The sequence below is a fragment of the Vanellus vanellus genome (genome assembly GCF_965231255.1).
Source record: "Vanellus vanellus genome assembly, chromosome: 2".
Taxonomy (NCBI): domain Eukaryota; kingdom Metazoa; phylum Chordata; class Aves; order Charadriiformes; family Charadriidae; genus Vanellus; species Vanellus vanellus.
In genome coordinates this window covers 92,675,971-92,820,149 of record NC_138906.1, presented here as the reverse complement: position 1 = coordinate 92,820,149, position 144,179 = coordinate 92,675,971, and the positions used below count along the sequence as shown (strand labels likewise).

General features: G+C 39.9%; 3 protein-coding genes across 5 annotated transcripts; 2 read left to right on the top strand and 1 right to left on the bottom strand.

The window, feature by feature from the left end:
- Nucleotides 1–13,573: 13,573 nt before the first annotated feature.
- On the bottom strand, nucleotides 13,574–34,896 carry NSUN2 (NOP2/Sun RNA methyltransferase 2). The gene is made up of 19 exons (XM_082479526.1): nucleotides 34,736–34,896; nucleotides 34,501–34,658; nucleotides 34,156–34,260; nucleotides 33,931–34,036; nucleotides 33,250–33,321; nucleotides 30,521–30,605; nucleotides 29,525–29,717; nucleotides 29,057–29,131; nucleotides 27,796–27,926; nucleotides 25,159–25,232; nucleotides 22,000–22,130; nucleotides 21,294–21,390; nucleotides 19,992–20,167; nucleotides 19,373–19,465; nucleotides 18,847–18,982; nucleotides 17,455–17,535; nucleotides 17,086–17,224; nucleotides 16,088–16,127; nucleotides 13,574–15,429 (listed from the first exon to the last, which is right to left on the bottom strand). The coding sequence occupies exons 1-19, from the start codon at nucleotides 34,805–34,807 to the stop codon at nucleotides 15,024–15,026; spliced, it is 2,370 nt and encodes a 789-aa protein (XP_082335652.1). The 5' UTR covers nucleotides 34,808–34,896; the 3' UTR covers nucleotides 13,574–15,023.
- Nucleotides 34,897–35,158: 262 nt separating this feature from the next.
- Nucleotides 35,159–49,463, top strand: SRD5A1 (steroid 5 alpha-reductase 1; the record flags this gene model as incomplete). Its single annotated transcript, XM_082499618.1, has 5 exons — nucleotides 35,159–35,499; nucleotides 37,702–37,868; nucleotides 44,145–44,246; nucleotides 46,379–46,529; nucleotides 49,390–49,463. The coding sequence occupies 5 exons, from the start codon at nucleotides 35,159–35,161 to the stop codon at nucleotides 49,454–49,456; spliced, it is 828 nt and encodes a 275-aa protein (XP_082355744.1). The 3' UTR covers nucleotides 49,457–49,463.
- A 20,851-nt stretch (nucleotides 49,464–70,314) lies between these two features.
- TENT4A (terminal nucleotidyltransferase 4A) lies at nucleotides 70,315–129,986 on the top strand. Of its 3 annotated transcripts, none has more exons than XM_082479004.1 (12): nucleotides 70,315–71,472; nucleotides 85,847–85,970; nucleotides 87,469–87,515; nucleotides 88,440–88,560; nucleotides 90,145–90,252; nucleotides 90,981–91,109; nucleotides 92,207–92,420; nucleotides 99,036–99,162; nucleotides 106,891–106,991; nucleotides 107,249–107,421; nucleotides 118,368–118,526; nucleotides 129,694–129,986. In XM_082479004.1, exons 1-12 carry the CDS (start codon nucleotides 70,637–70,639, stop codon nucleotides 129,868–129,870), a joined length of 2,316 nt encoding a protein of 771 aa, XP_082335130.1. In that variant the 5' UTR covers nucleotides 70,315–70,636; the 3' UTR covers nucleotides 129,871–129,986. The 3 variants fall into 3 exon arrangements, with proteins under 3 accessions (XP_082335130.1, XP_082335129.1, XP_082335131.1); XM_082479003.1 differs by having other exon boundaries at nucleotides 129,691–129,986; XM_082479005.1 differs by lacking the exon at nucleotides 118,368–118,526 and having other exon boundaries at nucleotides 129,691–129,986.
- The last annotated feature ends 14,193 nt before the right edge of the window (nucleotides 129,987–144,179 follow it).

Sequence of the window (144,179 nt, the reverse complement as noted above, 5' to 3'; positions counted from 1 at the left end):
TTGGTGTTCTCCATCTAAAGTGCAAAAAAGTGTTTGAAGAGTTTCGTCTTTTCCCTTCAGTGCTCTTTCATTGTATTCAGTATGGAGGGCTGTTCGTCACAGTATCCTCCGTATTTACTTGTCTTTCACTAGGTTCTTCTTCAGCTGCTTTGCCTTGTAATATTCTCAGGTTTTAACTAAAACAAATGGCCTCCACAGACTTTGTTATTCACAATTCATATCCTCTACCCAAATTTTCAAGTATTTAATATGTTATGCAGATCAACTGTTGAAGCTTAATGGTTTTAAACATTTTGACATTTCTAATCTTTTGCCATCCTGAAAATTGATTTCTCAGTCCTACTCTGCTTTCTGTATCATGGCCAGATTTGTAGCCATAAGAAGATTCTGCATTCTTATAGCTGCTAACAAAGGACTTCCTCTGAGGTTTTTGAATGATTAATTACATTATGTTGTCCTTCATCTGTTCTTTTTTAAATTTTAAACCCATTTGCCAGCTACAGGCACAAGGTTTACTGGCTCTTGATTCTCTGGAGCACCCAGAAAGCAAAAAAACCCACCCAGAACAAAACAGACACTCAGCATTTTGCGTATCGTTAACCGTCTAGCACAAAACCAGGTTTCAGTGAGAAATTAATTTTTTTAAGTATGTAATGTATATTCTTTTATATGTTATGTAATACATATTTATATAGATAGAATGTATAATGCAATATATGTAAATGTGTCTAGGAAAACTGTTTACATTATATAATATAAAAAACATAATATTATATAATATGTGATATTATCTTATTATGTAATTCAATAGCACATAATCTATGAATAGATACTTATATTAACATATGCATATATTATATGCTATGAGTTATATAAATATATAGCAATATACATAGAGATAAAGTGTATGTAATATAATTTATAATACATATAGTTTATAAATAATAAGTAAAATTGAAAAATAATAGATTTTAAGTATAAATGAAACATAAGCATTTAACATAAATTTAAATCAATAAAATTAATTTTAATATGTCTATTTAATAAACATTGAATATAAAGTATGCGTTAATATTTATGATGTGCTATATACTATAACTGAATTTCATTTGCAGCTCTTGGGTGTCAGGCTTATGTCCTTTCCAAGTTCTTGAACACGCACCAACTGGGCCTATTGGAACAGGCTGCTCTTTTATGTGCCATTTTGGTTTGGTACCTACTATTTTGTTCACCAGTTTGTTCTGGTACGTCCTGTCCTCACAAGACTTCATCATTACTCCCAAGCCCAGAGCTGGCCCGTCTTCAACATTGTCTGCGGAGGCAGTTGCCATTAAGAAATGATGTAGCTTGCTAGCAATGCCCTTAATTGCTCCCTTGAAGCACTCAAGAGATCAGCTCTTGCGTGGACACATTTCCCCCAGGAGCTGGAACCAGTAAATGCATCAGTGCTTAAATGTACTGTTCACTCCTGGAAAGCCACTGTTTTAGTGCTAGGCATACACACGGTGCCCCAGTTGCATCTTTTCCTTTCAACATTGGATATTTGATCTTCAAAATCCTTCTAATATCCCTCTCATCCACAGCCAGCTGCAATTTCTTCATTTGCTTAGAATTCCACATGTTGCAGGATTCCTGTTCCTCCCAGCAATCTCCCCCACCTTCCCATGTTTCTCCTAGTGCTTATCCTTTGCCCTCCCACTTCTCGTGCAGTTCATCGCTTCTGCCCAAATTTTTCTCTCCCTTGCAGCCTCCCCGGGGACTCACAGCTCATTTCACTTTCCTGCTAGGAAGCACAGAGCAGTTTGTGAACGGACGCATCCGCGTGAGAAGAAGCAGGCACAATGTTTGAGAGCACATTCATAATCAGGGCAAACAAGCTTTTCCCCAAAGCCAGGAAAGGGCTGCAGAAGTGCTTATCGAAGGAAGAGGCTTTTATTCGGCATTGGCAATGGTTCTGCTTGCCCACCTCTGAGGAAGCATCGCTCGTGCACACTGCTCTGCTCTGCAGTGCTTCTGCAGCGTCCTGGGCTCCTGCAGACCCCATCCTACGTCCTTCAGGGGTGCAGGGAGACAGTGGTTTTGAACAGTTTGTTGAACAAGGATGCCCCCCTCCAAAGAACAATTATATAACAAGAGCTTGTGGAGCTGTTATCACCGGCTGAATATGCCCCGTCTTCTTTTGACAGGTTGTTTCTGGGCTGTCACTTACACGTATCATATGTAAGAGCAATTTGTTGCTGCTAGCACACATCTTCCACGCGCAAGGGGGCGAGCAGCTCTAGAGCCAGTCGTTCCGTCTGTGACCTTCGAGCTCAGTTGGGGGTCTGGGGGCAAATACAGTAATCACGATGCATTTGTCCGTCTCCTCTCCCCAGACCTCGCTTGGAAACAACAGTTGACAGCTTTGCTTGGTGCTACCAGCCGTAAATTCAAGTGTTGTCTTTACCAGCTATTTGAGACCTTTAACTTCTTTTTATGGTCAGCACCTGCCGTTCATTTTTGCCCAGTAAGGCCCCTCCATCGGCAGTTTTAGCGGTTAGCCTGACAAAAGGTATCATTTGTGTAAATCTCTGTACATTCTCTCTGTAAATCAGTGGTGATTTGTTGGTAACCGCTCATTCCCTACTGAGACCTCTCTGTTCTCCCACATACTGTCTGGGGGTTTTTTGGTGTTACACACATATACTGTATTTCAGGAAAATACAGTATTTCAGTACAGCTGTATAAAGGGCCAGCTGACTTCTGTTTGGCTACTTTTTGCTGAACACCTTCCCTGCAGGAGTGGGTAAGCACTGGAGCAGTTGCCCAGAGAGGTGGTGGACCATCTGCCCTGGGACATTCCCAAGACCCACCTGGACCCTGAGCAACCAGCTCCAGCCTGGGAGCTGTCCCTTCCTGGTGCAGGGGGCTGCACTGCGCAAACTCCCCAAGTCCCTTCCAACCCAGCTTGTTCTACTGGTTCCATGATCCTGTGTTCTCGGTTTAGCGGACAGAGACGATTTGAAATACAGCCTCGTTTGCCTCAGAGCATAGCCTGGAAATTAATCCAGTGATGGAAAATCACATCAGCTTTTGATAGATGGTTGGCATGCTACAAAGAACGTATCAGGGAAAATACCCTGCTTTATGACGTTTACCTTTTCAGGTCAAATCTGATATTTAACATGCTTTTCTATGAACTTCGGGAAAGAACTGGGCTGAGTTTGGCTCTCCTTTCAATGTAGTTCACAGAGGTCAACAGCATTCCCCTGTTATCGCAGCGCTGTACCAAGACAGACTGAAGTACAAAATGTTAATGTTCAGCCCTGTGCTCGGACTCCTCAGAAAAATATATTTTTCACCATTAGTGTTACATTATCCCTCCTATTTCTTCTCAGAGGGAACAGCACAGTCTCTGTAATAGCATGATCAGGGTTTTCATATTATTTTAACCCTGCAAACCCTTTCGTATGACATCAATCCTTAATAAAGCTTGTCACTTACATGACCTGTTGCAATTTGTCAAAGGAAACATTAAAGAGTTAGTTCTTATTTAAGGGGGTTGAGTGAGGTATTATGCAAGATTTCCTGAACACTGGATGTGGATTCAAATCCTATTTGGATGTGAAAAGCAGAATAACCAGATTCTCCATAGGAAGCAAATAAATTGTCAGTTGTGATGACTGCTTTTGTTATGTGACATACTTTTTCTAGGTTTTTCTTTAGCTCACCTTTTTTCCAGTGCAAGGCATACCGGTGTTGCTTGAAAACTTTTTGCTAAAAAAAAAAAAAAAAAAAAAGATTTTTTTTTAGAAAGAAGACCCAGATTAACTGAATTGCTTTTGATATTAGCCAAACACTGAAGTCCCACATACAGAGGGAAGTAAGATTCAGTTGCGTTAACGTCGTCTCTGACTGTCTTTAAGATGTTCTAGAGCATCAGAAACCTCTCCACAGGACTGGCTGACATCACATGGCACCTCCTGGAGGCCCACTAGCACATGCATGCGTTACTTTTCTCCACCGACCATTTGTTTTTGAGATGGTCTCACGAGCCATCTAGAGTAGAGCAAATGCTTGTTGTCAAGGCCTTCCACCAGCATTTCTTTCCTAGAGAGGAACTTCCCAACCTCCTTGAAACATACTGTAGTCCCGCCAGGATTGGTGCCTCACAGGGTGTTATTCCTTTAGTGCTGAGCCTTCCTTTCTAAAATGAGATACCCAAGAAACTGAATCTCCTGCACCCCCTGAATTTACCACATGCCAATTGGTGATGTCTTATATCCCCTCTGGTCAAAGTTCAGGCCTGGGCGCAGTGCTGGGTGGTGCTTGTTTGGGTGGATGACCATCTCTTGGCCAAAGTCAAAGGGAATGTGGGCTTTCCTGTGCTGTCTAGTAAGCAGATAATCCTCCCCTCACTTCATGTTTTCTACAGGAAATGAAAATGTCCGAAAATTTCTCAGATCTGCCCTTTCTATCTTGAATTCCTAGTGATTATGTACAACTCATCCTTTGCCTCTAGAGACAATGTAACATTTATGGCTGAACATATGACTTAATAAAAACAGGAACAATTGAGAACCGTAGATGCCTCACATTACTCATGTACCGCAGCTTCCTTCAGCTGGGAATGTGGCATTTTGAAACACAGGGCACAGTTCACCAGGCTTGTAGTTTCTGTAGTGTTATTGAAGTCAGGGTATGGTGTGGTGATACAAAAAGCCAAGGTGGAGGCTCGTTTCTACCATAGCAATCTAACATTAACAATTTCATCAAGAGTTTCAACTCAGTCCTCTCTCATCCTCTGATTTATGATATAGTTGAATTAACAATAAAGTTATTCCTACTGCATTTTGGCAGATTCCACTGAATTAACTTGAATTACAGTTAATGAAAAGCAGTAGCAGTGCTAAACTATTGTACACAGTCAATAGAGGATCCAGTGACTGTGTTGTTAAACCATTGCACTCTGGTTTAACTTGAGTTAAACGTTTGCACATGCTTTGCGAATCGCTAAATGCAATACTTGGCTGTCTGAATAGCCAGAGGGTGTCTGAAGGAGTATTGAGCAGAAGAGTCTCAGAGGGCTGTGACTGACTGTACATCGCTGAAGGCATTCACCCAGGGGGCGATCTGAAAAATCAGAAAAAGGCTGAGGTTTGGATCAGCTCTGGAGGTTAGCTGGTCCAACCCCCTGCTCAAAGCAGGGCTAGCTTCCCACCTAGATCAGCTTGCTCAGGGCCTCACTCAGCCAAGTTTTTAAGATCTCCAAGGATGGAGATCCACCACCTCTCTGGGCAACCCACCCCAGTGCTCGACGACTCTTGCAGGGAATAATTTTTTCCTTATGTCCAACTGGAGTCTGCCTTGCTGCATCTTGTATCCTTTGTTGTGAGTCCTGTCACTTTGCCTTGAGAAATGGCTTCGTCTTTTCTATACCCACCTGTTATTTACTGGAAGAGAGCAATTAGATCTCACCTACCATTTCTTCTCCAGGCTGAACAAACCCATTTCTCGCAGCATCTCCTCAGAGGGCATGGGATCCAGCCTCCTAAACACATCAGTGGTCCTTCGCTGGTGAATTTTGAGCGGAAAAAGGACTCATCTAAATAATGGAAACTTTTTCTGTTTGCTAAAATGAATGTAAAAGAATACATGCATATAAGGAAGAAATATGGGCAAAATGAGATTCGATTTAGCAAGAGAATTACAGGATAACAAAAATAATTCTCTGCGGTTTGTTCTTACCTTGTTGAATGGCCCAAAGAAAACACCAATATATTCAAGGGAAAGGAATCAGCAGATGATTTCAAGCTGGATTGCCTATTACTTCTTTTGAATCTGTCCTCTCTAAATAGTAATTAATGTATCTAAAAAGATGAAGTAGCACTTTAAAAAGATGAGGCTGTTCATGCACATAATATTGATGAAAAGGTCTCAGGGACCAGAGAAAGAACAAGATAGAGAATAATGAAATAAGTTAGACCTAATTAAATAAACTAAACATCTTCAAATTAGACAAGCCTGATAAACATCATCTAAGGGTACCTAGAGAAGTGGCTCTGTCTATCTCAGAAGCCTTAGCAGTCATCTGAAAAACTGAGTTATGGGAGATTAGAGAAGAGCAGATGTCTTTGAAAGGCTGAAAGAGAGGAGCTGGGAAATAATGGGACAGTCAGCTTAACTTTAAGGCTGTCAATCTGGCACCTTTTACAAGGTCTAAATTATTTTTATCATAACAATAAAAAATATAAATCTAGACAACCTAAGCTGATTTTACAGCAATTGATTTAAACTTCACCCCTCCACCTCCCCCCCACCCCATGAAAATATATTACTAAGGTGTAAAAGAACACGTATTTCTAAGGTGCAGTTATCCCTCTACACTTTAAAAAAAACACCCTCACATTCAAAGCTAGGAAATGATAAGATATAGAAACATATATAAAAAATAGGTTTGTTATAAACACCATAAGATGTTTATAATGCAAATGACAGGTTTAAAAACAGAGAACAGACTGACTGAGACTGCAAAACTCAAGGTGGTGCTAAAATGTCCATAGGAGCAATTAAAGTTGCACAAGAGAAGTACCGATGTTCAACCATTTTGGCAAGTGGGGGGTTGCTTTCTTTTTGTCCTTGTAAACAGCCATTCAGGAAGAAGGTGTCATCTCATCGTTTCTGTGGATTCATGATTAAGACCCTACAGGCACTAAGAAATTACATTAACAGAAGACAGAGGGAGGTTTCTTCAAAAAAGTTGGATATCTGATTATGGGCCACTAACACCCAGCCCCACCTGTTATCTGTGGGAGAAAACGAAAGCTCAAAGAAGTAAGATCTCCTGTTTCTCCTCAGTTCAGAGAGTTTTTTCATCAGTGTGATAGGTAACCTGTTGCAAACGGAGAGACCTGCTGTTAGCATTGTGAGGGCCTTACACCAAATGGTGCAGATACTCTGCCACCCTGGTTATCCAGAGGCCTCTTAGCAACAAACCAAACCTAAGAAAACACATTATCTTCCATCCATCCTTCTATCATAATTATCCTTTCGGTTAATTATTATTTTCCTAGGAGAGGGAAGAAGTTGGTTGGATTCAACCCTCCTTGGGATCAGAAACTCCTTTATCTAAAATCCTAACCTGCAGGTTTAAGAGGATTTCAAGCTCAGGCAGAGCGCCCTCCTCAGAAATCCAGAGAGGACCTCACACGAGGGGATGAGAAGCAGTTTGCGTTGCTGTTTCACTAGTACCTTCAGACTGTCCCTAAGAGCAGACCCATTATACATCGACCCAGAGGGCAAGACTCAAAGCACTCAAACACTCTTTGCCTGTAGGACATAAGTGTGTAGGCTGTGGACGAAGCTGCGAGCTTCTGGCTGCTCCTTTTTTTAACCAAGATATAGTCATGCCCTTTGGCTCCATTCCGTGCTGCAGGCAGAACTCAGAAACATGTTTTCTGCCTCCATGGCCCATATTTCTAGAACAACTTATTGGTCCACCGAGTGGACATCAATGCAGAAAGGGGCTGGAACTTAAGAGGTATGTATTTTGAGTCAGAAAAGAAGCTATATATCTTTGCATTAAACATGATCCACCCATTAAATATGGTATTTTTTAAAAATCATAATTCAAAATAATTCACATTATTTATCGCTATGAGTGTATCACTACCTAAAAAACCTTAAGCAATGATTACTGAAAAATCATTGCATTTAATTTTATTTTCTTTTTGTATTCAAGAGAACTTTGCGCAAAGCTAGTTACATCTTCTTGTTCAGTAAACTGGCACATTTTGCACAGCTGCACAGATTTTTTCTATCATCAAGAGAAAAGCAATTTGAAAAATTAGAATATGAAAATGAAGTTATGAGGCACGGAAACCCATCAAGAATATTTTAGATTAATTGGAGCAGCATAAATTTCTTGAAATTTAAAACAGTCGTGAATTAGCCAGGGACTTGAGGCTAGTGATTATTCCCCTCTAGTTGTTGCATGTGAGGCTGTATCTGCAGTACTGTGTCCAGCATAGGTCCCCCATTAGAAGATTTGCCAACATACTGGAGAGGCCCACCAGTGAAAGCCCACCAAGATGGCTGGGAGGCTACACGAATGAGGAGGGGAGGGGAGAGCTGGGTTTGCGTAGCCTAGAGAAAAGACTGTTAAGGGGGTTTCAGCTGCTGTCTTCAACACCCCAAGAGGTGGTTGCAGAGAAGATGGAGCCAAACTTTTCTCAAGGGTGCGCAGTGACAGGACAAGAGGCAACAGGCAGAAGTTACAGCAGGGAAAACTCCAACTGGGCACATGGAAAAAATTCTCCATGAGAACAGTAAAGGATTAGAAGAGCTTATACAGACAGGTGGTGTAACTGTCATCCTTAAAGATTTTCAAGACTGATCTGGACGAGGCTCGGAGCAAACTGTACCAACCTCAAAGTTAGCCCTGCTTTGACCAGGGGTTTGGACTAGGTGACCTCCATAGGCCCCTTCCAAGTTAAGTCCTTCTGTGTTTCTGGGGTTTTATAATCAGAAGAACTCTCAGTGACCGACTGGCTCCTGACGCGCTGTCCCCAGCTGCTGTCTGTAGCACGTCTTCATCTGCAAGCTCAGACTGGCTCACCTCTCCATGGCAAGTATGTGGAACCTCCAAGGCCGTTTAACTGAACTTCCAACTCCTGTAACATTTCAAAAATAGCTGCTGAAAACCATCCTTCAGCTCGCTCACCTTGAATCATTTATGTTACTCACCACCTGGCTTTACATCCCACGTATCTGCATCCAGCACCATCGGCGTTACTGAGCGGTTTCTCTTCTGTCCTCTCTTCTCCCCCCTTACTTCTGCCTTTTTCTTTGGGTGAAGAAACTAATCAAATGCTGATATGTTAGCAAGTGGGTTTCAAAAAACATTCTAGGAAGTCTTAATTACACTGGTTGCTATTACATTCATATTTCTCATTGGGAGATGCCACCATATTTAATCCAATGTTGTAACTTAGTGTTTGGCTCACGATGCCGTTTGCTACCATGCAGAACCTGGAATTTTATGCCCTAGATTTTGCATTTGTAAAAATTCAGACAACGGAGAACGAAGAGTTGAAAATGCAAAGTTTTCTACAGTGTAAAATGGCTTTAAAAGTCCACTTGAAATATCTCAGACAGACATTTTTAGTATTTCAGGCCATTTCCCCAACTCCCTCTTCACTGCCCTAGAATGTCAGCTGAAGACATGGGCAGACAACTGGACAGTGTACCAGACTGACAGCTGGCTAGGGAGACATTCAGACCTACGAGGGCAAGAAATCCCAGTAACACAACGTGCAGGGTGTCACCTTGTTGCACAAGTTAGTTGGTGAATTCGAAGCCTGAGAAGCTGCAGGGAATGTGAGTTTAGGGGGTGGTTCTCAAGAGCCTCCCCAGTAGATTTCCAGGTTCAGGAGACCTGGAAAAGATTCAGATTAGGCTGCCAGAAGTCTTACTGCTATGTTCCTAAGGGCACTTATTTTCCTCCAATAAGCTGTTATTTTCCAGAAGAAAAGCATTCTATGGCAGTATTTTGTGGACAGATATATATATATATTTTTTTAAATATTAGAAAGAAAATACTACACTCTCTTTGGTGCTCAGTCATCCCGCTCATGAGCATTTTGATGTGAAATTTCTCTCCTATGATCTTGCTGGAATGAAATGCTGCCAAGGACCTGCAGACTTCCAGAAAACAATTCTGGGTAGGATGCAATTCAATCAGTAGCTATTGGTTTAGGTCCAGCTACAGAGAATTGCAGAAGCACCTTACAAGACTGAGCAACGGGGTGATAAAACAGCAAACGAAACTCAATACAGACAAAGGTGATTTATGCGGGGAAAAGCAATCACGTGTAAACATCACATGTAAAACAGGTTCTCAACTGCTGCTCAGAACATAATAATGAGGTTATGATAGGCAATTCCACTGAAACATCAGCTTGATTATTTAGTAGCGTTAAAAAAAATGCCAACCAGTTGACTGGAGGACAGAACAGAGAGCACACACTTGCACAAATGCCACATCCTAAGCATCATGTGCAGTTCTGGTCCCCCGCAGCTGGAAAAGAACATAAAAACTAAGAAAAGTTCAGAAACATTTGATAAAGATGATGAAAGGTTTGGAGCGGCCTCCATACAGGGAACAAACAAGTAAACTAGGACTCTTCTGCTTGGAAAAAAAGATGACTGATAAGGGACGTGACAGAAAGACACAAAATCCCAAGTGTCCTGAAGAAACCAGTCAGTGATCAGTTGTGCGTCGTTTCTTCTGATGCACGAAGTGAGGATCATCAAACAAAACTATTAAGAGCCAAAATAACTAGAAGGAGGTAAAACTTCACAGAACAGGTCAGATCGGGGGGCTCCCTGCCACAGGATATTATGAGTGCTGAAAGTTCACATGGCCTCAAGGAGCCACTGACAAATTAATGGAGGAGAAATACACGAAGGACCATTAAACCCAAAGACAACATCTCTGGTCCAAGAAACCCCTGGAATTGGGAGAATATTCTGGACAAGGATCATTGTATGCCTGTGTCATGGTTTGGGCTGGACTGGCCACTCTGATGGAACAACAGATGCTCTCCCCCACCTTTCTCTGAGGAGAGGTAGGAGACACAGAAAGAGACTTTAGAGTTTAGAAGGAACTACCTCAAACCAGGACCTTCTGCTCTGTTCTCATAAAAGTTGCAAGAATTGTTTTGGCCACTGTTCATATTGGTTTTCACTTTAGGAACAGGCAAAAGTCCATTGCGAACACACCTGAAAGCCTTTGGGCTACACAAAAAGAAAACCAGGGAGGAGTCAATTTCAAGGGATGATAAATGGAAAACGAGCGTGAAAGATGCAAAGCATCAGAAATATAATGAGGTGCACAGGTAAAGCAGGAGTGTAGGGACATGTTCCCGAAGGATGGTTTGGTGACGGAGTGCCTGGAGTTACCCATCCTGCCAGAGCCACGCATGGGTAACTCATTTAAAGAAAAAAAGAGGATTATAGGCAAGTACCCATGTAGCCAACAGACTGCTTAAATGTATCTGAATAGGAATACTAAGTGCAGAAGTAAGAAACTTAAATTCGTAACACAAGCAGCCACACTGTAAGTAAACCTGATTTTCCATCAAAACACAACACTCAGGTTTAAGAAACACAGAGCAACAAATCAAATATTAAACAAACTATGTCTTTGATACAATGATCAGTGGTAGGGGTGGAAAATCCACCCGAAGTGAGAGAGGTGTGGACACCCCGCGAGCAACACCACACCTCGAGGGTACGGGCAGCCCTTGGTCACCCCGAAACGTGCCCTTGCTGGTACTGGGCACGAGCAGCAAGGTGCCTCACACCCCTCTGCGGGCTGCAGGTCCCCCCATGCCGTGGCGCGGCGCCCACCCGCCTTTCTTCAACGCCAGCTGCGAAGCGGAGAGGCAAAACACGGGGTGCCACCAGCACGGCAGCCGACTTCATCGGGATGTTTGTTGGGAATAACAGAACAGCTGTTGTATCCGCGCCGCTTTGCTGGGGGTTGTTTACAAGGTTTATCTTGGAGAGAGAGCAGGGCAAGATGGAGTGCTCAGCTCGGCGCCGGCAGCAACGCGGCAAGGGCACGCCGACGCTTGGTTTCCAGGAGGGAGTTTTCCCGCTGGAAGACAGACATGCACCGATTGCCCTTTGCTGCCACCTCGGATACGGGTTGTCACAGAAGCTAAATTGCTTTCTTTTACTGCTAAGACTAAATTCGAAGTTTATAGGCAGGAATTTTTCAAGGGGTGAGTATACTCTGAGAAGTCTCCTTGACTTTTAACAGGATTCAGACAATTAAGAAAAAAAATAAATCACCCCAGTGCACTAGATTATGGTATCTTTTCTATTATTACATATTAATTACTATCTAAGTATTTTATATTTTACTATATGTTAATAATAAATTAATTATATAAATTATATAAAAATATATATTTTCAATATAAAAAAATATGATAATTTTGTAGCAAACTAAAGTATGAACACTAACAAAATTCCAAAGCAATGACTAACATTAGGTAAATACTGAAGAAAAAGCTACAAAGGAGTATCCCATGTAGTGTTTTTCTCCCTTTTCTTTCCAGGTTTTTCAGTCTACAGATTATTTTCTGATGGCTCCAGCAGCTTCTCCTGAGGACATCTCTAAGCAGAACATAAGCAGACTACTCATTTAGATGCAGGAAATTTTTCTTGTTTCCCCCTCTATCGCATATAAACCCCCCGCCATCAGTGCAAACATCTCCTGTCCTGTGTTTCTGAAATCCAGCAATGTTAACTAGAGAAATCTCATATTTAATAGGGATTGCTTACAAGGATAGATCTTAATTTGTGAACTTCAAACCTAGCGATTTTTAAGACTCGCATGTACAAACTTAACAAGATTGCCCATCAGGTCTCTTTCGTCTTCCTTCTAAATTATTTGCAGCAATCCATGTTCAAAACCATCTAAGCAGAGGTTCAGCCACCTGAGCATCAGAGCCGCAGTAGCATGTAGCTCAGCAGAGACAGACAAAATAAACTCACCCCATTTCATCAGGCTCCCAGACTGGGAAGCTAGGACAGCATCTTCAGCCACTACCTTAGGGCATCTTCCTTTCTGGCAATCAAGGCAAGAGTAACTGGGGCAGAGCAACGAGTGTAAGCAAACGCACAGAATTAAAAAAAAAAAAAAAAATGCAGTCTCTGGGTTGTTTTTTCTTTGAGATACAGAGTAAAACTGCTGATCCACACAAAAAAAAATTAAGACTCCCAGTTTCTTGGCTGAAATCTCCCATTTGCAACTGACAGGAAAAAAAGAACACCAAAAAGCCAAGAGCAAAGCAAAATTTCATAGATAATGCAGGAAAATGGGACTACTCAAAGGATTTAAAATGATGCTGATGTGGGCTCTTATTCTATTACAAGCCTAAGTTATACCCAATTTCAGTCACTTTATGATCCAAGAACCCACTTTTCTTTAACTCCCAGATAAAAGCTTTCTACTCTCATTTTAGTCTGCCAGTGGTAAGCTCAGTCAAAAAAAAAAAAAAATCAGGACTGTTCATTTTCTATACAGTTAGCTTTTTCCTGATTTAATTGTCTGGATTGTCTGTATCAACAAGTATTTTTATCAGCTTAACTTGTCATAAAATTGTATCCTTAGCAGAGCCACTGACTGAAGTGAAGCTTAAACTGCTGCTCAGGGACATCAGTAAACACAGTAACAGCAGGAACAATTCAAAACCAATTCTGGTTTCTTCGCATAAGTTTTAACACTTCACCTTCTGATAATTTATGGAGATCATTAGAGCATAAAAAGATGAGATGGATTAAAATCAGTCATCATCAAGGTTGAGTACCGCAGACTTCGACGGTGATGCGGGCCTAAAAATGGTCTTTCACCCTTCTTCCATTTCAAATGCACAGTACGTCAGAATAAATGCAAAGATATGAAAATCAATGCTCAGTTTCATGCTTGAAGTTTCAAATTGCTACATTTTTTTTTCCTCCTATACTTTAACAATTAAAAATTACACTTTGCATATACCTCCATGCGAAAGGAAATTCTGCGATGCTGCTCTTCAGCCTAAGGAGCTGCCAAAAAAAGAACCTGTCCAATCACAGTTCCCGATTCAAAGAACAAACTCAAACCTTAGCAAAATACAAGGGCAAGAACTGATTTTTTTATTAACCTATTTTATGGACTCTCAAGAGGAAAATGAGTCCTGTTGATGGTTCTTCACTGCATGAGACTAATATCTTATCAGAGGACATGGCATTATTTCACTTTTACGTCTCTCCCTCAAGAATACTCCCTTTGACGAAGTAGTTCAAGGGCAGGCATCAGAAAGTCTTTTGTAGCAAGCTACAGCAAATGGATCCAAGCCACATTAGGACTTCATCGGTAAAAATCCACATAGTAAAATTGAGTTTGACAAGAAACACAAATATTTGCATCACCATGGTCCTAGTGGAGGACAATACCACTGGTCACTTTCCTTTCAGGTCAACTCGATACAAATACAAACAGTATTGCTGAAACTAAGCCACAAAGGATGGAATTTATATTATAAGGTTCTGAGGTAGCCAAATTTTTTTTTTTTTAAAGTCAGATTAAGTAAATTACCCTTTTGGATCTAAATAACCTCTTTTAAACATCTACTATACAACAATATATATACCACCGCACTTTTTTTAACGATTATTTCAGCTATAAACAAGTATCTTACAAAAATTAGAGATGACTCCCATTTGAAGAAATGACAGAGAAACAGAAGACTGCAGTAGATTTGAGGGACAGTCACAGACTCTTAAACAGGGACATTTTAAGATATAAGTTTAAGGCATGCTCAGCATACCTGAAGATCTAGTTAAAGACTTTATTAGCTGTGCCTGTCAAGCAATTCACCACTCTGGAGAAAAATCTCAGACAACAGTCTCTGGCAAAATGCATTCTGCAGGGTTTTTTTTCCCAGATGCTGTGCACAGTTTATTTTAAATAAATGTTAACCAGGTTGTTAGTTAGATATCCTCTGTGTGCATTTGTATGCATACTCATACTGATTCCCTTATCCATTAAAGAACCCGTGTAAGCAGTAACCAGATCGGGTGGTAACTGCGGTCAGAAACCTTAAGAGGAAAAAAAATGTTTTTATAGAACTTGCGTGCTTTGAATGAAACCCCATTTTTTTCTTCTGAAGGAATTCCTGACCAGTTACACAGGCAGTTCATTTGTACATATCATTATTCCATTTCAAATATGGGCTTTAGATTTTACTGGTGTACAGTCCATTGCCAGCAACAGACACACAAGCCCACCAGTAACGTAGAGCTTAAAATGGTAAAAAGGAGACACACGTGAAGAGAAATCTCTTTATAATTTTCATTTAAAAAATAAAATAGGCAAAACTTTAAAAGAGGAACATCCCATTCCAACCGAAATTTTAAAATATACTTCAATGCTAAATGCAAAAGTCTGGATGCGAGCCTCATAGAAGCTGCCAAGTAATAGAGAAAGAAACTTAATCTTTCACATTACTCGTATCCGTGTTGTTGCTTTCCTGGTTTACATGACTGTTGGCATTTTTACTAGATTGATCTAAATCCTCAATTTTATTTTCTACTTCCATAGCACTGCTTTCCACAGGACTGTGGGAAGATTCTTCACCTATTTCTGCTTCCATTTTTGTGACTAAATCATGTTCTTTATCTTCCATATCCATTCCTTCCTCTGTTTGTGCCAGCTCATGTTGAACAACTTCTGACGTTTTACTTTCCGATTCCTCCTCTTTCCTCTTTGCTTTAAACACTTCAACTCCCATCATCCTCAGGTAGTGAAGTCTCTCATTCTTGGGCACAAAGGCACGGAGTGATGTCTTTCCTTGCCAACCACACAGCACTATAGGACACTGAAGATCATCAGGTTTTCTACAAACAAGCAGTTACGTTCGGTCAACTATGAGAAAGTTAATCTTTGAAACTTAATTTTCTAGTCATACCCTGATAAACAAGTGCACAGTCTTTAATAGTAAATGGATTTTATAACTATTTGTAGAAGATGCAAGTACATTGGTCTTAACTTCAATATCTAAACAAGTACCTGCTTGTTTACAAGCAAGCAAGCCGACAAAAAAAAGCTCAATGCTATTAAACTTCTGTAACGGGCAAACTAATTTTCTGGCTCTGGTTTCAGAACTAATATAAGCAACAGCACAATGAAAGTTTGCATTTCAGAAGCACTCAAGAGCTTCTGATACTACTTTGTCAACAAAAATGAACAATAGAAAAGTTTAACTTTTTCTATTCCAAACGCTGGACCTCACAGGGAAACAACCAACCAACCAAATCACGTGCAGTAATACTGTGGACCTCTGGCAGAACTATCAGCTCTTCTTTACAAAGCTAAATCCTAAAATTGTTTTAAGAATACACAGGCAAGATAGCTTCTTTCTCTATTATATTCTTTGTATGCTGAGTTGACCTCGTTGCATCTCTACGCCTCCACTTCTTTTTTTTTTTGCTGAGTGAAAATAAATTATTGTCAGAGTTTTAAAACCGTGTAATGGAAAGCAGCACATCTACTTACTCAGGGTCTGGGTCGTACTTCAGAACTATACTTCCCATCGCTACAGGGAAGGGAGGTGGGGGGAACAAAACCAAAACAGATGTGTTACTTGGTACAGTGTTAAAATGATTGTAATATGAAAATGTTCAATAAAACAAGTTTTTAGACAACCACATAGCATGAGCTGGTTACCAGTTATCTACATCAGTACAGTAAGCTATAGACAATACCAGTTTTTTTTTTTTTTTTTTTTTTTTTTTTCCCCCTAGACCAAGGTATTTGTATAGTTACAAAAGCAACTGCCAACCCTGCCCTCTCCGAAACCCCACACAAACAAATAAAAATATAAAACCGTATAGCGGATTAATTTACTCAGTGAATCTAGCAAGGAACTTTTACTTAAGTAAAATGAACATAAGAGTATGCCAGCTCAAACTTTAGAAAAATCGTTCTTCCCATTTTGCCTCATCAAACACTGAAGTACAAGGACCAGTGATGACTTGGAAATAAAACAACATAAACAAAAGACTGAAAACCAGTCTTCATTTCTTCAAGCATCCCGCATAGAGGGAATAAAAATTCAATGAGTAAACATTGCTCCCTGTATTTAAGAAAATAAAATCTGAATAATTATATTTGATACATAAAATCATGACAAACAATTGCATATGATAAACAGTTTCAGCTGGAGCACTAACAGGCATAAGGATCGGTAGCACACAGAATCTTAGTTCATCAGATATTTTAAATGCTGCCTTACAGCATTGTTTCACAGAAGTCGCAAGTTTGGCAACTATTCTGTTCTCTGGAGTTCATAAACCTTAAAGGCTGTGATCAGAAAGGACTACAGTTTCTAGTAGCACACTGGGTTTCAGTAATGCTTACTTACCTAATTAACAAGTATATTTAAGATAAATTCAGTTAACATTTTTAGCAAACACAGTTTACATGACAGGATTTTCAGTCTTCTGTGTACTGTATAATAATCATTTTGTCATAGCACAAATTAGAAGGCTTACCCATGTCCTTGACTTTCTTCTGTGTTTCACTGCTGAATTTACTTAAGAATGGATTTTCCTGGGTTAGCAGAATTTTAACATCTTCTATGCAGACATTTATAATCCTTGCATTAATGAAAGGGTACAGAGTATAAATTCCCTGTTTAATAAATAAATATAATTATTTCAAAATGCAATCTCTACTGTCTGAAAAAAAAATTGATAAAAACAGTATGTCCTTTAGCTAATACAGGAAAACAATGTTCACATTTTAAAACCATACTGAAAATGCAAGTTGTCATTAGTCTGACAAAGTTAACGCCAGCTGTGCTGTAGGCTCTAGAGGAAACCAAAGTTATCTCCTTTGAAAATACAATGCTATGTAATTACCTCTTGCGCTAATCTGAACGCACATCCAAACTGTTCACCATCACTGTTGCGAGACCAGACTTTTATCCCTGTGTTAATAACCTGCAAACAGCAAAGCCAATAAGCATAATTAAGAAGTATAAACTCTAAATTACTATGAACTTTGTTCTTCCTCAATTGTTTGACTAAAAGGAGGAAGACAATAATTCCACCATAAAGTTTGTTCATTTGTGCTGGACACTGAATTAAATTCATGTGAAAATTCATTAAAGGGAAAAAGGAATTCCCACTATCAAAACATAGTTCTCTCAAACACCTTTTACTCCTTTCCATGTTGAAAACTGAACACTGTGAGGAAGTTAGTCTTAAAATGAGGGTGATGAACTACTAAGATCTAATTTTAATTTTAGTTTGAGTAAGAAGTTTCTGGGTGATTCTGGGAAAGTCAATCAAGGACGGGATTTTAAAAATGCACAAGTGTTTTAATATTAGGACACTATATGCTTTGTGGTACTCAAAGTATCACTGCCTAATATAATGCACCAGTTTCTTAAAATTTTGTCAATTATGTAGCCATTTCCTGCACGTGGGATAAAAGAATAATTATTTATCCATCTCAAAGATCTGTTGCAAAGATGTAATGAATATCCTAGGAAATTTTCATTTGACTGGAGGACGCACTGAACCATATCTGATCTGGCTTTGAAGTTAGCCCTGCTTGGGGCAGGAAGGAAGCTGGACTACATGACCTTATTCAAACTTAACTTATTCAACAACTTTAAGACAAATCTTTAGCATTTGCACGGCATTTTCCATGGGGAGTCATATAAAACAAATTATTATTTTCCCTCTTAATTCACAAAAAATTACTTCTTATCCCATTATCATTCAGCTTCACAACTTTTCAAAATATTCAGTTGTTGAAATTACTTTGAAACAATGTCCCCATGTAACACAGCCAGCTAATAACTCAGCTGAAGTTATCCATTACTTTTGGTAGGCTTTCAAAGCTCTTAATATTTTTATAATTAAGGGGCTCATAAATACAACAGTGTCAATGTAAACTTGTGAAGGTACCTGAAGACCAGATAACAATGCTGGTACACACACAGCGGTTATATATTCTCTTCCTCTATTTTTAAATTTCCTTCCATCTGCCAAAAAACATACTGATTTTAATCTTGGAGACTGGTATTTACCTCTCAGAGACAACTCTTAATCTCTTTAACAGATGAGGATGTTAAGAGGAAAAACAGAGAGGAAAACATTAATTCAGATTAAAAAAAAAAATAAAAATAGGCCCATCAGAGGGCTAATCCTCTATATAAACAATAAGCTTGGCAATAAAGTTCAAACAGACATCCGCTAAAGCTTATGATCTCCGTTGTGAAAACCTTAAGAGATGAACCATACCTTCATCTTCTCACTGTTGTTCAGAAGGACATTCCTTAGCTCCTTAGAAACCATGTACAGCTGTCTCTTCTTTCCTTCTTGAGTTCGAGTTAGTAAATTCATCTTGGGAAATGATGGGTCCAATGCATAAAACTTCCTGTGGCCATAATACTTGTTTTGATTAACTGAACAATCAGATTACATACTCAAAATGCATAGGTTAGCCCATTTTCTTGAGCTATCTCTGCAAACACTTAACATTTTGGCTCCAAAACACAAAGATTAGACTTTCTAAGACGCATGTTACCTGAAAAGCCAAGCTGTCATAGACACTAAGATATACTCAAAAATTTCTACTGCAAACTATAGTTGACTATTTTCATTTAAGAATAGTTAAAGTGTTCAGGAGAGGGAGACCTGGTGCAAAGTTCGGGAAAAAGTTTTATGTATGACCAACTAGACCCATCTTTTGTGATGTACTGAATTACTAATATTGCTGAACTACTAGAAATCTTTGTGCCAAAACGGAAACAGTTTTTTTTCTTACTGGATAGGAAGGAACAATGGATCATCTTCAGGGAGAAACACAAAAGGGTCTTCTTTAAAACCAAACAACTTCATTTTTTTAGATGGTGGTGGTCTAAAAAGAAAATACCATTGCATTGCCAATTTTACTAAAAGTACTTGGTTTAAAAATCAGTATATTCAGTTCATTTAATCAACACTTGCCTTATGGTAACAGTAATATGCTAATCAGAATACTGACATTTTCCTGTGCTTCACTAAGACAACACAACCCACAATTTAAGTTCTTAAAATGAGGAAGCGAAAGCAGTGCTTGAAAACAGAAACCACAAAAACAAGTAAACAGATTTCTGAGGGAGTAATTGTGGAGACAGTAAAGACCTTCCAAAGGTTAACTTCTGAAAGTAGTTTTTTCCTTAATGAAGAAGAAAGGACTAACAGACTTTGCAAATGCTAATAAGAAAAGTTATTTTCCTAACTTGCTGATATGCAAGACAGAAGATGTGGAAACGCAGGACAACTGAGCAAATTCATTAATTCCTCTTGATTGACTTCTAAATGAGTCCAATAACAAAAGAACTGTAGAATACTGAGCAATTACGAAGCTGTCACGGGACAAATACTTAGACATGGTCTCTTACCCACAGACTCCTTCCTTTTTGCTTTGCTCAGTGTCTGAATTCTGCAATTCTTGCATTTTCTTTGACTCTTCATTTTCAGCAAGTGTTGGTTCTTCAGCAATACATTCAGAACCATTATCTGAATTAGCTGCTGTCACTTCAATATCTCCTGTTCTTTGGGGTAATTTCTGATGAACCTATTTCAAATTATAGTATTTTCAACAAAGCAAAAGTAGTATCTAACTTGTAACAAAAGGTACCTATGTCCTCTCTTTGCATGTGCTTAATTCTTATCAATTTGTATGCAAGTGCTTAAACAGATCAATCTAGGGAGTTAATCCGATTACTAAGTCAAGATACCATTGTAAATTACATTTACCTCTAGTACTGATCTGGGTAATTTCTTACCAACTGTCCAAGAAAGCTATTTTTATACCATTTACAAATTCATGTTCAAGCACTCAAAGAGAAGACTATTTTAAGTCACGATCTGCTGCTTTCCTCCTAGTGCTCAAAGTGACACACACATCCTGCTGCTGCACAGTTTCTGTAAGAGTGCTACAACATTAAACTTTGAACAGCATAAACTATTTGGATGACACTTGCTTCTGAATGAATGCTTTTTCCTTACTGCCTTACATTTCACTCATAAGGTGTTCTAATGAAGCAAACTAAATAAACAGAAACAGCTGAAAGGGATTCACACAAGAAGTTTCTCTCAAAGATATGAACAATCTAAGAGATCAAATTAATCACGTCAACTTAAAATCCTGTTGACAGGATTTTAAAGACAACTGACAATAAGTGGATTACAGTCAGATGGCTGAAGCTGCTGCTGCTCCTAACAGTTTTACATCCATTCCCTCTGCTGCTGATCTGCTAGACTAATCTGCTAGTGAATCACTCCTGAGCAACCAGCCACAGAGTAAGATAAACTGAAATCAGAATTAGCTTACAACACAGCAGAAAAAGCCTACGGCAGAGGGACCATACACAGCTGAAGGAAGCAACAGCTTTAGCGACCCAATCTAATCTGCTTCTGTAATTCTTTCAAAGACTGAATTTTAGGTTCAAGTTTTATCTTGCTATTTTACTATGATTTCAAAATTCCCTCCCTCCCACCCCCCCCTATTTTAAAAGGAGATTAACTTTAAAAAAATTTAGTTCTTAAGGGATTTAGGAGTTTATTTTTAATTGACACACTGAACTATAACTCAAAGGCAGATACAAAACAGTTATAGTATGTTTGCTATTACATAAGCTTTCAAAAAAAATCCAGAGATGTTATTAAAAGTTAACATTTTAGCTTTTAAATGAAGTTACCTTAGGCTGGCGTTTATTCCATGGCATTGGAGATTTTTTTATTAACACAGCCACAAAGAAACCTCCTGTGTTCTGGTGATGTGGCAATATCCTAAGACTAGGGGGAAAAAAAAAAAAATGTTGCAGTGTATTCATCATCACTATTCAGGCTCTCACAAAGTACTAGAAGTGTCACATTTATATTTACTTTCAGGGTAGACTAAGTATTCCTAGTAGGATTGTGCAGATTTAATTTATCAAGCTAGAAACAGGATCTAAAATAGAGCATTCTGGCAAAATAACTTGCATCAGTGCAACGCATTCGTTTCACCATTCACATGTAAGATTTAATGACTCATTTCTAAACATTATTTTTAGAATAGCGATGGAAAGTCTTTCATAGAAAATAAGTCACACTGTTAAAATGTTAAAGTTTTACATACTTTTCCAGTAATTTGGCTATGTATCTCTATTGGTTGCAAAGAAGTTGACCTGTTTGTGTGAGCACTTATTCCTTGCAAGCAACTTCCATTAATTATCCTCAGTGCACTAGAATTTAAATATCGTGTATTGCCATTACACATGAAGCAATCAAAATATACTCACACCTATAGAAGCAAAGATCTATACTGCAACACATTCCTAATCTGACCGAATTGTAATTTGCCTACCACCGTACAAAGTAACCACCAAAAAACCTCATAAAATCCACTCTAAGGAAACTCACCAACGCTCTAGATTCATTGCCTTTAGCTTCTCTTCATCTTTTATTGGAAACATTGTAGGACGTATTTGTGTTTGTCTATTTGAAGGCACATCTTTCCACTCTTCAAACCACTGTCCATCTTTCAGCATTACCTTCAAAGGAGTAAATATAAATAGCGTGAAGAATATGGGTCACCATTTTACAAGTTTTAATTAAAACACTTTCAAACCAAGGTTCAGGTGCCAAAAAGAGAAGTTATTTTCTGGTATAGTAAATTAAGTTCTTTAAAGCGTATTGTTCCTACGTGCATTTTATGTGTGCATTTAAAAGCAGGAGATTCTTGCCAGATGTACCTCTTTGCTCCACTTTTTATCCTTCAAAAAGCGTGCAGTCAAGTAAAGACTGGTGCAGACTCAACTGCAGTGATCTCTGTTAACCTTTCAGCACATATAGAACACCAAAATCCAAAGGACAGTGGTAGAATATACAAGATTAGTAACCCATCAGATTTCAGCTATATTACTTTTTTTTCTCCATGAGACTGCCTTTGAAACATTCTGCTATAGGCAGCTTCCCAGCAGTATACAAAGGAAAAGGGCTACTGTAGTCTAGTAGAGATTAGAAATGAGGAATCCCAATTTCATTATGTAAGAAAGGTGCAAGAGTGTAACACAACAACTTGGTGTTGTGGTTTAGGCACATAGCCCACAACACAGCCCTGCATAGGTCATAGGTAGAGATGTTTTCAAAGAAAAGTTAATGAAGAATCATGTCCCCATGAATTTTCCGATGTCTGTATCTTTACCCAGAACTCGGAACACATCTATAATTCCACTCTAAGATACTGTGTGGATACAACATTACCTCATTCCAGCTAAGGGTCAAAGCTTTTGAAGGACTCTTAAGACAAGCAGAAGGTTAGAGGCACAATTCTTGTAGCAAGGCATTTTGAATGCTCTTTAAACACAAATACCAAACTGGAAAGAAAAACAGGGAAATTTGACTTCAGAACTCTAGATACCTCGTTCTGTACTGGACTCTAAGGCTGTAAGAAAGGTCACATCCAGGAATGTGTGGGGTAAACGCATAAAATTTATGACTGAAATGAAGGCCTATTTTTGTTGTTAAAGCCACAAAGTAGAGAAGTCACAGTGATGGTGACTTCAGGATTGGCAAGTATGATGAACTGTTTTCATACATCTCGCTGTGATTGACTTGAAGGTTTAATTAAGTATTCTACGGAAAACAGAAATGTAAGATTTATCTAGATTATAATTCCACTAAGAATGTTAGAACACAGATTTCAGCATCATGAAGTCTGGCATTTCTCAGCCACGGATCAAATCGCACCTAAAATATTGGGCCTTTGCACATTCCTGATACAGAAGTGACTGCACTTGCAGAATTAGTATTTCAAGTCCAAATATGCTACATGTCATATTGCTAGATGGAGACAAGATGGACTGCGTTTCCAAACTGCTCTTCCTTGGAAGTCTTGAGTTCAGCTTGAGAGAAACCACCAGTGGGACTGATAAATAATTGGAAGTGCAAACAAGTCTACAACTATTTTGGATTTACTAGAATAACTGCCCAGCAGCCCTGCTCTGTTCAGTTTTGGTTTACCAGCCTAACCACATAATGTAACTGGTAGAATGACAAAGCATCAAAGAACATGGTGAACTCTTCTCTATTGCATATTTCACTAGCCTCTTGTTAGGGTAGAATAAAGACTAAAAGTGTCGCTGAAGTATATTAACAAATCTGGAGTTAAAAAGGTTTCTTCCTTCAAGGCTCTTAAATAATTAGTTTGAGATCACTCATCGTCTGGCTAAAGAGGAGAGTACTAAATGCTATTTTCAAGCAGCTAAGTGTCCCTTGACCAAAACCTGACTTTTATTTTGCTGTTTCCAGAGATTTACAGTCAACTGATGTTCAGGAATATTCAACGTAATCACTAAGTCACATAGCTCCCACTGAACAGATGTTTCACCAGGAGACAAAAGACTACAAGTAAAACCAACACCAAAGCAAGAAAATACATTCAACGACAAGCTAGCCAATGAGGCTTGAAAAAATACAGTAACAGCAAATAAGGGCTGAAGAAAGTATTGCAGACTTTCAACAGAATTTATTAGCCTACTTTTTAAAATACCCATTAGGGAGATTTATATTTCAACTGCAATCACAGAAATAAATGTAAGAGGGAATACAATATACTCTTAGTGATCTTTATGTATATATATATATGTTGTAGGTTTATACAGTACCAAAAAAAAGTAAAATTAAGATTACAGAGTTATGCATTTTACATTTATCCTTCAGGTAGAAGCATAAAATTTAAACTTTTGGAACTGTAAGAAGAAAGAAATGAGCTAGTTTCTAAACTATATTTCCAATGTCAGAACATAAGCAAATCTTTATTCCCTGCATCTTGCTCATTACCCTATACACAGGCATAAACTTGCAGACTGGAATTGCAAGATACTAGTGAAATGGTGAAAGAACAACCAATGGCATTGCGAAGGCACATGCTCATAATTAAAATTTAATCAGAACTTCTTTCCCTATTACCAGGATGGCCTTCTAGTCTTCCTGATTACACTCTTTAACAGGAAGCTGAAGAAGCTTTGGGGGTTTTTGCCCCTCCCTACTAGTCTGTTTCCAGAACAGAAATCACATAAGGCCAGGAACAAAATACAGGATTCTATTAATATTCTAGGATTACTCACATCACTGCAGGTTTTATAACTTATTTCCAGAAAGAGTTTAACAGCTTTTACTTCCGTATGATTCAAGTGGACCAGCTCAAGAACTGTACAATCTAACACTCACAGACTATAAAGACAGAGGAGGAGGGATAACTTAAAAAGTGACTGAAACTGTGTTGCCATCTACAGGCCACATGCACACAAGAGAGAAGGGAATTATACTAAGAAAGTATAGGAGACAGCGCAAAGAAAGCCAGAGGAAAATAGGAGAGCAGATGAGGAGACAAGAACTTACCATCAGAAAGATTTTTAGCCCACTCCCCTATAATTCTATATTGTCTAAAACTCTAAACAGCAAATCACTACCATTACTTTAGCTTAATCTAATGTTTTGAAATGTTACACTTCAAAATTTCCCTAATTTAATACTCTACCACAGACCAAGAACTTCACAGAAGTATCAGGCAAGTACCTTCCATTTTGTAATTCCTGGCATCCTCTTCAAACCTGATAACTCAGAAGAGACATCAGCAAGTTCTAAGGCACCTGAAATCCCAAGAATAAACATTCTTGAAAACAGAATTTGAGAGTTGTGTTCCTAATTAACATTTATAGAAATAGTTTCCTTCAAATTTTAAGACCATTTTAAACCTTTCAAGGAACAAAATGCTATACAATTACTACAGTGTAAATTATCAAGAAAGATGGTAAGAACAGTTCATAATAACTACAGAAGTTTGCAAGCTATAAATTAAGCAAAATATAATGGTTAGATACTTTTTGTAGCAAGCTGCACAGAGTAATATTTAATGATACAGGTTGTAGACTATCAGTGTTACAGGCAATGCAGTCATAGAAGTTTTTATTCCCACTTACTCAGTATTTGGATTTACTACACTGATTAAGTAATTTTCAGAGAAGTACTCTTTTGGGATGACTAAGCCTTTTAAAAGGGTTGATATATTCTCATTTTGTGGATTTACAATCTCAATATATTCCAGTGAGACAGGAAAAATAATTTATTATTTTTTAAATGGAAAAGCCCAAACTGTTTAACAGGAAGGTAAGTACTGTCAACCTAACAGGACAAAAGGCTATGGGCCTAAAATATGTCAAGATTACTACAAGAAACATAGACAGAGTATAATTTAATCTACTGAATAAAAACTTGAAGCTGCCAAGTCCAGAAAGAATGATATAAAAAGTTACTGTTTAAATAGTTAATCTCTATAGAGAAGAATAACCTTAAAACTTCTTTTCTGTGATTCTGAATATTTAGTTATTTAACAATTATGTAGGCTTTTCCTCATGTTGTATGCAATTTATCAACCTGTTCTATATGACTAACCATTTAGTCTTACAGTGACAGTGTAAGCAAGTCTTTTAAATAAATGAAAAAGTGACACAGGAATTCATAGACAAATCCCAAAAATGACATTTCAAATCTGATTAAACTTGATGTTTGCATCTGTCCTTTGAATATTCCTGCCTACCTACAGCATGACTTCAACTGATGCCTCAGGACTACATCAGACTGATCAGACACTAAATAGTTTGTCAGAAGTACTACAATTCCCAGCAGAGAAACGTGGTATGAAAGTGCCTCTTCCTTACTCCTTCAGCTCCAAGGGGAACGTAATCTCTGATCTGCTCCAAAAGCAGCAGTGTAACACAGTGCTAGGAACTAAGTTAACACTTAAGAACCAACAAATCTGGACTGACGGGAGCAAATCCTTGAGGTCCGATGCCCCTTGCAAACCACTGCACTACCTCACCCTTCTTTGCTTCGCTTATGTTCAAGCCCCAAGGATAACATTCACTTGCTGGGATACACCATAGCCTCCAAATAAGCCTCAAAATCCCTCTGGCGGGCAGAGACAAGATCTAAATGTCACAGCCAGTCAAGATCCTTACTTCCAAGTACCGAATTTGCCCCAGATGCTGCAATTGTTAGCTTCTGTTAACATCCGTACTGCTTCGTGCTCCTATCCAAGCTAGTCCTTACTGCTTTCCAATCTTACCATTGTTAAGCTTAACTCTGATGCACTACAACCTTCAATAAGCCAAGCATACTATCATTTACTGGAAACGTCTACGTTGTTCTTCCACTCAGTCTGCCAAAGAAACTACTTCTAAATAAAAATGTCCTTTGAATGGAAATTAAATAGTCATTTCTTAATTATCTGCAGGCATTTTAGCTAAACTGCTGTTTCAGAGACAATGAAATTTCATGTGTAATTTGGGGCCAGAAAAGCGACTGGCACAAAGACAACATTACACAAAACAGGCTACTCTACTCCCAGAACCAGCTCAGCTCCAGGAGCAATACAGCTCCTTCTGTCTGTACAAGGCTCAACTTAAAGTCTGTGGAACTTTTCATGCAAAATCCAATTAAATGTCTCCAAACTTCAGGTTACTGACTCAGAAAAGACACTGTCCGTCAGCTCGAGACCAGAAATTTGGTCTCTATCACAAACTGATGCAGTGCAGCTTCCCAGCTCATCTTAGTTTTTCCACCTCTTGTTACTTCAGATGATGGAGACTGAACAGCAACTTAAGCAAGCCTTCATATGCAATTCAAAAGCATAAAAAAACCCTATGAGCTTAAAGACATTAAAATTCCAAGCACGTCAAGATGTGGGTCAAAGGATGCTAAAGGTATCAGTGACTCTCACCTATTGTTGCACAGTAACATTCCTCTAACTGCCTGAGTACATTCTGGGCTTTTTACTCCTACAGCATACAGCAGTAATGTCCCATGCTGTGTTTTCCAAAGAAAATACAAGTGTCAGACATGGATTCCAACCAGTGGAATCAGTTAGCAGAAGCCAGATGACACAGATTGAATTCCATTGATCTGTAGAAATCTTCTGTGCATCATTAACACAACTTCTTCGGGTTTTATATTCACACCAGATTTAGGCTCATTTAAGAAGACTGTTGATATTGACACCAATGAAATTCTACTTGTACCAAAAAATTGCTGCAGTTTCGCATACCAGGAGCATGTTACCTACACTAAGCTTATTACTGGTATTATCATACACATATCCTTTTTTTCTGCTGAGAAAAAAAGATTTCCCCACTCCGGCCAAGCCCCCATTCTCACCTTGACTCTTTTCCAGCAGAGATGCAATCACAGCTTCATTTTCGATAGGATTCAACGAACACGTAGAATATACCATTCTCCCGCCTTCTGCCAGCTGTTCAACACCACGGGTTGCAATTCTTAACTGCAATCTAACAGAACACTCTTGGTCTAGCCAGCCATCATTCATGAATCAGAAAGATTTGCCATCATATTTTTTACATGTGAAGTTATATTGCAGACGCATAACTCTCCACGGACTAAGCCAGCACTCACTGAGTTCCACAGCTGTCACCAGTCCACAAATTAAAGTCAGTTTAAAACTAAGTCAGCTTAGAGCAGTCTACGCTGCAGAAACACTCACAATTACACCTATTAAAACAGCAATTAGGTCAAACGTTAACACTACTGCATGATAACTTTTAAAATAATATTCTGTATTTTGTTCTTTCTAGTGCCCCATCAAGTTTATAGCAAAGTACTCAACACTAGAAAAATAACACCCCAAAACCTGACTCTTCCTCTCCAAAATCTAGAGTTAAAATGAGGAGTGATCTGACTATTACAAATATTACGGACAACTAGCATTGGCCTTCTTAGAAAAGTATCACTGAGCTGGATCACCAGCTTATACCCTACCTGCATACTTACAAATAAAATAAAACCTGTAATTACGAATGAGTTACCCAGCAGTAACAAGTCATCACAGGTCAGCTGAGTCACAGTAACTGACAACATTCCCTGCTTGTTACAAACGCACAGTAAAATGTTCTAAGCTTTTTCATCTGTGTTTAAATTACTGTTTTTTACCACATGTCTGCACTACACTAAGTACTCATTCACCATCAGTTAACATAAACGGTTTCAGTTACCTGGACTGATTTATGTATGATCTCTAATATTCCAAAGACTTTAAAACATTACTATTAAATTTTACAAGTTTCTGTATTTTCCAACAGTATTTTACTTGCCTAAATACTAAGAATCCAAACCAAACTATTTGTTCCCTGTTTTATTCGCTACCTTGTCTAAATTAATTCAATGAACATTAATATGTCAGATATTCATAAGAATACAAGCAATTTAGATTCACACGCTCCACTGCTCACATCTGAAATACTACACTTTCTCTGAATAGCACATCAGCTCATGATTTGAGAGAAAAGCAACTCTAAGTCTCTGCTTTGTCATGTATTAACATGTGAATACATGCATATGTTAAAGATACGGGAAAAAGAGGAGAGAAATGAAAGAAGCACAGATGTTTAATAAGCATTTTTACCCATGGAGCTGCAAACTGTTTTGTGTTGTCCACTTCTTCCACACATCAATGTTTTTCCTCATGGTTCCATCTCCACTGTAACAGAGGTTGAACTGATTTGTATTATTTGTGGGTAAAACCCATTTCGTATCCAAGTTGCTTATAACAGCAAAAAATTAACAGTCCCTCTCCCACGTTAACTAGTTCTCCTATGCTGTAACATTTGTTTCTACACTGTCTTTGTATTTCAGTATCCTCAGCATAAGTTTGAAATTTGAGGCCTTTCAGCTGACCAAATCTAAGAACCACTTGGAATGACAAAAGATCACCTTGATTTACCTAAGACAGTTTAAGGGATTTGCCTCTTTTGGAACTTACTATAAATCATAACTCACTAAGCCACTAAAAAGCATAACTCAATAACAGAAAAATTCTAGCACTGCACTTAGTACAATAAAATCTGTGTATTGAAGATTACATGCAAGATACCTGCAAGGGACATCACATAAAATCCTGTCGTAGAAGAGGACTTCTTTTCTTCCATCAACATCTATTTGTAGATTAGGAATGCTGGAGGCATCATGATTTACCACCATGATGCACGGACTGTTTAATCTCTTAGCCTGATGAACCAGCAAATAGCAGCGCTTGTTGTCAACATCATTAGCAATTACAAAACCCTCTGGGAACATAAAATATTGGGAAGATGCTTTAGTATTCAACAGCTAAATAATTTTATATGGTTTAGTGTCTTACCTTCAAAGTTGTATAAATCTTTCACTAGAGATCTTTACTTAAAGACTGCTTACGAATAGAGGACCCCTTACTGTACATAAAGTAACATAAAGTACGTGTCAAATATAGTCTCAAGAGTTCTAGCTTGCATGCAGTGGCAATAAGACACAACCAAGGGCCCTTCAACTTCTCACACTCAAAGCAAAACACTTGTAACAGAGAAAACCTCCACTGACACCGAAGACAATCTCTGTACATCAGCAGACTTTCAGTAGGATACAAAGAATCCACTCCCCCTAACTTCACCATTTCTATAGCGAGTATTTTCTGTGAGCATCTAACTGAAAGTAAAGATTCTGAAGCTTAAAAAAAAGATAAATATCATGACCGTTTTAAGACTAAAGCAACTTAATCCAGCGTTTGCAGCATACCACTAAAACACAAGGGCTCAAGGGCCATATCTACTAAGCAAACCTGATTTATAAACAAAAATTAAGCTCTAATGACATCTACTGTAGTCTGAAGTGTAAAGATATAGATAGATATATATAATCCATCTCTTTCCTTCAAGCCAAGGAAGCTCACAAATTTTCAAGGAAAAGGTGGGGTACTTCCCATCTCATATCACTCAAGGGAATTCAATATGCAGTTAAATGCAGTAACTTATCTGTGATGTTAAAAATAATCTCCTACAAGAAAAAGTGGAAATTCAAAGCCACAAAAGTTTTTTGGTAGTTTTTCCAGACTTACTGGGAAAAGGAACACTCATGTCCGCATGCAACATTTCAATGAGTTGTGCAGTCTTAGATCCAGGTGCAGCACACATATCTAGAATCTACAAACACCAGAAAGTTAAAAAATGTCCTACCTTGCATTTTTTAAGTACTTGAGAAATTTACTATGTGTTCTTGTTTAAATTAAGTATTTTTGCACACAATTGCAGAACTATGATTGTTCTGAACAAGGTTTTGCAAAAACACAAAGTACAGTTCTGTTCTTTGTACGCACCACGGAATGCAGCTTTACCTCTGAGGGTCTAAATTATAAAAAGGACTGGTTTGTAGGGAACAAATACATCAGCTGAAAATAATTTGAAAGAGAAATCTGAATATAGATATGGGGATATGATCCTTTTATCAGCTCACAAGCAATTCCAACTGAAGTTAACTGGAACTTTATATATACACACACACTAAGGGCAAAGTTACATTCAAGAGCAAGTAGTGCTTTTCTTTAACTATCAGTAAATTAATCAGAGACTATCTGACACAGTTGATTTACACAGATTTTGAAAATATGAACTGCTAGCCCTCCCCATACATTTGCATTTTAATGCAAAAAATCAGGGCAGAATAAACTGCTTGTTTCTATATCCTGGAAGAAACACTTGGGAAGTATTCGAACGACCCTCAGGCAGCAGAACAGTACAGCACAGACACCAACACCTGATTTCTAGCATACTTCTCCCTCCTGGTTCATCACAAACTTGGCTTGTGATCGAGCCATTCATGGAGTCACTTTCACAGCAAACCATTTGACAGCTAACACTGTTGTCTTAAGTAAAGAAGCTTAGAGTCTTTGCGTTTGCCTAGATTCCAGATTTTCAGAAACATGACTCTCTCCGCCTTCTGGACCTTTAGCTCCAGTAAAAATTAGCTGAAGTCATGCAACAGGAGAAAAGATGTGAACATATCTGCACATGTAAGCCCCCAGCACAAACAAGACGGAACTGGAAGACAGACCCCAGAGATATCCAAGGAATATTTACTGATAGCTCCAGAGAGTGTGGTAAGTGCTGCCATGCAGCAGTGTTAACGCATCATGAAACACGCTCAGTACAAGTGTCATATCTGCTGTTTAAAGTAACAGTTGGGATGCTACCACTTTCTACTTACTTTTGTAGATAAAGCAAAAGATAACGAAGAATAAGCAAGCCTAAACATGCTTTAAAGTTGTCCAGCAAACTGACGGTGAGGGAAAACTAAATTGTGAAAAATAGTTTGAAAATGAACACAACTACAGAGAGGTTTGACAGTCCTCAAGCTGATCCTTGCGTATGATAGGAATCAGCATGTAAGACACAATGTACAGAACATGCTGGTTAAGCACGAAAAGTAACCTGCAATTCTGGTCATCACAAGCAGCTCAGAAAATAAGGCACTAAGAACTATAAAAGGTCCTAAATGACAACAGCCAAAGCATTGTTACAGCAACTATTTGCTGTCTTGTCACAAGAGAGAATAAAGAACCTACTCTGAGTGATTTATGAGGAAATTTGTGAAATCTTACAGGCATTTCTAGAAAGCGCGGACTGAAACATAGTCACCAAAGTTAAACATTCAACTCAAAAAATTTATACAGCTATCTTAGCATATGCAATATGAGTAAGGTGTGTGCAAAAATATTTTCACAATTTGTGTTTTATATTAAGTCAAAACACATTCACTACCTGTTCAACTCCAGACAAAACACAAAATGCACCTGTGACACATTAGCACTGAATCTTTCACTCAATTCATTATTCGTTTAAGAGAGGTGAGAAGACCTTGCCTCATGTAATAACGCCATTGGGCTGGGGTGAGAGCAGGAGAAAATAAACTGAAAAATTAAGTATACTAAGTAATGTTAATATAAAAACAAGCACATACGAGTAAGTCTCTGAAAGATATAGGTCAGATGTTTGAAAAACTTAAAGACATATCATGAAAAATTTAAGAAAGAAGTGCACAACACGGTTGCTTGAGATAGCAAAGCACTGTTAACTAGCTCATTAAACAGATTAAGATAATGAGACCACCTGACAGACTCATTCTGCAAACATAGTGTATGAAAACATCACTAAAGTTAGAACAGGAAGTTTGCTACAAGAAATTTGCTACCAAATATCACCATTCCTACAATCTGCCATGAAAAAATATCATGGGCATTCCTTACACACCTGTGTTAAAATTATCAGTCTATATCCTTTAGTGACCATCAATAGCATGTTTCAGCTCACCCAAATTGTTTTGCCTAACAGATTTATAGGGAAGTTTGCAACTTTTTCAAAAGGCAGAGAGGGGTGAAAACTACCTGGTAAAAAACAACACTTGGATCTGGAAAACTACATCTGTTCACAGTGTGATGAATAGCAGGAAGTTAAAAACAGCCATCTTACTTTAAAAGGGCATTGAAACATGAATATGTAACTTAGATGCAGATAAATACACTTACACTTTGAAAGCAAGATTACATAATTACTTAAAAACTAAGTGTTTTTTACAGGCTATTACATAAAGCTGAAAAAGCAAATATTCCCCTGACAGTCTATTTGTGATCAGAACACTAGTTGATTGCAGTGGTTTACTGGCAGATGGCATAAAAAACACCAACACAAAACAGAATTGTGTATCAGCATTGATACTGCTGTTGTAACTTGTAGTTTAATCAGATTAACTTCCAGGAAAAAAACTCTTATACATAGTATATTCTACAGTTACCTTATGATGAGGGTTAACATTAAGCAGCAGAGGTGGGATCATACTAACAGCCTCCTGACGACTGATATTTCCCTTGAAAGGAAAAAAACAAAACAAACTCCTTTTTATTCCATTCCAAGAGAATACATTTCTTTTGTAACATTTTTTTTTAAATCTCTAGGTAGTCAAATGATAAAGTAATCAAAACCACACTATTATAAATTTAGGATTAAGTTTTGTTAGCATTTAACAAACAAAAGCACAGTATTTCACCCAACTGAAATTTCTGGTAACAGCATATTTACTCCAATTTTATTCATTCTACAGATGTAGTTTCTGCTCAAGAGAAGAGAAACTGACTTCAACCAGGCGAGAAATCTTGGTATGTTCACACATGCGCTTCTTACCACACTTAAACATCTGTTTTCTAACAGCAACTAATTATTTTACAGGGACTCATTTTCATATTCTCAAAAAAAAACCCAACTGTAATTCGTTTAGGAGAAATATTTGTAACTGCAGTTACGTGCCAGAGTCATGGGATGAATCGCTGTCAACAGCAACATAAAATCCAGATTCTTCTGAGCTATTCAACTTCTGAGAGAAAAGATGCAGTCTCAATTTCTCATAATGCGTTTAAATAAACCATTAACCAGGATATGAAAGAAAAAAAAAAATAATCAAGATCTATCCAACACTTACACATTCCGTCTCGCTAACCAGAAACTGATGAAACTTTTCCAGTTGTGGTGACTTGCGTAAGATCTTTCTACTCAGGTTAGTGTGCCACGCCAACTCTTCTGGATACCTGGGGGGAAAGAGGCAAAAAAAGTGGCAGAGGTAAAAGAAACAAACAAACCGATTTGCCAAGCTAGATGTCTGCCGGCAGTCTGCAGAGAGCCTTACTACACTTCCCTGCTCACTTACCAGCTCAGCGACTGTGGCATTTCCACTTTTTGGCCGTCCACCTCCAGGTCCTGCAGCTCTCTGAAGTACTTTTCCTTCAGGCAATGGAGTATCTCTTTGGCGTGACTGTAAAGGAGAGACAACACCAGAAGAAGACGGCAGTGAGGCACACACCACCTTCTCCAGATGGCGAACCGCCGCCACAATAATAACGGCGGGTACCCGCCAGCCCGGGACCCCCGGGGAAGCGGGGGGTACCGGGCCCCTGCCCGCCCCCGGCCCCCCAGCCTGCTCCCAGACCCAGGCCCCCCCTCCCCGCCCCGAGGCCTCCTTGACCGTCCCCCACTCCCTCCCCACGGCCCCTACCTCCGGTAGCCGGTGATGCGCAAGGTGGCGGGCAGCGGCTCCCTCAGCGCCGCCATGAAGGCGCCCCACTCGCCGGCGGGGACGATGCCCAGCTCCCGGTAGTACCGCTCGAACAGCTCGTTCTCCTTCACGATCTCGGGGTAGCCGCCAGCCCAGCCCTGAAACACGACGCCGCCGTCAAACCCGGCGGCCCTACCGCTTCCCCAACCCGCCTCCACCCCGGCCCGGCTCTCACCGCTTGGTCGCCGCCGCTCCGCTCCTGCTGTTGCTGCTGCTGCCGCCTACGGTCGCGCGCCCGGCGGCCCATGGTGGCCAGCCGCCGGCCAAGCCCCACCACTCGCCCCGCCGTCAGTGCGGCCGCTCACCGCCCAGAGGAACCACGGGCCCGCAGGGCCACACGGCCGCCCCACCGCGTGCTACCGCCGCTACGCGCCTGCGCTGCTGTTCACTTCCGGGCGGCAGCACGTCACGCACGCTGCTACCATCTCCGCCCCAGCGAAACTTCCGTTCGCGAACGCCTCTCCCGCCAACCGGCGTCTCCCACCCCCGCAGCGGGCCACGCCCCCCTCCCCGGCGCCGATTGGTCCGCGGCGGCGGTGGGCGTGGCGCCGGCTGGCTGATGAATGGAGGCGCCGGGGCGCCTGCCTGTGGCGCGGGAATGGGGGTCAGCGGTGGCGACGACGACGATGGCGGCGGTGTGTGCGGGTTCTGGCGGCGGGTGTCGGGCCCGGAGGAGCAGCGGCTCCTGGAGCTCCTCTCTTATGGGTTGGTGGTGCTGGGCGCCGTCTCCGCCCTGCTGCTCTGCTTCATCCCTATGCCCTACGGCCGATACTCCTCCCGGCGCTTCGGCTGGCTGCTGCCCGCCCGCCCCGCCTGGGCGCTGCAGGAGCTGCCCTCCCTCCTCGTCCCGCTCGGCCTGGCCGCCTGCGGTGGGGCGGCCACCGCCGCCTGGCCCAACCGCCTGCTGCTGGGCTGTTTCGTCCTGCATTACGCGCACAGGTGCGGCCCTTTCGGGAAGGGGTGGGGGGCGACGGCAGTGGGCACCGGCGGGGCTCCGGTGCTGCAGTGCTGGGGAGGGGGGAGTGAGGAAGGAGAGGGGGTGTCCTTGCCTTCGGGTGCTTCCGTTCGGGCTTGCCCGAGAGGCAGGGGGGTGGCTGATGGCAGGAGAAGTGCGGCAGGGTCAGGGTCAATCTTGGTAGAAATGCCTGGCTATTGTTTTCTGACACCAGGAATTGAAATTCTGCCCTTAATTAATATTTATCATTTGATATAATAATCACTAAAGCTTTTCCGCTTCCTTTATGTTAAGGGATTCTGTATTTCTATGTGAGCTGAGCAGGTAATTGTGGCTGTGTGGTGTCTGTTGCTTTATTTTGCTGCTGTGTGGTGGAGTATTATGGCATCTTTTGGAAATGGCATAAAACTGGAGTGATTGGTGCTATCTCAGTGTCTGGTATTATCTGTACACTATATGTACCATATAGCTGTACCACTTGTCAAGTGTGTCCCCTCCATACTTAAGCAGTGACTGGACCAGGTAGTCTTATGGACACTGTTCCAACAAGGAAAGTTCAGCTCTGGATGTTGATATAGTGTAATTTTAATATTGTGAAACGGTACCTATTTTCCAGTTATGTCTTTCAACGTACTGTTCATTTCAGGAGTTGGACTCCACAGTCAGGGATTGGACTGCCTGATCCTTGTGGGCCCCTTCTGGCTCAGGATATTCAATGATTCATTAAAATACCGACAAAGCTGAGGCTGAGTGCCCCATGTCAATGGCATTTGGGTATTTTGTAAAACTAATTGGGAGAAGGCAGCTTAGCTGGAGCTCAGATAAGATTTTGCTGTTCCCTTCAAGTCATTAACAACAGTTACCAGTAATACTCCACAAGTAATTTTCTCACCTTACTAATACGGCAGAGGTAGGTTTGTCAGGCTAACTTGAAGCCAAGTGTGTGACTGCTACACAGTCCATTTCCAGCGCTCACTGCGAGAGGCTGTTGCTTCTAACGGAAAGAGTATTCCACATCCTTGCAGCCAAGAGGGATGCAATGGCTGGGCTGGTGACTGACTAGTTTTGTAATCCCAGGAGTGTGTCTTTACTCCTCCTTTTACCAAACTTGAGAATAAAGAGATTATTGGCTTTGGCCTGGGATCTTAACTCATCCTCAATGTCTGGGAACAGCTGGAAAAGCAAGGGGAAGTTTTGTACAGAAAGCTGAGCTGTATCGCAGTTTCTTTTTTCGGGTTGCTTATCTCTATTGCTGGGCTGAGGGGCTGTTCTCTGGGTGAATATAGATTGGAAGAGACCTTTGTTATCTGATTTCGTTTGTTATAATGTAGTGGGCTTTAAATAATCATATTAAGGAATTTATTGCGCTTTCTGGAAAGCTGTTGCGGTTTTGCTTTTCTGGAATGGCTCCTTTGAAGCAGTAGTCCTTGGGTAGCTGGAAAACATGTGAAGAATGCTCAGGCTTCAGTAATCCCGTGCCGGTATCATTCTAGATTGTAATTAAATTGATAGGTGATGGGGGAGTTGGCTAGTTACATGAGGCAGGGCACAAAACCATTCACCTGCTTTTCTTGTTTGGAGCTTGCTTGTTTACTCACGTAATCCCCTGGGAGAAGCAATCAAGATTCCTTTCCCAACTGGGATGGCAGCTGTGGATTTGCCAAGTCTTTTAAGAGGTGTGATAGGATAGACCCAGATTGTCAAGGCAAAGCAGTTAATGCTTTTATGTGACTTCTAGGGCAAGGAGGAAACTGAGCTCAACTAGGTTCATTTCAAGGGGACTGACTTTCCCCCTGGCAGTGCTGGTGAATTTGGTGTAGGGATTGTGAGACCTGGCTGGTTTCAGAAGGTTTGGTGACACCTCTGAGGATTTAGGATCAAAGGAGGACAAAAATACACTGTGCTTAACATCAGTTGCCTTTACTGCTCTTGTCAAAGTAATTGCCTTGGATACAAAGTTTAAAATTTCTCTCATGGTGGGGGCAGAGAGGATGGATATTGTAATCCCGATTAGGCAACAAAATTAAAATTTAGGTGTTAAAGCAAATAACTGTCCTGAACTGGGATCAGACTCCACTAAGAATTTGGAAAGCAGGATAATGTGGACTATGGATTGCAATTTTGGACACCAAAAGCATCTTTTCTGTTTGCTAATGCAACAAATCTTTTTCCTTTGTTCACTATAGGGCACTCATATTTCCTCTTCTCATCCGGGCGGGAAAACCAACACCATTTTTCACCTTTGTGCTAGCATTTCTGTTCTGTGTTTATAATGGATACTTGCAAGGCCGAAGCTTAAGTAACTATGCAGAATACCCTTCAGGCTGGTTAAAAGATCCACGTTTCATCACAGGTGGGTTAAGACATGCCATGAGAACATTAAGACTTGTTTTCCTTTGTCTTCGCAGCTTTTTATTTTTTATTATATTTTTATAGTATCTTCAACCCCATTTCATAACTTTTGTCATAGTTAATTCTCTTGTTTGCTGTAGCTGGAAGCCTTTTAACCTTTTTTATTTTACAACTGTGAACACAATGGTATTTCCCACAGTGTCAGTGCTAGATGGGCTGATTGCCATCTTTATTCTTTAACGCCAAAGTGAACATGGGTCATGTAACTTTTTTCAATGCAGGAACTTGAGGCCTTAAATGAAATCAGCAGCATACAGGTTTAGTACAAACAAAACACATTTTCTATACAACATGTAGATTAAACTGAAATCCCTTGTTTCTTGATGTCATAGGAAAGGTTTTATGTGGTCAAGCAGAAGTGAACAAATTCATGGAGTAAAAATCCAGTAAGGGTAGCTGCTAAATACCAAGATACTGCTTCTAATGCCAAAAGTCCTTGGTGTTAAGATATTTATACACACATGCACCAATCCACCCACCCGCAAGGCCAGGCTGGATGGGACTTTGAGAAACCTGGTCTGGTGGAAGGTGTCCCTGCCCATGGCAGGGGGGGTTGGAACTAGATGATCTTTCAGGTCCCCACCCCCAAACCATTCTATCATTCCATGTAGTAGGAGTGGGCTTTGTCAAAGAACAAAACTGGCCTGCGAGGAAGGGAGTGGAGGGGTTGATTGTTCACCCCTATCAAGAAGCAAGGTTACATTTGTACTTGAAGCCACGCGTATGATTAAAAGGCTAAGTTGTTTTGTGACAAAGCATTGTCTCTGCCCTATTTTTTGTTTCCTAGGCATCTACTTTTGCCTACTGTCAAAAACATAGTGTCATTTTCCAAGGAGATCTTTTACAGAAGGATCTTTTTGATCTGAAGATAAATCAGAATATTTTGCCTTGTCAGCCAAAGGCAGAGTATTGGGCTGTGTGGATCCTTGATCTGACCCAGTGCTGTTCCTGTTGTTCTGGCACCAGAGCACGTTAGTGCTTCTCCAAGATTTCTCAAGCCTTTTGCAACAAGAATAAGAAGGTTTTTGTCTTTATTACAGTGTTATTGCAGATGACTATAGAGGACCACTGTGCTAAATGCTGTCATGACTGTAAGATTGAAGACATTTGAATCTATTTTGATTTAAATGTCTTCTTTTGCCAAGGTTAGGAGGTGGTATTGCTTGTGCCCTAAAAATGGAGAAACTGAGGTACAAGGGAATGACTTCAGTGGGCACTAGGGACTTGAATATACTTGAAATTCTCTTGGTACTCTTGAAAAGCGAGTCTCCTTAAACTTGGATCCAACAAAAAGTGATTAAAAGATCTGTCGATCAAAACTGTTGAAGACTCTGATGCAACACAGACTCTGTTTCCAGTGTCCTAGTTTAGCACCTCAATCAAAAGATATCTCAATACCGTGCTGTATACAAATCATGAGTCAGCAGCCAAAAATCAATTATTCCTTACTGAAAGCTCTTAAAAAAAATGAGATAGCAAGGCTGCTCAGGTTTTCTTGGGGTTTTTGAGTTTCAAGAATTTCTGAAAGACGTAAACGTATAAATGATAATAGTTAGGTTAATCTGCCTTCTGTGTGTGAATTAGTTTGGGTTTGTTTTGTGTTTTTTGTTTCTTTTTCAAATAATACCATTTTGGAATATGTGTTTGTGTATTTATTTCCAGTATTACTAATCATAAGCAAAGTGTTGTTTTCATTACTATTGTTAGTCAAATTACTGCTTTAAAAAGTTATTCTGAAAACTAAGAAAGTGAAGATTCCTGTGTCTGTAGCAACCATTTTAGTAGTGTCACTAACTGGCTTTTTTTGAGACTGTTATTACAATAAATCTTTAGATAAAGTTTGGCATGGCTATGAAACAGGCAAACCTAAGACTTCTTGTTTCTTTTAATCCTGTAACTGGAATATCTTTTGGGCTTTTTTGGCTTTGTTTTCTAGTGCACATCAACATAATTGGAACATAGTGGATATTTATAATTCTTATTTGGTATTCATCCCAGCTATGTACCTCCAAATATCTGCTGTTCATGCTTGTAGCTTTTGTCAGTTCAAATGCAGAAGTGCTGTATTGTACACTGGATGCTCCCTGAACAACTGGACTACTATGTTCTAGTTCTTCAAAAATATCTGGTAGTGTCTTTACTCTGTTTAAAAATAATTAAAAATGAGTAGATTAGAAAAGAACAGTAGCAAGAAAGCATATTTGCCGAGATCTAACAAGATATTTCTACAGTCTATATGAAGTTACATGTGGAAGAGAAATGGGAGGATTTCTACAAGTAGCAGCCAAACAAGATTCAGTAGTTGGAAGCTGAAATGAGATAAATTTGCAGTGAAGATGGAAATTTGGAGAAGTGAGGCTGATTAACCATCATGGTGGGGGGCTTCAAACAACTGGTATGTTCTCTGTGGAGCCTTAGCATACAGATTCACTGTCTCTTCAGATGTGTAGAAGTTAATTCTGGGAAAGCAATAGCTTTTATCAACCCCAGCAACTGATTTGGAGCAGCAACAGTTTTGAAGTGGTTCCCTCATGGTTTCTCTGGACTGTGTGCTAGCTTGGTTCAGAGCAGTGAACTCATCTGGTTTCAGAGGGAATGGAAATGTTCTGTTGATAAAAACATGAGCTTGCAAACCAATGTGGGAACAAGTTCATAATCTTTCAGCAGGTAGCTGACAGAGGTGTGCCAAAAAAAGCCTTGTGAACTTACCAAAAGTACCCATGATACCCAGAAGCAGTGAATGCCGCAAACAGGGGCACATGCACCTGCACGTCTCACCCTTGTGTTCTTTCCTAATCTGTCTGCACTTCTAGTTGGAAACTCCTTCCTTCCTTTGCTTGCTTTAGCTTCGTCCAACCCTTTGCGGTATGCCATATGTCTTTTTTTCTTATTCCTGTAAATCCCCATTCAACTACTTCCTTCTAATGTTGATGGCTAACCCTTTTGTGCATCAGAACACTTTTCACAGCAGCTCTGTGAAGCAGAGCAGTACCTATAACTCAAAGTGCAGGTGACCAAACATGAGCACCTTGTCTGTTGCGTGAGGCTTTTTATCTGGCAGTCAGGCAACCAAGCACACGTGCCACCTCTGCTCTCTACACAGAAGAGACGTGAAGAAAGCATGGGCATTGTCCATACCTTGATATGGTCTCCTGTCTCAGGGATGACGGTTAGTCAGTATCTCTCCTAATATCTATAGGCATCTGGATGCTCCAAATGATCTTGTGCCTTCTTGGAAAGATTAACTACACAATCTGTGATGAGGCACAGGTTCACCTGAGGTGCCTGCTTTCAGTGCAGCTGTAGAAACTGGCCTCCTGCCGCTTCTATACGGCCTCTTGCACTACATACTCTTGAAACCCAGAGTGGGGAGGTGAACCAGACAGCAGTTACTGTACTGTTGCCCTGAAATAGCCTGTGCAGCAGGAGGAGGTCTTTTTGTGTGAGATGCTCTGAAGGGGATATAAGTAAAAGAGAACATCTGTTTGTTTTAGTGGCCAGCCCAGCCCAAGCCACAACAATGGGTGAGGGTGAAGAGGGCACTGGTGCAACAACGTGTACTTACTCTTCTGTTGCACTAGGTTGTTTGGCAATATAGACCTAGTTACTGTCCTTCTTGTGCAAGTACTATCACAGTATGAACCCAGTCCTTAACCTCCGGGTTTATCCTGTTGATGATAAAAAGCCTCTTGAGTTTAATAGTCTCATGAGGTCATCCATGTTGCGTGGTATGTTCTGTGGGTCTGAGAATCCACTGGAGTATGCTGTGGCTCCCTTCCTGTTTACGCATCCACTTTTGCCTTAGGTGGAAGCCAAGTCATGCAGATTGTGGTGCATACCCACCTCTTGACTTTGTAGAGTGCCATCCTAGGGTTCAGCCATGGTGAGAACCTGAGGGCGAGGACAGTGAAGTACCATGCCCACAGAGTACAGGCGGTTATGCAGTACTTTGGGGAAAGTGGATCTTCAAATTGGAGAGGGGTGCTGTGAAAATGGCCTACATTCATTGGCTTGTTTTCCAGGGAGAGAGGTTTGATTGTTTCCTTCTGTTTTCAAACAGGAGGTGTTAAATAAAACAATCAAAAAAGGCACAGAATCAAACTAAAGTTCTGTAGTAACTGAGCACTCTTAAAACAAGTTCTGATCTTTTTGCATTCTCTGACAAGTTCCTAGTAGTTCTACTAACTTACAAACATGTACCAACATGAAATACACAGGTAAGATTCTCCAAAATTACTGTGGCATTTCAGAGAAGTCAGTCTCTCATTTCCTCTCCTAAGAAAGAAACTTATTATTCTTCCTAGAACTGATACTAACTTTCAGTATAGATCTTTTTTTTTCCTCGCGCTACTACTGAAGTAAACTACCAGAAATAGTGTTTACATTTAAATACAATTAGTTTGTGTGCTTGTTAAGAAATTTCCTTTGAATTATTGTACGGATAGAGATAATGACTTGCTTATGTAGTTGTATGAATTATATCCCTTGTTTTCCAGGGTAGTCTCAATCTTCTCTGGCAATTAGCAAATTGATACATAATTACCAATGCAAAGAGAAGCAAACTATTTTTGTTGGTGGATGCAGCTGGACTTCAATAGTCTCTGTTTTGGTAGAGATCTGTTTTAAAGGAAAAAAGTTAAAATGATCTGTCTTCCTAAAAGTAGAACTCAAGAGCATTCGAGTTATTCACCCTGTGTTTTCAAATGTTATTATTATATGAATTGGTCTGTAAATTCCTCATTATGTTGATCTAATCTATTTTATGGTGGTGTAATTACATTGAATATATAGTTGAAAGAATTATGATAAAATTTTACTACAAAAGACAGTCTGCATGTGGCATCTACAGACCTTGATTGCTAATGGAAACATACTGCACTGTGCTGTACGAGCAAAAGGTTAAGAAACATGCTTGTTTACAGGACTAAATTCTGCTATAAGTCTTATGTAAGCAGATTGTAACATGCTAATCAAACAACATTTTTGATTTATATAGGTAAATATGGAAAGAGAGTTCACGCAGAAACCTCAATTTTTCTGCAGAGCAGTCATTTCCTTCTAATTTATATGGAAGCAGACAGCTAGGTTCTTTAAGTAAACACAGACCAAAAGGGATTGAGAGAAGAAAGCTGCCTGTCTAACTACTTGTTTGAGAGGCGAGGTCCACTTAAATCTGTAGCTTCCCTTCACAATGTAGCTTAAGACTTGGTAAAGTATACTCTGACAGCCTACTAGTCCTGTGACATCTGGATCTCCACTTAGTCTCTTTACTGATGGTCATACTACTGAGGTTCTCTCTTGAAAGAGAACAGTCTGAAGGACTCAAGTTATGGGTGCAAAAAGGCAAAGCTTTCTTTATATGGAGTACGAAGTGACTTTGTTTTAGAACCACTTCACTGGCACTTACTTGGTAATTTAAATAAAACTCAATAGCTTTGCTACCATCAGACCCCAAATGTCTACTCCTAGCAATGAGGAATGCTGTCTTCAAAGGAAGATAGCATGGGTAACATGTAGCCAGAGACTCAAAATGGAAGAGTGAAAATACTGAATTTCAGTCCTGAATTCCTTTTGATTTATCCCATGCAGTTATGGCAACAAGACATGAGGATGCAGGATGCTACTATAATCTCAGTTTCTATGAAAACCTGGTGTAAATGGTTAAGTCATCTTGCCAAATGATGCAAGGGAACAGTAAACTGCATAATTCCTTCACAATTTTATTATTGCTTTTATTGCAAAGAAGTCTGCTGTTAAAATGATGGTATACTGTCAGTATTAAAAAAAAAAAAAAAAAAAAAAAAAAAAAAAAAAACAAACAGGCGGAGAGGACACCAGGATGTGCCCTTTTGATGGGAATGGCTGATTCTTCCAGTGTTAAAATTATGTATATCATTTTCTATGTGGAAGTTGGGGAAATACACACATTACATCTGTATATATGCACATGCATACTTCTATAGAAGTCTAGCAACATAAGAACAAACTTTATACTTAAAGTACTATTCCTGTGTAGAGACCTATTGATTACTGTGAGCTCTGCTGGCTGAAGAGCTCAGTGTGGGATGGGATCGTGCAGGATGTCACCAGACTTGCTTAACTGTGTAAATTATTACTGCTTTAAGATAACATGCCTCATATGTGATTGTAGTTTGTTTTCTGATCAAACACTTCAGCTCAGTGTATTAAAGATACTATTTTAAATATTTCTCTTTAGGCTTCATAGGGTGGTTGGTCGGCATGGCAATCAATATTCATTCTGATCATATTCTCAGAAATCTGAGAAAACCAGGGGAAACTGGTTACAAGATACCAAGAGGTGAGTAAAAGTGTTACAGAAATTTATATAGCAATAGAAGCGTCCCCTCAGGAGAGGCTGAGAGAGCTGGGACTGTTCAGCCTGGAGAGGAGAAGGCTCAGGGGGATCTTATGGATGTATGTACTTAGCTGATGGGAGGGAATGAAGAAGAGGGAGCCAGGTTCTTCTTAGTGGTGCCCAGTGACAAGACCAGAGGCACTGGGCACAAATTAAAACACATGAAATTCCATCTGAACACACTTCTTGCTGTGAGAGTGGTCAAAGACTGGAACAGGTTGCTCAGAGAGGCTGTGGAGTCTCCATATGTGAAGATACTCAAAACCTGACTAGACATGGTCCTGGGCAACTTGCCTGTAGCTGGCTCTGCTTGAGCTGGGGGCAGTTGGACTAGATGATCTCAAGAGGTCCCTTCCAACCTCACATGATTCGGTGTAAAGATGGCCTTCTAAAGCCATCTGGTGTATTTTAGGGGAAACAGTCATTTATGATAGAGAGGAAACTGGAAATAGCAGTCTAACTTAAGTGTGGGAAACATTCTATTTTTTTCCTCTTAAGCCAAGTATCCTAAAGGATCTATTTCATGATATGGTGTGGCTTGTGTGAGTCTCTGAATTTCTTGACCAGATTTGACTGTATTTTTAAAAGTGATAAAAATGTAATATAGCATTCCACAACTTTTATGAGACTCAGCAGATGGGTGGAGAAAGAAGACTTAAATTATCATCCCAGTAGGGGGGGCAGGCAGAAAGTGCTCAGCTACTTACGCAGCTGTGTGGCTGGCCCATCCGATGTTGCCCTGTGTATGAAGAGGGAGGTATCTTAGGTAATCGGAGAGCAATGGGAGGAGACGACAGAAATCCAAAGGAAGTTAGGCACTATAAGTTCTGGCCTTCACGGGGAAAATGGAGAAAATTAAAGTACTTCTTACGTAACACTTACTGAAGTGTTAATGCTTATTGACACTTTTGGAAGCATTAGACTCTTCCAGGTATATTACATTCAGTGAGAGCAGAAAAATAATAGTTACCTCTGAGTTCTGCTGTTTCTCTGAGGTTTTTCCTTCAGTTGTTGCTCTATCCTGGTTTTCAATGAGATTTTCTCTTTTAATAAAACTGGGAGAGATAGATATAGAAGTGGTAGGTTGTTATTTTTCACCAAGAAGATAACTTCGTATCTTTAACAGATGTAAATCCAAGTGCCCATGTAAAAAATGAATATGAACATTCTGTGCTATGTTCAGTGTACAAAAAAGTTCTGAAGGAAATAAGTTGTTAGCTGCGCAATCAGGAGTCGGTCTTTTTGATATTGCTTATCCAATTTAACTGCTAGAATTCTGCCTCTTGTCACAAAAGCAAAGTAATTAAAGCAAGGTCAAAACATGTCCTTTATTACACTTGGCAAATATGTGTTTGTATAGTCCCACTGGTAAAGCACATACTGAGATGTTATCAATTTGTACACTAACTTTGGAATTGGGGTGAAAGTTCTTCTTTTATATAATTCCCAGCAGATGAATACTGTTTATGCATAATTGGCTGTAAAACACCTGTAATGCAGACTGCCAATTACTTATTTCACTGAGTGTCAGGGCTAAAGTAGTAGACCTGATGGGGGGGTGGGAACAAAAGGGCAACACATTTTAAGCTAGAGGATAAATTTTGAACTTCAATCCATAATAATATTGGTCATAATTAAGTTAATTTCTGAAGTACTTAGATTAAAGAAATTGAACAATGCTAACTAACCCTAGGAGTGTTTTCTGGGATTCTTAAAGGGAAGTGTATTTTCTATTTTTACATATTTTAAAAAAGGTTTAGTGTATGATCAAAGACCCAGCTTGATGTCACTGTTAATTATTTACAAAGGCATGAAATTGCTTATGATACTGGGAAATCTGTTTTTCTTCCATGATTTAAAGAGGAAAACGGGAGCTGGAGAAGGTCTGTTTTAGAATGAGGTCTGACGTGATCCTTCACAGTACAGCTTGAACTGACAAACACTGCTTCTATTGGGTTTAAAATTATGTAAATAGAGACGTTGGTGCTATAGCTCTTATTGGACTTACAGTAAAAGATAGCATTGGACATCTCCTTGATTAAGGTGCTTTTAAAATAACTCTGTCCTGCTTTTAGGAGGAATGTTTGAGTATGTCAGTGGAGCCAACTTTTTTGGAGAGATCCTGGAATGGTTCGGGTTTGCCCTTGCCTGCTGCACCATTGAAAGCCTTGCATTTGCATTGTGTACGCTTTTCATCTTGGGTTCAAGGGCAAAACAACACCACCAGTAAGTGTTTGTGTCTTATAATTTCTGTTGTCTCTATGCCACACTTCACTTCCAGTTTACAAATTATGCCTCATCCCATAGGGATGTTGCAGAGCAAGTCTTGTGAAAGACTTTGCCGCTGCTGTGGAGAATGATAGAGAATATTCTTTGCGTAGTATTAAGCACTGCAAAATTTCAAAGGCACAGTACTAAGCATAAGTAGCATAAACACACACAGTGTACAATGAGATGGTCAAAATAATGGCTTTTAAATGAACATAGTTCATCCTGGACCTGTAAAGATTATAGGCACATTTAGGAAAAATCTTTACTTGATCATGTACTATACTTTCCTTTGCAGCTCAAACTTGTTTCTGTAATATTAAAATTTTGAAAATCACTTTAATGGCTTCTGTTACGGGCATCCTTTATAGTCAAATCTATATTGTCTATAATCAAATATAGAGACAATATGAAAACAATTCTAGTAGATGATATTTAATAAAGTCTCTGCTCTGTAATTGAACAGTCTGACTGCTGATGTACTGTGTTCATAATGTGACTTTCCTGTGAACAGAAGGATCGCAATTTGAGAAGATTTGTTTCTTGACAGAAATAGCATGTTTAAAAGAACTTGAACACCTTAATCCTGAATTTATGGAGGAAATAGGCTGGGGAAAAAAGCCACTGCCAACAGCATCAGTGTAACCATGGCTATATGTCTACTGGAGTCTTGAAAACCTCCAGGAATGGAGTTTTTCCTGCAACTTGTTTGTGGGTGTTCCAGTTCTGTATTACCCTCCCAGTGAACAAGGGTTTTCATACTGTCCAACCTGAACCTTCCAAGTGTGTTGCCTGTGACTGTCTATCCTTGTTTTATCACCTTCTATTACTGAGTGGAGTCACAGAGTAGCTTAGATTGGGAGGCGCATCTGAAGGATGTACAATCCAGTCATCTGGTGTGACCTGCTCTAACCAGGGCTAACCACAAGGCTGTACCAGGTTGCCCAGGGCCTCAACCAGTTGAGTTCTGAGTGTCTTCAAGGGTGGAGGTTTCAGTGTGTCTTTCACAAAGCGCTGGAACAAGATTTTTCTCATCCTCATGGGGAAGAGGGTTTTTTCTTACGTCCAGTTGGCATTTTTCACGTTGCAACTTTTATCCTTTGCTACTTGTCCACTTGCTGTGTGCCTCCAAGAAGGCTATGGCTCTGTCTTCTCCCCAGTGTCACTGTAAGTAGTGGAAGACTGCAATTAGATCCGCCTCTTATTTTTTCCAAGCTGAACAAGCCTAGTACCCTCAACCTTTCCTCTTATAGCGTATGTTCCAGCTATGCAGTCGTCTTAATGACCATCTATTGGATTCCTCTCTATTTTGTGAACATCTCTGTTGCACTGGAAGCAGTAATGCAGATGCAGGCTCTCAACTGCTGAACAGTGGAGAATAAGCACTTACCTTGAGTTGGTGGCTCTATACGTGTTAAAGCAGGCCAGTATGCAGTTAGCTTTCATCATTGCAAGGGTCCATTACTGACTCGTGTTCAACTTGTCCACCTGGATGTCCATGACCTTTAGTGCAGAGCTGCTCTCTGGCCTGTACTTTTTACATGGGGCCGCTGCATTCCAGCTGCAAGAGTTTGCATTTCATTCATAGTTTTGCTCCATTGTCTTAGTTGCACTTCCAGTACCTGTAGGCAGCAATAACGGGGCCCCTTAGTCTCTCCCTCACCAGACTAAGCAACACCAGGCCTCTCCTCATATATCACGTTCTTCAGGCTCAAATTCCATGGTTGGTTTCCATCTATCTTAAGCCTTGGCAGAAGCCTTTCAGAGCTCTTGACTTACAGAACACTATGAAAAGCTAAGGGTTGTTGAAGGAAATAACTTCCACTGAAGGGAAACCCATGGAAATGGAAGAGGCGTACAGAAAAAAAAAAAAAAAAAAAACCAAAACAAAAAACAAAAAAAAACCAAACAACCAAAAATAGCAAATCCATATGAGTGAAGAAATATTTTGGTGTATTCTGTTTAGTTTGGAAGACTTTGACTAAATGACTGAAAAGGATTAAATAGTTTAATGCTGGTATCCCACAGCTGCAGGTAGTCATGCATCGCATATTTTATTCTTTGCTTATTCCAGGTTTGATCTTGCAATTAGCTATTGATAAGAGGAATATCTGCATCTTTGAGGACCCCAGATGAAGTTAATTCCTTCGTTTTAGAGAAACAGAAGAATATTTATTGAAAATGGGAGTAAATGTATTTGTTACATACAGTGACCAGACAAATAATAACATTTGGTAGGATGATGCATTTAGACTGTTAAAATTGTCTGGATTTGAAAATAGCGATGGTGTTTGAGGGGGATTAGCAGTTAAGGCTAGTGTAATGTTTGTCACATTCCATTTGACATCCAGTCACATCCTGACTGGAACTGAAGATGTTTATATCCAGAACAGGAGACTGTCATTCCAGGATGTGAAGTATCTCTTACTTCCACATGAAGTCATTGTACAATTCAACATATTATCCCCTTGAATGTTACACCCACCCCCCCTTCTAAAATACAAATACTCAGGACGCATAACAATATACATCTTGAAACAACAGGCTATTCTTTCCCTGGCTGCTCTCACCACATCTGGTTAGTGTGATTTCTCATTGCTGGCAGCAGTAACTTTGTTTCGTTGTAGTTGGTGATTAGATGTCATTAGGCTGAGTGTAGCAAATGGCAGTTTTCTATCCCAAGTAGGTTCTAAAGGCGTTTTTTCTGTTTTGTAGCCAGAAAATATACGGATTAAATTGACTGCAAAGTACAATTACTTAACTTCCTTGACAGCATTTTGAAGACTCAATACTCATCAGATTTGTCTTTGTTTTTCAGATGGTACCTTGAGAAATTTGAAGACTACCCAAAGTGCAGAAAAATTGTGATCCCATTTGTGTACTGAGATGTGCTTTTAACACTGTTTTTGAAGTGGCCCCTTCTTGTAACCAGTAACACTTTACGAGTGTTGTCTGGTTAACAACATACTCTGATCATCACTGAGATGTGCCTTTGCATCAGCGCTGCTATTAATTACTGCTTTTCCTCTTAATGAAAACCCAGAAGTCTGCTGGAGGTGGTGAATAGGAACAGAAAAGCTTTTCCAACAGCGGAGCACCATCATAAATACATTGGGCAACGCGTCTGAATTCACATGGTGGAAAAGTACAGTACAGGACTTCTGATGCTGCCTTTTCAGCCCGTACAGGCTTCTGCCATTTCCGCCTGATGCTGTCCTGAGGACTGTGCCGTGAGCCCAGTCACCCTCACTGCAATCCGGGTGGTGTCTCCTGCCTGTTATTTGCCTGCGTAACACCAATAGGGTTGACTCCTTTTCGCTTGCCTTCCTAATCCTTTCTTCCTCCCACCTGCATTTCCAGGAGAATGGATGATGCAGACCCAAGGACATTAGATTAATACAGTTGCTATTAGGTAAGAGACAGTGTTCTTCCTCCTCTTTGCACTCTTACGGATATGGACACTATATAGATAATACTTAGTGCAATTTATGTAAACAGCTGTAGTGCTTAATTTCTGAAATAATAGATTAAGACTGTCATCTCTCAAATTTGATAACTATCTCAATATTCAGTATGTATTTCCTCACTTAATGCTATTTTTGGAAGGCATTCTTTATTTGGGATACTTAGGCCAGTCTAGCACTGTTTACAAAGTCAGAAAACATTACACAATTGTTAAAACCTTAAGGTTTTTTTATAAAATTCCCTTACTATGCTGTTAAAAAAAAAAAAAAATCAAGTGCCTTCCTTCTGCTGTTGGTAATGATCTAGATGATTTTATATTCCAAAAATCTGGAATCTTTTAGTGCTGCTTGTTTTTATTAATGTTAGCTCTCACCCCCCCTACATTTTTTTCCAGAAGGGTTTCAAAAACATGATGGGATCCCAAGCATATTGACTTTTGAGTTTCAGGCATATCTGTGTCCTTTGACTGCTTGTGATATTATAGAATTTTTTAAATTGCTGAAAAAAATCTGAGAAATTCTACAGAAAACTTAACAAAAAGAAAAAAACAAAACCCACAAACAAACAAAACAAAAACCTAAATAGTAATAATAAACAACAAACATTTGAAATACCTGCATAACCCCAAAACTCTTCTGCTAATATACTTTGGAAATCCATAGAAATAAAACTTTTGCCAAGTGTCCTCTGAAATGTTTACACTGTGTATGTTGGGTTATAGTCTTCAAACCAAATTGGTAATATAATTTTGGCAGGTGCTGCGTTTTCCAGTGTGGTATTGCAGTAAGCTTTGTTTAAAGCTCAAAATTCTGTCTTTGGTGAGTTATGCTGCTGTAGTAATCAAAGTAATGTATAGGATTAACTTTATACTTAAAATTGTATATATTAGTTTAAAAAAAAAAAAAGTACCTTCAGGAAATAGGCAGTGAAAAAGGATTTTGTGACCCAAGCTTCTGCTTAACAGTTGTTTCTTCTTCCTCTCCCTCCTGCCGTGCTTAAACCAGTACTTACCCCACTGAAGTCTTAGCTATCATTAAGGGTTTATTCAGTGGTATAAATAAGTGTAAAAAAGGGAAAAAAAAAAAAAAAATCCTATTGTTATTGACTGAAATAGTCAAAGGAAGGAGGGGAGAGAGAAATCGCTAGTCCTACACTGATGGTAGCTTACAGCGAAGCCCTTGGACTGCCAGTTGCTCCTCATAATGCTGACTGGGGTGACTGATCCTGCTCTTGGTCAATATAAAAAAAAAAAAAAAAGCCCAGCTTTGGGAGAACATAGGAACACAGATTCCTTTGCCAGTGTTGTGACTTGATTCTCAAATTGTTTAATCATTTCTTTAGTGTTTACATCTTTCCTTAGTGTTTTACTTCCCCTGTTGTTTTTGTTGTCACACTCTAATTGACATTTGATCCAAGCAGTCTTGATGAGTACTTAGTCATGAAGCTCCCTGGGGAAGGATGGTGGGGAGGATGATTTACCCCTCAATGCAAAAGTGGAGTTAGTGGACAATAAAAGTTCAGTAGGATCACTTAAAGCATATTCTGAAGAATATATAATTAAATATTATATACTTATATATTTAGATATTTCTATACCCTATTTTAGATATTTCTATACCCTATCACATCCCTGTGGCAGTTTTTAAAATCTTAGTGTCTAAATCATCCAGCTATCAAAATCTGTTTTAGGGGAAAAAAATACAGGACTCAGAGTGCTATCTACTCTAGGTGTTTAAATAATGCTTGCATAGTTTATGATTAATTAATATCTTATGTTTAGGAATATATGTTTAAAAAAAATCACTAATGGAGCAACCAACCAGTAAAAAAGGTCTGGCTGCAGCACTTTAGTCTCTAATCCACCATCTTTTTTTTTTTTTTTCCTTTTATGAAGAGGCAAAGATTCTTTTAATAATAAACAGTGAGAGAAACTGCTCAGTGTTCAGTATGTCTCCTTATATTCAAGAGCTGTAGCTGTCTGTACTCGGCAGTCTCTATAAGCGTTTACAGAAAACTTGTACTGATGCTGCAGTTTTGCTCTAGTGCTATGCTGCTAAATATTTATCTTGACTAAAAGTTCAGCTGCTTTTCTCACATAATGTTGACTTATGGTTTACCTATAGCAGGATGAGCATCTGAAAAGTGATGGTCTGGCAGCTTATCCATGTTTGCTCTCTCTCTTACTATGGAAATGGAAAACCTAAGGTCTGTGGGATGTGAATGTCAGTGTGCTTAGAAATTCAAGTTAATTGGATTATAAAAAAAAAAAAAGGGGGGGGGAAAAAAACAACAGAGAAAACGACTTTGTTCTTTGTGTGTTTATATTTTAGATTCTCATTATACTGCTGGAACCTTCCTTAAAGTACAGAATTTATTTGAAGTGGTTCCTTAGAAAACAGGTCTTATGAGGAGCGGCTGAGGGAACTGGGGTTGTTCAGCCTGGAGAAAAGGAGGCTGAGGGGAGACCTTATTGCTCTCTACAACTACCTGAAAGGAGGTTGTAGCCAGGTGGGGGTCAGTCTCTTCTCACAAGTAACAAGTGATAGGAAATGGTGTCAAACTGCACCAGGGTAGGTTTAGATTAGATTTTTGGAAAATCTTCTTCACCAGAAGGGTTGTCAAGCATTGGAACAGGCTGCCCTGGGAAGTGGTTGAGTCGCCTCCCTGGAGGTATTTAAAAGACGTGTAGATGTGGTACTCAGGGACATGGTTTACTGGTGGACTTGGCAGTGTTATGTTAGTGGTTGGACTTGATCTTAAGGATCTGTTCCAACCTAAATGATTCTACGATTCTTGCATTTCAAGACCAAGGTACATTCGTGAAAAGCATACAATCAACTCAGTCAAATGCTAGAACTGTTTTTTGTTTAAACAATATCCCATTTATTTGTCATACTTCACTCTCGCTCCTCTCCCTTTTCAGCAGCTTTGACAGAATTTTTCTGTTGGAAAATATCTGATACTGAAAAATGTTTCTTGAAATTACATAGTGTGAAAACAAACTCTGTTCTGCCCATTTCAGGAGAAAAGATGTGTGCTTGCTATTGGCTATAATATCTGTAGCAATTTTTAACAGACACTCTTCTATTCTGATTGCCTACATCTTTCCCCCAAATCCCTTACTAATAAAATACGATTTGCAGTGTCTTGCTGGAGTACTTTTTTTTTCTCTTAGTAATATTTGCTATAACTCGTAGAGGTTGGCCAAGGCTTTTGTACCAACCATTTCATTATCCAAATGAGGTCTTGAGGACTGTTATAGTAAAGCTGTATTAGAGTAACCTAGATGCCTATGTGAACTTGGCAAGAGGCACTCAAAAAAGAAATTAAATGTCATAAGATAATTTTGTCTGGTGATATATTCTTAATTATGTAAAACAAAGTACACAGTTGAAATGTTCTGCACTTGTGGTTAGAGCAAAGATGAGCAGAAGCAGAGGCTACTTGTTTGGGTTCCTCTTCTGCTGCTAGGTGATGGTGAACGTTTCATTTGGAACAACTGTAGTACCTGCTGTTTCAACTCTTTCAGTTGTGGTTCAGGACCATATTGTCTTTTGAGGAGCGAAGATAGGATACAAATGACGTGTCATACAAACTTGTATTCTTTTAGCAGGCGAGAAATCCTAAATGCCTACCACAGAGTTTTTACAGCCTGTTAGGGAAAAACACCTCTAATGCCTGTATATTAATTTAAGTTAATTTTAGCATGAGAATGTCTCAGCCTGTTCTGTGCTCCTAATTTCCACCAGTAACAGTTGCGCTTGGTTGGGGCAGCCTTTCACACATACATCAGTCAGTTTTGTGAGGAAAACAGACCTCTGGGTAAAATTGCTCCACTTCTTTCAGTGATGCAATGTTATCTATCAGCATGTATGTGCCCACACAAAAACACATGTGGGCAAGCAATTGCAGAAATTTGTGTTGCAAGACAACTGAAGGGATAAGCCTAAAAAGGTTTGCATCTGAGAGAGTTGCACAACTGCAATTTGCTGTTGAGCTTCTTTTTAAAAAAAAAAAAAATAAAAATCTTGTAGATCCCTTGCTTGATTTACTGTGTTTGATTTGAAAGTAAACCCAATATATTATGTTTTGTTGTGTACAAGTAAATGGTGGAAGCAATAGGTTATTTCTTCAGAGATGAAAGAATACCTATATAATGATTGGTGCAACACTTGGTGTAATGCCTCTCTAAAGATGATGCATTTCCAGTGCGCTACCAAGAGCCTTGCAGTGATGTTGTTTGTCCCTGCTGCCTAATAGTTGCAGCCTCTTTTTTTGGAAATGCCTGTCTACCTGTCCAGTTTCTGAGAGGACACGGGTGGCTGGATGCAAAGAGGTAGCAGTAGTGAAGCCACAAGTTGCAGCTGCTCTGGGAGGGAGCGCTCCATTTCTTCTTGGGCTATTGAAAGGTAAGAACAGTACAAACTTAGATATAGGTTTCTACCAGAAAAGAAAGAGCTGTGTGATCATATGCGTGAACCAAGGTTTGAATGTTGAGCAGCACAGTCAAGACTAAATAAAGGCCGGTCCAACATGAGCTGGCAGAAACTACCCCAGGTACTTGCTATTATTTTATCCTGCTGGCTGCTGTATTGGGTTGGGATCCAACCTTTTTAGTCCGTCTCGGTGGACAGTCCAAGAGGCTTCCAGCTGTACCCCTTCACCATGTGTCGTGTTTGCTGCAGGAGACCAAGAACCAGATGCTATGCAAAGCCAGGATTTTGCTAATAGGCAAGTGGCTCTTGGAGGAAACCATGAGAAAGAAACCCAGTACACTGATGTAGATTTGCAGGATTTTAATATTTTGCAATGTTTTCTGCCTGCCTCTTTGAAAAATGGTGGCTGTATCGGAACAGGTGAACTGACTTGAAAGTCCCCAGTAGGATTTTGAAAGTGCTCAAGTGTTAAAGCAGAGTCATTAATATGTATTGACATCAGTAACCAAAGATAAATAGTCTTTAGGACACCTCAAATAATCCTTGCAAATTTTATTAGGCCTCAGAACTGAAGACTAATAGATTAAATGTAATGTTTAGCATAAAACAATACAGTATATGATCATTACTGATAGCATAAATACTAGGAAAAGTAGTTTAGAAAATGTGAATAGCTATGCAGACACCAGCTTAGTCCTCATGCTCTTTCCCTGCTCCAGTGTGGGGTCCCTCCCACAGGACACAGTCCCCCTGAACTTCTCCAATGTGGGTCCTTCCCACGGGCTGTGGTTCTTCACAAACTGCTCCAGCGTGGATCCCTTCCATGGGCTGCAGTCCTTCAGGAACAGACTGCTATAGTGTGGGTCCCCCACGGGGTCACAAGTCCTGCCAGCAAACCTGCTCCAGTGTGGGCTCCTCTCTCCTCAGGTCCTGCCAGGAGCCTGCTCCAGTGCAGGCTTCCCACAGGGTCACAGCTTCCTTCAGGTTTATCTGCCTTCTCTGGTGTGGGGTCCTCCACAGGCTGCAGGTGGATATCTGCTCCACTGTGGATGTCCATGGGCTGCTAGGGGAGAGCCTGTCTCACCAAGGTCTTCACCAGAGGCTGCAGGGGCATCTGCTCCAGTGCCTGGAGCACCTCCTCCCACTTCTTCTTCACTGACTTTAGTGTCTGCAGAATTGTTGATCTTGCATCTTCTCACTCCTCTCTCTGGCTGCTGTTGTGCAACAGTTTTTCTCTCTTAGGTATGTTATGATGGAGGTGCTACCACCATCGCCACCAATGGGCTTGGCTTGGCCAGCGGTGGGTCCATCTTGGAGCCAGGTGGCATTGGGTCTGTCGAGGGAAGCTTTTGGTATCTCACAGAAGCTGACCCTGCAACCCTCCTGCTACCAAAACCTTGCCACCCAAACCCAATACAAAGTTTTATTTTATAAAATTGCAAAATAAAACAATTACATGACACTCCTAGGCAAAAGTCTTTTGTCAATTGCTTTAAGCAGTTTTCTTAAATTGAAACTGTCCTGCAATGTTTTGTAAGGTAGATATTTCAAACCTCAATGGATAATATGCTATAATTACTACTCTTAAAAGAGTTGCTAGCAAAAGTCCATAAAAGTGAAGTAATTGTACTTTGTTTCCTAATTCTTCATACTAGATGAATTGCCATTGCCACAGCTTTTAATTTCAATTTAAAGTAGACAAAACAGGCAACTCCATTGCAAATGTAACCCCATCAGCTACTGTGGCTAAATCTCAGAGATTTTCTTGAATATCCCTGTTTCTGATGCAGATTAAAAAAGATAAATTACTGCAGATAACAAATCATGCCTTATTTTTCACCAACTAATAATGTCATCCTCTAGCACTTGCTGTCTGCGTTAGCACTAGGCTACCTAGAAACATGAACTGATTATCTAACTGATTTTGTTACATGTAAAATCCAGTCAAATGCTTTTCTCAATTGTCTTATTCTGGCATTGCACAGATGTGGGCTTACTGGGTACCTATTGCATTATAGCTTCCAGTCCCCAGTAAGCACTGCCTAGAGCAGAAATGGCTAGTCACAGTGGCAATTTCAAGGACAGTCCCCTCCTCTAGTTCAGGACTATGCTTCCCCCAGATGTAGACCACAGAAGCAGACAAGAATACATGCCCAAACAGACACCCAATTGTCATCAGCAGAGGTCTTCACCAGTTGTAGAATGGTTTAGGTTGGAAGGGATGTTGAAGACCATCTAGTTCCAACCCCCCTCCCATGGGCAGGGACACCTCCCACTAGACCAGGTTGCTCAAAGCCCCATCCAACCTGGCCTTAAATAAACACCTCCAGGGACGGGGCATCCACAACTTCCCTGGGCAATTTGTTCCAGTGTCTCACCACCCTCACAGTGAAAAATTTCTTTCTAATATCTATTCTAAATCTGTGTCTACGCTGCACAACATGTACAACAACAAGAGATGCTAACCTTCCTGCTCATGATCATCTGTCTCTTCCAGCCCCCAGTATGGTAGCCCTCAGTAAGGTACACCAGCCTCTACGAACTTGCTGGTAATTAGACCAGTTCTTTGTCAACAGCTGGGGCATAGACCCTCGCCTGCTATCACGGTGGTCAGCCAAGCAGGCCAGGAAAGATAGAAACCCACACAGAGAATTTTTAAATTGAGGCTTTCAGAGGCTTACAATTTTTGTTTGGGTTTGGAAGTTTTTTGGTTATTTTGGTTTTCTTCTTTTTTTCTTTTATTGTGTGTGGGGGGGGGAAATGAGCTATCATACCCAGAAGGGACTTCATTTTTTGCCATACTGTGCATGGGAGAAGCGCTCGGAGCAGAACACGAGAGACATCCAGGCCAACAGGCGTGAAGGCCCGTGAGATAGGTAGGAAACCAGGCATCTCTCCAAATGTTGCGTTGTGTACACACAGTTGGAGCTCTCTAAAAGCGCTTAGTTTTGAGGGAACAAGGTTTGATGTGGCTTGCTGATCAGGGATTGCTTTTTAGTGTTGAAGACTTAGCAGAGTAGAGAAAAACTGAGTTTTCCTGGTCCGGATTTGGAGGGAGAGAGACTTTTGTCTGCTGCAGCAGATGAAAATAACAACAGCATATCAGATGAAGCAAAGAACAAGAAACTAATAAGCATAAAGCACGTGCAACCTTATTTCACCCAATAGTTGGTAATTTTAGCAACTACCCCGAGGGTTAAGCTTCAGACACGCTGCTGTAGCTGTTGTGACATAAATGTTACAAATATAAGTGATTCAGTTTCTTCCTAAATTTCCACAGACGTATGATGACGTATAAACATAATAGACTTGTAACTTCTATGTATTTGGGCTTGCCAAATCCAGCAGCCCGAGAGAGGCGAGGCTCCCGCAGCTCCATGACCCCAGGTCCAACCAGTAGTGAGGCTGAGTGTGCGTTCGTAGAATCATAGAATCCTTCCCAGTAGGCGCGTGTACAAACGCCCATCTACAACTCATATATACATGTATACATGCCTGCCCACACAGATCAGCACAGACAGACACCCTCAGCCCACACACCAACACAAACAGCACCAACAGCCTTGTCCTGTTCCCCTCTCTGGCTGATCAGGGTGAAGGTCTGTTAGTGGGAAGTATGTCCATACGAACGGATGAGGTGGATCCCTCCAGCAGCTGGGCTCAGGCACCCAGTCTGCCCAGTAGCTGCCCCTGGATCCCGGTTTCTCCAGTCACTGGCACCTGGATGTATGAGCCCCACAATCTGCAGCCCCTCTGTAATTGCTGGTAGGGACCCTGCTCACTCACAGCCATGCACACACACACACGGAGGCACAAGAATGGATCCACCATTAACTGTGCTTCAACATGGAGGGCATCCAGCAAGGGGCCCTGGATCCCCATTCTCCACAGCTGACAGCACCTGGGCATACAAAAGTCCACCCCAGCTGCTGGTATGGTATATTTAGTCTATTCTCTGCTCAGATTTTCTCTAAACACCTTCAATTTATACTTTTTTTTTTTTTTTAATAAACCATTCAATGTTTTATTCATGTAACATTGTTTTGCACATTGTGAATTTATGGACTATCTCATCAACTGATCACAAGAGGGGTTACTGGATACCAGATATTTGAAAATCATTCATTGTGCTTGGTCATCTCTAATGCTCCTTCTGTTTCATGACTAATGAGATCTAACTTTTATAACGTATCTTTTACCTGAATTAATTTCCTTTTACCAAAATATACTTCCCCTACCGATTTGAAATGGTGACATAAATACAAAATCTACCTTACAACCATTTGCACAAACAGAATTACTGTCCGATGTTCACACAAGGAATTTAACTTCTCTATCCACTTCCCAGAAGTGAAGTACTCATATGTAAAAATAACTATGATACAGACTGGTCCATATATGTGCAGGCTGGGCAGAGGGGCCTTCCAACCACCAACAAAAAGCAAAGCAAGTGAGACTGTGGCCAGCTTGGAAAAGCAAGCTTCTGTAAGTCGCTCACATGACTTTGTATTAGTGTGTCATTACTATTCTCATTAGTATGACAGTATTAGTCCCTACTAACTGGAAAATAATTATGGAGAAAAGATTGCTTACTGAAGTGAAGTTTTACTTCCTGTTTTTTACTTCATTGTGTCTTTTTAAAAAATAATATCAAGACTCTTTAACATAGAATTGTTGGTGTTTGCGCTGGTGAACTTTAGGCAAAGCACTGTTTACAGGAGGAGCAGAAAGGGAAATGCTGGTACTGACCAGAAGCAGAGTTTGTTCCTATGTTTAATAGTGATTTGCAACTTAAATATGTTCTAAAGTACATCAGTGTAGCATAAGATGTAGGGGGAAAGTACAAAACACAAAGCACTATTTTTTATAGCGATTGTTTTCCGTAACACCATATTTTTCAGCCTAGGGAAGTATGCCTCCACGGGCATTTCGAATGGCAGCCTTTGAGTGGGCTTTCATTTTAAATAAATCAGTTTTCTTAAAGGCTCTCCAGCAAGCATTTGGAATGGATATTAGTGAAGTCTCCAGGCAACTTCGGTCTCCGGGAACAAGGTCTCTTACCTCTGTTAACCTCTGTATAGATTCCTCCAGAGAAACGTACTTCCTTTTTCTACTTTCTGCTCCAAAAGCAAGGCCAGCTGTTTGGCAGCAAGGCTGGGCACTCAGCCAGAGCTCTGCTTGATCTAGATAAGGTTTTATCTTTCGTAATGTATACAGTAAATATATTGTTCTAGCAGATCCCTTTTGAAACTTTCCTGAGTGATTGATGAGATCTGCCCCGAGACATCACAGACCATTTCTTCTTCCTTGTGGGTAACTGCAGATGTAGTTTCTATGAGACCAAAACATTTTGTCCATAATTCTTTGCTGGCTGCCATGTGGCTCAAATGAGAAAGTTCAGAATGAATGAGAGAGTGTGAATCAGGCCCAGCAAAGAATTACGCCATGCTGTAGAAATGTCAATAAACGGTTCTTAGCAGATGTGCAGAAAGCTGAGGCAGAGCTGTTTATCCCATAAACGATCAAGGTCAAACCACTTCCACCCTGTCTCCTAGCCCTATGCCAGAGCCATTGCTAGTAATGAAAGATCGTTCCCAGACCAGGACCAAGCAATAGGATCCTTACAGCCAGGCTAAGTAGAGCATTAGGCACCGTAACCTACTGTCAACAAGAAGCATATTACACTCAGATTTCCCTTGCCACAAGGATGCAGAAAGTAGAAAACAGCAGGAAGAAATACAACGCAAAAGGTGAAAGAGGCAGCTACCACATCCTCAGGACAGCAGTGCAGACAGGTCCTTGTAGTTTTTGTTCTCCACTCCTAACAGATACAGTTCAAGATAAGATGCTGAAGTGGTCTGCACTTCACAGCCGAGTCATAGATTTATGCAATGGCACTCTTGAAGCATCCCACTGGGTAGTATGGGGCATAGACTGGTGCTATGTATTGTTCTCACAGGTAAGTTAAGGAAGAGAACGATCAAGAGAAAGTCCCCACTAGAGGTGCAGAGAGACCTGTCAATCTATACAAACAAGAAGCTAGAGGAGGATGACTGTATCATGTAGGAATTGGCCAAGGCCCTGACACAGCGTTCCACGAGAACACTGCTGTCAGAAAGGATCACCTCTGGATAGCATGACCTAGACCATCAACAAGGGAAGGAATCAACAGCAGCATTTGAAAGAAATGGCAACAAAGTTTTCAGAGAAGCACTTTTCAACCAGTGATATATGTGTGCAGTTGGAAAGGGCAGTAGCATGGCTTTATGCTTCTTTGGAGCTGTCTGCATGGCCAGTGTGACTGAATTCCTCCTGACTCATGGTAGATGAACTGAGCAAATAAGAAGCAGAGACTGCACAAGAGTTGCTCATTCAATTCATTTTGTCCTACAGTTTTCTCCCACTGTGCAAAACTCATTGGCAGCACAGATCCTAACTCTCTGCACTGGTAGCCACTTGGCTTAGCCAGGTTCTGTGAATTTTGCACAATCCTAAAAAACTTGAGGTTTATATTGTGTTAATGTCTGTTACCTTCTAAGTACATGCTCAAGAGATTATTTGCATCCAGCAAAAACAGGTCTCATGAACCATGTCTGTCACCACCTCATGAGGAACAACCTGGAATAAACTTCATAGATACCACCAGGCAACTCTGAATGAGAAAACAGCTGCAGCCTGGTGATGAAAACAGGCTCTCCCACTAGGCAGCCCTAAAGCTGCAAACACGTCTGTCTTATGTTCATATTAACTTGTTTCCAATGAGAAGGAGGTCCATGCATGCTTGCCACCGGACCAAAAGAAAAAGACAGCTGAGAAAGTTTTGTGTTTCTCTGAGCAGAATGAGTGCTCCATCTACCCGCTCCATGGCATCAGTCAATACCACACCATGAGGTCTGCCAGAGACTCTGCAAGAAAAGAGTATCCCATTGCATGCTCCAGCAGCAACTATGACAAGTGAACAAACAGCTTCTAGAGTTGTAGTACTGGAGGCCAGACTGTTCAAAGGCAGGCTCCTGGCTGCAGGGCAGTCAGACCTCTCACTCAGCTGGGAAGCACAAGAATCATCAGTGAACTATCTGGACACCAGGACTCAGCAGAGAGGATCACCAGCCTGTGAGGCCTCCTTGTGGCCTCACTGGAGGAATCTGGTTAGGTTTCCAGCCATCTGGATGCTTTAAGTCAATTGTGGGTTTGAGGCATGAGAAAGAAATGAAGCTGCCCCTTCATCAGATTACATGGCTGCTTCACCTTGGCACGTGGCAACAGGAGTGGCAGCCTCTCCTTGCTCCAGCCCATGACCTGCCTGGAGGGGCGACAGCTATTCTCCTAGATCAACCTAAGCACAGTCACTGCAGGCAACCAGAAATCCTGATCTATTTCAAAGCTGACATTTCACTCCTCCTTCCTCATGCCTTTGCTGCTCTCACCACAGTAAATGAATGCTGTTTCTTCAATGTTACCTACATGTCCATAGAGTGCTCATCAGCCCAGGCGCTCAGAAGCATAGATTCACTGTGGAGCTGGTGCTTGCTGAGACTGGACACTAATATTGTGAACAGACTCCTTAACCCAGTTCACATGGCTGTGGAGTGGAGACTGCCATTGCAGATAACTATCATGTTCACTGCCAGATACCCACAGACAGGAGATACAGGTACTGCCATCAAAAGGGGGCTTTGGGATATTCAAGTATGTCCGGTTCATCTACAGTCTTCAAGATCCCAAAGGCATATCTGTTCCACTGCATACGCGTAAGATCCCAAGATGAAATGGTTCTGACAAACTGAAAAAGCCCTGGAGAAGCCCCAGCTGATCTCTGTCCACAGTCTGTCCATGCACTGGAAAGAACTGATGGTGAGGCTGTTTATCGTGTCTCAGGGGAGGCAGAGGGAGTTGTAAAGTGCTATATGGTTCCAGTATTGAGCTCAGGAGGATTTGGTGCAAGGAAGTTGGAGTGCTGATGATAGAAAGTCTGGGGAAGAGGTGTCTGAATACTGTTCTGCCAGTTCCTGAGCTTGACTTTAGCTCCTTCAAAGAGCAAAGGGCAAATGTGTGTGCTGACAGATGAGTCAACTTTCTGCCAGTTTTCCTGCCCTCCAGCCAACACCAGCATCTGTCCACTCCACCTTTGTTCTCCTTATTCCTAGTCCAGGTCTTTCTCTGCATCAGATTAAATGTTCAGCCATGCTCTCTAACTAACTCACAATTTCCCATCCTTGTACCTATTGTCATTCTAAAGGACCTGCTAAACTGTATTATCCTTTCCTATCAGTCCCTATCTAATCTGTCCTACAGATGCTGCACATTAATGTTACCTAAAAACCCTGCCAAAAAATCTTGCTCTCCTTTGATCTTCTGTACTCATCTGCTCACTTATCCATGGGCCAACATGAATATGGCTCGGGTCAGCATTTTTATACCAGCATCAAGCCGTTTCTCTTCTGGAAATATCCTTCATGAGATGTCCAAGTGATTTAGTTGGGGCCCAAGAACAGTTAAAAATAATGGCTTTGAAGGTGGAGATGCAGGACGTAGACACACTTGAGGGGAGGGAGGTGCATTGCAACAGAGTGCAGTTTCTATTTAAAGAGCAAATGCGCATAGGTACGTGCATGTGCTGCCTATAGATGAGGACCAGTGGGCAGGATGAACCAATGAAAAATACTTAGGCAGCTGACCATGCAAGATAAATTAGCTTCCAGAAACCTGTACAAGATCAAATATGGCTTTGATCTAGCTTGGAAGCTAATAAAAGTGAGCTACATCTTTCACCATGAGACTCTGCTGACACCTGATGTAACTTTTCTTTAAATCTATCCACAGCCATTCTGCTATGTGTAAATGATTCTTCCAGGTTTAGTATAGAAGCAGCTGGTGCCCTATCTGATGCCATGTTAGCATGGCAGATGAGGGATCCAGGGCACATCCTCACTAAGCAAATTTTACATCCGCTCTCTCACAGCTTGTCCTGTATGTCCTAGCACATTTTTATCCTGTTTTTTTAATAGTATCTCACTCTCTTCAGCAGAAAGCCTACATTCAACGGATCTGAAGGAAAGCATTTTTATTGTAATGTTGTTCATAGGAGGAACACTGCATTACTTACAGATTATTTTCCTAGCAGAAGGCCTAGCCAGACCTACTTTTTCCTTCCATTTTAGAGCATGTGCAACCAGCTCATGAGCTGGGATCTCTTCCCCTTACCAGGATTCACACAGCAGGTTCTGTATGCCCTTAGCTGTCCTCTACACAATAGCCTGGAGAACGATAACTTAAAGATGATCCTGGGACCTCCTAGATTGCAAACATGAGTAAAGGAGGAATCCTGACCAGTTCATTCCCATGAACTCTCATGAGAGCCTCCTTAATGTGTTCTCTCAACCTGTCATTCAAAGGCAAGTGAACCTTCTTACAAAGCAACTCTCTGCAGGGTTCTGCATTAACCAGGACAGGAAGACAGAGCACCTCATTTCACACAACTCTTCAGATCCCACTTAGAAAAATACTTTCAAGAGCTTTATAGATATTTAACATAAACTTCACTTGTTTATGATCTCTCGTACAGATTATTTTCTATGCATAAAATTATTCTTAAAACCCTCTCTGTGCTTGTTATCACAATTTAATTTCCATGTCTAAATAAGCCTTCAAAAAAAGAAAGTCTGCAAGATTTAATTCTCTTCAATTAGGTGTTAGTGCTGGCAGCATATTCTCTCTTAAGAGAATTGACAAGTCTTAAAGGCAGAAATTCCTAATTTCTGAGTTAAAAAACAAACCTTTCAAAATCGGTATCCTTCCAAACTTTCTCTAGATGAGGAAGAGAAACATAATAGAACACAAGAACAATTTAAAAATTTGCGTGGACCATCCTTGAAACAGAAGAATTAAACAATTATTTGTTTTATGTCATGGAAAACTGCATAAAAATGCTGTGTAAAATATTTAATTGCTGTGTAATAAACCAAGATAAACATCCATAATAAAGCAGCATTTTAAAGGTAATCCCTATCAAAGCCCCAAATGTATCAATGGAAATAGAACGTGGGTATATCAAGGTAACATGTTTATCTTGTTCCTGTTGTAGTACTGCACCATCCATACAACGTACACAGTCACGAAAGGTCTCCAAGATAGATTTCCCGCAAGAAGCGTTGACACACATCCAGCACTGTGAGGCAAGAATGACACCTGGCTCTCCATGCAACCTCTCTCCCCCCAGCTGCCACCCTGACCGCAAGCGTAACAGAATGGCTTGTGAACCACCTCCCACGCCTTCTCCGTTTACCACCCAGCTATTTTATGTAGGCAGCTAGAAAAGGATTTTCATGTGTATGAACATGCCTGGCTGGAAGCTGCAGCTGTTCAGCTGTTGATTTATCATCTGTGCAGCTTCTCTGACACGGGGTTGGCAACCCTTGTGAGAGTAGGGGAAGACGGAGCGGGAAGAGGAGAAGGCTGGTGGTTGACAGCTGTTTCAGCCTCTGCACTGAATTGGCTCTGAATACATCTCAACGCCTTAAATTTGGCTGACGCTCAGTGTTCATCAGAACAGGACGTAAAGCTACGAAGAGAGGAAGAACTGAGCAAAGTGGAAGATTTGAGGAGGAAAAGGTAACATGTTTTTAGCCTGTTCAGGGTAACTTGTGCCAGACCCTCCTTAATGGGAGAGTAAAGCCATTTTGAAGAAGGTAAAAGCCTATGTTTCCAGAGGACAGACCACAAGCATGACCTACATCATGCCTTGTAAGAATCAGAAACTCCTGTTCTGCCTTTCCATTCATCTCCCCATCGTGGTCAGCTCCATTTGAGAGAGGAGAACTGTCTCCACTCTCCTGTCCCAGAATGTATTTACTGGAAAAAAAAAAAAAAGTGACAAAAGTGCAGCTAAGGAAACCGTCTCCCCTTTACCTCCTCCCCTACACTCTCCTGGTGACTACCACACTCTGAAAGTCACTTGTTAGAGACACATCTCCTTGACTGGACAGCCTTTCTCTCATGCCCCCATCCAGCTCAAGACGGTGTTTTTTGTCTGCCTTCATCAGATACATGACTGATTAGAAATACTGCTGAACTCTACTCTCTGTGCCTTCTCCATCCATCCTATGGGCCACAAAGACTGTGAAGAAGGAGGTCAGAGCTGGTGAGCGTGAAGGAGGTGACGCATCAGAGGCTTGCAGCAAGATTGTGGGTGACCAGAATGAAGTTCATACAGGACAAAATCTTGGAGATGTCCTGGAGAGTGTGAACTGTTGGAGAACCTGTTGGTTGCCTCTCAGTCACTGCGTCGCCCTGGTGGAATCACACCCATGGCAATTCCCAGCTTCAGAGAACAGAATTAAGTTTGCATCACCCGGGTATGATGTATTTGCATCTCATCATTTCCAGGGGTGTAAACTGAGCAATATTAAAGGCATGAGACACTATCTGCCTTTCCCTGTGTTACTGAGTTCAGAGGGTTTGTGAAAAAAAGTAGATTAATCGCAAGCATTGGGCAACACTGCCCTGTATATATCCCACTTAGGTATTCAACTCAATTGCCATTATTTACCAAAAGATATGAACTATTCACAGATTTGGAACTGCAGTCATCAGGACATCAAAGTCATCAACTACAAGGTTACCAAAGACTCCAGCACTGCTGCTGTTGCCAAATGAAAAATGTATTTGGCTGAAGCTGAAACTGAAATATAATCTTCATCCAAGAGGGAGCTGTGGTTGTGTTTTCTGGGACGAGCAGCCAGATTAAAACACTTTAAAACCGATTCATTAAATGACCTCAAAAGTAATAAGACTACATTTTTAGTCATTAGTTCTGTAACTTCGAAGTTAAATACTACCTTAAAGAAACTGAAGTAATGAAAAAGAGCAGATATAAGGACATTTTCTTACTGGCATAAGACAAGCAGTGCTAGTATGAGGCATTTTAATATGACATTAACAATCTGAATCAAGCATTTGAGCTTCACCACAGCAAACAAGGCACTGTGTCTCCTGAGATTAGCATCTTCTCAGTATCTGGGTCCTCACAAGCTCACCAGTGGGAAGAAAACTCTTTTGGAAAAAAAGCAAATTTTTCTATCAAAACTATACTTAACTTTCAAACTTTCTGAGTTGTGCCTTCAGTAAGTAGTTTCATTCAGTAAAGGACAACTGAATTAAAATCAACCAATCTTTTAAAAAAATCAATCCCTGTAAAGGAAATTCTTCCTTTAAGGAGACAAGACTAGAAACACGTTTTATTTAGATTTCTCAATGGAGATGATAGAAACAGAAAAGGGTAAGAGCTGATGTTAGAAGACGATAAATGTTCTTGTCCTTGTGCCACGACAGGCCATTGGGTGTTACTTCTTCATATTATACACCCTTACAAAGGAAACATACAATGTCTCCTTTTCTGCAGAGCTATTTCAGTGACTTGCTGCAAGCTTCAAAGAATCATCATGGGATACACGAGTGAACTGGTGTGTTAACAAACCATTGCTTATAGATTTCTCAGAGGAGACTTCCTTCTTCTCCATGTTCTTAAAACGAGGATCCCCAAGTAGGTTGTGCCCAAATCTTCCATCTTATGCCCACTATTACACTCATATGGTATTTGCTGCCTTGACCTCATAGAAGGAACTGACAAAGCACCATTTTAGCTTCAGAAGTTCTGTCTACAGGAACGCAGTTTAAGTCAGCGAGAGGCAACCCCCTCTAAGAAGACTGTAGCTACTTCAGGAAACAGCCTGTCCCCTGACAGAGTTGGGATTGGTGAAAGTCTCAGGAGTGCTGTGTCTCCCCTCAATCAAAAGCTGCTTTTAAGTTATTGCCTCTTACAAGGCAGTGGTCTCTACTAACTAGAACTCAAAATGAAGATGGAGATGAGATAATTTTAGCAAAGTGGGAAATCTGGCCCTCTTGATAGTGCTGACTTTTAAAAGATGGCAGGAGGGCAGGGAAGGTGCCCTGGTTTCAGGTGAGAAAGAGTTAAGTTTCTTTCTAGAGATTGCTGTGAAAGGAATGTCAATAATACCTATTGTTTTTAGTTGTCGCTAAGTGATGTTTATAATATTCAAGGTCTTTTCTTAGTTTTCAATAGATGCATAGACAGAAGGATGGAATGGCCAATGCCATATTCCATACCATAGATGTCATGCTCAATATATGAATAGGGATTGATTGAGGGGCGGGAATCTGTGATCGCTGCTCTGGATGATGCCAATTCACCTGGTGGTGAGAGTGACCTGTGTCATTATTTGTATTATTATTGTGATTGTTTCTATTAAACTGTCTTTATCTCAACCCATGAGTTTTTTTCCCTCCCTTTCCCATCTTGTTTTTTTTTTTTCCTTTTCCCCTGCCCTTCTGGGGGGGGGGGGGGAAGGGTGGGTGAGCGAGTGGCTGCATGGTTCTAGTTGCCAGCTGGGGTTAAGCCATGACAGAAGGAAATAAAGAAATCAGGTCATGAAACTGCAGAGCTTGGCACTGTCTCCGTAAGATCAGTCCTTGTGTCTTTTTTTTTTCTTTCTTAATTTATTTTCAAAACACCAATCAGTACTTTGTTTTTAATTCAGCAGCTCGAAGATGCGAACTTCACCTGTTGTGTGAAAAGTCAGAACATGCAACTAAAGAGCTTGAGATCTTGGCTATATGGCCTTCCTGGTACTTCAAAGTGGATCTACAAAGTAACCATTCTAGCCATCAGCATACCACACCAGCTAGGCTTTCAGAAATACTGCTGGTCCTCACCTCTCCTTGCTGAACCTGGGCCATCATAGAGGCAAGAATGCAAACTATTCAGGGCTAAAAGAAGAAAGAGACAGTATAATTCTGTGGTTTACTTCTTATGGCACTTATATAAGAACAGAGTGGAGGGAGCTGTTTTTTTGTTTCCATTCAAATTCATTTAAAACCAACGCAAAATCAAAATATGCAAAATCCTTTGGAATGATGAACTGTAAAACCAAGGAATGCTATGAGTAATTCAAGAGGCTGAAATCTGTGCTGAAGATCTGTATACCTAGTTGACCATGCAAGTTAGAAGGGTGCTTTGATTTCATCAAATGGAAATTCTGTTGAACATGCTTTTATATGAGACAAGCTTAATGGCTCTTTTATGTGGTTTGGTTTTGGTTAGTTTATTGCATACTTTTACGTGTAGTTTGGCTGTTATTCCTGAAAACAAATCTGTTTTTTAACAAAAACAAATAAATGACTTGCTCATTCTAAATTACTTCCAACCATAAACATTAGGCTGTCACCCTCAAATCGGTTTCTCTTGCTCTGAAGTCTAAGGGTATACAGAATACAGCTGCATCAAATAGAACTGCCTTCTGCTACCAAATGACAGTCCTGTTCTCTCTTCCTCTCTCCACCCCCTCCTTAGGGCCAGCTGTGATCACAAAGTACACTCATTCAAAATGAACTGCTGAAAACTATTCCTTCTCTTCCTAGTGCAGTTTTCTGCTGAATTAACAAGTGACATTGGCTCACTGATCGATATCAGGGCTTGTGCAAGGGAGTGGGGAAGGGGAGCAGCAGGATTACGGAGAGCGGGACCTCTTCCTTTTCTCTTCTGGGACAGCAAGTTGTTAGTTCACCTAAGATGTACCACACAACTGCACCGGAGGGCTGTTGTAACTGGGATTCACTGATAGTATTTGTCATTATGCATGTACAACCCTTCTCTCTGCTGTTCTGCAGTCAGGTAAGGGCAGTATCCAACTGACTGGTGATTCCTGAACCACTGGGGAATCTGGGTTTACCCTGGGGAGATGACACTTGATCCATACGCATGCTGAAGCTGCTCAAGGCCAAGTCACTGGATTAGAAAGAGAACAGTTGTGAACAACATTCTGGAAGACAGGCTGTTAAAGCCTATCCTCAGAGCACAGAAGAAACACAGTGTATCTGCACTTGATCCCACTCCAACAGCCGTACGCGTTTTACCCGGCGATCACTGCATGTGAAACCCATCCATCAGAGACACCCCCTGCAACAGGCACTGACCCCGTGAGACTCAAGCCCAATAAAAACCCTAAGCATCCAGTGGAAACGTAGTACTTCACGGTGCCCTCTTGGTGCTGGGAAGACAAGCAGCAGAGCCTCCCCTGGCTTACGAACTGCGTGCTTCTGTCTGTACGTGAGGCCCCTCCGCCCCTTGGCCTCCCCTCTCCTCCCGGGGGCCAGCACGGCCCCGCTCAGCCCCCGCACTCCCGGCCCTTCAGCCCCTCTCGAAGCAGCTCTGGCCTGTACTCGCTGCTCACCGCCAACTACTTCTCAAAATTCACCCTTTCATTTCTGTGGGAACAGGGCTCTGCCTCTCCACAGGGGACAAGCCAGAGCGCGGTGCTTGCGGACAAACCGCCTCTGGGCCGCGGCTGCTCCAGCCGCTCACGGCCGCGGCCCGGCACAGACTCCCGCCAGCCAGGGCCCAGCTCGCAGCGCCCGCCGCGCACCGCGGCCTCCCACCTCCCTGCCCGGCGGCGCCCAGGCCCAACACCGCCCCTCCAACCGCCACCACCGGGCGTTGCGGGAGGGCCGCTGTGCGCAGGCGCGGCAGACGCCGAACCCCCTCCTCACACCCGAGCGTTCCCGAGTCCTTCCGAACTTTTCCGAACCCTTCCGACATCCCCTGGCTGCGCATGCGCACCAAGGCGAGCGTGCCGGAGCGGGGAAAGCCTTCCCAACGTCCTTCTCCCTCCCCTCCCCTTCCCGCCGGGGCCGAAGGGCCTGGCCCCGCCCCCTCCGCGGCGGCCAGCGCGCATGTGCGGTTGCCAGGGCGGCCGTCTCCGGTGAAGGTTTAAAATCTGCGGGGCATGCGCAGTGCTGGTTCTGGCCCTGGCGAGGGGGACGCCACATTGGAACGGCGGAGGGGAGCGCTCCGGGCAGCGCCGGGCCGGGTACAGTTTTTGCGCCGCCTCCGCTCCTCCCGAGCCACGCTCGCCTCGCCCGGTTCGGCTCGGCCCTGCCCTGCCCCCCGCTCCCCCCCCCTCCCCCTGCCTGCGGCCGCCCTCCCTTCCTCTTCCCCCGCGACACATGCCGCTGCTCCCGGCCCGCGTCTAGCGCCGCTGCCGGGCCCGGCGCGCTGAGGCGAGGGGGCTGCGCGGCGGGCGGTGAGCGGGCGGCGACGCGGCGCGGCGCTCTGGCCGGGCCGTGAGGGTCGGAGGCGGGCGGGCGTGGATGGATCCCCGCGTGGCCTGGATCCAGCCCGAGCAGAAAGGCCCCGCGAATGCGCTGTGGATGCAGATCTGGGAGACCTCGCAGGGCGTGGGGGGCCGGGGCGGCGCCAGCTTCCCGCACTACCTCTGCCTTAACTCCCCAGCGCTGGACTCCGCCGCCGCCTCCTCCCCGCCCCGCGGCCACAGCTGCGTGCGGCTCGGAGCGCCCGGCGGCGGCGCCTGCTGCTCCTCTTCCTCGCCGCCTTCGCCTTCGCCTTCCCCTCCGGCCCTGCTGACCGGACTGGTTCCCGCTGCCACCGGCGGCCCCGCGGCGCTGAACGGCGGCGGCGGCGAGGGAGGGCGGCGGCTGCAGAAGTCGCCTTCCGTGTCTTCCTCCTCCTCCTGCTCGTCGGTGGAGTCCGGCACCGAGAGCCCCGGCTTCTCCTCCTCGGGATCGTGCAGCGGCGGCGGAGGCGGCGGCTCCTCCTCTTCCTCCTGCGGCCCCCGGGCGGCGGCGGTGGCTCCTCCCGGGCTGTTGGGCAGCGGGGCCGGACCCGGGGAGTTTTTTAACTTCCACGAGAACAAAGTGAACGGTGTGAACGGGCACCACCAGCCCCCGCACCTGGCGCGCAGCCCCCACCCGCCGCCGCCGGCCTCTCCCCAGCAGCACCAGTACCACCCGGGCCGTAGGAAACGAGAGAATAAAGCCAGCACCTATGGGATGAATTACCTGCTCTCCGGCAGCCGTGGCGTCGCCATCAACAACTCCCCCCACCAGCAGCGGCAGCCGCCTCAGCCAGCACTGCAGAGCCCCGGCACACCCTGGAAGACCAGGAAATACAGCCCGGGCGTGCAGGGGTGAGCAGCCGGGGCCCCTGGGGCTGCTGCAGCCCGAGAGGAAAGGGGGACCTCGGCCAGCCTCTCTTGCGGGCCCCTCTGGGCAGGGGAGGGCGGGTTGGGTTTGGGGGTCACACGAACAAACGCCTCTGGAGCCGGCCATGGCAGCGAGGGTGGTGATCGGGGATGGCGGGGCACAAAACCGTGTTCTTTCGTAAATCACCTTGTAAATCACCAGTGCAGGCTGGGTGGCCACTGGCCGAAGCAGCCGTGCAGGTAGGGCCTGGGAACCCAGGGATACAGTGGGTTAGGCCTTGCCTTGTAGGAGGTTGAGAGGTGAAGATGTCATGCCCCTATCAAACGGCACCTAGAATAGTTAAAAGCAGAGATGGGTGGGTGATGCTTGTCAAACTCCTAGGGGTCAATTCAGATTGTAAGGGGAAAGTGGAAGGCTTTAGTTCAGAGGAGCTCGAAGAAGACCCTTGCACTAATTTTTCAAATGCCTCTGCTTAGGCTGTAGCAGACTGGTTACTTTGGGGAGCATTAGGAACATCAGTTGAAAGGGAAGTGCCCAATTCTGGCTGGAATAAGCATGAAAGTCAACATGGTCTTTTTGAGGGAAATGTTCTGTATCTAGAATAGATTGAGCCAGCCAATACCTGTACTGAAATCCTGGCTTTCTAAAGAGAATGCTTTTATGCAGCTTATACTATTCTGTGGCCATAACTTTCTCATATAAATGAATAGTTAGAGTAAGGCTGAGTATTCACTTTGGTCTGATCGGCATGTAGAAGAGACTAAACTTGAACAAAGCACCTCTGGGGTGCTCCATGAGGTTTCTGTATTTCAGCTGTCAAATTTCACTCAGTCAAGGGGAAACGTTGCTTTCTAATGTTAAGGTTAATTAATGGAAAAAGCGCTAGCTGCATTGATTGACCATAGCAGATTTCTGATGTCATTTCAAAAATAGTTTTTTGGCACTCCTAAAATCCAAGACCCTTGGATGCCCATGGAGTAAAGGCACTGCACTGCATATTTGTATAGGGAAATAAAGATAACAGGGTACTCTTTCAGAGCTGGAGAAATTTAAGTGAGAGATTTAACTTAAGGACAGTGTCTTCCTTTTCTCTTTTGGGTGGAACTGTCAGGAGTTGAGTGCATTGAAGTTATCCAGAAGTATTAAAAGATATTTTTAAAGTTCTGTTTTTGCAAACCATAGCCTCCCCTGGGGAGGAAAATAACTTGTGACTACTGCTTTTTAATTCCAAGCTAACACTGAAAATGAAAATTGCTTACAGGAAGCTAAGATTTAGATGTTTGAGGTGTCATATGCTAGGAGCTTTGGGTCCTGTACTGATGAGATGTATGTCTAAAATTCCAATATTAACTTAAAAATGGTCTGAATGTCTTTGTTTTATTTCCATAGAAGCGCATGAGAACAGTGACTTATTTTATCTGTGTAAGACAGGTCAGTGTCACTGAGATAGATCTCCAGGCAGGCGGATGAGGGAGTTGCCTGAGGTCACCCAGCAGGTCTACAGCAAACCCAGGAATCGAATCCAGGCACTCCAGGTTCTGTCCTCTAGTTGTTCAGCAGCAGCACCACCTATGCCAATCACATATCCTTATCTTTCATCTTCTACCCTTTTGTTTTCTGTTGACTTTCCTTTAACAAAGATTATGCCACTTTTCATGTATAAGTTTATAGAGAATTCATGCACAACAAAATTGTTTAGGCAAGCTTCAGTTGCACGATTCAGTTCCATAATACAGGTTATTCTTTTGCTGATGAGTTAATGACAAGTTCTTGGCTAAATATCTTTGAAAGTGGAAGCTGTGTTTCCTGATCTTCTGTCAAGGATCTATATTATTACAGTAAGACCTGATGCTGGGGGTGGGATACGGGTAACTACAGCATGTGTGATCCCATAGTTTCAGACTCTCTCATGATTAATTTGTCATTATTAAGCTTCATAAAACTGTACCAATGTTATAGCTTTCCTTAGAGTAGCAAGGAACTAGTGCTGAAGGAGAGCATGGAAGTTGAGACCATAGACTTAAATATGAGAAGCAGTTTCTACCTAAAACTTTGAATTCTGTTCCTCAAGCTGAAGCTTGGATGAGTGTGTATTCTAAAACAATTTTCTGTTTGGTGTTAGAATTTTTTTTATGAAGTGAAATAACAAATATTGTCACTGATGGAGTGGCTTTAGGTGTCTATCTTCTGCAGTAATTACTGACTTCTGGTGAGTTTAACTTCATTTTCCTGAAGCTAGGCTGGTGTATTATTTGGCTCTTCAAAATGTGCTGAAAAGACTGAGGTGGGAACAGATACCTATAGAAGTTTCTTCTGGATCCTTTATGTTCCTGATTTGTTGCCTGGCATTACCTGGAATTGTCAGCCCGGTCCTGAAGCATCACTTCCGTAGCTGTGATGGTCGATTGACAAGAGCATCTTCAGTGGTGTCAGACTGGTGTATGCAACTGTCAAAAATTGTGATCCTTACAATCTTCAGTTGCAGTATGCTTTGGATGTAGATTATAGGAAGAAGGACTTGATCATTGATGCTCTTGTGCTCATACTACACATGAATGTGTAATAGCTTACTCTGCCATGAATATTGTTTTCTGAAGAATGTTTTTCTAGGATGTGCTGAAATTTCCAACTGATACACAGTAACTCACAGTGTAACTGTAGTGTCTTTTGGTAACAGACTAAGAAGGGCAATCTCTGTTTGCCCTCTCCCAGGCTGCAGTAGTACTTTTGATGAAATGCCTGTATGCTTTGAAATAGTACTGTGTTCTCTCCACTTTCTCATTCAGAGCTGGAGGTGGTCTGTAGTTGTGCCAAGTCATCACCATTTTTTTCAGATAGATTATATTCAGTGGCTTTGTGATGGTAGGTGTGGTGATGTTTAGGAATGCTTTATGTTGTAAAGGCTACATTTTTGCTGCTTTATGTGCAGCATTCCTTTTTTCCAGTAGACCCTCACCTATTGCTTTTACTGCCTTCTGACAGTAGCATGCCAATCTTTGTCTTGTAAAGGAAATACTCTTGTAAAACGCAAGTGTGAGTAGCCATGCTTGATTATATTTCATCCTAAAGCATAGCTTTAGGATGCCCTAGATTGACCTGTGTCATATTTTTTCAGATTTTTGGCAGGTAAGGAGTGAGGAGAATGAAGCCATATTTATTCCAGTGCTTCAACAGAGTGGTTAATCTAGCAACAGTGTAAATTCTTAGATGCTTGGGTTTAGGTTAGGAGTACAGCACAGTAGAGATGACAAAATGATTGGTTTCAGATGTGATGCGGATAAGTGTCCTTTAATATTATGAGATTAGCTCAAACTGTTGTGACTGATGTTCAGAACTACATGTGGTTTCTTGGTACTGCAAAGTGTCCTCTTGAGAGGTTTTAAACTACATCTAGCATCTTAGGGTCTGCCTTCTTTGTACATCAAAGTAATACCTTTTGTTTCTGTAAAGTCAGTATTTTAAATATATCTGACTAATTTAGGCATCCAGAGAGTTTAAAAGTACATTTCAAATTAGAATCAAGCTATTCTAAAGTTTTTACTAAGGACTCTACTGCTAGGTTTGCATTGCTTGGGTACGGAGCTAATAGGTCACTTTCTCTTAAGATGTAGCTAATAGCTTATGAGTATAAAATTGTAGCTGATTTGATTCTTCTGCTTCTTAATATGAAGTTAACAAAGTAAGTAAAGAATTAAGGCATTTTTAACAATATGAGCCTGTTCTGCTTAATACTTTGAATGAAGTTTTCAGATTAATTGTAGATGTTGAATGAGATTAGTGCTGAAATACCTTGCATATCTGCTTGGTACATTACAGTGCTGTGCAGAAACAACAGAACTGGCTTGTTGAGGATTAGTGTGGCTACCAGAAATGTTATGATACTTTGGAATGGTGCTTTGCCCGGACTAATTAGCATTGCATAACAACTGATGATTTACTGCATTCATTTTTCCCCCTCCATGCTGTTGTCTTTAACCATCTCTTGATATGATGTAAAACTTCTATTGTAGAGCACAAGAGCACGAACACCTCCACATTTGGTTAGGCTGAAGGAGTATTCAGGCCAGCATGGTCTGACCATAGCAGATATCTGGGGAGAGTTCTCATAAGCAAGGTAAACTTATGATGATGCTTCCCCAGAAGACTTGCTTCAGTGTTCACCAGTTTGCAGCTGAAGGATACTGTGTACCAAAAGTGATATCTGGACATTAATTTCTGTAGTTACTCAGATGTGGTGGTGTTGCTATATGTGCTAAGTCTGTATTAGGTTTTGTTTATTTCTTCACCTGTATGCTGAATTGTTTCTAATTCCAGTCTTACTGGGTATTTTGCTTTTATGATATATTGCTGAACTTTGACCAAGATAAATTCAGTTACTGGGTTTTGTGCAATACACTATTAAAGTGCATTGCATTCAGGACCTTTCATAGCTCTAGTTCCATGTTTGTGAACCCTTGCTGCTTATTATGCTGCTGTCAGAGCTGGACAATGCAAATTAATGTATAGGGATGCCACATTGTCAGCCCCTTTTGCAGATTTTTTTTTTCTTGTACTTTGGCAGAGCTGAAAAAATGCAAAGTTTGGAAACTCTGTGAAGCCTTTACCATCTGCACTGGGATGTCCAGCACTTGTAAGGGCTTTAAGAGGTTCCCAAGGGTGGTATTCTAACTCCTTGCTATCCTTAACAGTGCTCTCTTGCTCTAATACCTTCTAGTAAAGAATCAACACAAAGGATTATGCTTCATCTGTTAAATCTTTAGTGTCTGTTATCTGCAATGTTAGGTGGATACCTGTAGTGAAGGTCTTAATGTAAGAGGCAGTACTGCAATGTATACTCAATTCTTGTCATCTTGCTTTGGGATCAGGGCAGAACTAGGCAGTATATACTGTAGTGTGCAAGGAGGAGGGCAGGAGTAGTTGCCTGTTAGTCATGGTAAATATCTGGAGAGAGACTTGAGAGAGCATCAGGATATGGCTGAACTGGTTGGTTTTGTGCCTGAAGGTTGGTATGCAGCAGAGTTCAAGGGTAGCTGCTGGATGAATTGTCAAAAGAACAGAACATTTCTTTTTTGCGGTCGACTAAGGTGACTAGAGTAGGTAAAGCTCAATGTTTCCTTGTAAAGTGGATGCCTAGTGTCGAGTAGAGACTGATGCTTTCGGTAGTGGAATGAAAGGAATATTTTGGCAGCAGTAGACTTGCGAGGGAACGTACTACTAGAGGTCAGAAAGGCTGAACTACGGTAGTAAAACATGAGAAGGCTTTGCATGACAGGTGCTCACATCTGTGTGTAAAGGAGAATGGGACACGTTTGGAGCAGTTTAATCCTGGCATCAGCTTCATGATGCTTTTCACAGTTGTTATGCTTTGGCAGTAGAGATAATTGGCACTAAGAACATAAACAGCTGTACTGGGTAAGACCATTAGAGGTCAATGCCAAATGTTGGGAGAAGACTATCAACATGAGCCTGTGGTGATATTTCCTGGAATAATCTCTCAGATTTCAATGATCTATGGTTCTCGGACTACCTGGGCTACAGGCAGTGCATTGTTAAGCTTATGTATGATTTTATGTATGAATTTATCTTATCTCATTTTGAGCTGGTATGAGCTTCTGGGATCAGCAGTGTCCTGTGGCAAAGTGTTGCTCGGTTAAGCTATGCATTATGTAAAGATCCATTTGTTGTTGTGTTTGGTTTTTTTTTTTTTTTTTTTTTTTTTTTTTGTCCTGAGGCTGTCACTAGGGTTGTAGTTTCTGCCAGCCACAGGTCTGTGCCTTAATGAGGCAATCCATAAGTGCTCTTTACAGCTGACTTGAAAGAGGGAAGGGAAAAGTTGAATCACCTGACAGTTGTCTGTTTTCTAGTCTATTTAATCATTCCTTCTATTGAAGCAGTTTCCAGCCTCTTGATGTTTATCACCTCTGTATGCTTTACAGTTCTGTAGTATCTTTGGGCCTTGGACAAACCAGACCTGTGTGTGATAGCGTCACAGTATTCCTACATCTTGGGCTATCTTGTTCTATCTTTTACTTTGTTTCCTGATTACTAACATGGACCTTGCCTGTTCATTTTGGCTACTGAGTATTGAACAGACCTCTTAAGAATTTTGTTTCAAGATCTTGATCCTTCAGTGTTTAGAGCTGCTGCAGACCCCCAAAGATGCAATCATCTTTGTAAAGATAGAATCTTCTTATATGCCTCTGTTGTGCTTATATTTATCCTGTCTCAAATGCTACCTGCTACTTCATTGTGCAGTCTGTATTTTTATGTCCATCTGCAGTTCTTGAGTTGGCTTATTCTAGATAACCTTGCAGACTCAGACTTCTCCGCTTTACTATTTGTCCCCTTGGCCGGATCATTTAGGAGGATGTTGACTACCATAGGGCACTTTGGGGCTTCACTGGTGACCTTCCTTTAATATGGAAACTAAGAGTTCCACCTCCTTGTTTTCTTTTTAAAACAGTTCTTTATCTATGTGAAGGCCTTCCCTCTCATCCCATGTCAGCTTACTTTCTTTGTAAGTCTTCATAAGGACATTTGGGACCATTATCAAATGCCGTTTGAAAATCCAAGTAGATAACATGGTTTCCTTAGTGGTTGACTGATTCTTGCAAATAACTCCTAATGGTTTTCTTTAAGACACTACATCCACTTCCGAAAGCTATGTTGACATCTTGATGTAGTCATAACTATTCATGTGTTGCATTGATTCTACTTTTGACTAGTTTGACTATTATGAATGTCAAAACTAATGCTTTTAAATTAAAAAAAGAAAGATTGCTGCTTAATGTTCTTCTGATACAAATGCAATATCAAGTGAGTGCTGCTTTTGGTGAATAACAAATTACCAGGAATAGATTTTGCTGTGAAGTATTTTCTACTAAAAAGTAGGTTTGGGACAAGTTCTCCCTGTATAGTTACGGATCAGGAAAACCACTGAGGGATAAAAAAAGAAAAATACTTTTTCTCTACTTGTCATGCATTGTGATCACTTAACTTTCTCTGTTCTGATCACTTAATTCACTTAACAGAAGCAGATTTTTGGGCTCCTGAGCTAGTTTATCCTTTCTCAAGCGTAGGTTTGCATCTTGTTAAGTTGTTCCTCATAATCCTTTTTGATATCCTTAATCTTCCAATCCTCTTTTCCTGCTTTGTACATGACTTCAGGGTTTCTGAAGACATCTTCTGATGGAATCCTGTGACAAGGTAGCAGAAGCTCCTTTTTTTCCCCTAAAATCTGATTAGTGATGCAAGCTTTTGCTAAACAACCAGTGTGCTATCTTTAATAGTCTCTGAAACACTTTATTCTTTTGGTTGAGATTCTTAAATTAAGAAGCTTCCTCTTTATATTGTGAACTGCAGCAGTACTTAAATCCAGCACATGTTTTTCTAGCTTTTGTTGCCTTGCGGAGATACTGGCCTTGAATGTGCAGGGTTTGCTGCTAGTGTTGCTTTGATGAAGGCATTTTGAACTAGACTCTGTTGCTTGAGATTGTCAAAAGTTGCTTCTCCTCTTAAATGTTTCAGTGGCTAATGTGGTGTAGTGCGTACCTGATCTACATGGACATAATTAGTCTCTCATCACAAATGTGTTTTTGCTGTTGTAACCTTTCTGACTTGTCTGGGATTTTAATCACTTGCTATCTTTGAGCATTTGGAAGAGAATAGTATTAAGACAGGAATTTCAGTGTTTAGTGGTTTTATTTATTGGCATAGCGAGCTTGCTGATTCAGTTCCAAGGTTTAACATATGGTATGCTCCTTCACTGATGCAACAAAATAATTATGTGATGTTTTCTTGGTGTCGTGGTGAAGTCCAGCAGCCTAAGTCACGAGTAATGTACAGCTGTTCAGAAGCTTACATAGTGGTTCTATTTTGCCATGTATTAACTTGGAGATATATATTGGTTTCTTTTCTATGTTTTTATAGTGCAGCTTTTTCGAAGTACATCTAGCCATTAATAAGGTAATTGGTTGAGTTGACATACTTTGCAAAAATAGGTTAGTTTCGGATTCTTTTTCTCTTCCAAAATGCAAACAAGTTCTGTTACTTAAGTCTGGAAATTTGCAGTATAAATCAATCCAACAAGCTTAGTTTCTTGAGTGTGTGAACTGTCAAGTGCTCCTGAGGTAAAATTTAATTAGTAAGAAACTCAATCTAAAATTAGGACTGACTGATGTGCAAGAGTGTGGGGCAAAGAGAAGGCTTAGAGAGGAAATATGAACAATACAATCTCTTGTGGAAAAGGTACAATATATTTTATAAACTATCCTCTTTGTTCTGTGAATGAGGAAAAAACAAAAGTACTTTTATTCTTCCATTCTCTCCTTAGTAGCTAACTTGCAAAGTAAGCTTGATTCTTATTTGAGTTTACTATTTAGGGTACCTACCTGTAAAACATTTCACAGCTCTGATTCATAAGTTCTGTATAGTTGAGATTTTTTTTTTTTTATTCTGTCAGTCTTTGAGTTTGCTGCCTTCCACACAGGTACAATGACAAAGATAATTGCTGTCTGAATTATGTAGTAATATGAGACTGATGTGGTGCAGTAGTACAGTCTGTGAACGTAGCACTCTTTTCATAGTTTCTCTCATCAGCAAGCCTAGAACATTGCATAGGGCATAGAGTACTATTACCTGAGTGTTACTGGTAGTGAGGAGGACTGGTTTACAAAAGTGAAGGCACCTGATGAAAGTTGTGAGTGGGATGGGAAGAGAAGAATTGTGAGTTCATCTCCTCGGTCATAGTTCTTTTTTTTCTACTTTTGCAGATGTCTTAATCTTAGATCATTTTGGAAAAAGTCTGTATCTCAGAGTATACTATTGCTTTCAATCATATATATATTCTCCTTTATTTCACTAAACTGTGTTCCTGAGTTTTAAACTGCAACACTGGTTTCAACTACTGAATACATTTGATTGTTGCAGTGTGAGATTTCACGTGGGTTTCCACGGTAATGCAACTATGCTTTGCAGGAGTTGTAGGTGAAGATACAGTTCAACAGATTTCTGAAAGCCGCATGGTGGCTTCTGGGCTTTTCACCATTTAATCTTGAGAAAGCGAAGTCCTCAGGCATGTTTCAGAGTTCACATTTCATTGGAAGAACATATCCTGTTGTTTGTAAAAAAAAAAAATGTGTCCTGTTATTTGTAATGTTTATTTCAACAAAGTTTCTGTTGAGATGCTGCCCATGCCTCCCCATTTCTTTACCTTCCTTTACCTTCCTACTCACCCCTTGTGTTTCACCCACATTCTTTGTGGCATCTATTCTTTCCTTTTAATAAGGATTCTTGGCTGATGTGTTAGACTTTTCATTTAGAAAAATATTCTTTACTTACTAGTATGAGCATGTTTTTAAAAATAATCAGTTGTTCCATGTAAATGATGCAGTCATGTTTCTATCTGTTCCTTTAAGAATAAAATACTGTGTTTAGTAGTGTAGACATGATGTTGAAAAGAAACAGGATGCTTACTGGAGGGAACAAAGTCTCTGTAGCTTTTCATTCACCTAGTTTGTTGATGCTGTTTGAGAATTTCATTTCATTGCATTGAAGTTAGCCTGTGAGGTAACAAGTCAATGTTATATATAATAATAGTTGTAGACACAGTAAATGGTGAGTAAAGTAAATTATCTCCTTTCTTAAAAAACCGCCTTTAAGGAAAAACATTAGAGAAGTCTGAGAATGTCTCCTGAGTATTATTTTAGCCTTTCCTAAAATGGTAAAAGGGACAATTTTTTGGTAAATAAAAGGTGTTAATTCTGTTGCATGGTTCAGCCTGTAAGCAGCAGATGTTTACTGTGCATAGCAATAATAACATTAGTGAATGGTAGGTTTCTCCAGGCCATTAAAATTAGCAAGCTGAATAGTGTAGCAAGCCTCTCTTCTGCATCCCTGTGTTCTAATCTTGTCTACCTTGCATAAAGAGTACAGTTGTATGTCACCAACAAGTTTTGTTCCCAGTGTTTCTACAAATACGGTGAAACTGCCTTGTAAAAAAGTGAATTAAAATGCCTCTCTTTGCTAGGAAAGTAGTATAATGGGCATCTTAAAATATGATAGAAGATGGATAGGTGCTGGGGTGCTGCTGGAGCCCAAATTCTTTGAGAGGCCAGAAGGAGATTGAGAAAACTGATTTGTGCTATATGTTGAAGAAAGTTCTGTTTGTTTTTTTTAAATGTTACTTATATCTGCATGTACATCATGTGCTGCAAATTAAAATTCTGTTCCTAATGATTAAGATACTGTCACAGTCCTGACTTAAGAGGTAACAAGTGCTTCTGAAGATCATAGAGGCTAAATGGGCAAAATACTTAACTGAAAACTATCCCTGTATTGGCTGAGTGAATATCCTGCTGTGATCTGTTTTTTCAGACACCAAATTATTCCTTCAGCTAGTCGAGAAGTGACTCTGAGATTAGTCCTGAGCAGCATACAGCATCTTGTTTTATGTATATCAGAGCTGTGCTTTTGTGAGTGTTCCAGTAACCTTGTCTGAGCAAAGATGTTTAGAAAAGTGTAAACTACAGTAATATTAAATTTTAAAAAAGCGTCTCAGTCTTGAGAAGCTTCTTCAGTTGGAAGCCAAAAGGGTAAAATGCTTCAAAATACTGTATTAAGTTTGTGTTGTCATATGCTGACTGTGAAGATATCTGGCTCTTATCCAGAAGGATGTAATTGGGAAGATGGTGCTATCTGAGAAGTAGAAGCTATTGAATTAAGGAAAACGGAAAGAGCAAACAAAACAGAAGTGTGTTAAGACAGTGGGTTTGAGAACTGGTTTGCTAAGTGAATTAAAGCCTGAAAACCTTGCACATCAAAAGCAAGAAACTTGCCAGAGTCACTATGGCTTATAGAAAGAGACATGAAAGGACACCCAGGAGAAGTCAGATCGTGGTAAAAACGAAGCGAACTAACTGCATTGCTTTTTGTCAGAGAAGGGCTTAAGAGACTTCTCACCAGAACTTTCTTTGATTCCAGGCAACTGTCATTTTAAATTTCAGTAAGGAGTGTTTAAATCCATCAGCAGAATGATGCTATTGTACAACCATGTCTGATGGTATATGCTGAAGAGTTCCGGAAGAACTTAACCATGAAACCACGGTGTATGGTTTGAACTTTAAATGAGTTTTGATTATCTAGCTCTTGTGCTGTTGTCCTGTGCAAACTGAAGCATTAAGTGAAGCGCTGCCTTGCCAGTGCAAGAAAATATGACACTGACTTAAAGAGGAAAATGTAGGGAAGGAAATATAGACTACTGATGGGTGGTATTCTTTTGAGTCTTTACTGATATGATTAAGAATTGTGACAGTGTTAATCGTCTGAACAGAAACTCAGTGGGGTATTGAAGTGAGGGAGTGCTTGCCTGCTTGCTGTTTTTCTGACCTTGCTGACACACTAGGGGCTGCTTTTGAAAGACTACGCTGTGTGTGATAGAGGCTGCAGTGCGCAGGGGAACTGAGACCCCTTTTATTCTCCTTCTTCCCTAATACGGGATGGCTATTGTAAACACATTTTTTTTCAGGAATATTTGGATCTCCTGGAGTGGTTGGATGGGTTTGATACCATAACAAAACAGAACTTATTTGTGTGAGTAAACAGAAAGTGCATGCTTTGATAAAGGTAGTTGTCTCACGTCTCATTTCCTTATTCCTGTAGTCAGTCTGATAACACAGAACTATTGGATTTTTTTTTCAGAAGAATGTTTTTGAGATTATTTTTTGAAGACTTTATAAAAACTGAACAGTCACAGGTTTGCTGGACTTGCGTTAACTGCTTAGAAGTAACCAAAAGAAGGGATAAACTATTTACTTTAATAAGGGAAGGTTACCAGTGGAATTACTCAAGACTCTGCTGCTTGATATATTCATAAATACCTGGAGGGAAAAAATGAATGAGAAAAGGATAGAAAGGGTAATAGAAAGCTAGAGCTGACTGCAGACAGTCGCAGTGGGAGTGCATTGTTCATTAGGTTATAAAATTGCTGATAAGATTAAATTCTAGTAAATATGGAATCATGAATCTGAAAAAAAATAATTCAGGCTGAATATACCCAGTGGGTGGGCTTTATGTTGGTGGTTATTGTTCAGAAAACACCTTGAAGCTCCTCCATAAAGGTTTCTTTTAAAAAGCAGCTGTATGCTCAGATATCCTCAAATAGCACTTAGCAGCAATCTTTGCAAAGACATGGACAATAAGATGAAAACAGGTGTGTGTTGTGGATGAATGGTGTAATTGTGTATTGACTCTGTGCATTTGTGGCCACCTGTCAGAAAACATGGTGCAACTGGGAACAGGCTGAAGAAGGTTAGCAGTGATCAAACTTTGGACTTGCTCCTGTGTATGGAAAGAGAAAAACAGATGAGGATTGCTAGCTTGAAAAAAGAGCTGGTGGATGGAGACAAGTAGATATGAATTGAGAGCCTAAGTGTTATGATTGGAGATGAACTGCTAGTAATAACTCTTTTCCTCCCAAGAAATAGCATCAAATAAAATAATTAACAGTCAGCACTTAAAAATAAAGCGCTTCTTTATTCTGATGCATACTTAAATTCTCATAGAATGTCATGAATGACAAAAGCATAAATGGGCTAAAAAGACCTGGAAAAATCAGTGGAAGAAAAGGCCTTTGAGCTAATACACAGAATTACTGGAGGCTTGGAAGGATTGCTGCAAAGGAATTAGATAACTGGTTTGTCCTTTCTTGCTTTCACCCAGTATCTGCCTACTGCTGATTTTTTATAAGCAGGACAAAGTGAAGTCTTTAGTTTGGCCTCACTGCTGTTAGGTATATTCAAGTATTTTTTTCATTGGTCTTGTCATCTTGGAGAGGGGAGGAAAAAAAAAGCATGATTTCTAGAAACAAAGTAAAATAGGAGCATGTTAATTTGTACCTTCTGTCTTGGTTTGAAGTTTTGAAATCAAGTAGATTCATCAACAAGTTGAAAAGTTTAGTTGATAAGTTGGCTGTGTAGTTAAATGTTCAATTGTGGATCCAGGCCAGGTTTAAGGTAAGGGAAAGGTCAAACAGTAACTGTAAATATGTATTCTTTTTAGAAGTATCTTAGTGCTTCGTTGCTAAAATTTCTTCGTGTGTGGAACAGAATCCTGACACTGAAAAATTTGGCATATGGTCTGTTGGAGGCTATCTGGTAGAGAGGGAATTTTCTAGTAAAATGAGTTGCAAAAGCCTCAGGAGAAGAATTAAATGTTCTACTAGAGAAGTATAAAATTTTCCTTTTGAAAACCTAAGTATGTTAACTAAGCTTGAACGTGACTTTTTTTTTAGGACAGTATTTGGATTTCACTACGATGTTGAATTGATATGTTTCTTGAATTAGAGAGAAATCTTAGAAACACGTAAACATAAAAAAAAGTTTTTTGTAAAATATCATGGCAGTAGTTATCACTCTCCTGTTTAAGAAATCGTGTGTGTTTGTTTTTTTTTTTTTGTTTGGCTTAGTTTGATGCTTTTCCATTGAAAGCAAACATGACATTCACCTTAAAACTCAAATTGATCTTTCAAATTTGGCAACGGGTGTTCTATAGTATTGGGAGATGGGAAACAAAAGGACTTAACAGGTGTAGAAAGATCCAGTTTCAGAACTCATCATGTAGCACTGGTATTAACATACTTTACACTTGAGAATGTATTTAACACATTCCGACTTCAGGGAATTCCCACTAGTTCAGGTGGAAGGTCACTTCCTATCTGAGTGAATAGCTAATAAAGGGCTTTGAGTGGTCAAAGGAATCCCCGTTTGTCAAAATGGACATTTTCACATCAAGGAATACTTAAATGTCCCTCTTATCCTCTACAAAACCTCATTAATGCTAGTGGCCTGTTTCCAAGTCTGTGTGAACTTCCACATACACAGAATAAAGAAACCCTGGAAGAATAATCCTACTTGAAGAGTTTAATTGTTCTTTTGCTGTTTCATGTTTGGATCATTGCATAGTTTTTAAGACTATGCTTTGTTTTTTAAGGAAAATAATCTTTGGGAATCAGGAATTGAATTTGACCTTCACTGTTGAGCCGGTAAGAAGGTTAGTGAATATCTACTAGTGTCTGCATCCTGTGTCTTTTGACATCTTTAGCATTCTGGTAACGTGTTGAGGGTTGATGTGTAGGTATTGAGATTACTGTGAGGTGCTGCCATGAAAATCAAGTATGAATATATCTGCCCCAAGCCCTCCAGTTTCCCATCTGAAAGCCTTATTATTGTGGTATTCACCTTTCTTGAAAGTACTGCTGCTTTTGGTTAAATGGTGATATTAAATAAAACCTATTGTCTGTTTTTGTTGAAATTTATTGTAATAGTTAAATAGTCATTATAATGATGCTACTTTCTCCTTTAGACTACATGAAGAAATAATTGACTTCTATGACTTCATGTCCCCTCGTCCTGAAGAAGCAGCTATGAGAAGAGAAGTGGTGAAAAGAATAGAAACGGTCATCAAAGATCTTTGGCCTACAGCTGATGTGAGTGTAACTCAAGTGTCGATTTGCTTCTCTAGCAAATTGTAGACCTCGGTTCACTTAACCTTGCTATCTTTCTGTGTTTTAGAACTAAACAGAAAAGACTTCAGTCTTAAGGCAATTGACTTAATATTCCAGCTCTTACAGTACTTGTCAGATTATTTTAAAAGGTGGAGGAAATTTAAAATGTAGATTTCAGGTTAATGAAGGCTACTGATAATTTTTTTCATTTTGAGAACTGGGGATGTGAAGAACTGTTCACTTCAGGAAGTGCATTTCTTAAAGTAAAAGCTTATGAAATTGTCTCTGCATAACTTTGTTTTGAATATTAAAGTTAGACTGAATACCTGTGTATCCATTTCTGCAAGGACGCCTGACTCGGTGGATATTTTTAAATACAAATATTTTACAAAAGAACAGTTAAAAACCCCAGATTTTTTGGGGCTTTTCACAAATTTGACATTCAGGGAATTACTTTAGCCCTACTTTAGTGTGAAAATTGGACTTGACTCCTGAGAACTTGCAACCAAAGTTGTATTTTTAAACACTTTATTACCCAAAGAGTAAGTTTCCTCCAAACAAAAAATATCCAGAAGGATTTTAATGTAAACTGTAAACAAGTTTCTGATTACCAGATAGTAGCATTGTCATTAACAAGCAGAAAAACATTTCAGAACAATGTGATTTCATAGCCTTCCATGACAGAGTGAGGGCTGTGGTGACAGTACTGATCTAAAGATACTGTAAAGGTCATCTACTTCATTCTCATCTGCAATTTTCCTTAGTAATAACATTTTTCTAGCTTGTGGGAACAGGTATAAACATTGAAATGGCCCAGTGTTGCCCAGCCTTTTCATAGGTCACTGCAAAGATGTGAACTTGTCAATTTTGCTCTGCTGTAACAGAGGGGAAAGAATGTCTCAGTTTTCTAGATTGGAAACATACTAAAAGTATTTGATGCAGACTGTGAATGTCTATTCAGCATACCTTCTTTTCTACACACAAACACCTACCGCAATTTCATAGTCATCCTTATGGTAAAACCTGGAGTATTCATGTTTCTTTGAATTATATGTTTAGATGCACTTGCTGTTTTTTAAACAAAAAAATTTGGAAAAATACTTCCCTTAAACTCTTCCAATTTCAGTAAAGCTGCCCTATGAGGAAAGAAGGGAGCAGGAAGGAAGGAAATTTATAACAGCTTATACTTCTGTCAAACTGGAAATCAATAGTGAAAAGGATTTGTTTCCAAAGTTTATGCTCTGCTGCTAGCAGGATTGGTAGTCATTTCATGTTTAAAAAAAATATTATTTCCTCTAAAGTTGCATCTATAGGAGAAAGTGTATTTGTACAGGCTTAACAGAGTATGTAGTAAAGTTTGTTCAATAACTTTTTTTACTGAGCTATATCCTTAACAGGTCCAGAAAAATCTGAAGTCATGTGAAAGTGAAATGAATGTTCATAATTACAAGATATTTCACTGATGCGGGGTTTTTTTCAGGTCCAGATATTTGGCAGCTTTAGTACAGGGCTTTATCTTCCAACTAGGTAAGTAATAGTTTACTTTTATATAAAGCTTGTCTTTTAGAGTAATGGTAAATTTTAAAGGAGACCTTAGACTGGAATGTGTAAACCTATCAAACTTCCAGTAAAATTTTTGCCTAATGTCCCATGTAACAAAGGAGAGAGCTTTTGAACTTACAGATTTGAGGTAAGTATTTGATATATCATTGTGCTGCTGTAGGTACTTACTGACCCTTTGGTGAATCACCTCTTCTTCCTTGTGTCAGTCTTTGGCCCTTTGTTTTCAAGATACAATGAAACTGAATACAATCTTTACACAAGAAATACTAAACATTTTGTTAATTAAGGTGAATTACTGAGAGCGTGTCACTTATCACAGAGTAACTGTGCAAAGTCAGAAGAGTTGTCACAGCTGTGTTTTCCCATTCTTTTTTTTTTTTTTTTTGGAGAGCAAAATGTCTTAATTCAGTGTTTTGTATTGCTTAATGGTTCAGTAGATGGATGTGGAGAAGATGTAGCTGTGTCTTAAAGACTATGTTGTCTTTACATCAATTAAGTTTTCAGTAGGAAAGCACTGGAAATTTCATTTCTATGAATAACAGTTGCTGATAAAAATTGTTTGGACTGTTAACATGCCTGTCAACATGGTTTGATGAGGGATGAGATTGGGCTGTGGAAATCAGAGGGGAGGGAGCAATAAAGGTAAAAGGGAGAGGAGCTCAAAGAACCTGTCAGAGAACTGGAAGCAAGAAACTAGAATCCTACTTTGTGTCCTAAAGTGCACCAAACCAGCTCTTACTTAACATTGCTAAAGCAAGCTTATGGGGAACCTAGATTAAAAGTTGCAAAATAGTCACCCTGGAGGACTTCTAATACGTAGAATGCCGGTTTAACTGTTTTTTTATGCTTTGGTCTTAATGGATCTAATGCTGTGTTCTTTTTGTCTAGTGATATTGATCTAGTTGTTTTTGGGAAATGGGAACGACCCCCTTTACAGCTGCTGGAGCAAGCACTAAGAAAACACAATGTGGCTGAGCCGTATTCCATTAAAGTACTTGATAAAGCTACGGTAAGTAATAGTCTTTGGAATACTGAACTGAAAAGCTTTCAGATCCCTTAAGATGTTGGTGACAAATAGTGTTCTTAATTCATGAAGCAAATGATGTCTTAAGCATGGTGTTTTGCTCTGTACGATATTTTAGTAGAATGTGTGTGTGCTTAGCAATAGTATTCAGTTTTTTACATGGATGATGGTAATTCTGTGTATGGTATTTGCTGGAAAGCCATACTTTATGCTTGTGTTGTCAATAAGATCTAAAAGTCAGTATTCGCAAAATATCTAGTAAAATAAGTTAACTATTTGTATAATGTTTTTCCACTGACCTTTGAGAGGACTTTGTTTAGCCAGAGGCCAGTAACTAGAGCTGTCTAGCTTGAAACCCTTATTTTTCAGGTTGTCTTGTTTCTGATGACATAGTGAAGTGTTCCAAACCTGACATTTGTTTTTTGCCTCCAAAATATGCTACTTAAAAGCTTTATTTCATTTGTGAAACTGATACGTAGTATCTTTTTACATCTGTCTTGTAAGCCTAACATATCACATTGAATACACTAAAAACTTAAAGTATGAGAGTTTTATGCTACTGGGCAAGTGGTGTTTTCTCCAGGAGCAGAGTATTCCAAACTTCTATCAGCAAGCTATTGCGTTTTCTGCTCTCTGAAATAGGGTGACTCTTTTAGGTCCAGAAGATTCTGGTGCTTCTGTTGGAGTAGCAGTTCATAACAGTAACTCTGGTAATCTTTGGTTTGCCTGAGAATGAGTGGGATTTTCACAATCAGTGATACCAGTTAGTGATGGAAAATGGCGCTAGGCTTCTTAATTTTACTAGCCATTCTTATTTTATTCATTCTGCTTTTGGTATAAATGATGCTTCTGCTCTTTTTTGTTTTCTATTTCAGATTAAAAATACAAGAAGTTCAATTTAAAATAAGTGTTATTAGTTGATAATTTATGATTGTAAGACTATTTTGTAGGATACTGCCTTCAAGGTGGTGGTGTGAGACTGAACTACATATTCAGTAGTTCTGTAATAATTTATTGCTGCCAGAAAAGGAAAGGCTGCTACTCCTGCTTTGCTTTGATCCATTCTGGCTTTCATTTGACTCTGCAGTGAACCGGTTCAGCTTGATAAACCAACAGACAGTGCTTTATTTTTTCTGCTAGGGTAGTCTTCTGTCAGTTTAGCAAGTGAATGGTGCAGTGCTGGGTCAGAGGAATGCAGTTCCCACAGGTTATGAGTAGAATGTCTCCTATTAACAGCAATGAGTCATTAAATTCAGTAAATTTAGTTGTCTTACAAAACACTGATATTGCAGCTATGAAGGCAGATGTCTAATAGCTATGGGACAGTACATGAGTGATCATATGTTAATGTGATCAGACATGTCTGTGTTTTTAATCACCTCACTAAAAAGTGTTTGCTTTTCAGTTAAGTCAGGGTTGTTATCTGTGCTCAAAACCATGTTTTCTTGTCTTGATAGTTGCGTTCATTTGGACTGATAGTATCCATGTGTGAGTATCCCTTAAGTGAATAAGAATAGCACCAGTGGTGCATTTCTGGGGATTCACAAAACCTTGTTTTAATCTTTTCAGGTACCAATAATAAAGCTTACTGACCAGGAGACTGAAGTGAAAGTTGACATCAGTTTTAATGTAGAAACTGGTGTGAAGGCAGCTCGATTTATCAAGGAATACATGAAGGTATCGACTATACAGTGAATATTATACCACTTAACAAGGATGTGTTAGATGCTTAGCTAACTTTTTTTTAGTATGGCTTAAGGCTTCTGAAGATTTATTGCTGAAGACTATTTTCATTAATTAAACATGGATATTTTAATTTATTTTCTCTTGGTGTGTATTCAGTGTTGCCTTTGAGTGCTAGGTGTTTGTGTGGATAAACCTGTACACTGAAAGGACTTCTACAGTCATATCTAGATCTGCAGATAGGCACTAAACTTTGCTTCTAAAGCACGTCTGTTCAAGTTTTGCTTACCTTGAACTTAAGTGATGCTTGATTATGAATACTATCTTGCTAAACAATTCTTCTGTAGCTACATACTTAAAATCAAGTTTACTTTTATGCTCTGCAGTAAAAGTACTGCTTTGATTATAAGCAGTACTTTTTGATGGAAAGCTTTGATTATAAGTGACACTGACATTCAAAAAAGGATATAAAAATCTTCCTGTTTAGGGGGAGGAAATAAATTTGATATGTAAGCTGTTTGATTAAATAAGAGTTGAAGTCTGTTCATCTGTGTCTAGAATTAATAAAGCATGTTTCAGTTCTTCCTGTGGAAGCCCTTTATAGCACACTACTGATTAACTTTTTTGTATTAGAAGATGAATCTTCTTGTGCTGAGACTGTAGTTCTTTCTTTGTTTTGGAATGCTGACACTGTCATTTATAAGACTTATTTTGCTTTGCAGAAATATTCTTTGCTGCCTTACTTGATTTTAGTATTAAAACAGTTCCTTCTTCAGAGGGACTTGAATGAAGTTTTTACTGGTGGAATTAGCTCTTACAGCCTAATTTTAATGGCAATTAGTTTCCTGCAGGTAAGTCTGTTCCTTTTTTATTTGTGTTCTTTAAAGTATTTTGGTTTATGTATTTATGCCCTGTTATGGTGCTGTTTCTTTAGACTCCCCTAGCCCTGCACAGCTTTATGGTTATGGCTCTAGGTGTTTGATCATTGGCAGCTCCTATGGGCTACCTCTCAAACGTCTAAGAACTGTTTGCTGTGTGAACTGAAACAGCATCAGGAGCCTTGTGAACAGCATGGACGCTGTGCATTGCTTTTTGTACCGGGGTCTGAGATGTGGGTTATGCTGCCTTCCTGGGCAGCCTATTCCAGTACCTGAATCATCTTACTAGTGTTTTGTAAATCTGCCAGGATGCAGTTTGTCTGTTGCTTCCTAGGCTACTGATACTGAATGTGCAGAGTAGTTGATTTCAGTGTTTATTAAAGTTACAAAATCAAGCAGTCAGGTTGTTTTTTAATTATATGTTGGTTAGGTTTTGGCATACTTAAAACTGGCAGATCTTGTAGGTAACTAATGAAATAGCTAATGAGTTACAACTTCTTTCAATGCATTTTCATGACAGTAAGCTTTGTACAGGTGTGATGAGGTATAATGTTAGGTGTCTCTCAGCAGCTGTGATAATGGAAAAACCTACATATCCTGCTGCTGTTAATGACTCATTGAAATATTATTGTAGAACATGCATACCGTATACGATATGGGGGGATTGAGAAAAGAACTATATCTCAATTGGGGTAAACAGATTCCCTCCCACTTCTGAAAACATTAAGAATGATGGATTTCTGTGGAAAAATCAGGTATTACTCCCATTGCTCTGCCGTAATGTAGTATGCAGTACTTCTTTATTGCTTTTGGCTTAGGGAAAAGAATTGACTAATCTGCAAATAGCTGGAAGAAGAGGGAAGAAGAAATTCTTTGGCTTCCAGATACTGCTGAAGTGCTGCCCCCTGTTGGTTATAGAAAGTGGTTTAAGTACATGAAGAATTAATGACTCAATTCAGACTTGTGTAAAGAGGTTGTGCTCAGCTGTTTTAATGAGGGCTTTTTGTTATGCTTTGTTATGGTCTGAAAAGCATTAATTTTTAATAATGAAAAACTGTTCTGTGTCACAGCTGCATCCAAGAATTGATGCCAGAAGAGCTGATGAAAACCTTGGAATGCTTCTGATAGAATTTTTTGAACTCTATGGAAGGAATTTTAACTACTTGAAAACTGGTATTAGAATAAAAAATGGAGGTGCCTATATTGCCAAAGAAGAAATCATGAAAGTCATGACTAATGGATACAGACCATCCATGCTATGTATTGAAGATCCTCTCCTGCCTGGTAAGATTGTATACTTCTTGCAATATTCCAGAGCTCTGGCTGTACTTGTACTCCCACAGCTTACATTAGAGTCCCTAAAGTCAGTCAAATGAGTTAAGAAGCTGCACAGAGAAGACACTTTGCTGGTGTTGAGGTACAGTTATGGAGGTGGGCTAAGGGATAAGGACGTGAAGTATCCCAAGATTCATAGCCTGAGTACACTGGATTGCATGCGAAGAATGCAGATATGTCATGCACTGGAGATTCAGAACTGTGTTGAGTGTGTAATAAGATTCTCTACCAGTGCTGAGGGGCAACAAAAGAATGAGGTCCAGGAAATCCTGGAATTGGGTTTGTTAATATGAATAGCTCTCCATTGTTTGTTATGAGAGGATGACAGTAGAAGGTGTAGCTTTTTCTCACCACAGTCTGTGGTGCCATATTTCAGATAAATTACCATATGGGGAAGAAACCCCCTAGATGAGGTACCTGTCCGCCAGGGTGGTGCTCTAGACACTGCACAGAAACATGAGTGTATGTCCATGACTGTAGTAAGGGAGCAGCTGCATTATGATGTTGGTGTGAAGAGCCTGGTTTGCATAACTGGCTTCTGTGTTGCCCAGGGACCTTTAGAGAATGCCAGTTCTAGTTGCACGTACTTTTGAAAGTAACTATCTTAATTTTTTTTTTTCTTCTTTAAGATTTGGTTTTGATTCAGTAACCTTCAAAGTAATCAAGATTAATTTTGGCTGAGCTCCTGAAAAAAATTTCCAGCTTTATAGTACTCAGTTTGGATTCTATTTAGACTGTTACAAGTAGCTGAAATTCCAAACCAGCTTTTTAAATAAGTCAATTTTCAGTTAATTTGGACTTCAACAGTAGTATTTCTAGAATGTAGTTGGCACTCAAACTCCATACTGTCACGTCTTGTGGGTAGACTGCTTATGTAGAGCACTTTTAAAGCAAATACCATGGATCAGGAGCTGAAGTCTGGCATCTTTCTAAATGCTCAGTATGCTGAATGTTCATAGTTCTCTAGAAGAGGTTGCAAACTAGGATATTCATTTGTCTAATCACATCTCTGATATGTTTGTAGCTTTTGAGTTTGTGTCCATCATGACTTTTGTACTTGGCCAGGCATAGGTGTGATTTTGCAGAACTTTCATTGTGGTGTTGAGATTTCCTTCAATAGCTGTGTGTTTGCTTGCTTGAAGACCCATTTGAGTAGCAGCATGAGCCACATTTCTTTAGAGTCAAATACCTTTACTGTCCTCTGGTTCTTTCCCTTCTTATCTGTTGAGGACTGAAAGAGAAGAAATTATGTATGCTGCACAATGTTTTAATCACTGCTAATAGTTAAACTTCTCTTCGATGATTCTTCAGAGGAGAAGAAAAGAATAAATTGCAAGTCCAGTAGAGTCTCTGAACTGCTTCTCCTAGCATAAATCTTGCAGAAGCAAAGAACTATAATTTAAAGATAGATGTCTAGGTATATGCTATCAATGAGTTGATAAGAGCTAAATTTTAGATGAAGTTCTATGGGCTAAGATAATGTAATTCTTACAGGAGAGAAAGTGTTTTGGCAAAGGAAATGAAAGCTGACAATAACCTGAAGTTATCTGACCACTATTTCCCATAGGGATATTTTCTGGCAGCTACCACAGAGCTTTAGAACTTACCTGATAGAAGTAGGAGGAAAATTATATAGAACATATAGCATAGCTCTTTGAATTGGATCTCACAAATACAGCCTCCTTAGATCTAGACTTAATCATAAATTCCTACAGTATCTAAAAGTACCTGTCAATTGTATGTAGATAATGTCTAGAATTCTGTTAATTACTTTAGTTCTGTTACTGCATGTGTCCCAGTACAAAAAAAAAAAAACAACTTTTCCAAGGGTTCAGGTCCTTGCCCAGTTGACAAGTCATCTCTGCTTGATTAGTTTGTGGTCAGATCCGGTCAGTGTCTAACTCCATGAGGGTCTGTGCCAGTACTGTGGAGATGGGAACAAGTATTTTGGTAAAGAGTGGACACAGATGTTTGACTTTGGTTAGCATAAGCTGCTGTAAAGTTTTTCCCTCAAACCAGTTTATGTACTATGTGCACAAGTATTTAATCTTTTTTTGCGACCTTTTTTTAGCCTCATCACAGCTTTCTGTAAAGTTCTGGTTGAACCTTGGAAGAAGGCTTCAAAAGGATGACTTCTTAATCCAGAAATCAGACAAAAAATACAGAGATGAAAAAAAGTGTTTGAATTTCTCAAGTAGTGTAAAGGTCCCTTGTATGAGTGTATGCACTAGTTCAGCCATAGGATGCTGAAAGGTATAATGCATAAGAATGGCTTTAGACAGTCTCGTAGGGAGCAGGATTATGTTCATTGGGATTGGTTCCTTTAAGTTGGAGGAACTGTTTTTTCTACAGTGTGACATGGTGATGTCTGCTAACAGATGATGTCATCCGAAGGAAGTGATAAGTCAGTTGTACCTTCTCTTAATTCCTAGATTTGGAAGGAATGGGCATTAAACTGTTCTATTGCTGTTTTGGTCATAGTGGGTTTTGCTCAGATTCTGCTGGGTGCTGTAGGGTTTCCTCTGAGATTCTCAAAGATGTATTATTGGGTGTTAGAGGATTATAATTTCTGTGATTTGAGAACCAAGATTCCAACAAAGATGTCAGGAGTCTACACTTGAATTGGGAAGCATGTTGAAAACTGGATTTGAGATGTCAGACTAATCTAGCTGGTGATGCATTTTAAAGTGGTAGTTTATACTTGCTCTTCATACGTAGCCCAAGGTTCTTCATCTTAAATTAGTGTCCTAGGACAGGGTAATGAGATGAAAATCTTTCAGTTAGCATCATCCAAAGAAGGGAGTTTCTATAAACATCTTGTAGCTGCCACCATTTCAATTTCTCAAAGCAGTTGTCCTTTCTTTGATGCATAAAAAGTGAAAATATTCCTTTAGGAGAACTGCAAAGCCAGACACTAAGAAGTCTGTTCACAGGAACGTGTTGGAGCAAGGTAGATGAAGAGGTTTGTGCGGAGGCGGTCTAACAGTATCCTGTCTTGGAAGTCATGACTTTGGTTGCAGGTGACAAATTTAATCTGTGGTTTAAAAAAAATAATCTTGGCATTTATTCAGCAGATTGTTAGGGAAGCTGCTTATTCTATGCCTTTGTGAAACAGGTGATTATCAAGGTCCTTCAGTCATTCTGATGCTCAGAACAGGAATGTTTTTGATCTTGGTTCAGATTGGCAGTGGGCAAGAGTAGCTAAATTGCAGTTTAAGACTTGGAGTTCCACCTGTGCTGCTTTCTTCATGAAGAAGGTTGTTCTTCTTTCTGAATTGCTGTGGGTACTAACAAAAGTTCTAAGCCTTAAATTCAGTGTATTTTCTTTGAAAAGAGACTTTAACTTGCAGGACTAATCATGCTTCATGTTGCTTGCTTCTGCATCTTGATAGGTCACAAATACAGGAAGTAATTAGATTTGAGATTGGCAACAACTACTGAGTCTATTCTAGTCTTAATGGCTGCTCAGAGTTAGTAATTGCAGTTTTTCAATATCAGATGTTTGTCATTAGAATGCAAATATATATATGTGTGTGTATATAAAATATATGCATTTATAAAAATACTTGAAGTTAGCATCTGAAAGAACCCCTTTAATGCTGAATGTTGCAAAAAGGTACTTATTAGGTAATAGCTTAACATCAATGGATCTGCTTCAGTCCTAGGTCATGGTCTTACCTTTGCCTTTCTGGGCCATGTTCTTAAAACTGCTTCAGGTAATAGAAGGCCACCTGATGGGAGTGGTAATACTGATAATGAGTGATGGAAATGCTAGACATGCTCCTTTAGGGATGAAGGCTTTGTAAGAAAGAATGAGGATTGAATTATACATGAAATCACACGCCATTGTTATCTACTAATGTACATCTGAGGATTGAAGTCAGTATGTTGTGGGTTTTTTTTTTTTTTTTTTTAAAGAGTGAGAGCATTTGAGTTATGTGCTTTGACTGATCAGTCTGTAGATTGTGACAAAAGAAAGATGCCCAGATATGCAAGACGTGATCAGCTAGTGAGAATGATCTCTTGGAAGAAAATCTATTCAGAGCAACAAGTGCAAATATGTGATCTTCTGGCTTCTTTAATATGTTGCTTTCTGGATTGAGTAGGGCCATGTCTATACAGACTTGACTGGTACAGTTCACAGTAGCTTTGCACAGTAGCTTTGGCTTCCATACCTGCTTTTCAGCTGCAGTGCAAGTCAGAAGCTCTGCAGACTGCATAATTGAATAAGACTGTTTATTCAGATGTTTTTATGAACTAATTACAGGTGCAGAATGAGGCAATCCAGGAACCTAGGCATGCTATGGCATGAGCTATCCTGCCTCTGTTCTCAAATCTGCTTCAATCAAGACTCATACACAACTTCGTTGGTGGTTTAAACTAAACTGCCTGAGTTTGCCATAAGTGGATTAGGGAAAGCTTATGGTTTTTTTTGCTGGCATGACAGTGGAGGTGGCAACAACTGATGAAAAGTCTAACCAGTGGTTTAGCAGCAGTGTCTTCATTTTGGTGTAGCTCCATGCGGGATGCATGTCAAATGTAGCTGTCTTAGCACCAGATTAGACTAAACTAATGCAATTAGATTGAGTGTGTATTCTTAATTCCTGTTATGTGAATTTATAGGATCATAGAATTATTTAGGTTGGAAAAGACCCTTAAGATCATCAAGTCCCACTGTAGATGAACTCTAATTTAGTGGTAGGTACAATTGCGTGTGTTTAGTCACTTCTATATACTCCATTTCTGTATTGTTTCTCAACTTACTTCTTTTGTATATATGTTTAGCATGTGATTATGTGGAAGGTGGCATTGTTGTAGGACAACAATGTGTCCTGTCCCTGGAAAAACTGTACTAAATTAATCTTTGTTTTTCTAATAGAATTAACATTTTTGTGTTCTGATTTCTTGACCACTGAAGTACCTTGGTCTCTATTCAGCTGCCTTTGGACTAAGTCCTCTGTGAAGTCCTCTGCTACCATGTAGTGCAGCTCTGAACTTGACTACAATGTGTTTCTTCCTAGATTCTCTGTCCTAAGCCCATATTGATCTCTGCTTCTACTTCAGGATAGAGCCCAATTTTCAATTAAAAATATGCCATTTAGAGAGGCTTCTGTGATTTTGAGCGTAGTAGCTGCTGGATACTGCAGCGGTGCATTCAGAATGAGTTACTTGGTTGCTTCAGTAAACAGGAAGTATTTCTTGATCAGTTTTTTTTTGACCATATAAATTAACGAAGAAATTCAGTGTTCCCAAAATGCTCTTATGTTCCCAGTCTGTTTTCATTGATTATGCTTTCCTGTTAAATAAGCATTATGATTGGAGAATCTTGAAGGACTAAAATGTGTTGTCAAGTAATAAAGCTGAGGCTGTTTTGTTTTTTTTTTTTTCTCGCTTGGATGGCAAACCTCAGGATGTTTCTCTATAATGGCTTGGTGGATGAAATACTTCAGTGAGCGAAGGGTTCCTCTAAAGTCAAATTCAGCCTCATTGGATTCAGTCCTCCAGAGGATAGATTCTGTCCTATACCCATCAATTTTGAAAGCAGATTTTTCATTAAAATCTCTTCATGGACTCTGCTCTGATTTTCAAGCTTCAAATAAATGTGTTTGCTTCATCCCTTTCCAGTGTTCTCACAGCATTTCAAGCATCATTCTGAAGGAGGGAACTTTTTACTGTAAGCAGCTTTCTACCCACTCAAGATATAGTCTGTATTTTAGACATGCAATTTGAAGGAAGTTTTCTTTGTGTTTCTTAAATTGTGGTGACAGTGGACCTTTGGTGTCTGGTGCCAAATATATCTACAAAAAAACCCCAAATGTTTCTTCTTGCTAGTATGAGCAAGATCTTTCTAGGTGTCAAATGGGAGACCGATGCTTGTATGTTGTCACTGATATACTGAAGCTTTAGCACGTTCTTAACTTCTGCAATTCCTCACACATGGCACTGGATTTGGATGGAGCTCTATAAATGTCACTCATGCTTAAAGAGGGGCAGTCAAGAAGTGCCACTAACTTGATCAAAAAACAATGCTGTACAAGCTTCTGGAATCCTCTATGATAGATTTTGACAAACTGGTTTATCCTGTGGAGATAAATAATCTGTATGAGCTGGTTTATTAATCTGTAGTTTTGATAAGATTAAGCAGGGTTTGATATAAGTATACCTGGCCCTATGAAGATAATGTGGTTGCACAAGTGGAATTTTAAGGTGCATTTGGCCTGCAGAAACTCTACTGGTAAGTGAGACATGATGCTTTAAGCTTGGTAGGTTCCCTCTTAAAAGACAGATATGAGAGCTTTAAGATGATCTCTGTTCTGATTCTTTCAGGCGCTGGTACATAGGTATTTTAAAAGTGGTAAATGGAATGCGTAATGTTAAGTGTGGTTCCTAAGTTTAGCTTCTTTTATGTAGGCATACTTGGTTGTTCCTGATATGAGTAGGATGGGCTAACCAGTTCAAACAGAGTTAAGTTGTATTGTTAAGCCTTCTGAGATTTAAGTATGAATGATTTTCTGGTTACTGATTTTAAAAAAAGATGATCTGATGACTGTCACATTATTTCAGGAAACGACGTTGGCAGAAGTTCTTACGGTGCCATGCAAGTGAAACAAGTTTTTGATTATGCCTACATTGTTCTTAGCCATGCAGTATCACCACTTGCAAGATCATATCCAAATAGAGATTCTGAGAGGTAATTAGTCCACTTTTTGAATATCCATTTGTCTGTGTAATCAAGTAGGAATGTTTGGATCTAAATCAATAAAAGGAATATTTTTATTTATTGTTTAACTGTGGCTATATTGAAATTTGCCCAGAAATTTTGTCTACTCAGTGATATGAGTGTGTAATACCTTAATGTGCTGCACTGAAATGAAGACAGTGTGACAAAACCCAGGATGAGTCCAATGTGAGGTTCTCTTAGTGTGGAAGGGAGCCAGAAGATAATTGGTCTTTCCTCAAACATTCTGCTTAAAGTATTTCAAAGGAAGGTCTGCTGGTTTAATGTTTGGTATGATGTATGTCTGTACTATGGTAGAAAGAAATGTGTGTGATCAAATTGCTTGTTTAGACGCAAAACTAGACAACAAGGCTAGAAATTTCCCTAGTTCTTTAAAACATGCTCCCATAAGCTGTTTTAAAAGGCTTGATATGTAATTAAGCTATTAAAAGAATCAGTTCAGTTTTGCTGTAATGTCAGAACTGCCTTTCAAAGTAGCATAATTCTAGATGTGCCATTTTAATGCAGTTCTTGATGTTTCTCCTGGAAACACTGTACAGCTAGTACTTTCTTAGCTCTCACCTTTGCAAATTTTCTTTTTTTTCTTTTGAAAGGGGAAGGAGAAAGAAAATGAAGGCATGTCAGCCATGTGGTATTTTCATTCATGTTTCTGTTCTAGCATCTGTTATTCTAACCCTCCGTACAAACCGGAACTAGACAGCTCTTTACTGAGACTTCCCTAGAATCCCAATGGCTTTGACTTCCCCAGCTAATCGCAGGGAGAGATGGCTGTTACAAGTCATGTCAGCCATCTAGATACAATTCCAAATTCTAGTCGAGCTGTTAACTTCCGGCATTAATGTCATTGGAAGGTGAAATAGTTCTCCTGTAGTAAGTTTACCACAAAGTGAATGCAGTCTCTCACTTGTGGATTTAAAACTGGCAGTATTTTAATAGTGCCCATGAATCTCTAGGTTTTCTGTGGTATTAAATTCACAAGGGTTGAGGCTGCACTTGCGCCTGTGATGGAAATGCAGGAAGAGTGAGTGATACGTAGTGTTACACACTAATGTTTGAGACTGCTATTTTACGATAAAGGTGTATCCTAAAGGTGTACTGGCTGACAATTCATGCTGCTGAAGGAAGCTTCATTCTATGTAAGTATAGATAGAACACTTAGGGTTTCCTGAAGTTCTGTTTGTGTCTTGGGTCCTGCCCTTCATTAACTTCTCTGTGGTTCTCCAAAGGATATATTAATTCTCTTATGTGGTACCTGTATTTATTACAGACATGAAAAAAAGTATATTTTTAGATGCATTTAATGGAAGCCTTAGATGCCATCAATGTGTGCACTTCACATATACACTTCTTACTGTATTTTGGAAAATGTTTGAATTTTGTTGCAACTTCAGACCTGGGAGAAGTCACAGCGGTAGTGTTCAAATGTCATACATCTGACCTGTTTTTCTTCTGGTTCTGGGCTGTATGTGCCAGTGATGTCTGAGTCTTAGAACTTGTCATGCCAGTGGCTGCCTTTCTGTCAAAGAGAGTGGTGTCACAAGAGGAACAGCATTCAACAAAGTCCTGTATGCAAGTTCCCCCAGCACCAGTCTTGTCAATGCCAAAGGACCTGTAGGTGGATGATGAGCTGTTTGGTAGCAAGTTTGTTGCAGAACCACAACAGCAGTCCACATTCAGTCTCGGTTTTTAGTTAAACCTTGGCAATCCAGGTGTATTTCAGATCCTTCGTCCACCTGTTAGAGTGGTACAGGCTTTGTATAAAGACTTTTCTGGTGACCTGACCTAAAGCCGTAGCCATCCAGGAGACCTTTGTCCTGATCCATTTTTTTCCCTTTTCTGGACTTGTTAGTGGTAGGTTAAACTGTAAACAATGAGCAGTGACTAGCTATGTGACATTATGCTAGAAGGATCAACAGAAACTAAATGAAGAGCACTTGAAAGGGTAGGAACTTGCAGGAGGCTGAACTCCCCAGGCTGATTTGAATTTATTCAGTTTTGTCATAACTGGGGCTAGCTTTCCCCTAAGTGGAACCCTTTGTTCTGGAACTACCTGGTGGGTTTGAATTCATATCAGCTCCTTCCAGGGAAAACTTCTGTGTACAGAGTCCTATTTTGTAGATAGCAATCGTGGTAGATTTCAAATCTTTCTGGGTGCTCATTGTTACTAGTCTTTTTCAGGGTCAGTCCAATTCAAAGGAACACAAGCCTAAGTTAATTTAAGGTTTTCTAGCCAGCTGCTGCTTCTGATATTCCCAGTGTGAAAAAAAGTCAGGTTTTGATCCTTCAGCATAGGCTTTTTCTTGTCTGAGTTCTGTAGTAACAAGTCCCACAGAATAATAAGGGATAGATTCAAATTACTCTTACCAGCATCTTCATTCAAGCTTCCAAATATAACATCTGGGGTCTAATGGGTGTTGCCAGCTGTCTTTTGTCTGAATGGAAACAGTAATCAGCTGAGTCCTGAAGGTAATTCTTACAGCTGCAGAAGTTACCTTAACCTATCTATCTCGCCCATCCTCTTTCAAGAACAGCTCAGGAGAGGCTACAGACAGTTCAGTAGATTTTGTTAGAGCGAACAGATTCCCATCATCTTGGAAGGAGTGGTTTTCCTAGTAGGAAAATGAAGAGACTGATCCATTTTGAATCTGTAGAACTTGTATGCAAGGTCAAGTTTGGTGTTGTGAATTCAGCCAAGGTGATTGAAAATCACGATTGATTTCTTATTATTTGGCATCACGGGGACATGAGTCTAGATGTAAAGTTATGGACAAGATAGCTCCTGCTTGAAGGTCAGTGTCAGTATGTGCTTTGAACAGCTTTAGTATGATCTTTGGCTATAGCCTGTCTCTAGAGAAGTGTGTGTCATCTTAAGCTACCTAAAGTCTTTGAGTGATATTTTCATAGAATCATTTAGGTTGGAAAAGGCCTTCAAGGTCATAGAGTCGAGTTGTTAACCTGGCACTGCAAAGTCCATCACTAAACCATGTTCTGAAGTGCCACATCGACACATCTTTTAAATATCTCCAGGGATGGCAACTCCACCACTTCCCTGGGTGGCCTGTTCGAATGCTTGACAACCCTTTAGGTGAAGAAATTTTTCCTAATATCCAATCTAAACCTCCCCTGGCCCAACTTGAGGCCCTTTCCTATAACTTGTTACTTGGGAGAAGAGACCAACCTCCACCTCTCTACAACCTCCTTTCAGGTGGTTGTAGAGAGCGATAAGGTTTTCCCTGAGCCTCCTTTTCTCCAGGCTAGACAACCCCAGTTCTGTCAGCTGTTCCTCACAGGACTTGTTCTCTAGACACCAACTTACTTGCTTTTCTTTGGACACAAAGTTTCAAGTTAGTGACCATTTTCCCAGTTTTATTCTGTTTCTTAATAAACCACAGGAAACCTGAGCAGATGTTTGGCAACAAGCTCTTGCTTACTGATTCATATTCTTTGAAATAGTGGACTATCTGTTACTACCCTGTCCACGGCCTCTATGTTAAGATGCAGTTTCACGTGATACCTTGTCTAACTATCCGTGGCTATCTCCTGTCAGCTGCCCTTTGTCTTCCTTCTTAATCTGTGTGTTCCTGACTCTTGCCTTGGATCAGATCTAGCAATCCTGTGGTCAGAAGGTGAGTCAGATGATCTCTCTGGTCTGACTGGACAAATACATCAACACTTCTGTCATGTCAAGAAGCTGATCCAGCTTGTGGCTGTGTGATGGGCAGATCAGAAGCAAGAGAAGCAGCAGGAGTTCATGTTTGGGGGGGAAGATGGAGAGAGTGGTATTGTACCATTTGACAGCAATAAGTTATGCTGATCTGTATGTGCCAAAGATGCATCCTTAGGTTAATATGTGTGTCTGTGGATCAGGATGTTGGCTTACATGTTGGCCTGTTGCATGGTTCAGTTACGAATGTGTGTTCAGACTGCATCTCTAAACAGCAGCGTAGCCATATTTGGGAGGCAGACGAGGTCATATGAAATGAGGAATGGAAGACTGGTTCTGCTATGATGTGCCCTTCCAGTATAACTAAGACTTTTGAAACCTTTCTTCAGTTCCTGGAGTTGCAGATTGGTAACAGATTCCTCCTTATTGGTGCCAGATGTGGTGCAAGTGGATGAGGGAAAGGGACTGTCATGCGAACAGGCTGGAGTTCAGAGTTTGAGGAAGCCTTGGCAGGGTTTTTGCTACTGCATGTCTGGAGTTGTCATTTACAGGTGATAATCTTCAAAACAACAATAGTCTGGGCCATGTATTAAGTGATTTTTCCATCTTTGTGTCTGAAAGCTGTTTGGTTTCTTCCTAGTGTACAGTTCAACTGATTTAACTGCTGACAGGTCTGTATGTTAGGTTTGGGTTGCCCCTGGTTGGCCAAGATAGCTCTGGGAGCTGTCAAACGGAATGTTAAATTTGCCTGCTAGCTCTGTTGACACACAAAGCAGAAATGTGCTGTCTGAAACAGTCCTTCCTTTGCTTCACGTCTTGAATGATGGGTGGCTGTCGCTAATGCTGTCTCTTAAGAGGTGTCGGCAATATCAGCTTTCCCTGCACAGGGTATATTTCTGGGTAAAGGTTTTAGATTTTCTTTTTTTTTATCCAAGCAGATCCTTCTCAGGTGCTCCTTAGTCTGCTTTTAGATTATATTGCCCTTTTAATACCAGGGTGATAATTCATAAGTTCTGTTGAGGCCTACTAAATGGTTATTTTGACTGTTCTTTCACAGACTTGATGTTGTTTTCCTGCTCTGGTACTCACTTGTTCATGTGGAGCTTGGCTGGAGCTTTAGACATTTGATTTTATTGAATCTTGTGTCAGCAATCTGAGCATTTTAAGAGTGATCTTAAGATTTACTTGCACCATAGTTGTGCTGTAATGACACCTAGAAAGTGTCCCTGTGAACTGAGGGCTTGCAGTGCGTAAAAAGAGGAGCTTCGAAGCTCTTATCATAAACTAGGTATGTAAATAGCTTATTCCTGGTTTTACTACACAATAATATTAAGAGAAAAACCTTAAAGGGACATCTCTCATAGGAGAGCTGTCTAATTTTATTAACCAGTTGTTTTTTCTATGTCTTCCAAACAAGCATCTTTGAAGAATTGTGGGAGAGTCTCATATCAGTAGAAATTCTGGCCTCAGCCAAAAAAATAAGCCCAAAAGTGTGGAATTTCCTCATACTAAAGGCAGGGAAGATTAATAGTTTGGTTTTTTTTTTTGTTCCCAAGCATTTTCAGTGTTGAAAACAGATATAAGCACAATTTTTAAATGTTTATGTTAAAAAATTGTTCTCTGACCCTATGGATATGCCTAAGTCCCATACGTATGAAATGGTGTTCATTGAGAGCAGTATCTAGTTTGATCATACCTACTTCCTCTTTCTTTGCGGCTATATTAATTGTATGGCAGTATAGCCTTAACCACCTTTCAGTTTCTGATGTCTCATAATGAACGTTTTTAATTTTTGGTGTACAAGCAATGTAGCATGGATCTGCCTTTTGACTCCTGACCTGATAACTTAGTGAATTTATTTTTTTCTACCTTTCTACCAGAAATGATAGTTTGGGGCTTTGATCTCTATTCTCTGTGAAAGGAGCTAGTGAGATAAGAGATTCCCAGGTTCTGTATGTGCAATTCTGCCATAATTGTTGGTGTAGTAGTAGTTTCACCCTTTACATCTATTTGATAGCAGGCATTTTTGGTATATCAGTCACCCAGGCCGATAAAAATGCTGTCTTATGTAATTCATTTTCCTTCTGGATATGAAGGCATGACTATTGATTTGCTTCTAGGGAAAGTACTGCAAGAAGCTTCAGACTCGACAAACTCCTCCATAAGAGCTTGTGCTATTCAGGCCATGTTCATTTTCTGGTTCTAACACCACAACTGCTGGTAGTTGTGAAATTTATAAGTCATCCTGTGATAAAAGCTCAAATCTTTCTGAAGGCATTCTAAGATGAAACTTTTTAGCTGCAAGATTTCCTTCTCTGTCCCTGTGCTGAAGAGATCCAGCATGGGTATGTTGGAGTCCCATACTGGCATTGCTGTCTTGGGAACTGCAGCTTCAGGGCCACAGCTGATTCTCTGCAGTATTGGTCATCCCTGTCTTCATTCTGTCTCCTCTGGCTTAACTTCCTTTTTGAGATTGAGAAACCAGAACTGCATTGAGTATTTAAAATGCTGTTATGTCATGGGACTGTACATTGACAAAGTACTATCCTCTGTTTTATTTGTTCCTTTCTTAATCTGCTCTACTTAGCTATTGAATTGGGGTTTCCAAAGCATTACCTATTATAACCCAGATCTTCGGTTGCTGAGTGGTGACAATCATGCCTTTAATTCTGCATGTAAAATTCAAGATTTTATTTTCCAACAGCATATTTTTATCTACATTACATAAATAGAATGGTGGATGACATTCATTCTTTCCATGAGGCTCTTCTGCAGCTATTGGACTTTGAACCAAATAATATCATTTAAGTTACATGTTTGCTTAAACTGCTGGACTGCTTTTTTCAGTACTAACACACTGACATGTCTTTAAAGTTGGAAGATTAAACATGGAACATGTGGTATTTGGTCTTGCATGATACTGTAATCCCTAAGCCAGTAGAAGAATTATTGCTCCTTTTTAAAGCGTTACTAAAAAAATGACCTAATAAAGGTATTCTAAATACATTTAGGCTATGTATGTTCTCCCTCCCTATTATACACCTAAACCAAAAGAAAATTCCAGTACAGGTACAATGTACCTTAAGCTTTATTGTAACCATTGAAGATTTTCAAAACTAAAATAACATTGCCTTCTCCAAGATGGTAACTTTTCACAGTCCATTTTTGTACAATAGTCAGTTCTTCATTTATCTTGAGTGTGGAGTTTATAGTTAGTGTTTCAGCCACTAGTCCCTGATGAAAGGAAAGCTTGAAAGTTTAGGTCTTGAACAAGGACACAACTCCTGCTCAAGAAGTGCAATTCAAATAGCTGAATGTTGGGAAGGTATGTTGGAAAAATATTACTTTGTATTTGTTGGTAACTGGTCACTGTTCAGCAGGACCGGGTAGGCTTTTTCTCTGAACCAGTTACTGTTATGAATTTTCTTAAATTCTAATTTACCCTGGTTTTGAAGCCAGTCTCTTTCTTGTTTCTACTACCTCATGATCCATGGTACTTCCTTTATAGTTGTGGTAATCTTACACCTTTTAAGTTGTATTGTAGATATGTAAGCAAGGACTAGTGAAGGTCTCTGTCTTCAGCCTAAAGGTCAGCTAGGGCGGCTGGGGATATTAATGTCTTCAGTGCATCCCATAACTGTTCTAATCTAGATTTTGGGGAAAAAATATTTTCTGTATGGAGAAATGCAAGAAACTGTAGATTGCTTTTATCAAGTACGCTGGTATCTGCATGTATATTCTTGAAAATTAAGATGCACTCCATTAAGAAATTAACAATAAAAATCTTATGTGTCAGCGTTTGCATGTTAGTATGGTAGAAGATAAATAATATACTAGTTTAAAAATTATGATGCTGCAGTGGATTAAATGGTGTGTTAAGGAAATGAAAGTTCAAAAGGATTCTTTGGGTAAGGATATCGTAAACTGACTTTTAACATAATTTGATTGCTTGTTGAAATACTTGCAAATATGTAATCAACAGTCTTTGTTTAATACTTAATTGAAATTTTTTTTAGCACATTAGGTAGAATCATCAAAGTGACCCAAGAAGTGATTGACTACAGGGCCTGGATTAAAAAGAAGTGGGGGAGCAAAATTAATCTATCACCTGAACTTGGTAGGTATAGCAAGAATCTTTGAAACCAACTTTTTTTTTCTTGAGTTTGATGTAATTCAAAATACTTATGCCTTGAAATAAATCACTTTCAGATATGTAGGAAAAAATAAAAGGGATTTGTAACTTTCTAACTCCAGACTAGTTTTCTCTGAGCCTGTTTTTCAATTAGCTTGTTAAACTGCAGCTCTTCCTAGACTTCAAGGCCCTTGCGTTTGTATTCTGTGCTCTTAAATGATACTTATGTTTTATGTTAACAGACAATAGGTTGAAAATAAGAGACCAGATAGCTCCGTGCAATGGAGAACAGCAGCAGAACAGAGACTCTGAACCATCTTACAACCAACGCTTGGCTTTGTCATTGGCTAGTACACAACAGTTATCCTCTGGCTCATCTGCCTCTTCTGTATCATCACTCTCCGGCAGTGACATTGTAAGCGTTTTCTTTTAATGGGTTAAACTAATAAGAAACAGAGTGATACTCTTCAAAGCCTCAACTGATACGACAGCAGTTAATGTGATACTATCCCTAAGCTACTATGGTAAATTAATAGCTTCCCCTGCTTGGAAAAATTACTGAAATCAAATATTTTTTCATTAAATATGATGGGTCTTAGTTCCATCCGAACTCTTCAGTACTTTTTGTGACAGTAGATAGATGTAATAAAATATAAAACCCCAAGTTAACAGTAGCTAATTAAGTAGAAGAGTAGAAATATATCGTCATAAATCTTCCCATCAAACAAAATCTCCCATTGTCAAATTCTGGTTCTTTTTCCCCATACCCCAAATTGAACATGAACACCATACTGTCCTGTGAAGGTGAATAATATTCTTCACTATTTTCAGCTAAGCAGACAGTTCAAGTTTTAATAGTAATGGGGCCCTCATATGCAAAGTCTTGTTGTCAGCTTCCTTGTTTGAAAGTGCAATTTGAAAGTAATTGCTGGACTTTATTATAACTTCCTGGAAGTTAAAGACTGTAGTGTCTTTAGGTGTGTTCCCAGACTCTTAAGATTCTGTAAGGTGTTTTTGTTTCAATATGGAGTTAAATTAACATGGAATTGGGCAGTGCAGATTATAAAGCACAAAATTGCATTGCATGACATGAGGTGCTTATTAGAAATCTGCTGAAGCATTCTGTGCTAGGTAGAGGTACTGAGTGGAACAAGATGTTAGATCCAGTTAACTACAATAGTGAATAACTGGATGATGCTGAGAGAGGTCCAAGTACCTGTTTCTTGACTGCTTTCAAAAACTAGTCAAATATGGAATTAAAAGTTGGGAATTGTATTCAATAAAAATTTAATAACTTTTGAGGGACAAATGCATTCTTTAGATGTTCTGGTTACTTTCTGTATTGTCTTTTCACTCCACCTCCAGTAAATATGGTAAATGCTTTAGTTGCACCATCTGGCTAACGGAAAAAGAACAGCATGATGCTTGCCAGTGATACTACTAGCCATGCTCCTGGTTTGAGTATGTCAGTGAGAAAGATATTGCTGTAATTTTTATGAGAAAATGCAAATATTTGCTTAATATTATGCACTCTTAATGTAATGGGGTGGTGAGTGGTTATGACCTCCCCTTAGTCTCTTTTTGCCTGATGCTGAAGATGAAACTTCATTGCCTGGTGCCAGAGAAATTGATGAAAAGTGAAAAGGAAGCTCTCACCAAGAATGACCTGCAATCAGTTTGGGCATCCACACAGTAAATGGAAATGCTGCCCTTTTTAACAATGCGCCTTGTGGCCATGTGCTTATGACATACCATAGCTTAAGCCCTGGTCGTTTATTGGTATTATGTACTTAGTAGACTGCCAACATGTTACCTTAATTTGGAATTAAATGGCGGGTTTCTAACAAATAACTGAGTTCATCCTACTCACACTTGGCCATGTGAGGATCAGCAAGTCCTGAGCTGCAACTGATTCAGGAGGAGAAGCCTATTCTGCTGGAGTTGAAGAGGCTATCCCTGGTGTGATCTGGCATAATACTATGCCCAGGTTCTAGCAAAGGAACATCTAGCATGGGTGACAACTAGTATTTGTGCCAAAACTTCTGAGGCACTGCAAATAGGTATGATGCAGTGAACATCGGTACCAGCTTCAGAACGAGGGAATTTGAACATGGTGCCTCTCATCACTGTAGAATTATATTTAGTGGTAGCTCTGATCTTGTGGAACGATTGTTCTTCAGGAATGATTCTCGATTCATTTAAAGTGAAACCTTCTGAATTTCTCTGATACTGGAGACTGAAAACAAGATACAGATTATAAAGAAAATGCAGGAGACGGGGAGATCCTAGATTGACAGTTTGCTGATCTATTCCCAATAACTGTAGTTTTATTTTAATAGCAAAATATTCATCCCCGTTATGCCATTGTTGACCTTAAGCACAAGGTCTGCATCAAGACAGTATTTCTGGAGAAGTATTTTGCATGACTGCAGAATATCTTTTGCTGTGTATCAACTGCAAGTTCCTAGCTGTCAAATTAAAAGGACTTGGTAGTGTATTTGCTTTCCAATTTACTGGTAATAGTGATCAGCTGCACCTTGACCTTTCTGAGATCTGCCTACCAGTGCGATAGAAGTTAACTTACATATGTTGAGGAAGAAAAATAGTCTTGGCAAATTGTGATGTTACTTGGTCATACTGCCCCTCTCTGAACTCCAGCTTCTACTGAAGCTTAAATATTCCCTCTGTCCACTCTAGCACAGAGATAGCTATATTCTGATGTCATCACATCACCGTACACCAGCCATAAGTCCGAAGGCCTTGTGTGTGTTCGTCAATATGCCCTGGAAGCAATATTGGTAGTATATATTAAGAATGCAAGCATTGTCAAAGTAGTGCAGTGTTGCTTATAGGGATCCTAGAATTTTTATTAAACCGTATAGTTTAATAGTTGGTTGTAACAGTAGTTAGTTTAGTTGGTTGTAATACAGCATGCTGTATGGTTTTTAGAGATTTGCTTCCTTGAAGTTCTGGCAGCATTGCGTATTTTTGCCTTATTCTGTAACTATGGCTTAGCAGCTGAATAGACAAAGCCCCTGGTGTCTTGGACTTATGGGCGCTTCGGAGATAGCAAAGGTTATAGATTTGTTCCAGCAGCAGGATAACACATGTCAGTATAGAACAATAAAAAGGAGCAGGTTTTTCTGGAGACCGAATTGGCATAAACCAGAGCTAACATTTAGAAGTCAGCCTCTCAACTTTTGTACATACTCAGAAAAAACAGAAGTGTAGGGATATAAGAGCTTAAAGTTAGTACCCTGAGTTCTTTGCGTTCCTGTTACTGCTTTCCTTCCTTTGGGAACCATACTGATGGTAACCTTTTGAAGATGAGAACTTGCATCCCACTGAGGAACAAGAGAAGTGCCTCCTGCAAGGGCAGCATTCTCTTTCCCTGTATATTTTAGATGTATATGCTTTCCCTCAGTACGCCGCCTCAAATTCAGCAGGATGATTGCTTTCATCTCTGCAGATCTGGGACTAGCTTGCAGGGGAACGCACTTCTGGGCCACTGTCTACACAGCCCCAAACTGAGAACTGGACCTGATGAGACTAAGTCATAATTTGTACAAAATGTATCCTTTTATGGATTTTCCAAGGCAGCAAAGCTATTTACAAAATGCCTTACGCGCTAGCACTATCTAGGTGATGAAATTCTAGCTGTCTTTCATAAGCGTCCTAGGAAACTGCAAAATCTTAGTCACAAAAGAGAGACCTTTTGTAAGGACCAGGAAATTTCAGATCAAAGACTGTGTAGAAGAGAAATCTGTCTTCTGGTTTCACTGTTACTATTAGTGAAATAGCTGTTCAGTTTATGGGTTTGTCTTACTGTACATGTCAATACAGAGCTCTGACTCTTACTGGCACTTCTGAAGTGATTCCTTGCAAAATACTAAGTACTAAAGTTCCTGCCCTGTTACCTCAGCTCTGTGAAGAATATAAATATTAGTGATCAGGAGCAAACTGAAGAACACATGGAAATAAACCTATGGATACCAGGAATCTGATCATCAGAACGTGTTCGACTGCGTGTACGTTTTTCTGGATTCTGTTAATTGTCAAACTGATCTGTGTAGTAAGTCTTTTCTTGTTGAAGTATACTGCTGTGCAGGTATTTAAAATACCATATGTTGCTCTGACAAAGAGATAGTGTGTGTTCTTCACTTATTCACACAAACAGGTAAGTTGCAAAATACTATGCGTTCCCACGTGACCCAACAAATGTTGAAGTGAATAGTAGAAGTTGCTTTATAAATATCTTTGCTGTCAAGGACAGTGCAAATTGTGTGAGTTTTTACTCTACGGGAGCAAGAGTCAAACTGTTCCACAATAGAAAATAAGCCTCCGGCATTAGGAAATCTCATTTTAACCTTCATACCGAATTAAGTGATCATTAAAAGCATCTGAAACCAGAGAAATGAGCTATGTTCACAACCAGCTCTCTGCTTGTTCTGGCTAGTTGCAGATGTCAGTCTGAGAACCTAAGCAGTGACCAAATTCCTCTTGAAAATGCCTTTTTTTTCCCGGGTGCTTTTTTATTCTGGACCTGCACTCTGTAACTGGTGACCTGGATTTCTTGTTGCTTAAGCATTGTGGAAAGCTGTTTTCTATTAGCTCAGGAAGTCCTGGAGTAGTGCTGGAGAATATCTGCTGCCTGATCAACAGTCTCATCCAAGTAAAAAATAATCCTAGGTATGTTTTTCCAGTCTCATTTTGGTCTGGTATAATTCCTGGTGCTAAGTATGGTCTGCAGTTTTGATGCTGTTATGCCAAATAAAGCGTAGCATTTTACGTGACAGTGATACCTGCGTATATCTGTAACAGATGTAATGGCTCATAGGAAAGTTTTAAAGTTCTCTTCTGTTACCTAATGGATATATCATCTCATATCCAGTCTAGCACAGAATCTCAAAGTTGTCTGTTAGAAGTTTGGATCTAAGAAATTTCATATACCTTATCTCAGGGTTTCTGGTGATAATATTCTTTGGACTTCTTTGGCAAGATTATTTTGTGAAGAGTTCTGACTTCTCAAGACCATGCAATCATGTCAAGGTAGTTGAAGTTTCAGTGGACAAAGTACCTGTGTAGTCTAGTTTGGGGGAGAACACAATCCTTGCCTCTATTCTAACTTTTTAGCACTTACAATATGTTTTCTCAGACTGTTCTTGAAATTTTAGCTGTAGCCATTGCTGTTCAGGCTTTATAACAACCTTTCACTGGAATGTCAGTGCTTGTTCTGCCCAGCATTCTGCCCCCATCAGCTAGAGGATATGCTGAGCAGTACCTTAAGTGTTTTGTGGAACGTGTCTTTTCACTGTCTTCAGGTATTACATATTCAGTACTTTGATCGGATGCATACATTGTGAGAGTAGTATATAAATATGACTGATAGGAATAATGAGTATTAGTCTTTTTATTCTGCTGAATGCATAAAAGATCCGCACTGACTCTGGAACTGTTACTTGCTCTGCAGTAGTTGTGGCTTAGTACTTGAACTCAACATGCTTAATGAAGTTATCACTATCTCCCCTTCCATCCTCCAAGACTGTGAATTTTTGCTTATTAGCAGAACGGTTGTACTTCCCTATGCACAGATAGTGGTGATAGAGTATATGATATATCTTGTCCTGATAAGCACGTCTTAAAAAAGGCAACATTTATCTGCAGTAGAGGGACAGACACTTCAGAGTAGTTACTGTAACAACTTTTGTAGTCCTGTTAAATCTGTCTTAATGACTATGATTAATTTGTAGAGTTCCAGTTGAAAGTGTGTGTGTAGGAGAGGGGGCAGAAGGGGGTGGCCCAATAAAATTCTCAGTTGTAGCTCTTGCTCTCAGCAGATTTTCTCCCTTCTTTCTACATGGCTGAATATTCTCATGTCCTAACTGAAGTTACAATTCAAATATGTGTATGGATAGTTGATCATCTTTTTGTAGAAGAATGCAGATTCAATCTTACTCTTTTCCCCCTCCGGAACAAGTAGAGGGAAGTGCTGTAAAAAGTAGGCCTTTTAATCTTTAGTCTTGAAAGAAAGATGTAAGTGCTGACTTGCAGCCAGCTTGTCTCCAAATAAAGCGATGGGCAACCCTGAGCATGCAGATGCAGACAACCTGATGTTACCAGGGAAAAGCATTTGATTGACATTTGATTTGGGGCATTTAAGAGTTTAAGCCCCAAATCCTTTAAAATTCTATTCTTTTCTCCTATTCTTGATGTGCAGGTTACTGATGGTTTCTGTGAACCAGTGGGGAACAAATTTTCCAGTGCTGCTTTTGGCTATTTTCCTCTTTCACCATATAGTCCCACATTTGGTTTGGGGGTTTCTTTAACTCTGACCATGTGCTGTTTTATACTGTCGCATTCTCTCCTTCAATTCTTCTCAGTTGTTTAAGCAGTCTTTTATTTATATCCACTTGAAGTAAGAGTAGATTTCTGCAAAGCTGCAGGAGGCATAATTTTGAATACAATTATAAAGTAATTTTATTTTATAACAAGTTATTTTGACCATCAAAGGGTACAGAGGGAATGTGTAAATCAGCAAGTAAAATTGGATTTTACTGCTGTGATGTCAGTGAAGTAAGGAGAGAAGCAGACAATTTTGTAGAAGTCAAGCTCAGGCTACTTTTGGATGCCAAACGCTAGTCATGTTCTTGCCCTATCTTAGCATTCCCTTCCTGAAAAAAACAGAGGCACCTAAGCCATTTTATGATGGAAGAAGACATAAATTTAATGATCTAGTACGGTATATGTTTAGCTTGCATAATGAGTCCTATAATTTAGTGCTTACCTTGAAAAAACAATAACTTGAAATATGTACTCTTAACACTACAAACCAATTGAAAGCCTGTGAAATGAAAGTATTAAAGGTAACAAAGGAAATTTTAAATTATGCACTTCAGGGACCTTTTTTTTATCTGAAATAAAGTGAGTATTGATAAAACATGGAATAAGCCCACAGTCAGGCCTGGCAGGATATAGTGAGGTGACGTTGAAGGGGTACTGTGCTTGTGTTTGGTCTTGGTAGATACTAACTAGATTACACTTCTAGTTGTCTTTCTGTAAGAGGAACACTAATGCTTTTGGAGGATGCATTTTTTTCAGTTTGCTTGTGTATTCTATATATCTACTTTCACTTTTCCCCTCCTGTAAGCACGATGACCAAGACATTTTCCTTTTGTAATGCAGTTGACCTAAAGGCAGAAAAATGAACCAATTGCATCTTTCCTGAAACTGTTTTATATTGTTTATAGGCTGGCACATGGGAATGGTGCAACTGGATGCAAATTTTCCACCCTGTGACCTCCCATGGAAGTAGAAATTTTGTTCATCTCAATTCTACTTCATTTACACCGTAGTTTGTTATGGCTCCACCTACCAAAGAGGGAAATGGCACAAGCTGATGGGGAAGAAAGGAGGTGGGGGAGGGTGTAATCCATGAAATCACCTTGGGAAGTATGTTCCTTTATCAAGCAGAGTTAAGTATGCTGGGGCTAAAACCATTCAAGCAAGAGCATGCCTTGAAGTTCTGCTCCTGCACATGGCCCCAGACTATGAAATATCTGAAGTTTTCTGGTGTTGCTTCATGTTCCAAGGAGTGTTGTTTTACAGTTTTACTAAGCCAATCCAGTAGTTAGATGTTCTTGCTAGGGATGTTTCTGTTCACCAGCTGCTCCTTTTTTTCTGTGCTGCTATTCACCTAATCCTGTGGTGAGCTGATTCAGAAGATGAAGATAGCAAAAAGAGCATTACTGTTTCTGTGGTTCACCTGTGTGAATTGGCTCATAGTAATGTCAAATATTAATGCAAGTATAATGGAGAAGGCCAGAATGGGAAAAGAGGCAAAAGGAGTAAGACTGGCAGCAGTAACCTGTTAAATCACTTTAATTGTAAGAAAGGAGAGGACCACATGAAAAAAATCTATATAGTGTAAAATGTTAACCATAAACACTAATTTTCTCACTGTTTTCAGTTCTTTGCCTTTTGAAGATGGAACACAGTTGTTACTGAAGTGGTCATTGTGCTCTCACAGCTTCCATCTCTTGAATGTTGTGGGAAAGAGGGGAAAAAAGTTCAATTAGTGGGAGAAGTTTGGAGAATAGAAACAGTAAGAGCCTTTTTGCCAAGACTCTGTGGTTAATTCTTGGGGGTGGGGAATGGGGTGTTGGAACCCAAATCTGTCACATTAGCAAGAAACTTGCATTCTATTATTTAAGTTTTGATTTCTGAATACTGAATTCTAGAGTACTTAGACGTTTTTACCACTGGGCCAAAACTTAGACTGGGATTGTGAATTAGTCTTCTTAGGCCACTCCAGCTTTTTTTTTTTAAAAATATTGTCTTGGAAATTGAAAGCTCTAAAATGGTAGCTATTGTCAGTCAACTGAAACTCTCAACTCACTACATCATAAAACAAAACAGAAGGCACCACTTTTTGCATGCATTTAGAATCATGGAAAGGAAGCTTATAAGTATAATTGAGTGTCCATGAAATTTCTGAAAACTGAACTATTGTCTTGATGGATGAATGTACTGGTACGGTTTACCTTGTATCTGAAGCCTTGAGTTATTAATGGAACTCCCAGTAGGATAAACCTCTATCTGGCAGTCTCTCTTTGTTTCCAAAAGCATCCCTTTAGAAGATATTTTCATTGCAGCATGAGGGACTGTAAATGATTGGCATTCATAGCAGCAGTATTCAAGAGATCAGGAATTTATCTTGGCTCTTGGTGCAGTCATTGTAGCTTTATCCCTAGATTATTTGCTAAAAACTATTGAGGGATCTTACCCCTTTATTTTACATTCATCTTTTTACAGTGTGACCTCTGTAGCCCTTACCCCAGTAAGGGTCAGAGCTTTTGTCTTCCAGACATGGATCTAAAGTGTCAGAATATTACCTGTATGCATTTACTTAACTGTAGGTCTTCTGAGCTTCTGTAGTGCTTCAAGTTTGCACATTACACTTAATCCTATCCAAAAGACCAAGTAAGGCTTAATCCCTCAGTGTAGGCAGTGCTTGTGGAAAATCAGTTTTGTTCACATTAGGCTCAACTTTCTGATCACTGAGGTTAACCTTTCCATTTGAGTAGGAAAGGTAATGCTCTTAAAAGGATTTTGATGCTGATGAGAAGTCAGCATATCTCCATACAGCAATCTTGTTAACAATCCAGGATCGCCTCAGAAGAGGGATACAGTCTACTTGTATGCGACTTGTATCAGTAAATAACATTGAGGCAGAAGAACATACCTATTAGAAAATTAAAATAAAGCAACACAAGCTTCCTTGTGCTGAAATTTATCTAGTCTCAGTTAAACCATGACTCCCTTTTCTCTTCCACCTGCTGCTGCTTCCATACTGGAGTTAACTTTTTGTCGCACAAAACCCCTTAGCAATCTTATAAATGGGAAGTGTCCCATCTGAGTTAGGTATGTGAATCTTCAGGGGGTGTAATTGTATCTAAGCAGAAGAGGAAGGGGAGATTCTTTGAGTGGAGAGACTAAAAACTATTCTTTGGTCAGGTTAGTGAGGGTAAACATCTGATCTCATAAATAAGACAAGTTTCTGCAGAAGTTCTTATTATCAATATGGTCTGTCTCTAGTGAATTCACGATGGAAGTATCTGAAACTGCTTCACAAAGGCATGCTGTAACTTTTACCACTAGTTGACCTAGTAGGAGAGCAGCTCCTTTCTTTCTAGAACTTATTTTTTAGTAAGCACAACTTCACATGGACCAATAAAGTTGTGATTGTTCTAATAGCTGACAGTTTTATTGAGGGCTGTTTCTACCGTGGGTGTTCACTTCAGCTGGGATGCAAGTTTTGCTTTCTAGTAATTCATTGCTTTGGCTCCTCAGTATTCATAACTGTCAGTATCTCTTAAATGGCCTTCTCCTTTCCCCAAGAAAAGCCTTAAAATATATTCTTGTTTCTGCTCTTGAAAATGTTTTCCTGGACAGCTTTTTCTCTAACCAAATAATCTAATTTGGAAAGTAAGGCCATGTGAGGGCAAGTAATAGTGCTCGAGGTCTATTTAATGTTTGCTTGGTTTAAGCAAAGAGATTTTTTGCTTCCAGGTGGTTAATCTTTCTCTAAAGAGCAATGGAATATTTACATAATTACTTTGACAGTGAAGATCCTTGATGATCTGAGTCAATAATGCCTTTTAATTTAGTAACTCCTAAACTACTAATTGGCCAAGCCCCATCTCTTGCTATACTTTGAGCCAGATGGATGGGAATGCAAAAAACACCAGTGGTTCGGAACAAAAAATAGGTTTTTTCCATTATTTTCAAGTTCGGAATACTTTGGAGTTAAGGATGAGGTAAAAAGCAGTGGTAAAATGTAGGGAAAGCTGGTTCTCTGTTGCCATTGTGTTATGGCTAAAAGTAAATTTTACAAGATCTGTGTTCAGAGTTCTTTCAAAAGACTGTAACTTGCTTTTCAGCTTTCTCAACTTAGAAAATAATTGGTCATTTAAGAATTAAGGCAGTCAGTTGGGTGTTTTCAGACTTGAGTAATTCCTATAAACCCCTGCATCTGTGCTTGCCTCTTTGCCTTGTTGTCTGTTAAGTGCTTCAGGCACATGGTGTTTTAACATCGCCAGTATGACTCTGCTTATGATGCATCTGTAGTTGCTGTTGGTCGGGCTGGAAGGAGGAGGAATAGTAATCAATAATATTAGTTCCATTACAGTATTCTTGTCTGTAATCCTACATCCATCTTGCTTCCTATGAAGAATTATCACTCATACTTTTGATGGAAGGTGAAGGGAACAGAACTCCTAACTAGCAGTGAAATGGGTGACTGGTGCACATATACTAGTTTTGATTGGCAGACCGTCTCCTTGTTTCTTGGTAGGTGGAGCCCTAACTTTGCTGTTGCTGGGTAGAATGGGAGAAGACTATAGTAATTACAGAGAGTAATTTTGCTCTACAGATAAGTACAATCCAGACCACTGTTCAGAGGACTGATTCTGTCATGGCATCTAAAATTCTAGCCCATGTATCACTAACAGTGTCGCTGTTCTTGTTCCATTTTTTTTTTTCCCCAACCTTAGTTCCCATCTTTTAATTCGAATTGGTAGAGATACAAGTTTGGCTTTAGGTTGTGCTGACTGGAACTGACCTGTGATTGCCATAGACCTGTTGACATTATCTCCTTGATCCAGGTTCAATTAAACTTTTTGCTTGATATGTGAAATAAACATAGTTCTGGCTTGTATTTTATTTTTTTACCATTGAGAAAAATCTTTAAATTTTACAGTATTCACATGAGTTGATATTTGGGTGCATTTTCACATGCATAGCCTGTATATACTGTACTTTCTGTAAAGTTGCTTTTCTTTTCCCCTTTTTCTCTGCCAAAAGGATTCTGATACACCACCTTGCACAGCTCCTAATGTTTACCAGTTCAGTCTGCAAGCACCGACTCAGCTTATGGCCAGTTTACCACCCGCATTGCCTATGCCAAGTGGTAAACCCCAATCTGCGCCTACGAGAACCTTGATAATGGCCGCCAGTAATCAGGTATGAGCCAACTAAATGGAGCAACTTTTTCATGAGAAAGTGATCAAATCGGAAGTGTAGATCATTTGCACTGTGCTGTCAGTCTGAAAACCTCTGAAGATAACCTTCGTATAGCATGTGCTAAACTTCATGTAATCATAGAAGTATTTATCTGCTGTGTCAGAAGTGTGGGGAGAAGAACGGGTGGGAAAGGGTTCGCTGTTTGAGACACATCTCTGAATATAAGAGCCCTTCCACAGCACACTGGTACCTAGGAATAAGTTGAAGGGAGAGTGTCAGATGTCTGACTCCTTAAGTTGTATTTGAGACTCCTGATGCCTAACTAGTGAGATATTTGCAGATCTTTAGGCTATTTAACTTCCTGTTCTTAAAATAGAAACTTCATGTAGGTGGTGTATCTGTAGGCTAGTTTTTGAATCTAAAGAAATAGTACTGACCTGTCCAAGCTTGTTTAGTTGTCTTGATTTTGAATTATTAGAAAAGATGTGACTACACTTGTAACTTTGTGTAATACATTTTAAAGATAGAGAACAGGAAATTAATTATGGGCACATGTACAAGAACTTTTACCAAAATACTAAGTGAGTGCTTAAATGTCCTGGGAGGTGAACGTGCAGGGAGACTGTATGTTACTCAACTAACCTGAAGTGTTTTAGCTAATGTATCTATTATAGTACAAGGGGAATAGAAGCCCTTAGTTTTTCTTACAGCCTCAGTGCCTCTATCTATAGGAAAATACTCCCTCAATCTTGATTATTAAAACTATTAGTCAAAACAACTGCCTCACATGAGCTTTAATGCAAGTTGTGGGTTGTATTTTGCCTATGATAACAAAATAATGAGCTGCTTTCTTTGAAACCTCGTTTTGGTCAGGTTCTTACAATGTTTTCCTTTTTCTCTCAGTCCTTTTGTCACAGTTCTTGGGAATCTAGGTCGAGGATATTTTTAATTTAAGGACCTTGTCTTTTTTTGTTTGATTCAGCACTTTCTTGATGCTTTGGGCATGACACAAGATGTATTTGCTTCAGTTTCTACTTTGAGATTGTTCAAGTATTTTGCAGAATTGCAGAATAGTTGAGGTTGGAGGGGGTGTCTGGAAGCCACCTAGTCCAACCCTCCTGCCCAAAATGTGGTCAGCTACAGCAGGTTGCTCAAGGCCTTGTCCTGTTAGGGTTTGAATATCTCCAAGGATGGAGACTCCCCAACCACTCTGGGAAACTTGTTCCAGTAAAAAAGGTTTTTCTCTTAAATTAAATGGTGTTTTCTGTATTTCAGCTTCTGCCTATTGCTTCTTGTCCTTTTACTGGGCACCAATGAGAAGAGTCTGGCTCCGTCTTCTTTACACCTTCTCATTAGTTAGACCCATCAATAAGATCCTTTCTGGGTTTCTCGAGATTAAACAGTCTGAGCTTTGTCGTAATTTCTGTGTATGACAAATGTTTTCGTTCCTTTTTTATCTTCATGGACTTTCATGGGACTCACTCCTACATGTCCATGTCTCTGTTACTGGGGACCCCAGATCTGGGCCCAACACTCCATGTGTGGCCTCACCAGTGCTGAGTAGAGGGGAAATGATCACCTCCTTTGACCTGCTAGAGATACTCTTCCTAATGTAGCCCAGGATGCTGTTAGCCATTCTTGATGCAAGGGCATGTTGCTGGCTCATGTTCAACTTGTCCACTGGGAATCCCTGGTCATTTTATGTCAAGCTGCTTTCCAGCTGGTCAGTGCCCAGTGTGTACTGGTGTGTGGGATTATTCCTTCCTAATGGCAGAATTATCGTTGCCCTTTTGCAGACTTCATGAGATCCCTGTCAGCCCATTTTTCCAGCCTGGTAAGGTCCCTCTTTATAGCAGCACAACCATCTTATGTGTCAGCCTCTCCTTCCAACTTTGTATAATCTGCAACCTTGCTGAGGGTCACTATCTCCCATTGTCCAGGTCATTAACAGACATGTTAACTAGTATTGACCCTAGTATCAGTTCTTGGGATATACCACTAGCTGCTGACCTCCAGCTGGACTTTGTGCTGCTGATCAAAATATTTTGAGCCTAGCATATAAAAGAATACTTTTCATTCAGCCTGTGGGTTTGATTTATATGTCTAGAGATGGTAACTGCCACTTACTACAGAATAAAAATACCCGACGCAGTGCTTTAAACATTGAAACTTTTAGATGAATAATGAAGAAGTTTCATCTGGACAGCATTTTCAATGTTCAGGAATATCATCATTGAGTTAGAGCATGTTATAGCTTGATGCCCAAATTCTTTGTAGGTGCTACACAAGTGCTTGTTTTCAGCACTTTGCTGAAATGTTTTTCACCCTCTTTTTAATTTAGACCAGGCTACTTTCCTTTTACATACCACAGGTGTGCCACAGTTTCCTTGCAGGCAGGTTAACACAGAAGGGCACCATCTTTGAAAGGTGTTATCACATGCTCTTCCCAGCTACCTCTGCAATCCTCAGTCATCTACCAAGCCCCACTTGTATCTTGAGGTATGCCTTTTGTTTTAATCTTCTAAGTGATTGCACAGATTCCTCTTTCCACCCCGTTACCTGTCCTCCTCTACTGCTGAATCTTACCTAGGCAAAACCAGCTTATCTCCACAGGAAATGTTTTCTGTTAGTGGGAAGCTCGTAGAACAATATATTGCTATTTTAGTGTCTGCAATGAGTATTCACATGCTAGCGTACAGTCTGGAACTTTTGAAGTTTCTTTAAAATAAAACTGGAGAGCTATTTTAAGTTAAACTTAATCTAAAATGCAAACTTAGTCTAGTTTATTATTTTCCTTAACAACTCTGCTTTTCTGAAGAGGTACCCTGGAGCTTAACTTTATCAAAATTACGCGAAAAGACTCCAGTTCTGAGGCATGCAGTTGTTAGTACAAAACAAGTTGGCATCCAGATTTTTTGCCTTAGTTGTGAAGAGGCGATGTTTTGCTTGAATTTTGGATCTCTGATGGAATTTTGAATCTTGGAAAACCAACTGCTTTGTAGCACTTTTTCTGGCTTTCTGTTACTTGGCTGTCCTTTCCAGTACTTGTTAACTGTTCTCTTAGTAGTTTTACAATACTTACATGTTTCAAATTGGGAATTATTCTGTGGCTTTTCCTTGACAAAGATGTGCCTTTGAGATTCATTTTAAATCAGAGGAATTTCTTGCTATCTACGGTTTAGAAATGGGATGATGCTTTTTCTGCATTGAATTTACCAAAAGCTTATGTATTGTGAAGTAGAAATGTTCATTTTTGATAAGGATTATGACCAAGTCAGAAGCGGGAAATGAAATCATTCTACCCAGAATACTGTAAATGTCTCCTTTTAATTTGCAACTTTCTGGAGCATGACTGAGCTAGATTAGGTTGATGGCTTTCCTTTCACAGTTTATATAACTTAAGATCATGCTAGTTTATAACTTTTAATAGGCACATTTTACTAGCTCAGAGGACTCCTATCCCGATAGACTTGAACATGTGCAAACCTTTTTCTTAACAGCAAATGTTCTTTCATGTTCAGAAAATCTTTGAAAGGGATTCATTTGTCTGCGTGGTGTCTCCAGCCTTTTCCCTGGCAACTTTCTCTGCCTGAGTTCAGCTTGGAAGCTGTACCTAGGTGTCCAGTACTACTCTCAAGAGCAGGAGATGTTAGTGTCAAGAGCACTAACTGTCTATTGAACAACTTGTGGCCTTCTAGGCAAATTCTCTGCCATTAGAACTTTTTTGAAACAGCTTTGGTGTGATTACCAATTCTATTTACGTACTGCATAATTAATTGAAGAATTTCCAGGTAGTTCAGGGACTAATTAAACTCCTGTTAAAGGTCTGCATGCTTTTTGGGATCATCATTATCATTTTTCCAAGGTAATTGTTCCTCTGCTTTGCTGACGAGCAGTTTGAAATTTCACTTGGGAGAGCAGAACAGTTTATGAACCAGTGCTTTATGAACACACCCCCCCCCCCCCCCCCCCCCAAGAGTGTTTTGATTCAAAAGTATCTAAAGCCAGTAAGCACCAGTCCTGCTGCTGCGCTGGCTTCCAGTGTGCCAAACAAAACCTCCACTGAAGACCCTTTAGATGAGTGGTATCTGATCATGGATATGTTCAATGGAGATTTCATAGCAGCATTCACTGGCTCAGTTGTGAAGCACAAGAAACAACTAGGAAATGAAACCTTAATGTCAGTGCTAAAATACCACAGTCTAAATAACTCTTAGAATAACTCGTAGGAGTAGTTTTTCCGATTTTTTTGTTTGGCTATATAAGACCAGACACTTAAACTTATAAACTGCTTATTTATGTTGCTTTATGGGCACTTCACTGGCTAAAATACTTTGCTTCAGAGTATGCTCTTATCCAGAATAATTGTCAGTGGTGTTGCTTTGTCTCACCGGTGATGCTGATACTGCTAGTATGGCTGGAATGATTCCTCAGAAGTTAGCAGCGTTGGAAACAAAAAAACATTGGTCAGGCGCTTGCAATCACATAAAAGAAAAATCTTTAACTCAAGTAAAGTGTAGTTTACGTCAATGAAAGATAAATTTGTAAAGATACATTTTAATTCGTGTCAAAGCTGAACTGTAGTCCACTTTACCAAATATTTCTGAGAATGTGGGTGTCATCAACTAGACAGATGTAAAAATGTGCTAAATACCCTTAGTATAGTGTTATACTTAAGAGTTTTAAGTATGTTAACTTCAATTTAGAAGTGACCTGATTTGTTCTTTCGGTGGCATTATTAAGCTTTTTAGGTATTGAAGGCTTCTTCAGTCAACCAAATGGGATTTTTCTTATCTTTCATTTAGGGCTTTCTCATTAAGGGTGCAATACTTTTTTGGTGTGCATGCATTTTCTTAGGCAAAGGAAGGAGGATGTCAAGACTGGAAAGAGTTTTGATTCTAAATGTCGGACTCCCGTCTTCTGTGTATGACAGAACATTGTTTAGTTTTTGATTTAATACATGCAAAATTAGGAAAAGATAACGATGTTCTGTTTCCTTTCCTAAAGAATGGGGACAAGAAAACTGCATTTGAGTTTTGGAGGCTGTTCAGCTGAAAACAAGTACTCAAGATATTTTTCATCTTAGATTGTCATATATTTAGATAGACAGTCTTTAATGTGGTGATATCCGTCTGTGTATGGAAACTGAACTTGGCTTGACTAGATGTTGGGTAACCTAGTCTGAATCTGCTTACAAGAGATTAAGAATCATCTTACTCCATGGAAGGACCTCTGGATAGCTCCAGAGGTCTCCATATAAAAGCATCCAGCCTAGATGTTTATAAGACTGTATGAAAGTCTCTGGCCCCCTTGGTGGTTGCTTCCTGAATGCTTTTTGAGTTGCAGGAAAGACACACAATCTAAATAGTAGTTCCTAGGAACATAAACAAACTCGCCATAAATAAGACTTCTGGAAATGCAGAAGTAATACCTGATTTTTGTTTGCGTAGTACACCTTTATCTTCCAATGTCACTGTAATCAGATTGTTGGTCCCAAACTGAGATTTCCTCTACTGACTTTTTCACATGTACTGTATTGATATCAGCTCATCATTTGGAAAGTGTTTTGGGTCTGCTCCCTGTAATTTGGAACAACAACAAAAAAAAAGTATAAAAAGGTGAGAAATGTCAGTGGGGTAAGATTTCTCTTTAAGGTCTAAAATTTTCAGTTTTACGCTAGAGAAGCTATTATGCCTTGTTCTCCTTAATGACAAGTATGCTGATAACACTTCACGGCCTGTGTCACAATAGTAGCAAAGTTTCAGTATGAGTTCTGTCTTCTGGTGGTGCTGTTTTGACTCTTGCCCCTCACTTTTGAAACTTGACTTGTGACAATATCAAAAGGGGTATTTATTTCATGTCAGATTCTTTACCATAAGGTAATTCAAAATATGCTCAGATTATGATGGTAATCTCTACTGTCAGTCACTCATTTTGGGGACTAGGCCCTCTGGTTCAAAAATAAACTAGTATTTGAGAGGTCAATGAGATGAATAGTTGCCTAACCTGTTGTTAAAGGTGAAGAGAACGAAAAGCTTCCCTTTGTTATAGGCTACTGGCAGAGCTACTGCACGAAGTAAGATAAAATGAAGGTCCAATGTAACCTGCTCTCTGGTGGCTTTGAGTATTTCAGTTCTGTAGTGTTAGAAGATGAGAAACACCTAAATCTTTTCTTGCTTTTGAGCTCTTTCTAGTCTCCATGTTGATTTTTCTTTTCTTTGCTCTTACAGCTGGTTGCATAAATGCTGTTTTCCCCTTTTAATGGGACAGAAGTGGGTTTTGGCTCATGTTATAAAGTCTGTTCAGGATTTAAGATTGTGTCAGTTATAGCTGAAGGTAGCCAATAGGTCCAAACAAGGGGCCCAAAAGGAGGGGAAGTGTCTTTGATATTTGCAGTGCTTTAGGCCTTATATCCCCAGATCGCCAGTTCTACACAACTTGAGTAAGAATTTATTTTGGTTTTACCGTACTTCACCTTAGAAATCTAAACCACTTCTAAATCTTACCAGATTAAGGGTATGCCCAGGTAGCAGATGCAAATATTCTGTAGAATCCCGTTAGCTAATCTAAAGTAATGAGGCCAAGCTGAACTGTTGCCTAATCCTTGATTTATTGCTTGTGCAGGACTGACAGAAATGTTGGTTAGGTTGTTGCCCATTGTTTCTCTGCAAAACAGTGAATTTATTTCATAAAGAATAAGAAGTTAAATTTTACTTACATGCAAGGTGCATTTCTTAGTATATTTCCAGATGATGTTATGCTCAGAAATTGGGGAAGTGAACATAAATCCTTTGAAAAAGGGTTCTTTATGGTTTGGTTTTTTTTTTTTTGCTACAAGCCTAAAATAGATAATTTGGAAATATGGTGAGAAATTGAAAAGAAATTTGTGAAATATTTTGAGGATGTATATTAAGTTATTTAAGGGGATATTTAAAATGTTAATGGTGCGATAAATTCTTCTGAATACTACTCTGTAATATTTCAAATGGAATGATTTTGAAGTATACAAGGTTGATTGCAATTTTGGTCAACTACAGACTAGATCCAATCATGGCCATTAATCCTGTGGTCTTAACAAAATAGTAAATATGTGTTCTTTCTAAACTGTCTTACTCCCTTTCTAAACTTTTAGCTCTGTAGGTCCGTACCAGTTTTTGAGTGCTGTGTGTATAGTCTCTTTTCTTTTAAAGTTAAGAGTCCTGATACTTCATTTTCATTGCTAACACTTCTCTGCTTTTTTTTCTCCTTAGTTTAGAGATGCTAACAGGCAAAAAAACCCAAACAAACACCAAAACAATTCAGAAACCCTGTTTATGTTTAGACTTCAGCTCTTTTATGTTACTTGTGTTATTTCAAAGTGTAGGTGACTTATTTTTGGCTGTAAATTTTCTTTTTGAATAATGACAGTCTTTGAATGTCAGCAGTTTTGTGTAGTAAATTTGCCAGTATTTAAGAATAAGAGTTTGGTTTCCTTAGCAAGTAATTACTTGGTATTTCGATTTCCACCAGATTTCTATTGTTTGGGGTAAAGGCCAGGAACATCCTTTTCTTAAATTTCTGTTAAAATACCTGAAAATTTTTTTTTAACCTGGTATGTGATACAGAATTCCACCCACCCACCTGCCCCCCAGCTTGTCTTAAATGCAATTTTTTAGTTTTCCCTCCAGAATCTAGAAGCTTCTATTTGCAGAGGATCAAATTCAACAGGCTTGTTTAAAAAAAAAAAAAAACCAACACAAAAAAACCAAACCACACAAACAAACAAAAAAACCAACAACAAACAAACACAAAAAAACCCCAAAACAAAACCAAAAAACCCCAAACCAGTTCTATCATTCACTTGTTGAATCAGTAGCTGTATGATGGGAGAGGAGATTGCTCTATGAAAAGAAATAGATCTAAAGAAGTCAACACTTCTAAACCAAAGATTTGTCTGTCATATCACAGATGAATGGCTTTCTTTTTTGATTATCTGATGTCACTGCAGCCATCATCTGCTTGTGGACATGTGCCATTTCTCTGATTATGGGAGTCCTGAGCATGTGAATATCCAGAAGTGTGTGGACAATAGAAAGTTGTTTGATATAGCCTCTTGGGTTTTCCAAAAGACATGAAGTAAAACTCTTTTACCAAAGATTCTGAAAGAAACTAAGTGAAAGATGTGTGTTCTCTTGTAAAGAATTAACTAGTTAGAAGTTGAGAAACAAAGATTCAATTTTTGTAGTGCATTCATGCTGGGCTTTGTGCTGCCTAAAGTCCGAAAGGCAATGGATGAAGTTTAGCAAAGTTTGCTCGTGTTGTTAAACTCAAGGGCCAACTGAGAAGGGGTACAGAAGGGCCTTTCAAGGCAATGCATCAGGAGGGGCAGGACTACTTTAAACTTTGCAGAGAATGGTAGGCCCTGGGCTGACAGTTTCTTGTAAAGATGAGATCTTGATGTTTTTGCAGAAAACTGCCTTGACAAGGCTTTCATGATTTCCTACTGAGAATTGAGTGTCAAACCAAATTTCAGACATTATTAGTAATAAAGAGCAGAAATGAAAACAACATGTAAAAATTCATGTACATCCACTATCATGATCAGTGAGTACAATTGTGCCTCCTCCATCAGAAGAAAGTTATAATATGAATGGAAGAAGAATAGGGAAGGATGGTAAGAGTGGTCAAACATATGGAATTGCTTCTCTGTGAAGAATGAATGATACTCTAATGTAGAGAAGAAAATAAAGAGGTATGTGATCTAGGTCTGTGTAGTCATCAGCTGTATAAGGAAAAGTCAGAGGGCAGAATGACAAGAAATGAAAAAATCATCAGACAGTAGGTTCAAATTAAACATGATTTAAGCTGTGAAATGCCATAGTACAAGACTCGGGATGCTAAGAGCTTATGGTTTACAAAAATCTGAACAAAGGAGCAAACTATCTAGTTGAGAACTAGTAAATATACAGGCATCATCTCTGGCTTAAGAGGTCCCTGAATAAATTTCCTTATAGACCTGCTCTCAGCTGATGAGTTATAAGACAGATGGATTCAGATTCTGCTCTGAGAGTTTGACAGTCTTTATCTTGGTGGCCTAAAAAAAAGTGAAATGCTTCATGACAACCTAGAGATCATTTTCTGGCTAGTTTATTAATCATTCTTTGGAATTTTGATTATTTTGAACAAACCAGGGATATGACTTCTTTTAGGATACAGGTGGATAGGCTTAATTGTCAGACTTGCTGTGGTGCTTGTCTGATCTTGTGGTGACTTGCCTTCCTGCCCCCAGTAATTTTTTTTTTTTTTTTTTGAATCCTCAAATTGAGGATGAACTTGCCAGATTTTTCACATTTCCAACTGAAGAGGATAGGCTTGCTGAGACTTTGTATGTTCCTTGGTCAGAGTTTTGTTGTGGTTCTACAATAGCAAAACTAAAGTTTTCCTCTGTCTTTTTTTTTTTTTTTTTTTTTCAGCATATAGTTGAGGGTAACTGTAATGACTGGCTGTATTTAGTGTTTTGACTGTTGAAGGATCATTTTTAGTATTTTGACCTCATTTAATATATATGCTTAATTGTCTGCTTATATAATTGAGAGTCAGATGTGTACTTATTGAACTAGAAAACTTTGCTGCACAAGAATGTGACAAGAAGGTGTCTTTGCCTGAAGGACTACTTGCCAAAAATATAAACACATTCTACGTGTTTTTAGTTTCATGTTGTTGACTTTCACAAATAGCTTCTGGTGGATGCTTTAGTAACATACATCAATAAATACAGTTTGGGCAGTTGTGTCTCTTAAGAATGAGAGCTTCTCAGCTTGCATTCCCTTTTTCTGTTTGTCCTTGAATATTTTACCCTTGGTAGTCTGAGGATAGCGCTTGGCGTGTCTGCCTTGCGAGTCTAGAACTTGCATGTTGGAGGTTGATCAGGTTACTGTAGGACACACAGATAAAACACAGTTGAAAGGATTTTAGCACCCTGCAGTTTACCTTAGTTATTCCTCTATACTCTTCTTCACCAGTTTGTTTTTCCTGTATGCTTGGTGTCTCTTCTAATTATAATTTGACAGTAGAATGTTGTTTATGGAATTAAGCTTTCAATAACTGTTTTGGTTTTTGTACACACAATTGTAATGATGGCTTGGTGTTCTGATATTTCTTTCCACTCCAGACTTGTTTGGAAATATAGGTTAGTAAAGTAGCTGCAGATATTTCATATTCTAAGCAGTTGCCTGAAATGTTAGCTTTGTGGTGTTCCTGTTTAACCACTTATGGTAGACAAAATGATGTATTAGCTTTTGCTAAAGGCAGTCAGTTGTCTGTCTTTAAGCTATTGCTGTCAGACATCAGAAAAGGTTGATTGCATTGAAATTGAAACAGACTTCCCAAATAATAACTTCATCTTTTGAAACGTTTGTACCTATTTTAAGTACATATGCATTAATCCAACTTACTGTGTGCCATTAAGTGATAGGGATGTCTACTAGTTTACAGTGTGGTAGATTTACTCAGGCTGCCACGAAACCTTTTTGGCAGTTTCTGCTGCAAGTTATTGGAGGGAGATTCCCTCCAAAGAAAGCGTCATGCTATGTTCCTGATCATTTGTTTTGTCTGGATGTGAGGTATGGTCTAGGAGCTGTGTAGCTCTATGATCAGATTAGTAGGATTTACAAGCTCCTTACTAGCCATAGCTATTTTACCTGTAGCTGAGTGAGATTATGGGCAGAGCAGATTTGTGCTTTGTATGTATCAGCTCATATGATCTCACCCTTATATTTCTCCATGGTGTTTCTGAAAGTCTTACTGAGTGTCTCACTTGGTCATGCTCTTGCTAAGATCCTCTACAACAGACACGACTGTCACAGTTAGTATTTAATGTGGAAGGTCTCTGTTTTTGTAAGGGTGATGCACAGTGAGTGTATTTCATACTGAGATCCAAGGGTTTTAAGGATGCTTTGAAATCTACATAATTTCATTTGCAGGACATCTACTTCAGAAAACGCTTATTAAGCTGTTAGTGCCATTGGACTTGCACAGCTAAAGTCAGACAAAGCATGAAAAGACCAGTTGCTTCAAGCAGTGTTCTGTGGAAATGATTTTTATGTTGAGGAAATACCACTGGTAATATGTGCTTTGTTTCAGTTGTTTGTACGCCTAAACTGAGTGCTTATCTTGTGTTTTTTAGCAGCACAGTGGAATGAAGTTTTCCATGAAAGGAACTCATAACCAAGGCAACAGCTACAGCCCCGTCAGCAGTGGAGGCATGAGGCAACCTGTCGGTAATCGAGGACACCACCAGTACAATCGTAATATGTGGAGAAGAAAAAAACACAGAGACAGTTTGCCTATTAGTCTGAGCAGATAATGGCAGATGCCAAAATGACCTTCCCTGTTCAGACAAACTGAGTGAGTGCCACTCGACTTGAGGGATGGAGACCAGCGTCCAGCACATCGTTTTATTGGTGTTGCCAAATATCTGCAGCTGACTTCTTTGCATGTTTCTTTGTGTGGTGGTTCAGTCCATCTTCAAGAAGTAGTTGTGCTTATCTGTGAAGCCTTATTAAATGTGGAAGTTTGTTTTCTGCCTTCCCACAATGGTTCATACAGTGCCGAAGCAGCTCTGACAATAGAACTGCAAGGACATTTACAAATGCCGTGGCTTTTTTGCTGTGGCTACATCTGTTCCTTTGTGGGTTCTGTTTTCTTTTATTTTAGAAGTGAAGGAAACTTCAGCCCCTTGGAATTTTTTTTTTCTTTGCAGCAAATCAAGTTGGGAATTCATAAAGGCAAATTTGCTGCTCTCCTGTTTCTGTTTCAAAGTTCAGATTTTTTTCTCTGTAAATATTGGAAGTATAATTTGTGCAATAACTTGGAATTTTTAATTTAATTTCATATTGTCACATAAGTTATATTTAAGGGGAAGAGGTTTTTTAATTTACAGATCCTTTCCCAGGTTGCATTATCTAAGTTGGGTTCATAGTTTTGGCAGGTTGTCTGAGCAGTGTTACAAATATGACATTTGGTAATATTTGAGGCTTCTTGATTCACAATGAAAGTGCGATTTGGCTTACGGTTTTAAGAAGGTATTAAGCTCCAAAGCATTTTGACCCTGTGTTTTTTAGCTCATTGTCTGGCCTCTATCAGTCGTCTTGCTCTGACCAATGGGTTTTAATTTTATTCCTTTACCTAGACAACAAATCCAGCATTTGTAGTACCAGAAGTAAAACTTTTGAAAGGGAGGGGAAAAAGGTTGGTTCAAGTCCTGATGTGAAATTAAAAAGCTGTGAGCTACACGCTTTGATGCATTTTAGTAACGTAACCTGTTAACGTTTGGGTTCAAACAACATTATTAAACAGAGGTACCCGGCTTAAGGAATGTGGAGAAAGGAAATATGTTGATTCCATTAAGGAATCTGTATAGCAGTATGCATTAGTTCTGTTAAGAGCAAATATATAAAAAGTACTTCAGCTGCTCTAAGCATTACGAGAAGTATCTTTTAATGTATTGCAGGAGAGCACAGCCCAGTGTTGTACACAGTATGAGTGGCTGGCACTTAATTTACAGATGCATACAGGTATACTATGCAAGTGTGTATTGCCATGACAAACACTGTCTTTAACTTTTTGAAAAATGTACATCCTGCCTAACCCTGAGTTTTTAAAGCACCACAGTTGTCCTGGGAGTAGGTCACATCTCATGCCCTCTAACTTCCCATTTTTTTTTTTTTTTTTTAATGAGAGTTCTAAAGCTATACAGAAAACTGCGGATCAGTTATATAAGTCCACTAGCAGAGGAAGCTGAAGAATCCTGTTAACAGGACATCTATACTGTGTACAGATATAGAAGGTTTTAAAACTGATATCTGAATATTAAAATGAGGTGTCAAGCATGAAGCTTTTTAATATGCTGTATGCCTTTGGAGCAGAAGTAGTTCATGTTATTACTGAATCTGTCAAACACAAACAGGTCCTTGAGGGGAGAGAGGGCAACATTCCAAAGTAGAGTAGTGCATATCTGTTTGCAAAAAGTTTGTCTTAATGCTCCAGACTCATCACAATTAAAAAGTTTTAAAAATTGTGAGCTGATTCATAAATAATATCTAAGGGCTGTTACATGAGCCTGTACTGCTTAGTCTTCACACACTAGCAATATTGAGCATAACTACATTAAAGAGCCTTCAAAGGCTTTAGTTGGTGTCTTATACTAGCGTCCATTTTAAAGCAAAACTCATTTGAAAAGTGGTATCACGTAACACTTCAGTCATGGTGAACCAAATAAATTGGCCTGGCTATCACTGTGGTTATGTGCTACAGGTTTAAAAAAAATCATGTTTAAATTTTTTGTGTGGACAACTATGTGGAAGCTAAAATTGACATATTTTTATGTAAAGTTTTCTATTCTTTGATTTTTAATAAACTTTGGAGACCAGTCACTCTTCTGTATCTTTTTATGGGAAAGTTAATGGATAAAGTAACACTTGACCTAATCCTGTTGTTTGATGTACACTCTGAATGTCTGCTTTAAATTGTTTGTACCGAACATCTTCAGAATGAGCTTCAAAGGTGGATGGATGCCCTCTGCAAACGTTTGTGATGTGTTTGTAAAGGGAGTAATAAGCACTGCTGTTGGCTTTGTATTATCAAGGGATCAAATCCACAACTACAAGAGAGCAAAGGAGTTCAAAGTAGTTTCCAACAATGTTCTTAAAAGTGGAGATTGACTAGCTGATCCCTTGGGATACTTTAACTTTCCATATAATTTTTTAGTCCCTCCCTGTAGTTTCTAACTTCCTTTCAAAATCTTTGTCCAGTTTTTAGCCTCTTGAAAGATTGGACATACCTTGTGGTTTTTGTTGATTTTTATTAACCCTCTGAGAGGACTCTGAAATGTCAATAACTGACTCGATTTAATTTCTGAAATTTCAATTTTTTTTAAGGGAACTTGTGTAAATCTGTGAGCTCCAAGAAAGGGAATTGAAGTATTTTTAGCAGACTGTAATGCAGGGCTAGGGATTTGGCAGAGAGGTCTGTGGTACATGTTCAGTCTTAGTGAGTATCTGCTGGAGGAAGAGAGAGAAGTGGTGGGAGGTGTAAATAATAAGCACTCAATAATGTTTATCAAATGGTGTTAGGTGCTTTATACATATAAATATATATAACAATACTAACAATTCTTTTTTCTGACAAGGTCAGTTAGTCAGTGGCACATGGCTAACGGAGGGATATATAATCTCTGCAGACACAAAGACTTAGTGCAGCAGCATTGATCTTGGAGATTCAGTTTTCTTGGGCTCCACCTTTTCCCTTTTCCTGTCTAGGTGATGACTTTGCTTTATTCTTTCTGCGGATTCTGCCCAATTGTTTATCCTTGTTAGTCTCCTGTTAATGCACTGGGAGTCTCACTGTGTTCCTTTGAACCCTTATTCTCTGACAATAATCTCAGATATCTACCTGATTATTTCCCAGCCCGACTGACTGTTTCTGTACAGTGTTCATAGGCAAAATTAGCCACGGGCTTTGGATGTCAAAGGAAGAGACTGCAAATTGAATGGATAAACAGGACCAACAGAGTGTGTTGTAGAAAGAGCTCAGCTGCTATCTTTTGCCATTTCCAAGAGACGTCGATGCTGGTGTTGCATTGGACTTTTCCTGTAAGTTCATCCCCCTGTGCGCTGAGGCAGGGTAAGAAGACAGATGTGACTGCTGGTACAGTGTCACTGGTTCAGCAGTGTTTCTTTCCACGGGAAGGGCTGTGGGACACCATCTTGAGAACATGGTAACAGTCAGAGAGCAGTGTTGAAATGCAGTATACCTTCAAGCAGTGTGAGCTCTTCATCACTTGTGGGCAAAAAGAAAAGCTTAAATTGAATGTGAACCGGCAACAGACAACAGGGTGTGTACGTGTCGGGGGTGAATGTGTCAACTTTTGAGGTCTCAACAACCTCCTACTTGCTGGCTGCTGGTACTCTGGCTCTAAAGTTAGTAACACCTGGACTAAACCAAAGTTATGTCCTGAATTCTCCAATTAAGAAACATGAGACAGAGGCTGATCGTGCCTTGTACTTATGCAACATAGATTATTTTGATTGCGGCTTGGAGTGTTCTGGAAAGTGGATGTGGTACAAAAAAGGATTTTGGAAGCGGCCTTTGAAAGAAGGGAAGCCTAAAAAGAAAGTAAAGATTCTGCCTGGAGCAAAGATCCTGGAGATGAGGAAGATGCGTGGAGAAAAACACCAAGGGATGCCCGGGGACCTTGGCTGGCACTGCCGGGGACTGGTAACTGTGAGTAGCTGTACAGCATGAAGGGACACTGTTTTCTGCCTGACTGTTGCACACCAGCAGGGAAGCCTTCCTGCTGGGAAGGGTGTTGAGAGCCTAACAAATGTAATGCTTTGGGGGGAGTGAGTGCATGTGTGTGCAAAATAATCAAGCACAGTAAAAGCTCTAATTGTGTTGGTTTGTAAAGAAACCCTAGTATTTGGACATGTACAGGTTGTTGTTTAATTCACCTGTAACAGAAGATGGTGTCAGAATCGCAACACTGACCATTGACTGAACCTTGGGTTCACAGCCAGAAGACTGTTGCAGCTGACCTTTCCTAAACTGTCTTCAGATGGCTTTATGCGTTATTTTCAACTGGGATATTAACCTATTGTATTAAATTTGTTTTGTTGTGTGTGTGTGTTTGGTTTTTTTTTTTTTTTTTTAATTCCAACAGACCGCATAAGTTTCAGTCCTGGAGGTGCCTTGCTTATTTTGGATGATAGAAGTCCTTCATTTGTTCTTGGCAGTAGGAGATCACTCAAGGAAACGAATGGACAGCTTGTGTCTGCAAGAGATCTCCTGGGCGAAATGTTAACTTTTTAACAAAGGATCAGCTATATATTTCTGTTATGATTGGTTAAAGTAATGGACTGCAGTTATGTTTCAGTGAAAGGATGATAGGGATGCACCTTGTATGGTATCTTTGTACCTGAAACCTGGAAAATTGCTGCCTAAAGTTCTGGTCACGTTTCTCAGTGTTATGCTACTGCAAAAGTTTTGAGACAGAACGTTGCCTCTGGGAGAGTAGCCTCAAATCAGTTAGGGATCCCCCAACCGTTTGCTTTTTTTAATAAACCTTTTTTATTGAGGGATTGTTGCATGTACAAAAGAAAGAAATTATGAATGGAGGGTTGGTGCTTTTTTTTTTTTCCTTCACGGAATAGCCCATATGCATGCTCATACTGTTGATCTGTGTGTCTTTATGCTTGAGATCAGGAAGATCTACTGCTGTGGTATTGCTAATGGCCTTTGTGCCGCTGCCTCTCATGCTAGGACTGTGGGTGCAAAGGGCACCTCGTCAGACCTCAGCCACTTTCCCCTTACCCACTGATGCGGCATGCTTTTCTGCTCTGGATTCTTAGCTGTGCAGCACGCCGTTTCCTCCTTCAGTAACTTACAAGAGCTGAACAGTAGGTTGATTTACTCTCTTACTAAAAAATGGGTTCCAAATAAATGCTTCACTGACTCGTTTTTAAACCTAAACCAAGCAGGATTTAGGAGCTCCCATTACAGGATTTTCTGCATGAGAGGATGAAAGCAGTGTTTAACCTGGAAGTCCATAACCTCTGTTAAAATTACCACTTTCTATCAGTGAAAACTTTGGCACTGATCCCATTGGAGATGTTCTGTTGAGAAAATCGTTGCAAGAGGATTCCTTGCTTCTTGCTCCTCCTTTCCAGAGAGGAAAAGCTGAATCTTCTGACACGCTACATCCACCCCTTCAGGATTACTGTTGGATGCATCTGGCTAATTTGAAGAGCCGAGTAGGTGATAACAGACAACTTGAGTACCACTTACTGCATAATCATGGGCGAGATCATCAAATCATCTCTGTTCTCTCAGGGAAATTTCTTAGGAGACCGAGGAACAGAGAGCTACGTTATTCTATTAGTCGTTCATATACATGCATGCAGTCTTACGTGGATGAACAGTGTTGCAGTTCTCCGCTGCAAGTGCAAGGCTGCTCCTCCTGTCCTTAGGAGGACCTCAGGGGGAGCAAAGTCAGCCCAGCAGATCTATTTGCCCCTCAGATTAAGAGGAAATGCTGCCAATTCTGCTCAACAGCAGGTCTGTGCAACAAGGTTTCTGACTCGTTCCTACTAGAAGAGTTGAACAAAATGACTTGCCATTTCCTCCCACTCCTCGTTAAAAAGGAGTGGTCGAGGAATGTAAGGTTAAGCGAGTTTCATGAGCTGTGCGGATGTGAAGGTTAGAAACCATCAGTGGTAAGTGCTGAATACAAATGCTCTCGAGTGGCTGTGAAATTTCCATCTCCTGAAATTTTCAGACCCTGGCTGGACAAGGCCTCACCCAAGTAACCCAATCTCAAGTCAAAGTCAGTCCTGCTGGACCAGGAGGTTGGGCCACATGACCTCTGTAGGGCTCCTCCTAATCTAAATTTTTCTACGATATCACAAAAAAAGAGTGACTATTTTTTGTGCTATCTTCCTCTGTTGGGTTTATCAAGTGTTTTAACAGGGGCAGAATTTGGGCAGGAATTGTTGGGGGGTTTTGTTTGGGGTTTTTTTGCCTTTTTTTTTTTTTTTTTTTCCTTTGTCCTGCACTTGATAAAATACGTCTGCAAATTCAACCAACAGGTTGAAACAGGTAAGAACACACTGATTTCTGAAGTTGTTAATCACTGGAAATGCAGAGTCCCCAAACACATATTACTGATCAAGAAGTAAATTAATAAATGTTCCTGATTAAAATGCATTTTTGTTTGTATCTTCTCTGTATTATTATTGATAAACATGTATTTTTCTCTTCTGATTTCAGTCAACTTGCATTTGCAGTGGTAACATGATGCAGATGTGTGGGAGTAGTGGTCCGTGTAGGACATTGGCAAAATACTCCAAAATGCTAAGTCCTTCACGTTTTGTTCCTGATGAGAGTTGCATAAATTCATCGTGGAAATGTGATAATTAAAATCTGGTTGTTTGCATTTATTCTGCAGTACAGGAGTAGGTAGATTAATTACACTAATACTGCCTGAGAGGTATTAAAACAGCACTGATGGGAGCTGGAAGCATCATGAAAAGGCTTTTTTAGAGGTAAGATTTAGAAGCTGCTATTAGCTTGTTTTACCTAAATAACTCTAGATCAGAACTGTCCCTTACCTTGCGTCATAAGAATTGAGAGAGAGAATAATGTTCATCGGGAGCGGGTATAGAGAAAAGGAAATTTCCACAACGAAAAAGGAAGCAAAATCTAAGAGCTTAATGATCTTAACTTGACGTATAAAATAACCATCCCAGCAGCATGGGAATTGTGACGTGCCAAGCTGCAGATCCACTAATAAGGACTTAAAGCCACCAGCAAAAAAAACCCCTTAGTGCTAGTATGATGCAGAGAGAAAAGCTCCAGGATCTCTAAGATAACAGTATCACTAAGAAATGACAAAAGTCATTATCTGGACAATTCATATCAGTATTTCATTTTTATTTCTGTGGGAAAGCAGAATAGGGCTAATAAGAAACAGAGGCAAAATTTAATGCTGATTTAGCAAAAGCAAATGTTTTGTAATGTCTAACCCAGCGTTGCTTCTATTAAAAAAAAAAAAAAAAAATAAAATTTTTTCAGTTAAGCATATGATATGGTTCAGTGCCACATGGTGAATGAACCAGGGTGTTACCTTCTACTTAACCAGACTGGAATCAATAGATGGCGCTGAGTGCAAATTTTTGGGCCAAGGTGGTGCAGTTAGTTGAAGATTAACTTTGGAAACAGATTAGTCTGTGTTTGCTAATGATTGTGACACAAGAACTGCCATGCACTGGCTGGATTTGCTGATGAAAGAAATGTGGGAAGTGTGGCCAATACACAGTGTTAAGAGTTTTGTAGTACTGAGTATTAAAGATGGGATGAAATAAAAAGCAGAGGGCTGGAAATTAAGAACTCGTAGCTACTTCAAATCAGTGAAAGCTTATGGGTTAGAAACAAAGAGGAAAGAGACCTGGGCATATTTGTTGACAGTATGACTGAATTCACCAACCTGTCTCAAAGATGTGTGAACCTAAGTCGACACATCAGATTAAATATTTCCAGTAGCATCAGTAACTTTTTTATTTTATAATAAAAAGTTTTACTGGTTGAATTACCTGTGGCTTTCCTCATTTCAGGAAAAAAAGGAAGGAGAAAAAGGAAAGTGTAATCCTCTTTTTTTCTTTATTCAGTCGTGGCAGGAGCTACAGACACAGGTTAAAGAGTCTTCTGACACCTGAGGATCTACTTCACATGGAGATTCATCAAAGCTCAAGCTAGCTTTTATGATGTCATCTCAAAATGATGTGAAGTACTAGGGATGACAGATGCCATGACCCAGCTTTTTGCATCAGTTTGCACTGTTCTTTTATTGACAAACTTTTTATCTTTGGCTTTGATGTAGGAGTGACTTGCCTCCTGGGGACGCTGAACATACTGGCTGACTGTCACTTCAGATCTATGGATCACAAGTAGAAGATCTGACTGGATGTAATTGATCTGGGGAATCTGGTATGACTGAGGTAGCCAGCCCTCCTTCAGTTTTGGTGGAGAAACGCACACGGTTTTACTCTGGGTTTCCTGTCAGATGTTTTTGTGGTAGCTGGAAGAAAAAAGGCATGCAATGTCTCAGACCCCTCCAGTAAACCTGAGCACTTCAGTGGATAAAATGAGATGGAAATTTCATGCCACCCTTTGACCTAGCCTGGCACTCGAGACCCAGCTCAGTCCCTGATGGGTCTTGCTTTCCATTCCTGTTTATTGACCTACTGATACAAATAGGTCCAAACTCAAATGTGTGGGAGAGGAGAGGTGGGGAGGCATCTGAGATTGTGAGGAATGTAATCTTGTAGGCATGAAAGCTATTTAAATTCTCAGTGCATAGCTCCTGGCTGTCTGCAATGGCTTGAGAAAAGGCTAGTTCTTCATCAAAGAGAAGGGCCCTCCCATGGGGAATGAGAGGTCTACCACAGGATTGTTGTGTCTAAATGGAATAAATTTCTCTGTCCCCTCCCCAAGTCCCTCTCCCATCTACTTGTCCAGTCAGGTCTTAGTGACCTGAAAGAATTTTCCTCTCCACTATTTTAGTGCATTTGCTTTAACTTGGTATGGAGAGTCTAGACTGTCCAAAAGGGAAGAAGTAGCTCCATTAAGCTCGTTTTACCTGTTACTTGCTCTACAATATTCTTAATGCCAATGTTCTCAGATTTTTGCAGGGTGTAGTTGTTTTCTTCCTCTGTACGCTCCCTGCAGCTCTAAATTTGATGCTGTACCTACGGCAGAGAGGATGTTGAGACCGCCTGACTATGCAGTTGTTAGTCAAGCTCATGGGGCACGTTAGATCATGTTAAGAGTCTGCTACATGATCATGCATTAATCACAAGATCCACCTTAGCAATCAGACCATGTTCCACCATGGCGTAAGTCGCACATGGAGCTTTGCTCAAAAATGTCTCCATCTCTGATGTGTTCAGAACAGATAGATGTGACCTCCATTTGTACCTTTATCAAACATGGAACTGTTGAGACATCTGGGTATATAGCTGCGTTTCATAGAACAGTGCTAAGGTTGTTATTTGCTTGGGAGACTCAGAAATGTAAGACGCTAAGATGTAGGATGCTGCCTGCCATAGCCAAGAGTATAAGCATTGTGTCAACCAAGCCCCAAAGGAAGAAAAGGCTAATGAACACTTCTCAAAATGATTCACCTGTTCATGCATCTCACAGCTATCTTCTCTTTTTCCCTATAGCCCTTTTTCTTTTGTCAGAACTGAAAACCTGTGGTTTCTGGCTCTCATGAACTCTGGAGAGGAGGGGTGGGGAGGCATCTGAGATTGAGGGATGTAATTTTCTAGGCATGAATACTGTTTAAATTACCAAGGCAAAACACAGTATTCCCTATGCATTTAAACTTCGGAGACCCTTCTGATGCGCGAAGTAGAAAGAGCTCAGCAGGGTCTTTCTAAAGATGTTTTATGAAAAGGATTGCAGTGACCATGAATTATTTATTTTGGCATTTTTTAAAGCAGATTGCTGTCAGTGGCTACTTCACAACTAGCTTGTCCTTATTACTTTCTGGGTAAACACTGAATCCGGGTTGGGGGGGGAAGTGGGAAAGAGCTTTTTTCCTGTGCATTTTGCAAAGGTTTTTTTTGTGTTAAGTAAAAGTCCCCATGGAGTCCTGGAACGGAATGTTGCTCATCTAGAAATAAGACTTTAAATTGACTCGAACGTAGGATTTTTTTTTTTTTTTTTTTACTTGGCTCTTACAGGATATTACAAGAGTTTCTGCTGTTAATAAGGTAAATTAAATTTGCTAAATTCAATTTGCCCTGACTGCAGAGAGGGTGCGCTCTTGCACCGCTCTTAGGTCCCATCGCGAAATAAACAGCTCACCCGCTTCTGGTTTGGAGGTGGCGCTACCTTGACTGAAAAGCCTTTCCTGAGGCACGGGGTAGCTTTATACGTAATTTCATTTTGTTTCATACGGATAATACTCAGAACACTTTATTTGTAATAGGTAATGGATCACTGACCAAGGTAATTGTTTTTCCTATCAAAATTGTACCTGGGAAACCCTACATTTGATTTGCGTTGTGCCGCGCTGCTGTACCACTAGCATAATGTTTCATACTTCCAGATGTTAAATTGTTGTTTCCTTCTTAGGGATCTCTCAGTCCCTTAACTACGCAGATCCAGTTCAGGTGCATGGGCTCCTAATTGTTTTAGCTTGCAAGAGATTTTTATTTTTTGTGGGTTTTTCGTTGTTTTGTTTTTTTTTTTTTTTTTTTAATTCTGAAATGCGCTTGGGAATGGAACTGTGACACTGACAGGTTTTCTCTAGCTTACCTGAAATGGCTGTTCTCAATTTTTTTTTTTTTTCCTCCCTTCAGGTTTAAGATGTCAGCTGAAAATAGAGTATACTCAGCATGGATGTAAAAGACACTCTTGACAATAGCTCCAAGCATCACACAGATTGGGGATTCTTTGCTTTATGCAAACAGGACACAGGTACTAATATTCCTTGTGTTATTCAGCTTCAGCAGTCAATTTACCATTAATGCTATTTTCTGAAGGTTAAAGAGTTGATAAAGTGAAATCTTCAGTCATAATATCAGCAGTAGCAAAAGTGTTTGTGTTCACTAAATGTGCATGGGGAAGAATAACTAGGAGCGTAGTTAGCTGAATCGGTAGACCTTGTGTTTAAATAGACTCCTACGTTTAATTAAAGAACTTCTAAACACAACTGTATTTGTTCACGAGGTTATCTTTTCTTGCCCCAGAATTAGAGTTATTTCACTCTGGGTTGGGTGTTGGTCTTGTTTGTGTTTCCCTCTCCTCCCAAAGCTTTTCTTTCCTATCTTCCTACCCGCTTCTTCCTGGAAGCTATTGAAGACAAAGGTACTAACATCTGTTTCTCAGCCTGTACCTTTTTGCTGGGGTGCTGCCTCCATTTATGTTCAGTAAGAGCATGTAAGACTTTCATTGTCTTGTGTTTGTATCAACAGTGTGAGAAGTGTGGTTTTACAGAGTTTCTTGGCTTTTACTGTCAGAAGTAAGCGTTTGCTCTATTGTAGCAGAAGGGTCTTGAATTTTCTTTCAAAAGATCTTTCCTAGAGCCTGTTTCTTTCTCCAGCTACTTCCTAGGCTGTGTAATGAGTAGTCCTTCAGAAAAAATCTTGGTTTGTCACTACTGTGTATCAAACCTTCTGTGTGTTTTGCCAAACCTCCGTCTGCTGTAGTATCACAAAATATTTTAGATTTCTGGTTTGGTATTGTATTTCTTACCATTAATTCAATATACATTTTAAAAATCTTTCAGCAATGCAGCCTAGCCCATATGTCTCTCTTTCCATATAAGTTGCTTCCACATAGCTTTCAGTCATTACATGCATGCCTCAATTCAGATTAATTTAAGAACCTGAGCCATCTATTCAAAGTATGGGCAGATTTGGACACGTTGAGAGCAATGTCCTGTAGAGTTTCCGTATGAGACTATATAGAATATACAGATTAGGACTTTTCACCTTTGATAAAAGATAAGTGAAGATGGATATGACAAAGGTCTAAAATAGGCGAGGGAAAAGTTGCCAGTCTCTTCTAATAACAGTTGAACAGCATCAAACAAATCACATAGGTGCAGGTTGAAAGTGAGCAAAGGGAATGATTTTCATAGCTCCTGGTTAAGCTGCAGAATTTCTTCCTGAAAGATTTTGTTATGTGAAATCTTATTTGAGTTTGAAAAGCAGCTGGACAAATCCCAAGAAAAGAAACCCATTTGGGTTTATTAAATGTGAGATAACGCCTCTGGATGCAACAGCCAGAGCTGCAAAGGGGTTGGTTTGGAAAGGGGAGCTGTGTACTCCAGATGGGAGGCATCTCTCTCCCGCTACATCCCTCTTCATCCCCCTTAGAGGCAGGCAGCAGTTTCCTGAGCTTTGGCTGGCTTCGGGGTGAGATAAGCCATCTCCAGATAAGCTGAGGTTTGTGTGGAGGAGGAAAGGGACAGAAGAGAAAAGGAGTTTCTGCAATGAAAAGGATCTGGGAAAAGGCATAATAAGATGAAATTAAAGAAAATTGCATTAAAAGGAGCTGGTGATACTGGCTCTTCCAACTACACAGGAGAGCGGTAAAGGGCTTTAAGAGTGAGGAGAAAATGAAGAGTGAGCTAATTGCGCACAGGTACTGTAGAGGGGGAGTGGAAGGAGAGATCAGTGGGACCTGTAGCAGGTGAGGGAAAAGGGGAAAAATAAAACAGGAGAGAAAGTTTGCAGCCATTTATAGCATTTATTTTCTTTGTCCGTTGTGCCCCATTGCGCCACTTACCCACCTACAATGTAATACTGTGTGGTACTAGAGCCTCCTCATTGTCGTCTTTTCTGCCATCAGCCACGTCTCTGATTTATCTCAGCCTGTCTCTCATGCTGCTCTGTTGTGCGGCCAATGCCGTTTCTAGTACTGCTCTGCTCCTACCCGCACGTGGGATTCAGGCCGGTGAAGCCCGTGGTAGATATTAGTAAGGCTAATGTACTTATATGTGAGAAATAAAGGTTTCTCTACTGTGTAGAAGCCTCTTTTGTATGTGATCTGCACCTTATTTCAGTGCTCCAATGATTATTTAAATCGCACTGAATTTCTGAGTGTTGTCTATCAGGTCTGTCCGCTGGTTTGGACTATTAGGGCAGCCTGAGGGCTGCTGTAACATGTGTAGGAATCCCTTGCTCATGTTTTTAAAGAGTTGTGTGTTTTTTTTTTTTTTTTTAAAAAAAAACCCCTAAGTATGTCCCCTCTCTCTATGTATTTAATTTATACTGCACAATGTTTACTAGAGGTATGCAGGTGTACTCTTAATCCCTGTACTTAACAATGTCTAACACTGAAACACCTTCCTTCCTGAAAATCCAATGATTTCACAGGCAGGGAATTACTCCATTTTTACTCCATAATTACTTCATTTATCCGTGGACTTTGGGAGGCGAAATCTAGATGACTTATTACTTCATTATAAAGTCATTTAGTATGCCCTCATATGGAAAGAAAAAATAGATCAGGCAAACTGTACAATGCATCATCACGGTAATTCTTTTCTCCTTAGCTGTAGTCCAGTATTACTTTATTTTCCGTGGGGACGCTTCTTCTATCGGTGCATGTCAGAACACCGCTGTGGAACCGACTGATTTACAGCAGCAAGGAAAGCGCTTTCGAGAGTTTTAATACAATGCAGGATTTAATGTTTGTAAAATGTCTTGAGAAGTGTAAAATACTGAAATAATAGGTGCTTACAAAAATGTGAGAGGGTGATGTTAAGATTCAAATGTCAGCATCTTCAGTGGTTGATAAACGGAGTGTGTAGAAGCTGAATTCTGCATCTTTCCCTCCTCACGTACACCGCTGCGGTTCGGTGTCCTCTACCAAGCTGCTAACATTCATGTGACGTAGAGTAGCCCAGTCATCTTCCTGATGCTCACCTCTTTCAAGCCTTATTGAAGCTGGCCAACAGAATCAAATTTAACAGAAGACGTGTAGATGGGACAGCTAGAAAATAGAATTGCATAAGCTGCTTTTTCTTAGGAAACCTACCTAAAATATGGTCTTCTAGACCTATTCATCAGTCTTGCATCCCACTGAACTACAGTTTTTCATGTGTGACAGATATCAAGATTTGGAAGCAGAGAACATTTTGATTAAATTTGTCTCCTTTGTTGCCGCAGGTACATTCTGTGTATTCTTAGAATGTAAATCCTGCTGCTAATTAAGTTGTTCACTATTTGAGATGATAGTCTTAAAAAAATATGGCTCACCTCAGGGAGTCCCAGAAAGTAAAATGTCCATGCATAGGATTGCAATTTATGAGGAATAACTACTGTATATCCATTCAGTGGAAACAATTGAAGCTATTTTCATTTTTTATAAGTTCTTTTCAGTTTGAAAAAGTTACTTTTCTCAAACTGGAAAGCAGTTATCATTCTGAAAAAGTCACATATTGATGATTTGGATTGAGTTGAACAACGCAGAATAAAATTATTCAAGCTGATCTGTTTGCTTCATGCTCCATTTTTAACTATAAAGAGGAGAACAATGAATAGACATAATATCTGTGCAGAAATAACATGCTCAAAGGGCTACAGCAAATACAAACCTTACGTA

Excerpts from the sequence above, each read along its gene's own strand:
- NSUN2 (XM_082479526.1), bottom strand. The coding sequence starts at position 34,807 with ATGGGCCGCCGGGCGCGCGACCGTAGGCGGCAGCAGCAGCAACAGCAG. Across the intron at positions 34,659-34,735 it reads GGAGCGGCGGCGACCAAGCG|GGCTGGGCTGGCGGCTACCC; the intron begins GTGAGAGCCGGG and ends GTCGTGTTTCAG. Across the intron at positions 33,322-33,930 it reads TGGTTAGCGAGACGGAATGT|GGAAATATCAGTCGTCAGGA; the intron begins GTAAGTGTTGGA and ends TTTCCTTTCAAG.
- TENT4A (XM_082479003.1), top strand. The coding sequence starts at position 70,637 with ATGGATCCCCGCGTGGCCTGGATCCAGCCCGAGCAGAAAGGCCCCGCG. Across the intron at positions 88,561-90,144 it reads AAGTACTTGATAAAGCTACG|GTACCAATAATAAAGCTTAC; the intron begins GTAAGTAATAGT and ends TAATCTTTTCAG. Across the intron at positions 92,421-99,035 it reads TGAAGATCCTCTCCTGCCTG|GAAACGACGTTGGCAGAAGT; the intron begins GTAAGATTGTAT and ends ACATTATTTCAG.